The sequence below is a fragment of the Larus michahellis genome, chromosome 2 (assembly GCF_964199755.1).
Source record: "Larus michahellis chromosome 2, bLarMic1.1, whole genome shotgun sequence".
Taxonomy (NCBI): domain Eukaryota; kingdom Metazoa; phylum Chordata; class Aves; order Charadriiformes; family Laridae; genus Larus; species Larus michahellis.
In genome coordinates, this window is record NC_133897.1 from 158,337,329 (window position 1) to 158,481,507 (window position 144,179).

At 45.5% G+C, this 144,179-nt stretch overlaps 1 protein-coding gene across 2 annotated transcripts; it reads left to right on the forward strand.

Annotated features, from left to right (window-relative positions):
- Positions 1–96,322: 96,322 nt before the first annotated feature.
- MYC (MYC proto-oncogene, bHLH transcription factor) lies at positions 96,323–100,700 on the forward strand. Of its 2 annotated transcripts, XM_074577822.1 has the most exons (3): positions 96,323–96,924; positions 97,860–98,574; positions 99,559–100,700. In XM_074577822.1, the coding sequence occupies exons 2-3, from the start codon at positions 97,875–97,877 to the stop codon at positions 100,119–100,121; spliced, it is 1,263 nt and encodes a 420-aa protein (XP_074433923.1). In that variant the 5' UTR covers positions 96,323–96,924; positions 97,860–97,874; the 3' UTR covers positions 100,122–100,700. The 2 variants fall into 2 exon arrangements, with proteins under 2 accessions (XP_074433923.1, XP_074433924.1); XM_074577823.1 differs by having other exon boundaries at positions 96,781–98,574.
- The last annotated feature ends 43,479 nt before the right edge of the window (positions 100,701–144,179 follow it).

Below are 144,179 nucleotides of genomic sequence, written 5' to 3' on the forward strand. Positions count from 1 at the left end.
GAAAGGCCAGAATAAGGTCTCCCTGGAGCCTTCTCTTCTCCAGGCTGAACAACCCCAACACTCTCAGCCTGTCTTCATAGGAGAGGTGCTCCAGCCCTCTGATCATTTTTGTGGCCCTCCTCTGGGCCCGCTACAACAGGTCCATGTCATTTTTATGTTAGGGACTCCAGAGCACCCACAGTACTGCAGGTGGGGTCTCATGAGAGTGGAGTAGAGGGGCAGAATCACCTCGCTCGACCTGCTGTCCACGCTTCTTTTGATGCAGCCCGGGATATAGTTGGCTTTCTGGTTTGCGAGAGCACGTTGCTGGCTCATGTTGAGCTTCTTATCAACCAACACCCACAAGTCCTTCTCCTCAGGGCTGCTGTCAATCCATTGTCTGCCCACCCTATATTTGTGCTTGGGATTGCCATGACCCAGGTGCAGGACCTTGCACTTGGCCTTGTGGAACTTCCTGAGGTTTGCACAGGCTCACCTCTCAAGCTTGGTCAAGTCCCTCTGGATGGCATCCCTTCTCTCCAGTGTGTCGACCACTCCACACAGCTTGGTGTCATCGGCAGACTTGCTGAGGGTGCACTCTTCTTCATATGTGTGTGCATGCTGGTACACACAGCAACTCTTCCAGTACTGCAAAATTTATATAATTCAACCATACAACAAGTGTCAATTTACAGTAAATTATCAATGTTAAACGAGGCAGGGTAAGTCATCTTTCAAATGCTGTTACTCAGGTACTGAAGTGGCTGGGACCAGAGAGCATCCTGGCCCTGATGGGAGCCAGGTATGAGAGGTACTACTACATACTCCCAAGTAATCCCTCCACCTTTACAGTGTGCCGTGCTCTCAGGTGCAAACACTTGCCTACTGAGAGGGAATGTTTGTGTGAGAAGGGAACCAATACTGTGAAACAGCCTGAAACTAGGCTGCCATTTGTGTTTTGACAAGGCTTTGAGAACCTCATTGTCTGGGGAAATTATAGCCTGATGAAACAAAAACAGTGAGGAGAGAGGGAAAGGAATGCCAAAGATGACACGTATTATGATCCTTCCACAGCTAAGTTTGCCATTTGAGTCTGTCACAATTTGCATCTGCATTTGCATTTTAATTGTTCTGTGAAAACCTTTGCATTGGAACAAATCCAGAAGGAGCCCGCATGAAACATGCATCCACACACGGATGCAGGTCTTGGGTGGATGCCTAGTCTTCTCCAATGGGAAGAGCTTGCTGTAGGCAGAGTCTCTGAAGATGAAACTATCTCTTTCTCCACTCACCTCAGATGAGTCAAGAGGGCCCTTGCAGTAGGAACAGCAGATGAGCACTCACCTACTGAGGAAACCAAACAACATATATCTATCAAAGATATCTAAACAGGTATTTAGGGGGCCTAATTCAGGTATCCACCTTTAAAGGTACATAATTACGTATTTCCAGTTGAACCACAGCAATGCCAAAAGGCCCCAGTGTAGATCAGCAACCTCTGCCAAGTGCTGTGTTAACAGGAGAGTCAGGTCTTGCCCCAAACAGTTTACAAGAGAGGCAAAGGAAATAATCACCATCTTGTTTTTCTGGCATGAAACTGAGGCCCAAGGCCAAACAGAAGAGCTGACAATTGAAGCAAGATCAGTTATTAAAAGTAAATGCCAGACCAACAACTTAAATCAAGGCACTCCACTGAACATTGACTCACTGGTTATTAGCCAGAGCAACCCCCTGGAACTTCAAATTCATGCTGGCTGAGGCCTAGGCTTCTATTCCTAAATCAAAGAATTTGCATTCAAAGCAGTTTATGTGGGAGATTTATCAGACTGGAGGCTGGAAGTGAAAACCCTCTCTCCTTTCTCTCAGCGTCTTCATAAGAGCACGTTCCTTTGCCTCTGTACCAAGCGCCACCCTCTCCACAAGAAGGGTGTGTGTTTATTGACACCAACCATACAAACCGCTATGATTAAGAGAAGCTTTTGCAAAAGGAAGCGCTTTGGGACGTATAGCCTTGTCGTGGTGTTCAGTCCTGGGCTGTGACATGGCAGGGACAGACACACCATCAGGACAGCATCCTCGAGATTGGTTTTGCCTCACAAGCCAGACCACAGTGGCAGTAAGTCAACCTGGATAGACTCTGTTCAATAGAAATTACGTCCAGCCTGAGTATGGGAGGATCAAGACCGATGGGAGATAATGATTTTTGCTTCAGTGAAACAGTGTTGACTTGCAGTTTGCTTAGCGGGTATGAATTTAATTGCAGTCAAGCACAAAGGGATGTTTTACTAAGTCATAAACAGATGAGAAACTCTAACTTACAGCCTCCTAATTCTCACGTTGCAGAATGGTTCAAGGGGGGTCCTTTAACAAAAAAATAAAGAGGAGCCCCTGGTCGTTAGGTATTCCTATCCACCAAGAGTGTCTTTGATGTGGGCAAGCAGTAATTCCTGGGACTTTGCAAGCTGCGTTCAGTAACCCAGATCTGTAATGTGATCCAAATCAAGAGAAAAAGTCATATAAAAAAATAATAACCTCATTTAGAAAAAAAAAAAAAAGGCAAAGGGGGAGCAGGTTTGCTTTTCAACTCAGATTCCTTACTGAAGTGGGTGAGAAGTAATCAGACAAATGGTTAAACCTGCAAAACCAAATCGGAGAGAACCTTCCCAAAGAGCAGGGTGGGAAGGCCCAGCAGGGAGATAGCTTCATTTAGCTCAGCACTTTTCAGAGCAGTTCATCTGATCATGCCCTCAGCAAAAGAAGTGGGAGGGTTTTGGTTTTGGTTTTTTTCTTAAATGCCTGTGGGACCATTTGGGAGTTTGTATTCTTAACATACTTGAAAAACACTTGGGTCTTTAAAATACCACCCAGCCAGACTGAAAAAGTCAAAATCAAGTAACTGTGGGCAGAGCCGTTAACAAGGCTATTACCTTCCTTTAGGAAGAGAAGGAAAAAATGGGGCAGGGGGAAGGAAATTTGTGGAAAAGTCAGGTTTTATAACTCAGGGCTGCATCATCAGACAGGAAGAACTGCAGAAATTAGATACCCAGCATCAATTTAACTCTGCTCCATTGTGTATCTCTAAGGTATCTCTTTCTGTCCCTGTTAATTAGTACCAATTGCCAATCAGTTACTTAGCAGAAAGACATCTGTGTTTCTGTTGCATATACCTCCCCTCCACAGCAGGAAGTAAAGGGTTAAATGATATAGGACATCGTTTCCTTTTTTATATGATAACTAAGAGCTGCAATATAATTGCCTGATTTGCTCTATTTCATTAAGGCTCCTTTTCCTTCTATTTCAAAAGGTTAATGCCACTCATATTTCCTTTTTTTATTGTCTGGCTTCACATAATGCCATGGGACAAGACAAAATAAGCAGTTGCCTCAACAAACTATAATTCATCCCAGCAGAACAACGACTGGCTGTAATTCAGTCTATTTTTAAATCCAACACGTAATGAAAATCACTAAAAATAATACATTTCCCAGAGCCAAGACAATAGACCTAAAATGTATAATAATTAGCGCTCTGGCCCAAGCGCTTCAGGCTCTAAACTGTTTTATGACTGCGAGATCTGTTCTCAGCAATCAGGCAGTCCACTGGTACCCACTTAACATCTTTATTATTAACATGTGTTTCTTGTACCATCTATGTTTAACCACAAGCTAAAAGCACCATATGCCCGCTTAGCAAAAATCTGTGCCTCCCAACTCGCTCCCCAACAGTTCAGGACACTCAGAGGTAGCATAAATGAATTCATTGTCTAAAAAGGGAAAGCCTGGCAAAAAAAAAAAAAAAAAGACAAGGAAACCGCCTTGGCATGGTTTGATACATAACCATATTTATGCACCAAAGAAAGGAGGCTGTAGATCAAAAAACACCTAAAAAACACCTAAAAAACAGGCCGGCTGCCTTCCCTCACCGGTATGAAGTGGCACGCAGTGATTGATCTCCACTCCCTCTCTGTTACAGCAATGTTCAGTGATCTTCAGCAAGACCCTCTGCACTGCCTTAGTTCAAAGTGTGTGTTAGGGCATAATAAAAACACAAAAAACACGCTGAATGATCCCTGACAGCCTGCCAAAAAAACCTGCTACTGCAGCAGTGCTTTTTCATAATCTGCATATGCTTTTTGCTTTAATTATTAGCTCACACAATGATCTGATACTTGCCAAATTTTTCAGTACCCACAGTTTTGCATCTTCAAAAATGGCTCTTTGGGGTTGAATGCATCATTTGGAATCAAACATGCTCTAAAATAAAGCAGACATTTTTCCTAGGGCATTTAAGTGAGTTACAATGCTACTGCAATCGGCTGGGTCTGAAATTCATTCAGACCTTTGCTTTGATGGGCAAACAGGATGATTTCTTTTCCAACCTCTTAGCTTAATTGAGTTAGCATGAAAGGATTGAAAAGCCCTGACATAGACTTAAAATTGAGCTAGTTAACATGCTTCGTCACTCGAGCCTGGCTATTCTTTGTAGCCGAGAGTCCCCAGGCCAAGCCCCTTCGTGCTCAATACTGTACATAGTATAGAGGGGAAGGTCCCTGCCCCAGCCTAGAAAATCTTGATGAGGAATTTCAGTTGCATTGAAAAAAAACACACTCTTTGATGTTTCAGGGTTAGTTTTGCCTGTCAGGATAGGGCTGGAGGCTGGGAGCCTCCATGACGTTTTGTGTTCCATGAACCTCTTCTCCTTGGCTCAGTGGTGCACGGCCCCAAATCAAGGCTCAGCACCTCCCTCTAACAACACTGCCGCTACTGTAAAATTAACACAGGCATTTTTCACCTCCTTTCACTCAGATAAAATTCCTATCAGCTTCCAGGATGGGTTTACACGAGCTCTGAGAATCCACATTGACAAATGAATGTATATGTTTAGGATGGGGGCAAGAGCAGCAGCATGACTGACTACAAGGCAGGTGAGTCTTTATGCACGCAAAATGCCCGCTGAGGTGGAGCCTTGCCTGTGTGAGAGTGTTAACATCAAGTCCGTTTAGAGAATAAACTAGAATAATAAGAACAGGGCAGAAATCAATGATTTCCTTTCAGTGCATCATCCATTTTAGCCCAGTAGTTTATGCCTCCCCACATACAGAGTTTTAGTTTGTTTCTTCAGTCTTATGTCTGGCATCGACACCACCGTTGCTGCGACACCATGAGGGCACTTCACACTGGTTAGCTTTAGCCCTCACTCCTTCCTAGTGAGGAAGCAAAATACAACGATTGTTTCCTGAAAATACAACTACTGGCACGCTTAGGTAGACAGATACGAGGCCCAAGAGCTCAAATGCTCTTAAATGCTGGGCTCCCAACTATTAGCAGAGTGAGAGTCAAGCATCTTTATCTTTATGAGGATCTGGGCTTGCACCATTCACCCAAGGAGTTTCTGCAGCAGACCAGGACACTGAACCTGTCTCTGCTGAGCCCCAGCCAGCCCTCCAGCTACAACCCAGCCACATATTTTGAGGCTTGTATTTGCGCAGAGGTGTCTATGCAGCTTAAGACTAATTTGTATCTAGATTATTGCAAAATGTGCCTGGAGCTTCATACAAGTGAAATAAACTTTCTGCCTTATCTGAGCTTGACTGCAGCTGTTTGGCTTTCACGTCCAATCTTCAGGCACCAGCTGAATTCACAACCGTTTCCAACATACTGTCACCAAACCCTGACATTAAGGCTGTTCAGACCTCCTAACCACTACATTGAAACTTTGTCATGTCAACCCTTAAAGGCCATTGAACAAGCCTACGTGACCAGAGACTAAGGCTGAAACGAGTTCCCTCCTCCTCACACCATGTCCTCTGCTGCATCCCTGTGGGCTGAGAAACATGAAGAGTTAGCTCATGTCAATCTCAGCTCTCCTACTCTCGACTTCTTCCCACCTGCATCCTGCCTCCTGCCTGTCCTCAGAGCCAGCTGTGGAAACAGAGACCAGGATTGGTTCCTGGAGAAGGGACCAGCTGCTGGTTTGGGAATTACAACACGGGTATCCCCGCTGCAGTTTTGCCAGTACAACAGAGAGGACGGGCAGCTCAGGTGGCTCTGGTTGGGTAAGGATTGCCTTCAAGGTGAACACAAACAGGTCAGCATGCCCTCAATATACAGTAAAAAGCTCTGAGGACCTCATTGAACAGTGAGGGTGAAGAGCACCCAAGCAGGACAGGGCAAAGCACTGAGTAGCTGGTCATTAAAGGAGCACGGATTACCTTGAATGTTCAGCAAGGCAGGTCACAGGGAAGAAGTAATTAGAGACTGTTACTGACATGAAGTGGATAAACTGAAAGTATTCAAGCAATTCTAGAGGCTGTTAACCCAAAATTACATTGAAAATGTTGCCCTCTACCCAAAATTCACCTACAGACAGCTTGGTCAGAAATAACAATAATTCTTGGTTCACCTACATATGGATATGGGCTTTCTAGAAAAGGAAAAAAAGGCTCATAATAGATATTGCTTCTGTGATAAAGCCAAATTTAACTTGTATTTGAACAGGTGTAGTATCAAGTGATGCAGCATCTAGGTCCTCTGCTTGAGCCGGACCTTTGGGATTGACACAGGAGCTTTACTGGGTCATGACTTGTGGAATGAAGGTAAAAATTACAAGACAAGAGTATGTATTTTTCCAGATGTAAGCAGGGCCACTCAAGGACACAGTAAAAGGGGGTTTGGCATTTAGATCAAATTTAGTCATTAAGACTTTGTACTTTGGGTTCTGCCTACAGCAAACTCATCTCGACAAAAAAGGATTTTTAAATCAGTGAGTGCCAAGAGAACAATTTCCTCTCTCTGGAGCTGCATAAACAAGATGTACGAAATGATGAAGTAGAATTTGCGTACCTTGAGACCGTCTGAGTATTGCTAATTGATTGTTTTTAACCTTTCAAGCTTTTATGTTTGTCCAGCGATAAATAGTTGCTTTTCAATATTTTTGGCTTTTACGTCAAAATGCCAGGTAAATATTCTTTTTTGATAGAATACATTTAGAGATGAACATAGATTATTCTGCTTTTTTGTTATTTGCCTTTGATGATCTGTAGTCTTAAGAAAATAGTCCTCTCTATACTCGAATCTCAGACCTGGCTTTTCTCCTGTGAACAGAAAGAACTTGCTTGCAGTTTGGTTAAGCAGTTAATTGAGGACTGAAAAAGAAAAGAAAAAGAAGAATAAAATGAAAAAGGAAAAAGAAGCAGTAAACATAACTCCTCTCTTCTGACATCCCATAACTAATATTTCAACAGCAGTGAAAAACAGAAGTGATGCAATTTCTAGGAAATCCGTCCGGGAAGCTGGAAAACAAGTCTGATTTCCTGTATGACCTTGGCCAGTTATTTAGGGCCACGTTCAGGCCACCAACCAGAAGCGCCTAAAATTAGGCATCGTGAATCCTATGACGTTCAAGCAGCTCAGGCCACCTGTTGTGTACCGAAGACTCCCAAAATGACGAATGGAGAGAAGCAGTCATATCACCTCGGTTAGGCCGCTGTAGCCACAGCTGGGACCAATAGGGCAGCACACCCACCTTGGGTGTTGTGATTTCTCCTAGTGACTCTACACAGGAGCTGTGGTGTAGCAATGAGAAGGTGACACCTTTCCTTCAACACAGACAAAACACCTTTTCCTATCTTGCTTAGGCATTATAAAGATTAAAGTTCTGGTGGTTTGGTGCCTGGGTGTCAGTGACAAAGGTCAAGTAAATACTTGGGAGGCAAGGGCTGTAAGTTGAGGTGGTATCTTTCATTAGACCAACTGCTAGAGATAAGTACCTGTACAGATAGCAGGCCATGGGACCATAAATATCCCACAGCCTCCAGTACTCAGCTTGCATTCACTCTCGGGGATGGAATTACAGAGCCAAGCGGAAGGTGAGAAAGTCACAAACAAAAGGTGTATTTTGCCACGCAATACCCGTCTTATGGTCCTTGCTCCTTGTGAGAACAACCAGCATTGGGTACTTAAAAATTTTGCTAAAAACACCAGTAGAAGGTAGGATTTTCACCTTGTACAGCTAAAAAGGCACTCTGTGCTTTTAGTTTTCCTGTTCCTAAGTGTTTCTTAATCTCAGCAGCTATGGGAAAGCTGAGAGGAGAGGAGTCTACTCCGTTATCTCCAGCCCTGGACCTTTCCACAGAGCTCACAGCGTGGCGCTGGATCACACTGCTTGTTAGCTGGGTCATTTGTTTATTAATAGTTGCACACGCTTTAAGTCCTAGACTGCTTGTTAGCAGTGTGCAGCAGCAATAAAGAGTTCCACTCTGCACTAAATCAACTCTATTACTCCATTTAAATGGTATTTTTGGTGCTGCAGAGGCGGGGTGATTGTCCACATTATATTCAGCTTTCTCCTAAGCCCTTTACCTTTCTCTCCAAATTATGTGTCTGGGGAGAACTGCTCAGCCAGCTTTCTTTGCACAGCCACTGAGGACCAGCAGCAAATCTGGGATAAAACACACCCAGTGACTGTAGGGGTTTGCTTCACTTTATCTGGTGTGCCCCTTTCCCACACAGGCTCTAATAACCAAGGCTACCTCCTTGAAAGGGTGATATTGGCTGGTGTGTCTGGTGGAAATGTTAGCGGGGGGAATGCCCTGGGGGAGCCTTAACCCACCCTTCCTCTGACCCAGCAGTGCTGGCTGGTACCTGCAAGCTCCATGACACACAGTGGGGAACAACCACCTTCCCCCGTTCCTGTTCCTGACCCTGATGTCGCTGAGCATCTGTCTGAATGCATTTCACTCCTCATGCTTTTTCTGTCATAGCAGCTTCCTCTTAAATCTTCATCTGAAACCTTGCGCCTCTCTCAGGGTCAAGATGTTGTCGGCGTCATGCATGATTTTGTCTGGCTGGAAAACCTGAGATGCCCAACACCAATCAAACACCTTGTGCCAGGCAGTGTAACAGGAGCTGAGTCCTTGCCCTGATGGGGATCCTGTCTGAATGCACAAGATAGGCAGCGAGATAAACATAACCAGGTAAAGTCAGAATTCCTGGCTTTCACAGCAAGGCAATGGCTGAACCAGCAACAGAGAAAGTCTCCTTCTCAGACTAACGCCTGACCCCTGGACCAACCGACAGCAGCTCGTAACATAATACGGGGAAGATGCTTTGGATTCACAATTAGCCCTGTAAGAATGGCTTGACAAGCACTACCGAATACCAACAAAAGACATTTTTATGGAGGCATTTGTTTACTGTAATCGAGCAAACAGTTTAATTAGATTTTCCTCACACATCAGATAAATAGCATTTTGCTCTGTCCTGTTCTGTATCTTGTGAATGATTCTTAGATGTGGTTTCCCCAGAGTCATTCCTTAAATTGGAATGATTAACCACAGCCAGGGTATTTTTGCTCGCGTGCTAAATGTCAAACTAAGGCAAAAATAAAATTAAAATTATAATGTCATTTTGTGCTGGCTCCAAATTCAACCAGTTGGAATAATCTCAGCGCCCATGAATGTGACCATTTTTCTCTTCGATCAGTCAAAGCAGATGTCTTCGCTTGCTTTCCTTGTAAGCACAGAAGCAGAGGGACCTTGGCTGTGCTGTAAGCCATGGCTCCTGAAGCCTGCAACCTCTCCCATCGTGAGCTGGGGAGCACCGTACTGTAAGTCCCTCAGGATATATCACTGATCACAAAGATCAAATTGTACATAGCAGAACAAAATGAAAGAGATGTAACTCCTTTCAAGAGCAGCGTTGGCCTCCCTCACTTCCTCCCTTTGTGCCTCATTGAGCCTTGGGGAGAAAGGAATTAGGAAGCAAGTAGAGCAATTGCTGAGAGATAAAAGCGTCGAGGCCAAAAATTCGGGAAAGATTCAGACCTACGGAGATGCTAAGCTTTTCCCCTTCATTGAATCAGCCCTTTCAGGACCACTTATAAAGGCAGGAAATCTCTATTTGCATTTGCCACTTCACGGCACCAGAAGGGAGAGGGGCAGCGTCTGCTCTGGGTGAGACGCGCTCAGCACTGCACAGCGATAGCAGGTCCTGCGCGCGAGCGGTGAGGCTGGTGCCACAGCACCTGCAGATCAGCAAGCGGAAATCTCCCTCATGGGGCAGCTTGGGCTCCCCTCAGTTTAATTTGCCCTTTTTACCCACACGATTCAAGGAAGAAGGAGAAACCCTCGACCAATCGCCCCCTTCCCCCCAGATCCACGTGGATCTGGATGCGGTCTTCTGGCAGTAATGCAAGTTAAGCAGCAGCTCTCCAGTGAAGCAGAATCCACGGAAAAGGCTCTGTTACTGTTAGCTTTTCTGGAAGGTGGCTTTTGATAATTCTTATAACACAAAAATTTAAATGATGAATGACTTCTTTTACGTCGGCCTCACATTCAGTGGCGCTAGTTGGCTGATGCAAAGCAGAGATGGATTTTTTTACTACCTTGCCAGTAGAAATTAACTCTGAGCTTGGCATTGAGAAAGCTGGTCTGAGGATTTTAGGCATCGAATCAGTTCTCAGTGGCTGGAAAGCTAGGAACAACAATAACAAAAAAGCCAGATATGGCAGCAGCATGTAAACAGTACATGTAAAATCATTGAAAACAAACCATTTTTTATCAACTGTTAAATTGCAAGCCTCAGAGAAGAAATTCTGAGCTCCTCTACTTTTTATGTTATAATAATACTGTATGATAATAACCTGCAGCAATGATCTGGGGCTGTTTACCGCATTCAGAAAGGTGGAACAAAATAGTATCGCAACAAAAAAGGTGCACAGTAATACTGACTCCGCTATTTCTGAAAGTTTTTGTCATTTTAGCTGCTCCAAGGTATATTCCAAGATATACCCTTGTATTTAGTATTTAGCTAAGCCAGGTTTGTATGGAGAGTTAAGTTGGGCAACCAAAATACAACATAGATACTCTGGGACACAAAACCCCTTTTCATGTTTCTTGAACTAATTTATTGCCAGAAGAAATCAACTGGCACTTGGTATATCCTGCAACTGAGAATAACAATCTTGGAATAACCACCACTCAATACAGCAGAGATCTGAGCAAGAGTTTGTGTGCCTGGAAGTTTATTTGAAACACGAGTTCCCAAATATATTAGTTGATGTAATAAGGACAGTGCTCCCGCTTACAGGCTTCCTCTCATATACTTGGCCCGTCATAACTGCAGCCATCATTTCTATTGCGGTAAGGGAGACAGCTCTGAGTGTTAGAACTCGCATTTAACATTTTGAACGCTGAGTACGGTTTTTAGTCAGCAAAAGTCACACTTGTCTTTGGAACCCTTCCAAATTTGTGTTCTTTCATTTTAAACAAATTTATTCTTCCTCTCAGCTGCTTGCTATTCAAAGACAGTTTAAGGGAGGACATTCCAAGACAGGTCAGAATCTGAACTTTTCCAGTGACATTTAAATCCGAAGCATAAAATTATTGCCGTTTTTCAGATGCTCTCAACAATTCAACTCACATTTCTTTCTGTGCCTATTGTATCATTGCATTATTTAAAATACAAATGGCTCCTCATTTTATGAATCAGCAGCCTAGTGACACACATTGCTTGTCTGGTGAAATGAGAAATTTCCGAAACCACACTCTGACAGCTGGTACATAGTAATCTATCATGGAAGCTGCATTAAAAAGAACTCTGCCCAAAAAGCATGGGTGTGTAGCCATCATCTTGTGTCAGTAAAACAAGTCATTTTTACTACATGGGGTAGCATTGAGCTCCTACAGTATCCTTTAGCCTGCAGTCAGAACTGTCAGCATCTCACCCTTCTGAAAGTTCCCATCGCTGTGTCATTTAAACACCAGGAACAATATTGGAGCTAGAGAACAATGGACCTACATACAAAATAAGGCACATTGCATGAAAAAATATCAACTAGTCAAAAAATATCAACAACTCAAAGGTTTCAAAATTATTAGTTTAAATGAAATAAAGATCCCTTTCTTTCAAGACAGGTCAGTGAAGACTTCAGCTCAATATGCAGCTACAGAAAAGAAAAAAAAAAGATTAAAAAAAAAGTTGACTAGACATTGCAAGCATGTGGAACAGCATAAAGAGTAGTGCAAGACACCCGACGCATAATAAACCAATTGCATAGCTGTTCCTGGAACAGGGTATGCAGCGTTTGTTACAGCACTTCAAAAGGGAACTCTGGAATTGTTGGGATCAAAGGAGGATAACAAAATACAGATTTGATAAAGACAGGAATTGCATATCTTTAGGAGGGTAAATCAGAGGGGGACATGAGAAAAGTATAGAGTAATTAATAGTCTAGAGAAAGTAGAGTTGCAGTTTTTTCCCAGGGCTACTTTTGTGCTAGAACAGTTCAGACAGGTGGTCCAGTATCTTCTCCAGCCCTCAAATGGGCTATGATCCTCTAGTTTATATTCTATTGGCCTATAAGAACATGGGTATATATCCATCTACTTCAGAAATTAAAGAAAATTCAAAGACAGAAGATATTCTTTAATGAATAAGAACACTCAAAATGATAAAAAACAGCACAGATTTAATCTGAGGGTATATGAGAACCTCTGCTCCAAGCTTCAAGCCAGTCTCTATTTGCAAGGCATCAGGGTGAAGAATGAAAGGGTGAAAGATTATTCTGTGACCTGTATCCTTGGTAGATATCGTGTATGAGCATCGCTCCTTTCTCCATTATCCTGCCAAAGAGCAGAACTGCAAGGTGCAGCTCCACAGCTGCTGAGGTGGGGGTGGATTCCCTCCTTGCTCGAGAGCATCCTTCCTCAGAGCTGGGTATTCAATCACACAGGTGAGCACGAGTTCACCTCTCCAGGAACTGCCTTCATGGTTCAAAAAAATAAAACAAAATCCACCTCTCAGGTGAGGAAACCCTCCGTAGGTTTCCCTTTTGATTGGGCAGGAAGGAGGGGTTCCTCAGAGGACAATGCAGAGCAAAAGCCTAACTCCAGAGCTTTGTTTTGCTCCCTGAATGAGGTTTTCCATTAATTACAGAGGCATCCTAAGGAGATTGACCTGGGAGGCTGGATGCTAAGAGGGTAGTGAGAATCCCCTCAGTGTCTACGCACTACAACCATGCTTAGGGTAATTATTTTTTTTAATAGGTTTCTTAAAGCATTCATACCAAGTTCTAGTCACCTTTGTACCTGAAATTGGGAATTTCAATCTGCAAGTTGATAACAACTTTAAAAGCAGTACAATAAAGCTTACACTTCAAAAAAGAAGTCAGGGTAATGATTAACAAGATTAATCCCACCAACATGAAACTAAACAGAAAGCAGCATGCTGTGAAGCCCTGAAGATGAAACTTCTTGAGCAGAAAATAAACTTCCAGGTCTTGATTATTCTCTTATTTATAAATGTATAATTGAGAAGTAACTCAAATCAAGCCAACAGAGTAATGCAGGAGTTAAACATGCAGAGATCAAACCACAGAGCATAATGATGTATGGAGAATTAAAAGAGAAACTATCATAATGGCAAAGTCACAAAACCAAAAGTGGACATGTGATGAATAAATCTCTTGCATATATATTTTTAGTGGGTAAATACTAACAGAGTAAAGGAGTACCACTTACAGAAATGCAGAATTATGACCCTCCCCAATAAAAGACCTTACAGATTTGTATGTGTTTGATGGATTTGCCCTGTATCATGTACATTCATTTATTCTTTCTCTATTAAAAATCTCCAATAAACTATATCCCCTGAGTTGATGGGAACACAAAAGGACTATATTGCCACAGATGACAGTGAGACAGAATTGATCTAGACAGATTTATTCCCAGGTTTTGTAAGAAACTCACAATTACTGCAAAAAGAAAGGAGAGAAAAATTACTTTTGCTTGGGGCAGTTCAGGGCTACTGCACTATCCCTTGCCTCTTAATCACTTGCTGAGGCGAAGCAACAATCAATACAGTGTAAAAGAGATCACAGAGGGCCTGAACCAGGTCTCACTAAAATCAGCAGTGGAAAAAAAGCCTTCCCCACAGGAAGTTCTCTGAGAGCCACAGCCCAGGACCCGCAGCCCGAGAGCCGAGATCAAGGTGACTTTGAGCCACAGCCATACTCTCCAATTAGGGCTGCTTCAGAAGGCTGAGAGAGGTCCTCAGGGGATGCATCCTGGTCAGGACAACATCCCCAGGCCACCGCAGAAGCACAGCACTGCAAGTCCTGCTTTAGCCTTGTCTTATTGCACTGCTTCCCTGACTGTACTCCCTGCACCAGGTTCCATACAGAGCGCTCAGAAGACAACCGTGGGCTGTCCTTCCATGGTGCTTCCGTAGCAGGGCAGAGAAAAGACCAAAGCTGAGGCATCTGAGGCTCTGTGCTGCTGGGTCTCAGCTCCAACCTAGCAGAGATGGAGCAGAGACAGAAGGCTTCGTGCTCTGCAGAGACAGTAGAGTGTTACAGGAGGGAAGAGGGCTGATCCAGAACTACGGCATTACTCCAGAGAACCTCAGGTCATTATTTCTTTGCCATGGGATCTCCGTATAAAGTAGTGACAGTCATTTTGTTTCCCTGTGCCTCATTTCCACAGAAAGCGAAGACATCGCTGACGTTGGGGAGTGTAGGGGTGGGACAGGGGTTAACTGCAAGCTGTCTTAAACTGTGACCTCCTAGGATTGCAATATGGGAAGAATCTCAGGTTGCTATGAAAATTGCAGGCCAGTTTCACTGGAAATTTTGTCTTCATTATTTTATTGCAAATTAAAAAAAAGAAAGAAGTTTTTTCCTAAAATTGTGTCACTAGACCAAACTAAACTATGTACTCTGGCTTCTCTCCAAGTCTGATTACAAACCTGGATCTGCAATATAATTCAAAAATGAAATAATTACAAGGCTTAGAGGTGAAGAAAGGATTTTTAATGTTCCACACACAGCTTTGCTCCTGATCCTTCACTGACCTCAGACAACAAACCAAAACCACCTTAAACTCCACCTAAATTTCACATCTGGAGGCATCAAGTCAGTAGGAGTGTTCTTGTAAAGTCAGACTAAAGGTCCATCTAGTCCAATATTGTACTTCCAACTGTGGTCAGATGCCCAGGTGAAGGGTGTAAGAACCAAGCAAGCATGTAAATTATATTTTGCTCATATAGATCAATCTCTAGCAGTCTATGGTTCATGAACTTGCTCAACAATGGAAGTATCTTTGCAAGTACTAACCCTCAGTGCATCTTTCTTTCATAAATTTATCTTATAATTTTTTTAAGCCTGTGTGTACGTTTAGCTCCCACAACCTCTTCTACCATTAGGCTTTTCAGGCGCTGCTTGAACAGAAGCCACTTCATTGTTTTGATCACTCCATTGTCCGGTCTCTGCTTTCCTTTCAGTTCTATTGTATCATTTTAGTGATGGGAATAACAAAAATGCACTTTGTTTTCATGAGGCTGTGTACACCACACAGAATATTTTATTCTCTATTCTCCTCCTAAAAAATTGTAACACACAGTTTTGGTTTCTAATGAACATTGAGTGTTTTTTTTACAGAGTTCTTGGAGTTTTTTCTCCCAGTTTCTTGGTTATATCTCCAAGATCTAATTCCTGATGAGTAATGTCTACTCCATAGCCTGTTCTTCATAAGTTTTTCTCCATGTGTGTTGTTTTATATTTGTTCTTTCTTGTCCAGTGTCATGAGACTTTTCTTAAATTCTTTACAATGAGCTTTCATTTTGCAACTTTTAATAGTTATGCATCATGAACAAACCTTGTCACCTTACCTTTTCCATCCTTTCCTAAACCAACTACGAAAACACTGAATGCCAACCACTAATGTCTATGGGACACCAGTGGGGCTTTCCGCCATTGACAAAACTGACAGCTTAATCCTACCCTTTTTTCTTGTGCCTTTTAACCACTCTTTCATCTATGTAAGGACCTTTCCTTTTATCCTGTTGCAGCTCAGTTTCTTTAAAAGTCTTTGATGAGAAACCTTGTCAAGGGCCTTCTAGAAACCCAAGTATCGCCTGGGTCTCCCTTGTCTGCTTGGTTATTGACTCCTTCAAAGCATAGGTTTATGATGCACAACTCTATAAATGCCACAGGGACTCTTCCCCAATATATCATATTTACCCACCTGCCTGCTAATGTTACACTTTTATATAGTCTCTATCATCTTCCTAGTGTGAATGTTTGATTTAGTGGCCTGTAGTTCCCCGGGTTTTCCCTCACATCTTCCACTTTCCATTCCACTGACACCAAAATAGTTTTATGCTTGAGATTCAACTAATAACCAGTCACAAGGTGTCAGGCAGAACTTAATGCAGAGCAGATATAGCTGGGGCACTTATTTCAAGTACCAAATTTGACCTTAGGTTGGAAAATATTCTAAAAACTCAAAACTTTATTGAAACTAAGGAGTATGTAATGAATAAAGTTATTCTTCATATTGAACTCATTTTATTTCATCAATCTCAGTGAGACAAAGACCAGGCCATTATTTGAAGAAAATCATTAAGTTTTTTAAATACACAGGAACACAACCAAAATATCATGGAAGCAAACATCCTTTTTTTCACATTGATTCTGACGTTATTCCCTGTGAAACCAGCAGAGGAATCACCAACGGTCGCACTGGTGGATAACCAGCCCCTAACTACCAGCACACGGAAACACTGGCTACAGAAGCTGCCCCCCACGTCGAGAGGCTGTGCACCTTCCTACATGGACAGGCCAAATTTAGTTCCTGAGGTCAGTGCCTGCTTTCAACCTAAATAAAAGTGTCTCTGTCTTGAGATCAGTAACCAGCCACACCGTCTCACGTTCCCAGTGTAAACAGCTGCATCGGTTTAGGATATTCTTGCTCCTCAGCTGTTTGTCCCTGCCTACAGGAACACGTGCCCATGCACCTCTGCCACTGCTGCTCATCGCCCAGCAGTTAATTGCAAACCCTCTTTTTTCGGTGTGCTAAGCTCATACAGGAGCCCATGAGCTGGAGCAGCTGGAGCACAGCAGGCTTTCTCTTGTCGTCACGGGGGCAATGACAGCCAGAAAAGGTGCAGATGTTGCAGGGAGGGTAATAGCTTCTTAAAACAGCCACAACAAGCTTGTCCAGAAGCCATCTTGCAGATAGCCTCAGTGCTGAAAAGATCAGTCCTCCTTGGCTTTGCTACTGAAATAAAGATACTGGTGCTTGTCCTAACGGCACATAAATTGCACAGTAGAACCAGGGAAAGGTCATCATAGTGTTGCATGTGCTACACTTCCTAGGAAGGCAACAGCGTCTGCAGCAGAGTAAGGGCTGGCAGTTTTGGGAGCAGGAAAGAACCTATATAATGAACTCCATGCCCTGTGCTTGTCCCTGCGTTTGAAAGGGATGGCACTGCTCCATCCATACTGTAAACGCAGAAAAACCATTTCGCTCCACATCTACTCTGAAATAATTTTTATGTACTATTCACTGTGCTATTGCTATTTACTAGCAGCTCCACTGATGGATACCCAGGGAAAGAAGCAGTTACAGAAACAGCTTTGCCTTTTAACAGCGTTTCAGCATCCTTTATAAACCAACAAAGCCCAGCATAAACCAGGTATTTTTACACTTCATTTTCAATCTCTCTTTACACTGCAGAAACAGAATTGTTACTCCAACTCTACAAGCTGAGACCTGTAGAATCAATAAATCGACAGAAATATAAACTACGTTTTTCATAACAATGTCTTTGATGGATTTCTTTGTGATGAAACAGCAGTCTGCAAATTTTCAGGGAATTTCTGTTCTTCAAAAAAAGGGGGTGAGGGGTTATTTCCAAATGGGACTTATGGAACAATTGAGAATTACGGAAACTATTTTCTAAGTGGATCTGCTTAGAGGTACTGATGAGAAGAGAACTACAAATCTGATTCCAGCTCACCCTATTGAAAATCAGACTGGGAGTGTATGTCTACAAGAATCGTCTCCTAGTGTGTTTAATGCATTTTGCTGCTTTCTGCTAAGACAGATAGCATACTAAACAGATCAGAAGTGTTCTTCACTGCAACACTGGAGCATTCTTTTTAATGGAGGGTATAATCTCATTACAAGCTCTGGTAATCATCTAGATTACAATCTTAATTGCCAAAGTAGGTAAAATAGATAAAACATATTTCATCTGTCCTCTCTTCCTCCTTTTTTTCTTTTTAAAGGTTCAGCGAAAGAAGAGTGGATTTTTTTTTTCTCTCCCTCATGAGCTTTTAAGCACCAGAAAGGTTTCTTTGTCTTTGTTATCCTCCACACAGATCCTCTGTGAGATTACATTTCAAATTTCAAATTTATTATTATAAAGACAGATTCCTGTGACAGTCTTCCATCAGGCGCTGAGAGCTCTCAGCATCTCACAGGAGGTGTTCTACACCTTGTAGGATTCACTTCTCATTACTCTGAGTCCTGGAGCACATCCTTTGGTAGTTCAAAAGGTACAGTCTCCTGAATAGAAACCTCATTAACTCCACCATCCCCCTCAGCCCGTAGTAACCTACACCATAGGCTATCTACCTTTGCAAAGAGCTGTACAAACACCTCTAAATCAGCCTCACATCACTTTGGGAAAGGAGATAATGTCTTCTTGCTAAACTTAGCTCGTGTGAGAGGAAATAGAGGCAGCGAAACGTAAGATGAGAGAGCCTTAAGATGGGGGGACAAGGAAAACTTGGCGCCCTGGCAGTTGTCTTCTGCCATACCCCTGCTGACGCCCTTGAGAGGTTGTGCATTTAAACAAGCATCCCAGGTCTTTATCTCACTGCAACCGAGCTTCCAGCTGTGACCAGATCTGAAGCTGTGCCACATCAGCACTGAAATGAGGTGTTCACTCAGAAAGAGGAGCTGCTGAGAAAATAGAGGTTCACAAGCCTATCAAATAGCAGGAGAAAAGGGTCTCTCTCACTGCAGTTCTGCAGTTTCTTCAAGACGGTTCTACCTAAGTGGCTCAAATCCCAGAGTAAATGATGCCACTGAGGGTGTTCAGCACTAAAATCTGGTTTCCAAACTAGGCTTCTGGGAGACATTTTGTATCTTGGTGATAGAGTTGCCCACTGCTGAGCTACTCCATCACAAGAAAGGCCACCTGGCAGATTTTCTAAATCCTGCCATCAAACTGATAAAAACTGTGCTTCAAATGGCACTAGCCCAGAACACGGTTTCCAAAGGATCTGGAAAGTGCTTAGGTTTTACAGTCACATGGAGGAAAATTGACCCTTTGAAGCATTCCAACTGAAGAGGTGCTCAGACTGAGAGATCTTGCTGTGATATTTATTCCAGAGAAAGAGGACACCAGGGTCAGCCACAATGAGTTCTCCACTTCCTTAATTTCCCTTGAGAAAATGTCTTAGCTCTGTCTTCCAAACAGAAGGTCCAGCCTTGGCCAGTGTAAAGATCTGGGCAAAAACCTTCTTTGTTGAGTCACTTTCCCCAGCAGCACTGGGCTCCTGGAGCATCCTGGCCAGGGAAAGCGAGGTGTAGGGTAACCCTTCTCTCCACTACAAAGAAGTGGGACATGAAAAGTTTGTACTCCTCCATTTCACACTCACGATAAAAGACAAGTGGCTCGGCTCCATTCTCAGACTAACCCAACCTGTGAATGCCATCGTCTACTTTTCCTCTGCAACCAGCCCACACTGAGTATGACCTTGCCCCTGATGTCTTACTCCAGAACCTCATAAAAAATCTGAGCTCTTCGTGCCCACATTTGTGGTCCTTCTGGATTCATGGGTGTATTAGTCAAAATGCTGGTGTCAGCATAGCTAAGAGATCAGAGCAAACTTGATACTCCTAAACGCCGCTTACCAAAAATTAGGTGATATATGAGATCCATTTACAGCTTTTTCACTTGTTTCTTCTTGCTGGGATTTGCACATGTAAATGACAAGCTATTCTGCTGGGAAGATGTACCTTAAGAATTATGTTTAAAAATCAAAAGGAAAAAAAAACACAAGCCAAAACAAGAAAAAAAAAACAAAAACCAGTGAAATGTCTTTCAGCAGTCAGGATCAATATCTCCCTTTGCAATTAAAATTTAAACAAAAGTTCTTCTAAGATGTATTTATTAAAGGAACACATTGCTTTTCATTGGCTCAAACACCAGCATAGAGAAGTATTTAAAGTCTTACTAGTGAATTGTATCTCACAATTCTAGTTTGAATCACAAGATCATCACAACTTTGACAATACTGCTGCACAATTTCAAAAGCATAAGTTGTGGATATGTTTGAAGGGGAAAGATATATATATGTTTTTCACAGACAGTAATTCCATTAAATTTCCAAGCTAGCAGTGGTGAGTGTTACAGAACAGAGATTTGGATGATTCTTATTTTCCTTTTAAGCCACTTTCTCTGTGGGACACTGGTTGCTCATACTCTCTCATTTAGCAACAGGACAAGAAAGTTTGTATGTTTTACAAGGCTGGACTTAAAGCAAAATTCTTTTGCCAGACTACAGCTAACCCGAACTCCAGAAAATCATTTCCATTTGTGATTTTCTTTTTCACACTATGCTGGTTAAGACTGTCCTTCATGCAGCATGTAAATGCCACAAGAAGGTACAGGCTTCGCAGTGCTGGAGGCTTTATGAGCACGTTGTGAGTGATAGCTCTGTTGCTCTAAAGAGCTTTCAGTCTAATGGCTGAGAAGTCTATGCAGATACGCTGTACCATCTGCCACTTTTCTTCTTCCAGATAATTTTTTACTATTTTCCATGTGATTTCTGATTCTCAAGGACTTGACAAAGCTGAGTTCCCCAAGGACTGCTTGAGAACTTTCCACGTGAAAGTCAGTATCTTCTTACCTTGGAGTCTGGAGTTCTTACCAAGACTGGAAAATCTGCCATTAAGATGAAATAGTATCATGCACATCGATGTAGTAAGTTGTTCCTGATGTTTCATTCCATCCTTGAACATATATTACTAGAGTTCGCTTTCAGTCTAAGGCCAAACTATGCCTGTGACAATGCCATGAACAGAGGACTAAGTTGTCTCACTCCAGCAAGGACTGTAGAACTCCAGCTGCAGGTTTTCAGGAGACCACCCTTTGCTCCTGTGCCAGGAAGCCTGTCCAGTGTGTATTCCCCACTTAGGAGTCACCTGGAAAGGTCCCAGACCTGCCTTGCTCCTTAGTCTGACATTAGATTTACCCTCATGCTGTGCCCACAGCGTGCCTTGGATTGCAGATCTGCATCCAGGCAGGATGGATGCTGAGCACAGTGTACTCCCTCAAGGGCCTGCCCTTGGAGCTGCAGATTTCAAGAATATGCAAAGCTGGAATTGAGCTCTGTGAGGTGACTTCCTAAAGTTCACGAGCTTTACAAAAAGGCTGGAGCAAGAACAGATGTTTATAATTGAGATTGTGCCACCCATACTTTTTTTAAAAAAGGCATTTCTGCCCTTTTAATCAATTACAAGTCACCCATCACTTCGCTTATCTGCACTCTCACTAGGAAGGGATTAGAAGCAAGCTGGAATATGGTCGTCATGTATAACACAAAAAACAGAATCACAGAATGGTTTGGGTTGGAAGAGACCTTAAAGATCATCTAGTCCAACCCCCTGCCATGGGCAGGGACACCTCCCACTAGACCAGGCTGCTCAGAGCCCCATCCAGCCTGGCCTTGAACACCTCCAGGGATGGGGCATCCACAGCTTCTCTGGGCAACCTGTGCCAGTGTCTCACCACCCTCACAGTAAAGAATTTCTTCCTGATATCCAATCTAAAACTCCCCCCTCTCAGTTTGAGGCCGTCACCCCATGTCCTATCATTACACTCCCTGATAAAGAGTCCCTCCCCATCCCTGCACATCCACCCAGGTGCACATACACATACGTGCGTGCACACATGAGTGAAAGGGAGCTAAGAATTCAGTAAGAGATAGGCTTCATTTCTCATTCTGACATGATCCTCCTGAATTCAGATGCAATGTAAACAAGACTTAATGGGAAGCAGTTCCTAATGAAATGGTTGGATTAGTTTGTCAGTCAGGAGCTGCAGATCTCAGGCAGCACTAAAGATCAGTCCCTGCCAAAAGGTGGGGTTTTTTTCATACAGTAAATTCCAAAGAGATACAGCAGTTCTAAATAGATCTATTGCTTTCTAAGAATATAGTGCAGTGTGCTTGCTAGGCAACTTGCCTAGAAATTCTTTTCCAATGAAGTACTGGAAGAGACAATTTCATTTGCTCTGCTCCCAGTTCCTTGAGTGGCAATGGCTCCAGTGCACCGCTTCGGTTACCCATATCAAGGCATCGTGTATCTAGAAGCCATTGTCTGAATCTGAAGGAAGCACTGCATCTGAGGGACGAACTCTGACAAGTATAATCTACCATAAACCACTGAAGGTGGTCTTGTTAAAGACCAAATTACACGATTATTTGTGATCTAATTCAAACCCTACAGAAGCCAGTGGGAAACACTTATTAGCACTGACAGACTTTAAAGTGGCCTGGCCTGCGGTGTGGAAAGGAGAGGCTGTGGACCATCTTGTGGTCCTCTGCAGAGAAAGTCAGGAAGGAGAGCCCATACATCTATATATGTTTGAGTTAACTCCCTGTGGGTTTGTTCCAAACCATAGGGGCCATAAGCAGAAACAAAACTTTCCTAGCGTGGTACTGCACATGGTAGCATGACTCAATGTTGCACATGAGAGGCTCTGCAAGGTGTCCTGTGGATTGGCTTGAGACCTTTAAACCCCGGTCTCAGATCTGGACCTTAATTTTACAAAACCCTGAGCCAGGTGGTTCTGTACAACAGGAAAAACAGAGGTTCCTCATGATGCATGTTGGGAAGTAAAGTCACATCATGCCTCGTCATGTCTCTCCATAGCTGCATTGAGCCCCAAGGCCTCACACAACTCATTAGCTCCCTTCTTTATAGCAGCAGGCTACAAGAAGAGGATGGTGACATCTGAAAGGTGCCAAATTCAAGGCTTAAACTCCGAGGTAACCATTATGACAATTATATTTTCAAACCAAGGTAGCCAACAGAAGTACCACACACTGGATGCTCCTGAGGGAAGAAATCAGGCTCTCTGAAAAAGCACCAATTGCTCATGTTGTCTGACACATGTACAGTGCTTAGACGAAAATAAATCACAAGAAAGGGCTACTGTCACACCTCATTCCTGCCCTGCTGCCATGACAGATTCTTGCCAGGATTGCAGAGTCACTTTAAGAGACGGAGAAACAAAAAATAAAAATGGGTATCCAACTTAGAGTTCGGCAGCTTTCACACCATCCCTCTCACAAAGTTTTCTCCCTTCCATTACCCTCCAGTAGGATACACCCAGGACAATAGTTCCTAGCTTGTTGAGTGGAAAATTGCATGGAAGACAAAAGCACAGATTGCAAAACCAATTCCAACAGCCCAAAGCGTCTGAGAAAAGCTCCCTGGAATGCCTGCTTAGGAATTCCCCTTCCACTCCTGGGTGGCATGGTGCCAGGTAGTGCTGGAAGCTACAGCTTTCTCATCAGTCAGGAGAAGGGGCTTCAGATCCCACTCAAACAGACCTTATCGCCCACAGGCAGACGGGTAAAAAGTAGAGCTATGTTCACCATCTCTTAATTTATTCCAGGGAATTGCCCAGGTACTTTCATTCTTTATCCCGAGCTACAGCCAGGACAGCTCAGAGTCCTTGCCATGACCTTTTTCCTCCAAATAAAGTTTGCGTAGTAGTGACGACTAATGGGAGGGAAAATTGTAATTCCATTGTGGTAGCACACAAGAATAAAGACATACCAGCTGACAAGTGACAATAATTCATGCAGAACATCCAGGCTGGATACTGACCAGCTTACACTTTTGTGATTCCAGTGCTAAAACCATCTTCAGATTGTGCATTATCCTGACTTGGTGGAATGTCCAGCCAACTCATAGTAATGCAATCTTGGGGAATTATGCAATGCTGTTTTAAGTTCGATACTCAGCGCCAGAAAGTAACGCCCCATAATATGTTAAACATACCACAAGCAATGTAAAAATACTGCTCTCACTTCAAGGAGGGCTGAGCCCCAAAGACTTCTGAGGATCAAAGCCACAGCCATCAGTTACAAGAATCGGTCTACAATAGCGAGCAAAGAGCCCTAGTTATTCTCCACTGCTGGCATCAGTGCTGCTCAGCTGGCAGGAGGCTCATGGCACTGGTACAGCTCCAGGGGAGCAGACTTGCAGTGAAGACTCTGATTAAAACAGCAGGCTAAGTTTTTCGTTTTTAGTGTTGCCAATCATCAGCTACCATGTCATGAGATGTTGATCTTTTTATATGCAGCCCACAGCCATGCCAGCTCCTAGTGGTATATCTTGCCTGGTGGAGAACATCAGGATAAAGCATCAGCTTACTCTCCATTCCTCTCTCTTTTCTTTTTTCTAATGTACAGAGAATTCCTCACAAAAGGAATTCAAGACGCATGAGCCAGGCAGGATCAGACGGCTGGCTGTTGAGTTCATAAGGAGGTGGTAAGAAAGCGGCGCTACAAAAGAGGAGGATGGGCTTGTGGTTAAAGTGCTGGCCTGAGAATACAGACACCTGGATCCAGCTCCCAGCTCCTCCATAGATTTCCTCAGTGACTTCAGGCAAGTCCAGTGGGATAACCTAACCCATAAAAATGCATACCCACGCTTGCTCTGCCCATGCCCTGGCCTGGACTCTTCTTACACCTCTCAGCTGGGCTTGTTCACTCAGCTGATGTGCAGTGCCCATTCAGCCACTCAACCTTTGAACTGAAGCTGCCACATGTCTGTGCATGAAGCAAAACTTTCTTGCACCTGTCTACACCCAGGTGGTTAGTCACAACCTCCACCTCCGTGTCTTCTCAATGTCTCCACAAGACTAACATTCGCCCTTCCTTTCTCTGCTTTGCTGTAAAATGGACAGCTAGGGAGATGAACAATTTTTTAGCACATACCTGTCTCTTTGGGGCCCTAATATTAAAGTACATGATATGCCTAACATGAAAGATATTTGCTTGAGAGAGACTGTCATCAGCAACCCATCTGGTTACCTTTCCAAAACCAGGGTGGGAATTTTTTTCGTTAACTCCAGCAGTCGAGTCTAGCCTGGAATCTCTCTAGCCATTTTAACTCCGTAACCTTTCACAGCAGCTTGTTCCATTGCCTAATTGTTTGAGTAGCTGAAACACATCACCCACATATGTAGCCTGAATTTTCCTTTCTGCAGCTTAAATCAGTTTCTGCTGCTTCTTTCCTCTCTGACTAATGAGAATAACTGGCCCCGGTTCCCTTTATCACATCATTTCATGTATTTGCAGACAGCTATTATGTCTTCCTTCAGTCTTCTGTGCAAACTGAACATGCCTGTCTCTCTCAGCTGCTTCTCATAAGTCTGATTTTCGAAATCTTTTATCATTTCTGTTATTCTCCTTTGAGCTTTCTCCAATTTGTCAGTGTCTTTTCTTAAGGAGCTGCATCCAAAATGGAATTCACTATGCCAGCTGAGGCTTTCACCAGTGCCAAGTGGAGCAGAAGAGCGACCCTGCTTGTTTTACACATGACGTGCTTCTTATTTATACAATCCAGAATATTTCATTGGAAAGCATCAGTGGGCTAAATATGAGAACATATGGATGGGGGACAGCTAAGTGGAGAAGAAAAGTCTATGAGGCTTCAAAAGTTGTAAATGGCAAAAAAGAAGATTGTTTAGGTGGTCTTGAGATGAAGGAGGAGGCTAAGAATAATGGGATGAAATGAAATCGTAGGCTGGATATCAGGAAAAATATTGTAACAGTTTAGACTGTGGAAAACTCTCTCCCTGGGGAAGCGGTGCAGACTCCATAAGTTGAGTCATTAAGAACTAGACTAGACAAAGCAATGCAAACTGTATAGCAAGATGACCTAATATATTATTGGGATAGGGGCTAGATGGGCTGATAAACTTGGCATTTCTAAATTTCTTGTCCTACAGCACTCTCAAGTAACATAACTAATGTTTTCTTACGTTAATATTCACTTTTTGTCCTCACCAACACCTTCATGTGTTCTCCATTTGACCCATATGTGACAGAAAAGCTAATTTAGAAAGGCCTTGAGGATTTCTGGAAAAGTTTGGGGGAATTTAACACTTCCCCTGTCTCTGTATCCATGGGTCACCATGTATAAAGAGGGGTTGCCAGGTTCCAGTCACAGACAGCTAAATATCAACAGATCTCACATAGGACAAATGGAGAAAGCCAACACAACCAGCAGAGAATATTATTCATGCCTAAAACTGAGAAAACTCTACCACCACCATTAGCACCACAACCTGCCAATGCAAGGGGTCACACTGGTGGAGCAACACCAATGGCTGGCAGCCAGTGGCTGTAATCAAGGCAAATCCCCAGTCTAGACAAAGCTTTAGTTATCATGAGCAAAAGTCTCCAATCTCTGGGGCTAGTTTTCCTTTCAGTAACACAATTTTAGTACTGGTGGAAATCCACAAACTTCAGCAGAATTGCTCCTGACTCACACTCCCACGGGCGCAAGGGGGATCGGATCCCTGCAGAATTTCCCTTGGCTGAGAAGGGCAAAGCTAAGTGATATTTCTTCAGTTGCCTGGTGATCAAAGCACAAGAAAAATTCAAACAAATTCTAAATATGACCTTTATGGGTTTGTCTCTGGAGATCACAAGTATAAGGTCCAGTGGCTTGGGGAAGACCACACCTTAGAAGGTTGTGTGTCCACTGGATGCTCAGCATCTCTTTTTCTTGGTGTCAGCGATGCTTAGCTCCAATCTTGTTAGCTAGACTAGACAGAGTCTGAGGCTCAGATGTTTCACCCAGCCCAGAATAACGGCTAGAATAAATGTAAAGTGCAGGTGAAGAAATGCAAGTTGAAATGGAGAAAGACATTGCTCCACTGTATACTACACCTTAGAAAAAGACAGCTGTTTACAGCTTCTCTAAATGGTCAAACAGCTGAATCATTCCAAGAAGTATAGCACCTACATTCACTTTTAAAAAAACCTGGAATTTTATATTACTTTTGAATATTATTGTGTCCAAGTGGCTGATGCCATAGGAGCTTTCAGAGCAAGTCTTTTATAGCAGGATGGTCCAATTATGAAAGTCAGAACTTTTACAAAATTATGGTCCCTGTTCCAGAGGGTCTACAGCCTAGGACTAGCCAGCCAGTAAAAGGAAACCAGAGAACTATGTTAGACTGTGAGATGAGCAGCATTATTGCAACATGGGGAAGGCTTTTCCACCATCAAATGTTTCATAGATACCAGAGCAAAGGAGAGACTTAGTGGTGTGAACAAAGCATGACCTTGAAAAGCTCTGAAAAGCCAGCCTGAGGTTAAACGACAAATTAGCACTCAAAGAGAGGTCTGGTGTATTTAGCTGTGTTCGTTGGTAAGCGTTGGAACCACTGGCTTACAATGCCTAGAAGTGGCTATTACATTAGTGAGATTATAGTAATTTAGTTGGTGCTGTTGCATAACAGGCTAAGGTGCTTAAATTCAGCAAAACTCTCTTGTCTGGCAGGAAATTGTCTTCTTGTAATAGCTGACCAGCTCAGCTGCAGGAGTCCGGAATGCATTCGCTGCATCTAGAGCCAGCACACATCACTGGCAGAGGTCTCTAGGAAGGAGATGCCCATCTTTCCCCTCTTCTGTCATACTGCTTGGCATCATTACTGGCAGGGAGCGGACCTGTCAATGAGAGGAAAGCAGGGAAAAGAAAAATGTAGGTTACTGCAAGGACCAAGTGAACATTCTGCAACCATTTGCTGAGCCACCACTGAAGAAGGTCGGCACCAAACCGCCAGAGTCAGATGGAGGAAACACTGACATTGGGAAGCGATTTGTACCTTCTACGTCAGAAATGAACACCAAGGTCCACAAAACACTCCAGCCAGAGGACTCCTTGGCTCATGGTTAGGTGTTCTGAAATTTCTCATGTACAAGTGGCTATTCATTGGCATTGGCACGGACTTGGAGCATTCAGACTCTTCCAGCATCGTAGTTAGGAGAAAAATATAAGTCAATCTAAAAAGAAGTAGAAGCTTCAGGGGTTGTTTTATTTTTCTATGTGTGTGTCCTATGCAATATGTCATTCTGCCAGTCTCTGTGTGAAAGTCAAATCTACCTTAAACACTCTGGGATGTCTTAAACAGTCAGAATAGAAATGAAGCATTTTTTTCCTTAGCACAAGCACTCATAACAACACTTTTTAAAGTATGAAGCACCTCATTTGCCGTTACTTTTTGTATCCTACAAGAAGTGTTTTCCTAAGTATTTTCCTTTTCCTTATCACATCCTCTTTCTAAGGAAGGAAGCATTCCTCAGAAACGTGAACTGCTCAAGTGTAGCAATAAAGTAGTAACATACATTGTTTATTAAGAGGCTTGCACAGGTTCGCAGATATACAATAAAATCTAACTTCAGACTTTGGCCTTTTGTACTCACTGCTTGTAGTTTATCATAGAGTCGGGAATTGTTTTGAAATTGAACAGCTCTTGACTTTTGAATTAAACACAAACAATTCAGCATTGCCTCCACTTGATGAAGTTTGAACTAGAGGACCCCAGGTGTCCTTTTCCAGGCCTTTATTATTAGTCTATAAGCCTCTGCTCTCACTCTTAGCTAAGCAAAGGTCTTGGGGATGCTCTCTGGAGAGCTGGGAAGTCCTATGTCTTACAATGATCTTTTACTTCAATGCCTATGCAAAGCACAGAGTACAGATGTAGCAAAAATGTGAGACACTTCTGCTTCTCTTAACTGCATAGTTCACAAAACGCTTGTAATCTTTCACATCTATGCACTAAAGCAGGTAATCCTGTAACTTGTGTTGTCTCTTGGTCTAAAACTCATGGTCTAAAAAAAAGACTGGGTCTTGAGTTTGCGTCTTTTTCATGACTCAAGGAGAGGACAACTGGATATTCCTTGACCTCAACCCTCAAAACACAAAGAAAGTACACAGGGCGTTTCAGACTTCAAGCATTCGTTATTCGAAGTGTGCAGCAAATTATCACTTGCTGTTTTTTTTGCTTCTAGCAAGTGTTTCATCTGTGCATTCACTGCCAACATGCTGCCATCACCATACTTCAGGTTCCTCTGTTTAGATGGCCTTTGGCTCAAGGAGGAGTTTTACATTCACCAGGGCATTGCAAAATCCTTGTCTTTTCTTGATGTGGAAGTCACAAATTTTGTCAGTTTGAGGGATCTGCATCAGTCCTTTATTCCAACAGAAACCATAACAAGCAACACTGTTTAACACACAGTGACAAGTTCTTATTATGTCTGCCTAAAAGATTTCAATTGAAATTCAATAACAAAAGTCTTTGTGTGTTTGAATTCTATTGCCATTAATACTAGCTGATCGAGTGAAAACAAATGGGACGCATCAAGCATACCACTGGGTAGAGAAAACAGCAATGGAAATTAATGTTGAGTTTGGGGTTCAGTTTTATAAAAAAAGAAAAATGGGTTTGCTTCATTCAAGCCAAACAGTGCATTTCGCAGTATAATTAGGTCCTGTAAAGTTTGTCAGAGCTCCTGCCCTGAACCTCCACAGGAATTTTATTCATAAAGTTTCAACATAATTTAGTCAAGATTTTCTTCAAACTTCTTACCCGCTTATTAATAAATGAGGACAAAAAGTCTTGCCTGAAGTGGTGGCAGTGGCAGTGGTTCTGCCGCCTGTCCTCTGAAACTCTCGCCCCTAACGGGGCTTGGGGCTACTCTTGCGCTTCTGCTTGCTGCCTTCACCTGCGTACTGGGGAATGGCAGGGTGGGAGACGGCCCGCAGGAATTTCTGATATCCATTTGTTCTTGCACACATAGGTGGCGTTTTGCTTGCTTACAGGGACTTTCTGTGTTTGCTTATTGAGGTCAGGACCTTCTGCGTTTAGACTTTCAAGTCTTTCACCCTTACAACTATTTCTAGAAACTTATTTCTCAGCAGCTAATATATTTAGGAAATTACCATTCACACAATGACTGACTGTAGCCATTTAAAGTTTCCAAAGATAATCTACGGTGTACACTCTTAGGCCCTTATTTTGCTTGCCAAGTAAGGAACATCATTGAAAGGAAAATAATTGGGTGTTGCCGTACAGAAACCATGTTCCTCATACCGTATCTTTAGCACCCTGAAGTCGAGCATATTAGTCTCAGTTTCAAAGAGCACTGAGGTCTGCTGTCCTTAAAATGAGTGACCTGTGGTATAAAGCTTGCAGAGCATACAGCCTCTGATCAATATAGAGCTCTCCTGAAGGCCAGGTGAAAATCAGCCGAGAATCAAGGGATGCAGGTAATGAATAAACAGCTCGTTATCATTTAATGCTTGTTTATTCAATGGCATAATGTTATATGCAACTTGCAAAGCATCAGAAATGAAGGCAATTCAACTCCTCCACAAGACATCCAGAAGGAAAATGGTACTAGTAAGATGACTATGCTTACACCTCTATAGTGTTTATGTCTCTACGGATTTACTTCCTGGTGTAAATCCTTATTCAGAAAGACCTAGGGATTTCTCAACAGATTCCTGAGGGCTGTGCCCTGGAAAAAGGGTTCTGCTCTGCCAGACGCGGAGATTTAATTTGTGGAAAGATAGCATGGCTGGCTGTAAATCCTGGACGCAGGGCTGGCCCCAGTTCGCAGTGTGACCCACCCCACCCTCCCGCTGGCGGCCAGCGTTGACTTGGCCTTTCTTACTCATCCTTCCCTTCGCCTCTTTTTCATTTTTGCACCTCATCTGAGACTCCTGATTCCCCATGTACATTCACATGGCCGTGACTTGTCTTCCCTTCCCCATCCCTGCTCCATCAGGAAAATTCATTAGCAATTAAGCAGTTGATCCTGGAATGTAAAACACCAGCTCTAAACACAAGCCTGACAGTAGTGAAAGGATGAGTTTGGCCTCCTTCCATCCCTGCGGTATCTCCTCTATCGCTACATCCCTGTACTCACTGGCAGGTCCCCACCAGGAAGGCTCAGTGCAGACCTGTGGAGGTTGGTGGGTCACCACCCTGACTAGGAGGGCTCCAACCACTCCTTAGGGAACTGCCATGACCCTCCAGTTTGAGGAGAGCTTTGAGCATAACAGCACTAATAATTGCTTTAATTAAAGTACAGACGGACCCACCCAGTGCCATGCCGTAGGTGTGCCACAGTGGCATTCCTCACCATGCTGCTAGGGCAGGAGGCCCTCAGAGGGATGCTGGGATGGGGACAAAGAAGGATGACACTGTCTTCTCCCAGACTGATAGGGCTCGTCTACCTCTTCATGCCTGGGCAAGGTGAGGAGAGGGGGGCAGAAAGACTCCTTGCTCAGCTGTAGGGTCAGACAGAGAAGGGACAGCAGGTGCAATAGCAGGAGGGACAGCAGGAGGCTCTGTCCCCCTACCTCAAGTGGCAGAGAAGGTCCCTCACCCTTTCCTGGAAAAGCTTCTGATGCCCATCCCTTGGCCTCCTGCCATCCCTCTGCAGGGTCTTGTCACTCAGCCCTGCATCCCAGAGCTCCTGCCCCACACTACCACGGCTCCCTGGCAGGAAACCTCACCTTGCTGTCCACCAGTTGCGGCCTCAACTCCTCATCCTGCATGGGCCATGGCCAGTGTCTGAGCGGCCATACCATATTCTCCTATGGAAAACCCTCAGTCACCTTCCTCCCGCACCAGCAGTGATCCCATGGGACTTCCCGGGAAGAGGCAGCTGCAGACCTACAGCAGTTTCTTTGTCACCGGAGGGATGGGCTGCAGAGAAAAATGTCCTTGGCTTGTCCCAGTGTGCAGCGCTGCACAGTCAGTTCTTCCTCCAAAAGCCAGAGATTTCTAACAGAGTCTGCAAATCAATCTCTTCTACTGACCTGGCTCTTGTAACTGCAGGAAATGTGGGAAATCACCTTTCTACCTCCAATTTGCATCAAGACCCTCTTTTAGCAAATTGGTTACTTCAAGGGCAAAAGCTGGGCCGCAAAAGGCAAAGGGGAAAAGGAAGTTCATTATCCCACTAGTCTGACCAAAGCTGCAGTGCTCTGCCAATCTCACAAGGTGCTCATTACGGTCTCTGCATGCTGCAGTATCACCGCACCTTCAGGTTGCTCGTACCAGCTTTTGCTCGTGCCACACTCATGCATAAACTCACCAACTTCTCTCTCCTGCCGTACACTCTCCCATACAGCACACAACATCCCGCGGCAGCCCCCTCTGCTGCAGCACTCAGCCTGGGCGCCTCCAAGCTGCTTTCTGGCCTGCTCCCTTTTTAACTTCACCTTATGGTAGGGAAAGAAATCCAGTGGAAACTCTGCTTGGGGTCTCTGCATTCTCCATTTGTCAAGTCTTTTTCATTTTCAGGTCTTTGAAGAGCTCCCGAGGCAATTATATAGGTCTTTCACTCTGTTTCCAATCTGTCTTCTGCACCAGAGGAATTTGCCTTTAAAATAGGTTTAGTAAGTGCCAGCTTTCCTGCATTCCTTTATCCCTGAGATTATTTTCCTCAGAGACCTTACTTACCAGTTCCCCAAGTTTGCCGAAGTCTACTTTTTTGGAGTCATTATCCATATTCTGCTGGTCTAGCTTTTTCCCTTGGAATAATGAACTTTATCATTTCATGCTTGCTTTCATCCAAATTACCACCCAACCTTTACATTCTCAGGCTGTTAGTCAGAAATGGGTTTAAAGTAGCTGCTCCCCTGCCCATTTCCTCCCACTTTCTGAAACAGCATCATCTTCATCACATCCAGGAACATAACAGCCCGTCTATATCTAGCCATGTTGCTTTGGGTGGAGGTATCAAAGCAATTATCATGTCTTTCTACTAAAAAGAGCTGTCCCACTGATGTGTCTTCCTGTTGCTCAGAAAAAAAACATCCACAACCTGTCCCAATGAGTTGCCCAGTATCAGGTTCAAAGCCCATGACAATTGGCCCTGTTTTTCTCCTTTTACCAGAAATGTTCAAATAGTCTCTCTCCTGTTCCTTCCCACTGCCTCCCTTTTCCTCCCTTCTACCTCCTGCACAAATGACATCCTTCCATACCTTCCATACCTTTCCTCAAGTCCCATGGTGTGCCCCACCAGACTGCCATTAAGGCTTACAGGTCTGCCACTGTGGGTTATTGTTTTTATTATTTGTTTTTAGGGTTAAAATGGATAAAAGTTTAATACACCTTAATGCTACAAAGCGTATTTGGTAAGACATGAAGGGCTGTAGGAAGGATTGTTCTCCAAAAAGCTGTATGTAGGATAAATGGAAGACAGACACACACACACAGACTGGGGGAAAAAAAAAAAAAAAAAAAAAAGAAAAAAAAAGAGCTTAGGTTTGGCATGCAGGTTGCTGAAAAGCTGGAAATCCTGTATTGCAACAGAGAGACAAAGCCGCTATATAATTTCTTGGACAGACCCCCACATACAGGCTTCATCCTGAGTTAAACACCAACTGATTTAACAGCAGCATGACTGTGGAATCCCCTTGTATATTAGTGGGAAGGAGTGGGCTAAAGGGCAGTAGCTCCTCATTGACTATATGAGGAAAACCTCATTTTTTCATGACACATTTTTTCCCATGAAAGGGAAGGATGAAAGCCAACAGATGCTTTCTTCATGAAAACTCGATTTCCCTAGTGTTTCTCTCCAGAAGTCAAGCGTGCAATTCCTTCTGGCCAGACAGACATTTCACGTGCAGTATAAATCTACCGCATCTCTTGGAAGAGGGTTTGGAAGCCTTAATAGCAGGGAAACTATCTACAGCAGTTCCCACTGGACTGAATTCACTCCTGCTCTCCACTTCAACAGATTAAGGGTGATCCACACAGCCTGAACCTCCTACAGGTTTTCTAGATGCAATTCCTTTCATGGACGTTTATGGATGCTCCCTTTTGGTTTTGCCTCTGTGTCGTTAGGTGTATTTAATCTCCCTCTCCCGTGCTCCACCCCAGCAATGGCTGCATTGTGCGGGGTGCTGATTGTAGTTATGTGTGAAGTACTTGATCTCTTAGGATAAAAGGTGCAATTTGAATGCAAAACACTGTGAAAGCTTCCCCCTTCTAATGGTTTTGCTTTCCCACGCTGGAAAATATCTAGGATGTTCATTTCCATTTTTCTTTTGTTTCCACTTTTGTGGTGCATACCAAACTCAGGAATGTATGTCATCTGAGCGAGGAGAAGGGCTACCTGAGCCTCAACCCAGACCCCAAATTGCCAGATAACTCCTTGTCTGAATAATGGTGCCAACCAAATTCCCAATTCTGAATAAATCTGGCATTAGCGGGCATGACAATTGGCATCCAGACTTTGTAGTGTATAGGGCTAGAAGGAATATTGACAAGTTAACTAGTCCAGCCCCTTACCCTAAGGCAAAAAATAACCCTCTCTCTGACATTGCTCCCATCTGTTCTTACCCATCAGTAGTCTTTATCTGGGACCTTAGGTCACTAGTAGATGATAACCAAGATAACCACGTCTATATTCACAGCACTCTGCCTCTTGCAAATACCACTTGAGTTTGCTACAGCCAGGTTGTGCTTTGGGATGACTTCTGGGATGACTCGCCCAGGACGGCCCCGCTCAGCACCCTGCTGCCCCAGCACCCCGCCAGGGCTGCCCCGGCCCCCTCTGCCCAGCAGCTCCCCCCCGGCAGCCGCGTGTCGGGTTCTGTCTCGGATTCCTTGGCACGTAATGATCCTTTTAATCACAACCAGCCAAAGCCGCTCACGGATTATTTCATTTGCCTGCCTGTAGCTCCGCAGTAAAATACATATGTTATCATCGTCGTTTTCTCATTTTGTTCCACTGCAAGAGTCTCGGATGGGGCCGGGTGCTCTGGGCTTTGATGTGTGTTTTTTTAAACTGCATGAGAACTATATTTAGTTTCAGTTCACTTGCAGTGTCAGGCTTCCCTGTCGTGGCCCTCTGCCTTTACCTTGGCAATGTTACAAGATCCAATTATGGCTTAAAAATCTGGCTGCAGAGAAGCAAAACTGCTGGCCTTTTATTCATTACTAAACAAGGACCTTCTGTTGTCCACAACACGTGCCTGACGTGGAACCTTTTAGGGGGCCCTTGAAGAGGCAGTTTTGCTGCTGTCCTGCCTTCGTGATCTCATGAAGTCTTCAAAGTCTTAAAGACTTTCCTGCTATAAAAGACCAGGAAGCCTTTGGTGTAAAAGCAGAGCTGAGTCCCCCTTCACCGATCTCTTCTTTCACTTCCAGTCTGACCTGTCAGACAGAAATCCTACTTTACTTTCAAAAAAAAAAAAGGATGGAAGTGGGAATACTCATTTGAAGCATAACCTATTACAGACTCATTCACGTACCCTATCTGCTGAATTGTAGTACTCTGTCTGAAAGCCAACATAATGAATCAATATTTCTAAGGGAATATGAAGGGATTTTTTTTCTTGGTTTTCCAGTACCGTTTACAATAGTTTTTATGTTACCTTGGTTAACAGTCAACTTCTGGCTAACAAGTATCAGATTCATCTGCAAAGCAAAACATTTTCTTTTCTGACAGTGGATGTGAAGAATATGTTTTAAAGTGACTGTCTCGTTAATACATTTGATTGAATTATACACCCCATAAAGAAATATTGTCCCATTATTAATATATACTGAGGCAATATCCAAGAAAAACTTCTGGAGGAAATAGCACAGTGAAAAGCCAACTCTGTCTGTACTTTGCATCTTTTTTTTTAAGCAATGCTTTATATTTCCTCAAACATAAAGGAGATATTGTCAACTCACTGTTTTAAGAGATTGACTTTCCCAATCAAAAGAAAAAGAAGGGAATTTGTCCTGCTTTCTCCTTGAAAACAAATGGTTTGGGAGTATTTTAAGCTGTGACTCTGTTGGTCTGATTGAAATCCACTATCGATGGCTTGCAATAAAATCTTTTGTCATTCACTTTACACACAACGGTTGTGGAAGAAACTCCCAAGTGAAACTGGCCTCTAAGGAAATTACAAAGTTGCCCATCAAAAGCCTTGTTTAGGGCCAGGAGCAAGCGAAGCCGCTGATGGCATCTTCCTCGAGGTGGCCATCCCCATGCCACCTCCACTGAGCAGAAGACGGAGCAGCACTGCTTGGTCACTGCACCATCGGAACATATGGGGACACTGGGGATATCAGGATATTCCCCCAACTCACCCAGACCTGGCTTACATGTAGAAATTGCCAGCCCTTAATGTGAATGCTCAAATTGGTTGATGAACGCTTTATGCTGATTTAGCTTAATTTGGGAACAAACTCAATTAAGCTGAATCGATGTTAGCTACTAAAGGGGTTGCACTAATTCAACTAAATTAATTTAGAAACCAATTTAGTTAAATTGGAACAATTTGTGTATGTAGACAAACCTCCATCTAGCACACACTCTCTCACTGACTTCATTTGAAAGAATAAAATCCCTTGCAGATCACGCTTCCTTCTACTCTAGCATAAGGCACCGCATCTTAAAGACAGTTGGAGCAGACATGTGTGTGTTTGCATGTCTGGACATATATGTGCACACACAGTCACACACGCTATTCCTTTCAGAGCCTTCCTTCAGCCAAAATTTTCCAGATTTTGCCTAATACCCAGCAAAGTTGACTCACCCCACGCCCTTGACATTTTAAAGAAATATATTTGTTTAAATTCATGTCTATGCTCATGAACGCTGAGTGTTTTTATTTTGGTTTGCAATTCACATGTAAGGTGTCTGCAGAGGATCTGTTTTCCCTTCTTTTTCCATCTCTCCTCCTCCAGCACAGCTGACGCATCGTGCAGACCGTTCCAGGCCCATGGCTGCTGTGCGTCCTCGGCCGTTCTCTCTGATGGAGGATGCCCCAGCATCAACAGGGCAGGATCGGGGCCTCACCACTCTCAGCTCCTCAGGACAGGAGCCACAGCACTTCAGACAAGGAACAGCCAAGGGCGAACATGCTTAGATTAGTCCTTGCTACGCTGGCTAGTGCTGCTGCTCATCCACTGGAGTTGGACACCATCTCGCCGTCTCCTCCCAGGCTCTGGTGAGAGGTGGGGTTGGGCACAACATTGTGCTCCTCCCCTCATCAGATGGGGCTGGTGGGGAAGAGGAGGAGCAGAACTCCTTCTGTCACCCCTGGTAGCATTTCAGGCAGGTAACAGGGCAGATCTGAAGGCTGACAAGTTCAGCAAGAGCATTTCCATTGGCATGAAAACACGTGAAGTCCAAATCTCTTTCTGCATTGACGATTCATGCAAAAGCAGCGGATCTCAAGTCTCTTCAGATGGATGAGTTTGTTCCTCCCTGCTGTGCCAATGCCAAATACACAGGGCATTGCAGAGCCCAACTGCCCACGCTGTGAAGCCCCAAAGCAGTTTCATAAGGCAGAAAATTACTCTGGTGGCCTAGTGTCCAATGCACCACCCCTTTCTCCTCCTCAAAAACACAAACTTATCTCAGCACTGTCCACAAGATCTCTCCCTATGATGTCATAGAAGAAGTTCTAATCAAATAAGTTTAAATATAAATCCCAGCCTTTCTTTTTGTTTCCTGGATACTGAAATGTAACACAGAAACGCGGCCCCGGCTCTCTTTTTATTCTGCTGAAGCCGAAGCCTGGGCAAGCATCCCTCCCTCTCCCGCGGCTGCCTCCTGTGTCGCACCCACACGCTTTGATACGTCTGGGTGCTGATAAAATTGCAGTTAGCAGGAGCAATATCCCTGTCCCATTCTCCGTGATTTCGGCTTCCCAAGGATTAAAGTGTTTTTTCTGAAGGAACCTCAGTACATATCGCAACACCAAAGCTCGGCAAGGACAGAAACTTCCTTTGTTGTGCAAAGTTATGACAGGAAATAGCGCTGGGTTGGACTGATAAGCTTTTCGCGTTCACCTGCTGCGTATCAAATGTTTGGGAAAGGTGTGTAGTAGGACATTCGAAGTCAGCTATTCACCGCCAAAGCTTTATAGAAGCTTTGTAGATGGCAGGCTTCTGGGTGCAAATAAATTTATATCTCTTTCACAAAGAAAGTTCGAAAAGTGTATTAATAATGCCTCGGTAAAATGACTGCCTGACTGGCATTAGTAATAAAACTGCTTCCATTCCTGACAAAAACAAGCCTACCATGAAAAAAACCACCAGTTTATTTTTGATACCATGGCAGCTCTGTGTTGAAATATTTTTGCAGATTGCCAGACACCAGCGCTTGTGATCAGACCCTGTTGGATCACAGAGGTTTCTAAGCTGCCCGTCAGTATTTACATAGTGTGAGCGTCTGTTGTATTTCGCATGGGATTAAGTATAATCAAAATTCATGTTATCCTTTGCAAGCTAGCATCAGAGGAAGGCATGCATATTTCAGCTAATTAATTAACAGGAGGATGGATGTGTTAACGTGAGCCTCTTGAGACTCAGGTTAATAACCCACTAAGGGTCGTATTTGCAAGTGGCAAAGCTTCTGTGGCTATACAGCGAGCCATAAATTATGGGTGAGGCCATTTTCTTCTCCAGTCCTGACTGTCTAGGTACAGGGGGTTGTTATGGCTCTGCTTTCACAGGAGGGCAAAGACTGTCTTTTCCTCTTGTTTTGCTCCTAGCTCTTTCTGTGTAACGCATTAAAACCCTCTGAATGGCACTGATCACGGTGCAAGGAAACACAAGGGTCTCTTTTTCAGCCACCCAGAGGAGGCAGGGTGGCCTTCATTATCTAATGCTTCCCTGGTGTTTTTAAGCCAGGGACTGAAACGAATTTGCAAGCATCACACCAGTCATGCCTACGTCACTGCAAAGAAACAGCAAAATTATATGCTGTGGAGAGACATTCTTTTTGCGGAGGCCTGTTGCCAGCTGAAGATTGTCCCTGCTGGAGGTCACCTTCCCACCTCTGCTGCTGTGAGTCAGTGAGCATCTTAACGTCCAGAGACAGAGACAGCCTGGCCTTTCGCTTGACCAGGGGCTCTCCCAACATCTTGTACAAGCTGAGCTGCGGAAGTGGGGACAAGCTGAGCTGGTGGTACCCACCTGTAGCCTCCCTAGACCCACTTCACAGATGGGAACATTGAACCTAAGGCCAAAAATTAGGTTCAGCTACAAAATTCAGATGAGGAGCCCCTGCATCGCCTCCCCACACATCCTGTTCTGTAGAGTGTTTTCACGGATCTTCAAGCCTTCATAAAACCCCTGTTAGCCAAGATTTTGGGTGTCTCTGGAGAGAAGCTGGTGAAAGCCAAGCGTGAGATCAGAGCAGACTCCCCTCTGCTTTCCTAAACACAGCCCCCAGCTTGAACCCATGAAAAAAGCCAAGTCTTTCTGCAAAAAGCAAGGAGCTTGTACATACTTTTTAACACATTTTAATTACAAAACCAGGGGAAAATAAATCCTGACAAGGCTACATGCATCTGGCAGAGGTGGGGAGCTGGCTTTCCTTCCCTGGGGTGCTCGGGGGCCGTCTGCTGAAGGTTGTGTGCACAGGTCCCCTGCAGAGCCATGGACCCCCACACAAGTGCAGAGGGCGAGGGGTGGCCAGAGCAGATGAAAGAGGGGTGTCAGGACCTATTTAGGAAATCTGGCCCAGCAGCAGTCTGCAAGGGAGAAAAAAGCTGGAAAATGGAGGAAACAGAAAAATTTGGATGGGGACTGCTCTGCTGCTGGGCTCTCACCCCTCCCCACCCCCTCCCAAAACAGCACAGCAGGAACAGAGCTGAGCCATGAGCCTGAGACACATCCCTCTCTGGGCTGTTGGGTTTGGGGTTACAGTTGCATTGGCAGCTTTGTCCTGCCGTGGGGTTGGCAAGGCAAAGAGCGTTCCCCATGGAGCTGGCTCGTAGGCAATGATCTCAGGCAGGGATCAGCAAAGCCCCATCTCCTTCATAACAGGGCTGAAGGGATCCCACAGAGACAGGCAGCTCCACACCATCTGGGCTGTGGAACAGGACCACCTCATCACCACCTCCTGCTGAGGAGATGCTCCAGGCTCACGCACACCCTGGTTGTGTGGGAGATGAGGTATTTGGGACGTCAAGTTTCTCAGGCTTCTCAGTCCTCCAGCCTAGGTCTCTCCACCAGAAGGCTCTTATTATTTGGGGAAGTTGCAAATCCGTGGTGTAACCTCTCCAATGACAACACAGGGGGAGGGAACAGCCTCTAACAAAACAGGAAGCTCCAACATGTAATCTGAGGTGTTCATTTGAATTAGGGATGAGCTCCACTACTCCTCATGTTTTACAGCTGTTGTAGCTCTCAGCTCCTACGAAGGGTGTGACTACACGGGAGATGACTGAAAAGTCTGGTGGAAAGAGTGGGTGAAATTGCACAACGCATTCATCAATGAAGTCCCCAGGGTCAGGGTTTATTTGAACAGGTCATTGGATATTGCCCTCAGGAACAGAGCAAGTTAAAACGCCACTGAACAAATCTTCCCCACAGCATTTAATTCCTTCTTAGTTCTATTTGGAGTTGGTGAGTTAATGGCCTAATCACTTGTAACAAAACGGGCCAGGTTAAGCACCAGGGAGAGTGGGAAATCGTGCTGTTTATCACTGCTGAGCTGGCATTTATCTGTATAAATAGGAGCAGGCTGGGTTACAAAGACGTGCCTGAGCTGAAAATCGAGGGAAATCAGAGCTTAATCCTCTCATTTACCCACACTTACGAGCTAGAGCAGCAGAGGTATTTATCTGCCCCTCCCTGGCACATGGGTGCACATCTGCCCTCAGAGGTCACAGACCAGCTCTCCAGTCTCCTGCAGGAGCCTGGGGAGCCTGAAGAGGCAGGACACAGGTAGGCAAACAAATCCAAATACTGCAATTAAATCCCATAGTTACTGTTCCTCCTTTTCATGCTCATCACCACTTGCAAGGCGGTTCATATTTGCGATTGAGTGGATCAACTGCCTGCTAAGCCACTCAGACCTGGCCTGTGGAGAGAATCCAGGCAGGGATCAGCAGTAACTGCTTTTCCTCATCCAACCAGGACCCCACCAGACCCTCAAAGAGACAGGCACATCCCTCCACCCCAAGCATGCTCAAGAGCTTTCACCAAACATGTCCTTCACGTGCTTCAAAATGCAGACGGTGTTTCCAGCTGCAGCCTGGAGAAGCCACAAACTCCAGGCTAGTTTCTCAAAAGTCTGCATTTAGACACCTGTATCTCACTGAACACTTCTAATAAGGAGCTGGGCATCCACCAGCCATAATGAGGAATTCATCGACTCATCATTAGTCTCTTCCCATGTCCTGAAGTTACCAACCCTCCAGATCTAGCAGTGCAACCATACAAGAGTTGCTCCCTACAGCTCCCAGTGTTGCCTCATCTGCTCACATCTGTAGCCACGTGCTGTCAGGGAATGATTGTGCTCCTTTCTCTTCCTCTCTGCCCCAACTACACAGTCCAGTCCTTTCCTCCATCAGTTCTGGTCCTCACCTAACCTTTCTGGAGAGCTGATTCAGCTCATTCACTCAGCAAAAGGTTCATGCACGGATGTGACAAGCCCCTGAGCCTAGTACAAGAGAAACAACAGGAGCATCTGGCCACGAGAGTGGCAAAAGTGGGTCTGTCTTCTCTTGGTGACAGTAAATTGGTGTAACCCATCTCACCAACCCGCTGGTGTAGCCCAGCCTTATACTACCTCTTCCAAAAAAAACCCAGTTCAGAAAATCAATCAATCAATATATAGGTAAATAAATAAACAAACATTGTTTATGTTATTCAGTTTAAACCTGCATCATTCTTGGGGGGAGGGAAGCTCAGGGTAGGAAGGGACTACATGAGCAGTTATTTCAGGAGCTAAGGGGATGGGAGTACCCAGCGCAGTGAGGATGGCCATGACAAGCAGACGGGGACAATAACCTCTTGCTCTGGCTCCATTCTATCTGGAATAACATGTCTGATCACAGCCCGAGAGCCGCAAATGAAGGGCTAGGGGTACGAGTTTACCTTCCCCACACATCACTCATCACACCTGGCCACACTCTGCTGCAGCACCTCTGAGAAACCATTCTAACCATGCTGCATCTGTGGTTTTGCAGGCTTGAATTCGTAATTGCAGGCTCAGCATTCACTCTTTGAAAGCCAGCCTGCTGTATCTAATTTCAAGCAGTGCCCTGCCTAACAGTCATGAGCAAGGTGCCAGCTAAAGCTATGCAATGAGGTTATTATTATAGCTGGAGAACAAGAGGCGTTGCAAGGAAAAGACCTTGGCAGCCCGGGTGGAGGACTACAGAGACGGGCATGGTTATATACACATGCTGCAAATAATTGCGCTTACTACCGACAGCCCAGCTTCACTGAACGGCCGCTGCAGCGGCAGAGGCTTTGCAAGCAAGTCAGACCTTCGCGAGCCTGCCACGTTTGCAACTTGGCACAGAAAATCTGCTCCTCTTTCCGCTACGTTTTTCCACTTGTTACCGTGATGCAGAAGAATCTCAGATCCTCACCGCCAACTGATTAAAGGAGGATACAGAGGAGAGTCCCCACCTCATTTGCCTATCAGTTAATTATCACAGGGGAGTTTGGTGCTGTCGGTAAAGAGTTTTCTTCCATTTCTTCCCTTTGATTTGGCCCTCAAAAGCAAGTCTTGAAGACAGATTTCTTACCTTGAAAGAAATTAGAAAGTACAGCCACTGACGCCCTCCGCCACAGAGCAGCTGTTCGCATGGGACTGGGGAAAAGAAGGGCAATCTCTGCCTCACTTAATTTCCAGCCATGTGGATGTTAAAGAAGGCAAAAAAAAGGAACCTTCCACCTATTTTATAGCTGGCTGTGAAAAGCCAGCATCATCCTCATGGCAGCGACAGCTTCAATAGTACAAGGTACCAAAAATCACGAGCACTTTTAGAAAGAACCAAGCGTGTGATTCTGTGGCTCTGGCGAAACCCTGGGCAAATAATTTCCATATGTTCCCCCACTATCTTAGTGCCATCGACTTGATAAGAGACTCGGAATTATCTTGAAGTACCGCAGCGCAACGTGTGAAAGCAGCTTCCTTCCAACCTGGAAACAAAACATTTTTGTGACTGATGCCTGGGTTATATTTATTTACACATATTATTTTTTTAATATATATATTTTATTATTTATATATATATATATATACACATATATACATATATACATATATATCTATGCCACCTCCCTTTAGCTGGATACATGTGGGTCCTGCTGCCTGCATGGGCCCCTGCTGTTGTTAATGGAATTCCATGCGAGCCACATGACTTCCCACACAGATTGGATTCCTCGACAAGGAAGCATAAACGTAGCATAAACTCTGTGCAGATATAGGAGTCGCCATTTGTAAAGGACCCCAAGTTGTCTGAAAGGGCAATGCATCATACGAGCTACTCAGTCTCATTCTGGTTGTTCTCTCCAGCACTGTACTTTCACTAATGTCACTGGAGTTAAATCACTGTAAATAGGGTCAGAAGATGCCTGATCTATTTTTTTTTACCAAGTGGAAGCTGATCAACAGGTTTGGGTGTCCATCACTGACCTTAATGGCAGTGCTTATCCTTCTAAAATATGCAAAAGGTACCCAATTACATATGTGTACGCATTCCATGAAGCGCAAGCTCAGTTATTATCAAGCTAACATCTACAGGTTTTGTGCCCCAGAGTCCTCTTGAACTACGTAAGGCACAACCAAGAGTCCGTTCCTACACTGGGTAGCTAATGTAATATAAGTTTAAAATGGATAGAGGACAGATTCATCAGATACAGAAAATGCCAAGAGACAATTAAATTAATAGTGGTGTGAGGGACAAGAGACCTAGCTCACCAGCAGCGTTACGCTAACATGATGCACGAACCCCAGAAATTAGTGTCTTCGGCGGGACAACTGTCCCACCCCACACAAGGTGTTTGCACCCATATGCAGTAAGTCAAACATAGGAGAAAAGTTGCTTAATGGCAGGGGCCACCTGATAAGTCAGAGGAAATCCAGGTGGGCATGGCCAGAGCTCCAAGAAGAACTACAGCTGCACAAACAGTTGGCCAGGTGGAGCCTGCGAGATCTCTGCAAATCGCAGGAGGATTATGCAACCTCGCTGCAAATGTGTTTTGGAAACAGCGTTCGTTCTTTTTTCTGTTCACTCAGCAGGGATTACAGTAACTTCGTCTATCATTTTCACAAGGAGATAAGGGCAAGGAAGGTGTAGGGCAGATAAAGCATCTCTCCTTTCCCCGCCCTCCCACTTCCTCCACTGCAAACTTAAAAGCCGCATGGTGCAGCTCACGTGAGCACCTCTTATCTAGTTAACACAAGGTAGGAGAATGTATAACTAGTTTATTGCTTCCTGCAGCTGTACCACCTGAAGCTCTGATCTATGTCATCAAATATCATAAATGGCTGTAAAGGTGGGCAGACGTGGTCCTGCCTTGCAGAAAGGGACCTCTAGAGAACATGCAACCAGCACGGGGGTCTCTCTAGTCGGAGGCATTTTGCTGCCACCTTTCAGAGGCCACAAGAGCCAACATCCAATGAGGACACAAGCAGAGAGCCTGTTATAAAAACATTTTTGTGAGTTTAGCCCGTATCCCACAGACCAAGGTATGGAACGTGTTCACTTCACATTTATTGAATGAACTTTTTGCAGAAATATATCTCACGCCTCTGACTAGCTTCACCTGGGCCGATAAATATTTCATTGTTTGCACTACATAGAGGAAATAGGGAGACCTACAATGTACATTAGGACCCTAAATTTGTCTAATTTTCAGTCACCTAATTAAGCAATTCCTAAATTCACTATATAGTCAAAGAAGAGAAGGGCTCTAGAGGGAGATGCTGCTAATCAAAATTCCCCACCTGGCTCTGTGCCCTGATGTAATTTGAATAAACTAACATTTTCCCTGGTCTCTTAGAGGGGTGGGTGCTTTGCCTTGGAAAAGGTGACTCTGTACATTTCAAATTTCCAATTTGTGAGAGTGTCAATTCTGGAAAAGGCCACTGAAACCCATGATGTTGTTACATGCAATACAACTGTAAATTTTTATAAATGCAAAGTCTGATTAGGTCACTAATTGCTTATGGGAAAACCTCTAAACCTTCCACAGTGATGATAAAAAGCATGTGGTGAACAGCATTTTCCAAAAAACAAGCTATGTTCTCTCGAACAGCACTTTGTTTATACATGATTTGGTTGATTCCCTCCCCCATCCCCAGAGGCTCTTCTTTAAGGGTGTTTGAGGAACCCACAGTGTATGAGCCACTGACAATATTTACTGAGAGTCTGGTAGCAATCAAGCAACCTATATGTCTGCTTCTCATTATTAAATATTCCAAACTTTTATTGAGATTATTAGAACCTATTTAATGGCTCATTGAACTTAGAAACCATACAATTTTCCTATTAGCCATTTCCATCTAAATATTTATGATAGCAGTTCATACGAGAAATAACAAAAGACACAAAAAATGAGGAAAAGGGAGGCATTTCCTCAGCTGCCTGGGAGCAAGATCTCTCCGTAACTCTAGCATAAACCAGTGGTGCAACTTAAAGGAAGCTAACTGAGAGACACAAAGCAAATCTGTTGATGATGAAAGGAGAACCTGGCCATGTCTTTAAGGGAGTCTGCATAAATTTGGATACAAGGCTCTTTTCCATGATTAAAGAGAATATTTATAACTACTCATTTCATTTCTTTTGGGTGTGGTAAGGAGTCTTCCAGTCGAATCACTACCTGGTATAAACAAATTTATCTATTTCTAACTAGAAAATAAGCCAAAATTCCAACATGTTTTCCACCAGCATACTAAAAGTACATCTGTGGGGGAGGGGGAAAAATGATTACGGTTTCTTCTTCGGACAGAGTATTGATGGACAAGCCCCCCAAAAAGGAGATGCATTTTGAGGAAGACGTAGTCATGAGATCTTAGGAACAAATTGGTGCAACCTTTATCTTCAGATGCTCTAAAGCCTCTATATGTTTAGATAGTCTGGAGTCTGAGCTCTCAACAGAGCAGAAATGCAGAAGACAGGGCCATTCTGTTTATCTATGAGAAAGGACAGTCCTGCTGCCAGAATCTCCCAATTCAGATTATTTGGATGCAATTCTCTGTACTCATCAGAAAGTGCAAGCAAAATCAATGCAGGGCAGCACCCTCAGATGGACGTGAAGAAGACACAGCTGTCAGGGCAGATGTCCACCATCTCACTTCTGCTCTATGTGTGTTCCATGAAAACAGAAGTGTTTAAGCCCAGTTGCATTTACATGGCACTGAGCCCAAGTTGAAATGCCTTGTCACTAGACAGGAATTATTGGCCCAGGCTAATACTATGATGCACAGCTTCTAGACAGGATCTGGCTTGCACCCAGCTGGCTTGCAGTATTGGGAAGAAGGACATGAAAACTTTCTGACCCATCCACAAAGAAACACTGAAGTTCAAGGGCATAATCTTCAAAATTGCTGCTTCATTGTACAGACACCTCTAGTTTTCAGCTTAAGGTTGTGTAGGCTTTTAATGTTCTGCTTGAGGGCTCTGTAGGACTGTTGCACAATACCAAGAAGAGCGAAACTTGGCATCTAGCTCACTCCTAAACCTGATCAGGAATGTCAAAAGCCAGCTATTTCTCATTCTGGAAAAAATAGAAGGTGGTAGGTGTGTACAACCTGCCACCGTCAGAAAGGTGAATCAACAACAACCCAAAATGATGGGAGGTTCAGTGTTTTCTGTCTTTTTCTTTGCTCCAAGGATAAAAGACTTGAACAGAATAGAGAGTAATTCCACCCAGACTGCTGTGAAAGCTAGTGTGGGACTGGTTATGTGACATATACATAGGTATGACTGGGAATCTAAACATAGGAGTGACAAATCACTGGGCCTGGGAATTCTCCACTGACATAGCCGTTGTGATGCTGAAGAGCATGGCTCCAGCTAAATTAGGTCATGAGATATTAGCACCTTTCTCTTTATGTTCCCTTTTCATAAGGAAATAAAATAACACAGGACCTACAGATAATAAGATTAAAAAGCCAGTAATTCGAAAGACATATAATGGAAGAACTGAAGTCATATAAGTGCCTCCTCATACCATCCACATATATACATGTAAGGGACACTCCTTTTCCAGGAAGTTTAATCTCCAAAATGAGTTCTGAGGAATCCTGTCATGGCAATGCAAGAAACAACAAACCTCCAACTGTGTTCTCCTCCCTACTGATCAAATTTGCTGCTCTCAGAGTAAAACCACTGGAAAATGCACCTGTTTTCATGCAAAACACAGCAGCCTTGGTGGGAGTTGTTCTAAACCAAAATGCCAAGCCTTGCAGAAAAACGGCAAGATACAAGCACTCATTTACTTCTGCTGCCTCTCACTAAGATGGGAAGGTGTAGGGCTGTCTGGTGGTATGCAGTGGGACAAGGGACTCTGGGATATACAGTGACATTCGCACTTGTCTGTGGGTGCCCCCAGTGAGTAAGATATTTGGCGTGAGGAAACTTGATCTTTTCAGACAGGCACCTCAGGCAGGGGAGTGTGGAGTAGTGACCAAGCTAATGTACAGTGTGTGCTTTGACCTACACTCTCCATTAATATTGCCAGCTAAAGGACATCACTAATTAGTTGCCTACAAAACCCAAAATGATTGGCAGCATGCATGGAACAGTTGAAGAAAGAAACTCATCTCACTTCCCCACTTGATGCCAGCTGTCTGGTACCACAGGACGGCTCTCTACGGTGCATGGTGGTAGCTCAGCTGAGCCAGCACCACCCCAGCTATTCCCCAGCTGGTCAAGGCTCCCAGGGTCTGCACTGTAGGAGGACAGGGACTTCAGGCGTGAGTGTGGAACTTGGTCTATGCTCAAAAGGAAGCATATAGATCCTGCACTGACCTCAGAAGAAAGACTGTAATGTCAGAAAACAAATTCCCTCTCTGTGGAACAGATCCTTCTCTTTTACACCCAAAAATCTCAATTACATTATTAGAATGACACCACACTAATTCAGGATAGGGCCTGTTTCCATAAGGCTCCCCTCTGTCACTGCATGTGTTGCCTAATTGCCCTTCTTCTCAATCAATTCAATAATGAAGAATATGTCATCACCTTCTTTCTTTCTAAAATTCAGCAAAGCCGAAGCAAGAACATGATCTTCCCATTTTTGTCTATGACAAACAACCAGCTTGAATGATAAACTACAGTATAAATAAAAGCAGGGAATCATAAGCAGCATACTGAATAACTACAAAAGAGTATTGGTTTTCAGGCTAACCCGTTATCAGATAGTAAATTAGATATAGAGCCATTTAGTTGAAAGATAATAAGGTTTATGCAGCTAATAAGTCAATCTTGTAAGGAATATTGCTGACTTCATTGTCTGTGTTAAGCCAATCTCTACTTGTTAAACCTCTGACCCTCCCCTGGGTCTCATTCTGTAACCTACGAAGAATGACTGGACTTTAAAGTACCTCCTCCTCTCCAATGCATTTTGAAAACAGGGGGAGGTAGCATAACAAAACACAACAACACAAGAGCAGCCACGCTAGGTCAAACCAAACGTCCACCTAGTCCTGGATCCTCTTCCTGGCAGGGGCTAAGAACAGGCAGAAGGAAAAATAAAGAACAAGGTGAGAATATGGGAATACCTTTCCAGAGTAATCCTGCAGCCTGGAGATTTTTATCTCGGAAATTTCCAGACTAAATATTATCACTTATTGCTCAGAACTGGCCTGCTTCAGCACTTCCAGTCTTCATATCTTCATTATGATGGTACTGCCCTGCCGTGCTCCAGGCTATCTCTGCTTAGTCTAGTCTATACATATGACAAGACAACAGAAAACTGGCAATCTAGCTAGACGAGAGATTAGGGTTGAGAAGATAACCAGGATCACTGGGAGACCTGGGAGGAGAACCATATCTCCTGACTCCCAGTCCCATGACAGTCCTTCCCAGTGCCCTCACTATCTCCAAGCTTTTGCAGGAGCTGGTCAGCCAACACATGAGCTTCCCCTCATTTCCTCTTCTCAAGCCTCTCTGCTACTTGACACCTTCAAGACAAACACAATAAATCTTTACTAACACATACAGTGAGCAGTACCTATTTCTTGTACAGTACCACTGAAATCTAGGCAAAATCATAGAATCATAGAATCACAGAATGGTAGGGGTTGGAAGGGACCTCTGGAGATCATCTAGTCCAACCCCCTGCCACAGCAGGGTCACCCAGAGCAGGTTGCACAGGAACGCGTCCAGGTGGGGTTTGAATGTCTCCAGAGATGGAGACTCCACCACCTCTCTGGGCAGCCTGTTCCAGTGCTCTGCCACCCTCAAAGGAAAGAAGTTCCTCCTCGTGTTTAGGTGGAGCTTCCTATGCTCAAGTTTGTGCCCGTTACCTCTTGTCCTGTCCCAGGGCACCACTGAAAAGAGCCTGGCCCCATCCTCCTGACACCCACCCTTTAAGTATTTATAAGTGTTGATGAGATCCTCCCTCAGCCGTCTTTTTTCCAGACTGAAGAGACCCAAATCCCTCAGCCTTTCTTCATAAGAGAGATGTTCTAGACCTCTAACCATCTTGGTATCCCTTGTTATCAACATTATCAACGTTATCAAAATGTTATCAACGTTGATGGAATTTCCCCTTCTGCTAGCTGAGTGCAGGAGCAGACGGAGCCCAGCTTTGCTACAAGAGATTAATTTCTCCACACCTACTTTTCATTGCTTTCTGGGGATAGAAAGAGAAAAGAAAAACTCCACATCTGTCACAAGAAAGGAGAGACCCAGAGATAAGTTACAGCACTCTTGTATGAAGACAAAAGCTGCCAGTGCTACAGAAGAGAAACAGGGGACAGCAGACGATACAAGTGCCCGAAGCCCTCCAAGTACCTTGTTCCGCGACCTGCACCTGTGCAGGATTGCATACGTCTGTGTCCAAAATCAGAACAGTGACCACAGCTAAAATTTTTGCATTTTTGCCCGTATCACAGCTTGATGTTGAAGTCACGGTTCTTTCAGCCACTGTCCTTCTCTGATGGGTTTGGAAACTGTGCATCGTGCCACAGCAGTGTTCCTCGGTGAGTCTGATCAAACAGGACCCTGATTTCAAATGTGGCTAAGCTTTCAAATGAGGTGTCAACTTTGAAAGTTTGGGAGCTATATATTACAACTGGAAATCAGAAAGTACCTTCTCTGACACCTTTTCCAGCTTTTCCTTCTGAAGGAAGTGGCAGATTTTTTCAGGCGTCTTATGGTTACACAAATTAAAAGTGCAGTGGTCAGTGTAACTTCTGCTGTTTTCATCTCTCACTTTTTTATTTTCTTTTCTGGAACATGCTATATAGACCTCAATGTATAATGAGTTTGATGATAACAGCAACAATAATAATAAAAACAATGACAACAACAACATTTAATTTCATAGCATAACTCAGCGTCATATGAGACAAAACTCTGGAAATCATGGGAAACGTAAACATATGGCAGTGATAGTCATTGCATAATGTTTCAGCGTACAGCAGAGAGCACTGTTTGTATCTCTATTAGATTCAGTTTCTTTGCTGCCTTCAAGGAAAGATTGCTTAATAGTATCAGTTAAGACCTCATCCTTTGAAATTACTATTTTCATCTGCAGAAGAAGGAGAACAGAAGGCAGATCAGTGCATTTCAGGACAGAGCTTAAGTGAGAGGCACGTATATGAGTTCTCTGGGATGTAATTTTTGGTGGTGTCAAAACTGCCAGAAAGATAAAGGAACTTAAAGGAAAAATAGATACATCTGCAAATGAGTTCCATCTTTTCAGTTGACAAGCACTGGAATTAAAAAGAAATACGGGACAGCAAAACAGAAAAGGACGTTCACCCATCCATTCCTACCTCTTCAGAAAACTGACCATGTGAGAAAAAAATATCACGCACGGGAGACAGCTTCCCTCTCTGAGCAGGCTGGCTATGATGAGACGAGCCACAGGGCCACTCGCCTCCGTGCACAAGTCTGCCCAGAGCCCTCTCGCAGGGGTCCTTGTTGGTAAAACGGGACCTCGCAGCACATTCTGCACCCTGGAATGTCATGATGTTATTCCTAACACTTATTTGTACTGGGGTAGCTTCCCAAAGGTCTCCCTCTCCAGGTCAAGAATCTCATTGTGTTTGGCACAGTAGAGAGAGAAAATCTGTCCCCAAAGAGCTGACACTTTAAATAAAAAATACTAGCAGTAGCAGTAAACCAAATCAAAATTCCAAAGATATTTCACTTCTTCATGTCATCAAATTACTTGACTATCAGTAGGACAGAATTGAAAAATAATAATAAAAAAAAAAAAAACACCAAAAAAAACCAAACCCAAAACCATAAAAAATCTTGCTCTGAGATATAGTATACATAATTTATTACATAATTGTTTGCGTGTCAGCTATCCTTAGATGTGGGTCTTCCAGCAACCGCTAAAAACAGGAGTCCACTGTAAAAACAGATATGTTAGCACCTAAAGGGCGTGATCTGCACTAATACAATCACTTAAATTAGTAGCATTTTTCATTTCATTGTGTTGGTTTAGATTCATTTTTTGGAGCTAAATTGGCCATGAATGATGAAGATATTGTAATTTGATTTCATACCAGATGTAATTGGGCCAACAGGGCATCATTTTGTATGTCACTGTAAACAGCACTGCAGAAACGAAAGCACAGGAGGGGACTGGGACTTTTAAGCTTGAGAAGATGCTGAGCTGAGACATAGATGTCCACGTCGATCCTGGAGCTCAAGAGAGGTTCATGTCCAGTGTGACATTTCATGCACACCACAAATCCAGGCTCCTTAGTACTCACAGGATAAAATCTATTCAAACACATTAACTTCACGAATGTTTTTATTAAAGCTCAGGCATGGACAAACTGAAAGGTTAACTCTGTCCTCTGGGCGAAGGGGGACAGGGCACAGCGTCATCTGATCATGCTGCAGTTCCTGGGGATCGGGCTGTTCAGCTGCCTGAGAAAATGTAGCATCTCTACTGAAAATTCAGAGAGGTTTAAAGGGCCACACTTAAAGAAGCAGTGTCTAGTATTTTATGCTGCAATATTATTTGATCCAACTCAAATGGAGCTGGATTATTTGCAATTCCTCCTTTTCTCCACAATTTCCTCACCTGAGTGATCACTGACTTGTGGCAGCCATGACATTAAGATTACCAGAGTGAACAAAACCATACCATGGTAGTGAGAGACCTCGGCTGGACTGCATCCACCAGAACCAAAACCAGCTTTTCTTTTCAGATTTCTAATGTGTCAGGCTGAGAGACAACAGCTCAGACTTTAAATGAGATATTGATAAAGTCTTCATCGCTCATCCTCCTTTGTCTAAAAGCCAAAACACACCCAATAGGTCAGAATAAGGTTCTTTTCTCTTTCACCGGCAAACGTGACACAGTACAGTTTCCCAAAGCCACTTCTCCCATCCCATGGAAATCCTCACCTGCTTTGACAAGTTGACACCATGAGGGTAACTTCAGCTCCACGAACTTCTCAGCAGCCAACACCAGCAAGCAAGGACACTTACATCCCGTAAATCCCATCTAGTATTTTACTCTCCTTCCTTTCTTGCCCACATATCCCATTTCCAGACATCAGAGAAGGCCCTTCATGACAGATGGTGGTACACTGCAAGTAACTCACCATGCACCTTCTGCACCAATTTGTTTCAGAAAACAAGCAGCTAAGCATTAGAAGCACTGTGCTTTAAAGCCAGGTACCTCACATGAGACATTTGAATAGATGGGTTGATGCTCAGGCTTTCCAAGCACCAATTTCCCATCCACAGGTTATATTTTTGCAGTATATTATTCACAGAGTAGATGTCCCAGATAAGATGCGGTCCCCGGTAAACAACAAAAACATATAAATCTCTTCGCGATCTGTTTTAGCTAGCTAGCTACAAACACGCGTCTTTAAAACTAAATTTCTATTTTCTCCTCTCCTTTAGGGTGAAGTCTGGCTGCATTTTTAATTCTTTTTTTCTAACAAAATGTTGTAATTCTATTAAGTCTCATTGTCTTGGATGCAGTATGAGTCTGGGAGTCTTGGCCTTCCTTTCCAGCCATGGGTTACAGCAGAGTTAAAGTAAAGACTAAACTTAGCAAATTCTCTCCAGTGACATCCCAGGCATGAACTTAGAATAAAAGAGCAGATTGAGCAAATGTTCTTAAGAGAAATTTAATTTAGGCTATTGGGATTACAATATTTATTGAAGAACCAGACACAATCTCATTGGAAACTTGTATTTACCCCGGGAATATCAAAATACAGACCTTCAGTTTCTACAGACCACAGTGTTTCCTTTTAAAACATAATTTTGAGCAAGAACACTCTGGCTGTTGTGAGAGGGACTTTTGAGGTCTCAGGATCTTCAAGCCCCGCACAATCCAGTAAAAGAGGTAGAATTACCAAGGAAGGATAATGGTACTGCCCTCTTCAGTAAATGGCGTTGAGATCTGCTGATGAAAAGCACTAGATAAGAGTGAGGTACTATCTATGCCAACACTCAAATCAGACAGCCTCGTGTACAATCTGTTTATTTTTATAGTGAAGTATATTATACTGCCAAAAGGACACTTCATCATCTATAATAAATATTCATCTACATGTATCATGCACTTGAGCTGCATGAACGATGAGATCAGAGTACAGAAATGAATGAGAAACTTGTAAGATAAATGTCACCTTTCAATGTTGTTGTTGAGGATAAATTGCAGATGGATATAAACAGCGTCAATTATTTCATGCAAGTGTTCCTTGACTCAACATAAGATGTTCCTTATGCCCAGACTAAAATCCTAAACCTCATCATTTACTTTTCATCAGAGAATGGCAAGAAGAAACAGTATGAACTTCCACTAACTGAGTATAATTATGTACAGCAACACACAAACTTCAGCACATAGATTTTCCCAGAAACAAAGGTCACATGCGATCATGTAGAACAAATCCTCACCTGTGCTTACTAAATAGCTCCGTTAACTACAAAAGAAATATTTTGGTTAACATTAGCGGAGAATGTGGCATATAAATTCAATTTCCACATGTAGTTATCACCCAGCACTGACACTGAAGCAGAGCAAAATATGATTTCTGTGACTGAGGTCTAGTAAAAAGGGAAACCAAATTTAAAAGAATCTTTAATTTTGCTGATTTTTTGAGTATACAGAGTTTGTATTTGCTAATTTTTGAATTTACGAACGTATGGTCTGATTTTTTTATTATTATCCTTAATTTTCTTAGGGAAGCAAATATTTTTCCTGGAACATTCTTTTATTTTGTTTTAAATCGTACAACTAGTCCATAAATATTCAACAACTGCTTTCCATGAGCAACACAGAGAACAGTAGGTGCAAGACCTGTAATTCGTAATATGTCCAAAGAGGCAAAGTTGGGGTGGCCCTCTATCCTGTGCTCTGCCATCTGCAAATAAAACAAAACAGAAAGAAATTGTCTTGAAGAAGCAGTTTTAAGATTAAGTAACTTGTGAGTGTTAATTCTGAAAATGTGTTTTATGCTAACAGGAAGCCACGGATGGTGGTGTCGTGGCATTTTCACCTCCATTACAAGACGTTGGGTTTAAAAGTTACGTATAACCAATTTGGCCACAATTTGTATTTTTTTTCTCTTCCAACTGGAAGTTTGGTGTCATTTTAACATTAAAACCTGAGCACCTGAAGACTCAGTCATATGACAGAATGTAATCATGTTGTGGCTGTTTAGCAAGTTAACTGTGCCTGCCCTCCTGCCCAAGGAGAGATAACCACCTATACATCACACTTGGTCCACGCAACCCCAGTCACGAGGCTGTACACATTAATTCATCTCAGGTAAGGCAGCTCAGTTTACTTCGTCTCACAGCCGAGGCGGCATAAAAACAGGGCACAGTCACTTGTTCAACCAGCTTCAGATCCACACTTGCCCGTACACCCAAATACTTCTCTCTCTTGCTGTCAAACAGCATGACCCAAAAACCCACCGAAGGCAACCGTACAGCTTGCATGAACAAGGGTTTGGGCTGCAATTTTTCCTTGCTTTCTAAGTATGCAAGGAGACACTTCGGCCAACACTTACTGACTCCAGCAGTAAATGTGTTGCATGTGTTGCCTCCGGGGCTGCAGCTTACCCCTCCGTGAATAAACGTTTGTGAGATCTGACGCTAGGTTTTCTGACTTGTGCCTCCGCTGGCCAAGAGCTGGCCAGCCTCGCCTGCAGTTTTACTGAATTGTGGGTTAATGAAACATAGGAGAATAAATAGAGATGCTGTTCTCTTGAAAGCCACTACATCTGAAATTTGGCAGGCCGCAGTACATTATACCACCAACCACAGGGTCATAATGTGTAAATACATCGTATACAGAAAATAGTTACCGAAAAGTAAGTGTAGTCAGCATTTGTAATAAATAGTAGCTAATAAATAGTGAAAGCATTACATTCTAGGAGGTAGAATCCTATGTCTTCCATTATTTAGTAATTTATTATATGAAATCCATTGACCTTTCCAAGCTTTCCTTTTTCCCTTTCTTTTTTGGTGAAGCAAGAGCGTTAATTATGCTTTAGCTTTTTTTATTGAGCAACATTAGCATACAAATAGGCCATCAATAACCAATTACAATCTCCATCTCAGAAGGAAGAGAGCTACAATATTAAGTGTGGCTACTCACACATACACACAAGCCCTTTTAAAAAAAAAGACAGAGAACTCACGATTGAATAATACAGGAATGCACAGGAAAACCAGACAATGATAGATGGATAAATATCAGGCTAGGTCTCAGGCAGGGAATTCAAAAAGGTCCTTCTTATTCATCGGCCAAATGTAAGTCTATCAAAATAACCCTAGTTTTCCCCAGACTGCCCTGCCAATGACTCCAGAGATTAAAAATCCGTTCAGATCTCATGCTGGTAACATTTATGAATTTTACTCAAGTGGAAACTATCAGTTGTGTCAAATGGCACTGACTTATGTCTTAAGCAACATTTGACTTACTGCCAGTGAAACACTAAATCTGCTTGCTTCTTTTTTATAGTGGGGGAACTATATGGGAGAAAGGGTTATTTGTTGCATTTATCACTCTAAGAGTAGGTTTGCGCTAAAGATGAATAATAAAACAATCGCCATAATATTTTTTTCTGTAAGTAGAATACGTTGCGGAGGTGTCTTTCACCTAAGACCTGGTTTAAACCTGAACCTGCACTGATTTAACTAAAGATGTTATTTTAAACCTTTTTAGTTGAAGCAGTTTCACTTCGTACTGATGCCCTAAAATTGACTTCAAATGCAAATAGAGGGTGAATTAATTTTAAAGTGTCCATACAAGGTGTTTCCACATGTTTACCTAACATTTAAATCCATTTAATCTTAAAATCAGCTATGTCTAAACATATGGTCAATCTGTCAATGCAGTTATAGAAGTCACTGACCCTCAGCTGAAATGCAGTAAATAATCAGATGCTGGTTCATAGACCATTGTGAAAAATGTAAATGGATTACTTTAACACCACCTTTGGTTGAAGAATGACCTCTTACACTGCCATGCCTCCATCCATTGTGAGCTTCTTGTCTGAAGCAGTTTATGCATAGTCTGCTGGGGGAGTGTATGCTCGGTGGAAAAATATTGAGTAAACACCTTGAATTAATGAAGTCAAAGCCGACTGAAGAAAAACCTGTTTCCAGCTTTCATGGAAGTTGTCTTGACCTCCTGCCCTATGTTTTTTTCCCATCAACGTGATAAATAAATCTTTGAAAACTACATAACACTGATTGTCTAGAGGGTCTTCTTCAGACAAGTTGTGCCAAATCCTGCCTCGCCAGATGTGGAGATGATCCCCTCAGCTGCCCACCTTGCCTGCCAGCAGCAAATACCATCTCCAACAAAGACCTGGAACCACACAGGCATTCCCTCAGCAGACACCCCAGTTTGCAACCTACCCCTTCAGTTTAACCAAATACAAAAACAGATCAAGTTGTGAATTTCAGCAGGCAACGTGCCAACGCTCACTATGCTTTTCCATCTCCCCTGTGAAGGTGTTATGTTCTGAGCTGCTTAGGAGGATTCAAAGCTGTTCATTAACGACAACTTCCCCATAACACAATTTAACAACCCCCGCTCTCCTCCGGGTTTCCTCCAGCACAGGTAAGATATGAGCTGCTAAAGTCCTAGCTGCTGTCAGATGATTCCTCTGGTTTTAAAATACAATGATGTGACATGCCTAGACAGTGACAATTATGTTTTAACTCCACTATTCCCTTCAATTCTTATAAGATCTCAATTTTATCCTCTGGCATTTTAGTGCTTTACTACTGAAACTATGCATGACATTTCCCGATGGCTTTTTCTGGTGGTGTTAGTACGTGGGTTTATGACACTGCCAAGGACCATACAGAAGAAATTTTCCATACCCTGATATCAGCACTGCAAAAGGGCATGGAAAAGACCTGAGGGCAGATGTTCAAAGGAGCAGGTTTTAGGGTGCAGTCCCATGAGATGGGGTGAGCCGACCTAACAACTCATTGCCGACACCCTGGTGTTGACAGTGTGCTTCTCCCCATCTTCCCTCTCCTCCCCACACCACTTGCCCGCCCTCCTACTCTTATCTTGGGGTGGCTCTGATGTCCTTGGAGCCACTCCTTTTTGCCAATTCACTTCACTAAGCCAGCACAAATTACGCTGTAGGCTGGGAGGCAGAGATCAGATAGTAGTTCCTGAAGGCTTACTGAGCTGGAAGAGCTCACTGGAAGGAGATCCAAGGACCAAAGGCAGTGAGCAGGAGGAATGAGGCTGCATAACCAAGAGGGGAGTGACACCCATCATTCATGGAAAGGGCAAGTCACCTTTAACCCAATTTTTGGTAGGATGTTTCCAGTCATTCTCAAAGAGTTTGCTGACCCATTTGCAGGATCCTTGCTCTTTTGATTCATTGAGAGTCCAAGTGGCATTGTCCAGGGAGCGTTACAGACAGGACAACCTGGTATTGAGAAGGAACACTTCATACACAGACTTCCCCTCTGGTTATCTTCATGTTTTTGGAAAATAGCGAGAGAATAAGGCTGTAAAAAGACAAAAGGGTGTCAAACTCTCTACAATGAGAGGCAGCAATAGGGAATTGTTCTTTAATGTACTGTTCCATTAAATTATTAACAATGTGCTAAGATTATTTCTCCACAATTAATAGCACAAGACTAGTTTTACAAGAAGGGAGGGGATTTTTCAAGCCCATCTGTCCAGCATGTTATTTTGGATTTCTGGATACTAAACATGAGAGCTAAAGTCTGAAATGTGAAGATTCACTTTTAAATTTTGCTATTTTGTTAGCCTAAAAAAAAATCTATTTCTTTGAATATTCTTTATTTAAAATAGAAAACATAATCAAAATCAGCATTTTCACAAAAAAAAACCCCACAAATTTTAAGAATTCTAACTTAGCAGGATATCTTTTTTCTAGAAAAAGAGAGCTCTCACTCCAACTAGATAGATTTTAGTACTCTCTTTATAACAACTGCACAAGAGTATGCCAAGGCAAAGCTTTTGAAGGTAATTATACTGCAACTCATTTTCAAGATATTTCAAATCAGCAGCCCATCCCAAAGACATCCATTCCAATTGTTCTCTGATTTTAGGATTGCTGAACGTTCACACTTAATCATAAACACAGACTGTAGAACCACAGCTGTTATTAAAATGGAGATAAGATAAATCTTAATTAACTGGTTGTACATCTGTAAACAAATAAACTAATCATATCTCCCTGAATTGCAAGAAACAGCTTTGCATCAACCTGAGGAGAAGAGATTTTTTTTTTTTAATTTCTTACTGATTACAAATTACAGTAATAGAAAGTGTGCGGTATGAAAACAATAGATTTTTAACAGCTCTTTAAAATTTAGCTCCATTATTTAAATTGAGGAAGAGGGGACTGAATGCATATGCTTATGCCTGTCTTCCTAAAACTGAGACATAAGTTGGGCCAGTAAGTGCCAACACATTTAGTTGTGGTGCTCTGTGTGGCAAATCATCACTGGGGCAAGGCCACTATCTTCTTTAATACCGCTGCCATTCCTCTGAGAAATAAAGTAAAATGGAAAAGTGGAGATCACAGCTCTGGCGCTCTCTTGGCTTTGCTGATGACCACTTCCAGATATACCCATCATCATTTTGTTGCAGTTGGGAAATTCTAACATGATCTCTGCCAGTGGTTCAAAATATGCGCAGTCTTCAATAAATGTCTACATATTATACCTCCATAAATCCAGAATTCCACATGAATATTACTGGCAGACTATCTCAGGATTATTTCAAGTACATTTTTATGCCTCTTATTGCAGTAGTGGGGGGAAATCTTATTTTAATTTACTTTTAATTTGATTAAAACTTACCGGTTCTGTGGTGTCTCAGCAACTCCACTAAAGTCACCAATTCATTTTACACAAGCCACTGAAAAAACACCTGATGATGTGAATTTCTGGGTCTCTCTTGCTTTGGCCACATTCATTTGATCAAATTAGGGCAAGAGGTTATGACCTTTTATTGCTCATACTCACACAAGTGAAGAACTGGAAGTGCGGATTTTATCTGATTAATCCAACAGTATTTCTGAAATTCCTAATGGCTACTCACCAAACAGAAACTGATATCACCAGATTGGTTTTGATGCTGTTATCTCCAATGGAAGAAAAAGTGTGGCCATTTCTAGATGCAATGGAATTTCGTTCAGCCTGGAAGTGTTTTCACTGTGATGAAGCTAAACTGCTTTGGTAGGTCAAACAATTCCCTTGAAAACAGTCTTGAGTGCAAAATCGTGTTTTAAAATCATTTCAGTTTCTGATTTCCTTAATAAATGTTGATTTCTTTAAACATAAAACTGTAAAAGAAAATTATTTGTTTGGTTTGCTTTGGTTTGCTTTGGTTTGGTTTTGAGAGGGGAACACAGGAAGACTTTCAGTGAAAACTTAGTATTTCAACAGAAATTTTACAGCCTTTATTTCACTACAATTTTCAAACTGAAAAACTTGTTACCATCTCTGTTTTTCATTCCTTATGCTGTGGCTTTGAATGTGCAATAGAAGTCTACGCAAAGCCATCCTGATATCCCTTTTAAATACCAAAATATTGATGTAAATAGACTTTCCCAGAAAACATAAAAGTAGTGGCCAAATGTTAGCTAAAATATAGAATTATAGAAATAAAATATAGCTAAAATAATTAGCTAAAATAAGATTAGACAGCAAAGAATATTTGTATTTCTCTTAAAATATGATGTTGTAATCTTACATGGATAATTCCACTCAGTTGTTTTTTTTTTTTAATTGCTGAAACGAGAGGCTGAGGTGTAATTTCAGTTTTGTAACTCACTGGCTGTTTAATGACAGCAAGGAAAGAAAAGCTGCCAAGCAGCGAGATACAGTGAGATGCGGTTGAAAGTGTCTGTCTTTTTTATATGCTTAAGTTTAATCTTTACAAATTTTATAAAACAGCCAATTGACTCAAGAAATTAACAAAATGTTAACAGGGGCAGGGGAAGGATACATTAGTAAGAAATTCTTACTAATGTGCAAAATCAGCCACCTATGCCTGTCATATATATATGTGCAGGGGAAAAATATTCCTAGATTAAGTTTGAAAAAGTTACTGTGATAAACTCAAGGATAAAATTTTAAAAGTAGCCTATTCTACCTAAACCAAGAAAATTAATCCTGGACCGAATGTCTCTCCCTCTTTTCTACTGGAATAAAAATGAGATGGGATAAAAAACTTTAAGGTATCAAATAAAACCAAAGGAAATGTGTTGCAAGAAAAGAAGAAAACATTTCTAATCTATATATTTTAAAGAGCTATTTGGATGAAAGACTTGAGATAAAGCTACTTATTCCTCCTCAGCTTCTCCCCCTCTTTCCTATTTGGCTTTACTACAAAGCAGTAAGCACCATCTGCCTTTGGATTTTCGTGCCGCTTTGCCCATGGTGCTTCTATGAAATTTCCCTTGGGCCAGAATTTGCTGAGCAATCTTATCTTCCCAGAAGTCAGTGTTTTTAGGAGGGATTCAGCACCTCGAAATCACAAATTCCTATCACGGGCTTTCTGCCTATGTCTGCGTCCCATTGACTCGCCCTCCTCCCAGGGGGCTACACAAAGGACCGTAGCTGTTCTGCATTTTAGACAAGGATGAGCAATCCTCCAGAGCTTGGGTCCGCACCCGTCACTCATTGCCTTTCTCTTTCCCTCCTTTCCTCTCCCAAATGAGGTAGGTAGGCTTGTCTTTCACAGGTTTTCCCCCCCACCATGAGAAGGGGACTTGATTTTACAGAGTTCTCGTAAATCACTGCCCTCAGCCCCTGTCTGAGGGACAGGCATGGAGTTGAACCTCTGAGGCCAACGTTGCACATCAGACCAAATCCTCTCTGACCACAGGCTGACACTTCTCCCCTCCCACAGTGACAATGTGCTCCTGCCATCCTTCTGCAGCAGATCTAGAGGACCTGAGGCTGCAAGGTGAGACAGTTTGCCTTGCTGATCAGACAACCCCCTGGTTGTCTGAACCGTGATCTGAGCTTGCTTATCCAGGAGCCACAAGCACCCAACATCAGACACAGGGTGGGCAGAAGGACAACGTACAGTTGGATGCACAAGGAGCGGGACTGCTCTTTGTAGGAGGACGTGGTTACGTTGGAAATGTGTAATATGAAATTGTACTGTAGGTAATGTCTCCTCTGCAAAATATTTCCTGGGGGACAGCACATCCCAGAAATGCTTTGTAGAGTATCATCTAACTGAAGATTTTCCCTCTATATTAACTTCAATAGAGCGCTATCAGAATAAAATGAGCTAGAGCTGCCCTTCCCACGGGGTAACGTAGACCCCCCTCAGTCCTGGAAAAAATGTTATAGGAGTGTCTGTTGCCTTTATCTAATACATGAATTAACTCAAATGATCTGGCAATCAGTTAATTTTGGAAGAAAAATTCTCATCTGCACATGCCCTCAGCAAAGATCAGGTTTCTTTTTTCGTCTGATCTCTCTCTTGCCTCTCTCTCTCCACTCTTTAAACTCCCCCATGCGAAAGCGTATCACCCTTTAGCTGTTCCCCAGCACACAGCCCGCTGCTGGCATGCAACCAGTGAAACTCCAACCCATAACAACATCAAGAAACAATTGCTGCTCCTGCCATCACAAGAATCCTGTTCAGCTTTGGGGGTGGGCGGCTCAATCACAACCTCCATAACAGATCGTCCAGGCCAACGAACAATTCGCTTTTGGGGCTACAGGTTAAGAAATCGTAGAGGGATGCAAAATGCCCCCCCAAACGCCTCTGAGGAATTATTTTTATATTGTAGAGATTTATTTGTAACATTGTTAAAGAGATTATTGTTCACAAGTAGGCTTGTATCTTTACAGTGTTTCTAACTAATATATATTGGAGGCTTCCCCGCACACACACCACCGTTATCTCTTGGGTTTAATACATTATCAGCTGTGGAAAACTGTGGGGACACTTAAAACATCAAACAAGCTATTAATTTTGTGATTATGGAAATGAGTAGACTGTAGTTTGTTTCCTAGAACAGCTTCTCCTGGGGGAGCTGAAAACAGTGCTTGGAAAACTTTGTTTAAAAAAAAAAAAAAAAAAGCAAACCACAAATTGTTATTCACTGAGTGACCAAAGCAACAAATCTCTAAATACCACCCCAGACATTTAAATACGCACAGAACAGGCAAAAAGATTTTTAAAATCCACAGACAGAAAAAAAAAAATTAGTCTGGAGATGGAATTCACCTGATGAGTATCTGCCAAAGTATGTGTCTGTATGTGGGCAAGTCACCTGAAGGTGTCTTTATAATCAGCAGAGAGTTAGACAAACAAATTAATGAAGATGGTGGCACAATTAATCTTATTGGTTTCCTACATTCTTAATTGCATTTACCAGTTCTGTTAACTGCTTTGACTAGACCTCCTTTGGCTATAATAGAGGTTCATGATGTGGAGATCTAAAAATGATGGACCTCACCCTAATCTGCAATGTGTTCTCAGCTCTCCGACACCAGAGGACCATCACTGCAGTCTATATATAATAAAGTTCACTTTTGCATCTATATTTAATCTGAATCTTTCCTCCATTGGAAACCTGTATTGAAATCCTCAGTTGAGGCCCTTCCAATCCATGTGTAACCATTTGAGAGCCAGTGTGTACAAATTTATAAACACTACACACTTCGGGGGTCACACTGGGTACGATGCCTAAATAAGATTCACGTGCCTGAAAATTCTTTATTAAAAATGTGATGTAGGTGTGCACGACACACTCCAACATGCCAGCTTGTCCACTACCAGCCTAAGTGCTCATAAATCACCTCTTCAAAAATGAACCAGAAGAGCACAGGAGAATTACTTGCAAATGCCCAATGGCCCAGCATATGCAAGCTCCATGCTGCGAGAGTAGAAGCAATTTTAAGAGATGAAATTATTTTCCTCTATCCCATAGTTTAGACATAAGACAGCTGAAGAAAACAAAAAACAAACAAAAAAAACCCCAAACCACCCTTGTGATGCCATGTGTGTACCATACGCATGATTGGCCAGAAACCCTCATAGAATCGTAGAACCATTTTGGTTGGAAGAGACCTTTAAGATCATCAAGTCCAACCGTTAACTTCCTGTTGCCCTAATCTATGTGACAGACAGACAAACAGGTACACAACATGTCCAACTGCCCCTAGCAAAAGGGCAGCTGCAAGTTACAGAGGTGATGGTCGCTCCACCTACCTCTGGCCGTGAACGTCCACAGAGAGCCCAAACTGGGAACCACTAGGGCGCTGAGCTATCTATACAGGGATTAACCTCCTCGTTTTTGCAATGCCTCTTGCTTTTTGTTTGAATATGAACTTTGTCTCCCTTCTCAAAGCACAAGCTGTGCCCTTCTTTAGCAGCATGATGTTGGCGGCCCTCATGAACAACCCCTTCCATAGTGCACACTAAGCATTGCATAAGAGAGCAATAAATCACGGTGCTGTTGAACGGTGACCGCACGTTTTTACCCATACTTACCAGAAACAAAGGTATAGGAAGTTCAAAGACATAAAAAAACCTGATATTCAGAAGTTAGATCCTCGGGACTTGCTGCCTGGGTCAAATCACAGCTTTCCACAGACTTCCTATGCCTGTTGGGTGTGTGGCCAAGCCTCTTTGTGCCTTACCCTCCTCTCCTCACCAGCAAAGCAAGGAGAGCAGCACTTCCCTGTCTAAGGCTGAATACATCAAAGATTGTGATGTACCCACATATTTTGGCAATAAAGTTGTAGCAGTATCTCAGGTAGATAAAATCTCCTGCAAACAAAATACTGGATTCTTTTAAAAGAATATTTTTTTTCAGTTCAATCAAGCTAAAAGAACAATATGCATTATACAAACAGGTTTTTTGATTTAATTACCAGGGTTTCAAAGTCCCCTCCTGCACTTAACACTCAGGGTTATGGAACTTGTTGCCAAGCAATTACCCCTTAAATTTGCTTTAATCCATGCCGATCATTTCCCAGAGTTGATCATTACTGCAGACTTTAATTGCTTTTGTTGGCTTGCGTGTTGCTGGAGTTCAAACAGAAGAGATTAACAGGAGGCTGCCAGCCGCGAAACTCTTTGAAAAAAAGGCGGGAAGCTGAGTTAAAAACCTCACAGTGTACTTTATTTCAAGGACTTCCCAGAAGTTGTGGTTCACACCTATACTAACCTCAGAAAAGGTCTGCAGGAGTTAGATCCTGATCTCGCTGCTATCAGTTTTATAGAGGTACCGGACATCTGTGTCATATGGAGTTGTAGGCATGAAAGTCAGTACAGAATTGGAAAAATAAAGCCAGAATTACAGCAGAAAGAAGGATAAGAACATTATCTCCAGATAGAGCAGTATGCGAGGCAACCGAGATACTGACTGCATGTAAATCAGAAGCCCAAGTCAATAGGAGAGACAGTCCCAGACTGTCACTCCTTGTGTGGTTTGGGTTTGCAGGTCGTAGGGAGAGAAGGGTCCTCTCATTCCTACCCCGAACACGCAGCCCGGTTCCCATCCCTTCAGATCACGTCGTTTATCTTCAGGAAGCTGCCAGGTGCAGCAGGAAGCTGGATTGCGACCGTGATAAAAGAGATCTTTTCCTTCAATAACATGGTTTATCTATTAAGCGAAACTGCTTTTAGAAGAGGCTCAGTACGTTTGCAACATCCCCCCTGGTAATGAGGTTAATGTGCCCGATACGGCAGATACTGTGGAGCGTTCGTCAGGAGCATCTTCATTTAAACACCAGATATATTTGCAGCCATACAGCACCTTCCCATCTAACTCAAACTCATTAATTTCTCTGGTTTTCAGTTTGTTTCCCACATGAACGTTAAAACCCTCTCTACATTTCCCTGCTCTTAACACAGATTCAGGCTAATATAAAAGAGAGGGAAGTTTTGTCCACACATTTTTCTTCCCTCCCACACCGTCATTATCTCTTTTCCTTTGTAGCTGAGTAACACCTAGAAGCTTTGGCAGCACACCAGGGGTTTCACCAGTGCTCGGCATGGTACAGCTACATGGCAGTCTCACGGTCTAATCAAAACCGCAGCAAAAAGGAGTGACAATGTGTATACACGCAGTATGCTTGGGAATGGGCAAAATCTGGGAAGAAGAAAGGGAAGGAAACCAAACATACGAACGTGATGAGGAATAACTGGATCTACAATAAGTTAATGGTGGCACACCGTCATGACGGAGTCACAAAGTTATGTTTCCATGGGAGGAACATGATGGTAGGTGCTACAGCCACCAAGCGATTATCAGTTATATCGTATGTTTACAAACAGCCGTGCCATGGCAAGAACAGAATTTATAGGGAGGGGAAAAAAAAAGTGCTAGCTTCATGGGAAATTGAACCCCACCCAGTGTAATGGGAGCCCACAGCAGTCCTAATTTTTAGATCAGGACTCATGAAGAATGCTTTCTTACAACTCCCAGTAGAGGTACCCGCCACAATCTCGGGATAAAGGCCTGGAGCGAGAGCCATGTTACAGTTCCTATGAAAGCAAAAGGCTGCGTTCTGCGTGCAGAGAGGCTACAAGAGCCAGAGCTCCAAAGTCCTTCTCTGTCCTCCTTCCTTGTCTAGCTAACAGATACTCGCTATCTACAAGAACAAACAGCTATGTTCAACAAGGAGGTGCGATTGCGCTACGATAGTCTCCAGTGCAGTAGAAAACATTTACCATGCAGCTGCTACCTTGATAATTATTTAAACTGAACAAAATGGGAAATGAAAAATAAGGTTTTGTACACCTTCATAGTTTTTTTTTGGGGGGGAAAAAAAAGAGACTGTAGTAAATAGGAAATTCGAGAAATACAAAGAAATTTGAGTGGAGATCATCAACCTCAAGACAGAATATTTTAACCAAGAAATCGATGATGCACAGATGGGAGGTGCTGTTTATGCTGCATGGCACAAGACTATCACACAAGGAGAACAGGAAAACATTGAATAATAGAGATGGCCTGGAGTGCAAAAGTACTAAATGCAAGGTCCCACATCTGGGAATTAACACCACTAATATTTTTCACTAATAGGGATTTCCCGAGAGAGAGACAGAAGAAGCTGTGTATGCAGTCAACAGAGCTGTATGTCACCACTATGTTACAAACGTGAAAAAAAGAGAATGTAATCCTAAACTGTTATGGGATGCGATACTTGAAGAAAAAAATGAAGTGGGATTAAAGCCACGACACAAAACTGTGAGAATAATGTATACAATTCTAGCCACATGTTTTTCAAAGCAAATGAAAATGAGAATGGATAGGAAGAAAATTTACTAGAAAAATCCAGGAGAAATAAAATCTTGTCAAATGAGAAATATTTTTCCTTGCTCAATACAGCAAAACAGATTGTCAGGAATACAACTTTTTTTTTCCCCTCCTATAACTATCGGGTCTGAACCAGGGAGTGAAAAAAGATCTCTAAACTGAAGTACTTTGTTGACTCAGGAGGGAATTGAGTACACACCAAACATGAATACGATCAGCTTGGAAATTGGAAGAAAAATTCTAACTATCAGAGTAATTAATCTCTAGAAGTTTCCATAGGAAAGCCCCCAAAGAATAAATAGAGTTATGGTGGAACTTGATAAATTTACTAAAGACATTTTTATGACATATTTGCCTCCATCAGAATGGTAATAGATTTAGTGAACCAGGAGATCGCTTCCCATTCTATGTCTGAAAAAAAAATTCACCCTTTGTACAAAAAGCAAAACTTGCATATTAAATATCCATGAGCCTACGGTTTGAGCATTTACAGGAGTTTTAAATAGTTCTAAAATTTTAGAGTTTCACCCATGGCACATAACTTGGATATCACACATCTGTTTGGCTCTTAGGTTTTTATATGTAGCTGAGAGAGACATTTTTTCCTGCGTTTGTGGGATCTTCCAAACACCAGATTAAAAGCATCTGCACCAAACCCATCTTAGAAACCACTGCCAGCGTTTAGTTTTTCCTCTGCCATAGAGCAGGGTTTTGTTGGGCTCCCTCAGCTAGACAGCATTTTTACATCCAGGAACACAAACCAAGAAAAGCTTAAGGAAAATATAACAAGAAAAAAATAATACTTCACTCTTACTGAAGGAAAGTGCCAGATCTTGCTGCAGAAAATGACTGGTTTAGTGCTTGTGAAGGTTTTCCCTGCCAATTTAAAGGGACATCCCTTTGAAAAGCATTCTATGAGAAACATTTCTGCAGAAGGAAGGCTAAAAGTTAACGGAGTAGGAAAGAAAGAGACAGCTATTACGCAAGGCACATGTCAGATTTTCTCTTCAGATGACATGTGTCAATGAATTGGAACTAAATTACGTCAGGGGAGGTTTAGATTGGATATCAGGAAACATGTTTTCACTGAAAGGGTTATTAAACATTGGAATAGGCTGCCCAGGGAGGTGGTGGATTCACCATCCCTGGAGGTGTTTAAAAAAAGGGTAGGTGGGGCACTTAGGGACATGGTTTAGAAGTGGCTTTTGTCAGGGTAGGTTAAAGGTTGGGCTTGATGATCTTAAAGGTCCCTTCCAACCTCAGCAATTCTATGATTCTATGATTCTAAATTGCTAAAATGGGTAGCCAAGATACACACAGCTCGGGTGCTCACCCACACGTGGGGCTTGCCTTGACCTTGTGTCGATGTGGTGGTACCAGAGACTGTTACAGTGGATTTAAGGTCAGCGTGAGCAGATATTCACAGGAAGTGGGGAAATTCACATTTGGTTTCGATCCCTACAACTCACCTTCACTTGCTGTTTTGTTAAACCCAGATCTTCTCAGAAGACCTAACCTGCAGGTCCATGTCTACATGGATATCTAAGGACAGGGACGGAGATGTTATGTATCTTCCTTTGCTTCAAACTGTACCTGCACAAAGACGGGCACTCGAGAGCTGATTTCTGAGGCATCTGCACCTTGTGGCGGGTTCTCATTGCTGCCCATGACACAAGCTGTGGCTGAAGCTCTTCCCATGTCTGAGCCCACTCCAGAGTGAATTCTCTACTTCCTTTCCCACAGCTGAGGGTACGTGCAGGATCCTTTTTTAAATCTGACTGATAATTTTCACTAAACTCAGAAGAACTTATCTATGTTTGTAGTTTTGTTTTCTTCCACCAAATATGACCTGAGTCAGCAAACAGGTTCAAAATGTACCAGCATAAGACATATGGACATACTTAAACAGTTCATCGTAACAAAAGTCTCTTTTTCTTTGAAAACAAGGATAAAAAGTCTGGCCTAAGTTCTAGAAAATAAGTTAAAACACACAAGAGTATTTATTTTTATTTTCAAGACTTGGGTTACAAAGAGCCTTCCTACCACTCTGTGAACTGCTCAGCTAGCTGGTGGACACAGAAGTCATTCCTGCACTCATAGAAGCAGCAAGGTTTGGATTCATCCCATCTCACGCAGGCTGAAGACTCTCCTATACAGAGTGGAGACGGAAAAAATCAGGATTGCCTCCCCATGACACTTTCCTCTCTATGTTGGTGACAGAGAAAACCCGGAGTGATTATGGGCCTTGTGACTTCAAGTGCTGACTCTGGCTGGAACGCTGGTTCATCCCACCACGGCATTTCCGCTGGCACAAATTGTTCTGGAAGAGTTGCAAAAGCCTCTGAGCAAAAACTTGATCCAGGGCCCATAATCACTGCAGAGCACGCTGGCTCTCTGGAACGGAGGCGGGTGGTGAAAAGGTTTGTGTTTCAGGGACTTTAAACACGGGTGACAGCTATGTCATTTATGCCGATGGTACTGGTTTGCCTCTTTTACAGCTCTGGCATAAGGAAAACATTTTTTGCCCACTTTTCTGCGATTTGCCATTTTTACTGTGCCAAAGCAAGGTTTTATAAGTGTTCTCAGTCTTTGTACATTAAATCCAGGGTGTGTAAGGCAAAAAGAATGTGGGGCTGGTGGAAAAAAGGCATAGGATTTCTTAAGGAAATTTTTCATTGTGTGGCAGAGACAAGAGAACCAAAGGGTCTTTTATCTGTAAAAGCACAGAATTTGAGAAACAAATTTTAGACAGGAAAGTCTAATGTTTTTTCTACTTCCTTTGGCCTCAGGAAATGGAGAATCACTTTAAAGATGAATTGTGAGAGAACGCTTGAATTTCTTTTCCCATTTCAATTCAAATGGGTGCCCACTCTTAGATATTTCAAATAAAAGCAACACTTTTGAGCAGCACTCGGTCAAAGAAATCAAGGGTTGGCTTGAAGAGGAAGACTAATCCAGTAGTTAGAGTATTAGAACAGAATTTACAAAACCTGTTGCAGAACAAGGAGGTGAATACAAGCCTCCTGTATGGCCCTAAATTACATTGCCTTTCTTTGCCTTACCTTTTCTTTCCACATATATTTTGAGGTGTTCCCATACTACAGTAAAAGTGGGCACTGGACAGAGATGGCTTAAACAAAGCAAACTTCAAAAACAATTGCCAAACCAACTCAGTTGTTGTGTTGAGAATTAATTAAAAAAAAATAAGTAAGTGGATTGTTTCAGGTTTCAGGTCCTGTTACAAATATTTCGCACCAGTCTTTGAATTCGTACCTTGTCTTGCACATTAAAAACAATTTTGGGGGATAGCCATTATCTAATGGGAGAAGGTGGACGAGGTCCTTTTCAGTGAAGGCAGTTTCTTGGAGAAAAAGAACGTAAAGTTATCAAGTAAGAGAAAAGAAAACATAATCTGAGGTGCAATGTCAGACTTCAGCTCTGCCAGGTTTGAAGTTGAAGCCTCTGAGCAAGCATCCAAAGGTGTATGTAACTCTGTACCATCAAAGCCTATTGAATCAACTTTACCACCTTTACATTTCACAAATATACATTAATACAACAAATGTCATGCTTGACTACAGATGCTTGTAACCTTCTCTAGCTAGAAATCTGTGACTTGCTTCCAGCTAATCTACCTATCTTTTTTCCTTCCTCAAATTGGTGTTACTTAGACAGAAGCTACAAAAGCCCCTCCTGACACACTTAAAGTCCTTTTATGCTTTTAGTTATATGTTCCAGTACGAAAGAGATGTTTGAAATGTTAGTCATAAAAGAACTATCCCTCCAGAAAAAGTATCATTATCTGACAGTGTACAAAGTGCATGTCAAATTGCCATTAACTTTCAGTCATTTAAGGCTTTTAATTTCTGAATGTAATTGTAAAAATGAAAGCTTTGCTCCCACTTCAAGCTTTGTTAATCACATGGTTAAAAATCAGACAAACATCATCAACAAACCCAGCTTAGCCTGGTCATGGTTACCACTTTCACCCAGTGACTGAACAGATTTTCTCCTTCCCACAGGATGCAAGAATGGGATTATTTTTTTTTTTTTAATGTAATAAATGTTGTGTTTCATTGTCTTATTCTTGCTTTATTTTAGTAATCTACTGTTTATTTCTCTTTGCACGGGCAAATCAGAAAGCCAAAATACATGTCTTTATTTACATCAAACTTAAGTAAAAAAAGCTTCTTCCTCCTTTAATACACCTTCTGTAAATCCACTTTTCCATCAACAACTTCTGCTTTAGCCTTTATTCGAGACACCACGCTCCGATACGATGTAATACACTGCGTTCACATGTTCATTTCCAATCCCAGCTCACTCAATGGTAATGAGTGCTTTAGGAAGACAGACAGGCGGATACCTAAATTTGAGCTCATGCTCTGTTTTCTTGCTATCAGCATCCCATAATCCTACCTCATTCCCTGCATTTGCTACCCATTGCCGCATCGCAGCCAAATGCAGGGTCCGACCATAAAACCTCATCTGCTCAGATGGGTTTCTGCGCCTGCCTGGAGCCTGGGACCTCAGTTTGGCTCCTTCTTGGTGTGAAGATTTGTTTACAGTCATGCAAAAACCAGATTAGGGCTGATGTGGATGAACTCCGCAAGGTATGCTGTTCGACAGTAAAACCTCAGGCATGTGCACAGAGCCAAGCAAGATCACTAATACTCTGAAACAGCAAGGACCCACCAGCAAATTCATTTTCCAAAATAATGTTATGTCAGATCTGCGGATAGCACTGATGCCACCAATACTTTCATCACTGGGTATTAAGATTTCTTTTTCTCTCCTTTAATCTTCGAAGATACAACTTTCCACCTGATAAAAATCAGCAAAGTATGTTGATAAGCACATAATCAGCTACGCCTTTAGATTAGGTTAGATATGATTTAACATTATTAATTATTCTGCTTTCCAGTGAGTAATTCTGCCATGTGATTGCCTACCCAAGCCATAGCAGAACATCCCCATATATTGTGTAACCTGCAACTGTGCTAACCTGAAGGATGCCTCACAGTATAAAGGTCCAGACAGAAAACTTGATGAACTATGTAGGAATTTCTTCAATAGCTACAGTCATCTGTAGGCCAACATCTGGACACCACGTCCAGTTTGAAAGATAGGATGTACAAGAACCAAAGCAGAAGCAGAAGGACTATATATCCTGAACACATTTTAACATAAGTAGCCTTCATCCCTTCTGGGCAATAAAACAGTTGAGGTTGAAGTGTCAGAGTAGGGCAGAGCAAGCACCTAAAGGTCAGCACAAGGAGACAGATTCCCGGCTAATACAAAGAGCTCCATCGAAGCAAGAAGACAAGGACGTCTGGTCAAAGGAACTACAAAGCTTTATTCCAACCAAGGGTGCAGTTTGAGAGAGTCTTATAAGCACACTGAGAACACCAAATATTTCTTAATAAACTTAAAGCCAGACAGGCCCATTAAAAGATTAAGCCTAGCACCTGTATGGCATACTCCATCAAACCACATACTATACTCCTGGGCCGAGTGTAGGAGTTTAGGTTGGACTAAAGCTTGTCTTGCTTACAGACCTGATTTGAACATGTCAGGAAATGGAAGATGCAGATCCACCCCAGACTAAAAAAAAATAATAATAATAAAATACTGTCTTAGTGACAAAACCTGAATTCACCTTCCCGCCCTTGTTTCTGATTATGCCTTTCTCTGCTACACTGAAGAATGTTCAACACCCAGTACTTTCTTCCTGGAAGTATTTCTGTTTCACAGTTATGTGATCCCTGTATCTTTCTTGCTAAATTAGGCAGATGAGTATCTTTAGGTTTCTCTCTGTTGCTTCTACTTAGAAGAACGGATTTTGCAAAGTAGATTGAAATTATAGCTAATGATTACAGTTTGTCCCTAAAAAGGAACAAATTGAACAAGTTAATCAGTAAAACTTACAAATTTTTTCAGATGAAAAGTGAGAGAAAGCAAATACTGATAAAACCATCAGCCCAGACACACAACGGGGAGTTTCCTTGTGGGCTGTTACTCAACCATTAGATGTCCCCATGTACCATTGGGATAGGGCACTGGCCCGGCAAACACTAGGGACCAAGCAGCAACTCAAGCTGAGCGTAAACCTACAGGTTTGTTGCTGTCACTATGTGTGTGTGTATTTCTCTCGTACACACTTACTGCCTGAGAGGGATGACGATTTTCTGAATGACGACAATAACTGAGCGGTTCCAGAGGGAAGACTCCAAAGCTGAAGCTATTATGAAAAAACTCAATCAGGATCTTATTTAAACAGCCACAGGTTGAACCCTAGTTATTAATGTCAGTGGTCCCTATACAAAGAAGCAAGGTTGGAGTAGACAACAGAGGCCAAGTTATTGATGGATATTTATTTACGTACCGATCAGATCGAATTATTTGGTTCTCCCATCTAGTGGCCAAATTGCATTTACTCATCAGACCCACACTTTAGAAATCAAACAAGGCAAGACCACATCTTCAGCTGCTGTAAATTAAAATCAGTCAATTACCACGTTAGTCTCAAACACAAGTGAGATGGCTGGAATAGTTACCGCTCACAGAGGAGGTTGCCACCTCTGCCATTAGGGCAGCCCAAAAAAATGTCCCAAAACCAATGCAGTTTACAGCAAGGCATATGAAAGTAAACCTTGGTTTGGGGTTTTGGCCATGGTATTTCAAGATTAGCCTCACAAGCATTTCAACAGGACAATGACCACCAGGAGAGAAAGGGCGGGGGGTGCCTAGAAGCAATAACTGCCTCGGTCATCTCAGATCAATCTGCCTGTGCTGATGAGTGACCTTCACCCTTCAGTGACAAGCATAAATACCTTCAATGACATTTTTAGTTGAACAGCAGGTGCTTGAGAGTAATTGTTTTGCTTTTATTTATCTATTATTTCTGGCTAGCTGAATGCTGAACTTGCAACCCTAGTTCATCTACTGAACAATGCAACTTTTTTGCTTATTATGAGCAAAATATCGTAGTGTTTTAGCCAGTATTTATTCTTCTTTACACAAAATCCTTTCATTTATTAAAATAAGCACAAGTAGATAGTCCTTTTTATCCCCACTAATTATGAAAATTTCCTATGCTTCAACAGATTACCCACCCAAAAAAAAAAAAAAATAAAGAATGCAGCTATAGATGAAGGATCATTTCTAGATTTACTTAGTCAACACACAGGAACATGGAGACACTCCCCTTTTCATTAACCTAGGAGCCAGCTTGGAGATGGCACAGGGAGTTTCACAACACTTCCTTTCTGCACAGATGAAAGGCTGTAGATTATTCAGTAGTGAAGGTAAGCCAGGGGAAGACAGGAACATCCAGGATGACAAGGCTGTCCACACCCATTAGCAATTTTTAACCAGAGGACTGAGCCACAAGCAAACATGTGCCAGCTACCTCTGTAAAACTATTTCTTTTAGATGGTTCAAGGACAACGCTGCAAAGACTGCAGAGGAGAACTTGTTAGAAGCCCACGTGAAGAGCCGCCACCAACAGACTGGCACTTCAATACAGATGTTGATGGGGTTGGCCCAAGCACCTTCAGCTGGAGTTGAGTCAAGACCCTACACACTTAAGGAAAAGTTTCTTGAGGCATTTGAGGACATCGCGTTTTTCTATGTCTCCGATGCTGTGCAAAACATTAGTGGCACTATATGCTTTACTTGGAAAAAAACATTAATTTCACGGCAGTAATGAACATACAGTCAAAAATGCCATCGCTCCACCACAAACATGTCTCTCACTCCCTCATGCTAACCAACAGGACTACAAGCAGGAATATGTGCTCTTCCTTTCTCCCCCATCCATCTTTCTCTCCTCTCCAGACGGCAGGTACTTAGTCTGGCAGCTCCAGAGCAGTCAGTTTCACACAAATACTTGGCTCATCCCACAAGTGGTTAACCAAGACATCAATAAACTACTCAGCGGAGGACTCCAGAGATTTACCTCTGCTGAGTTCTCCCTTGCGGCTGGATTCCAGCAACGTGAAGCTGGTTTCTGGCTCCATGTCCGCTAGGAGATGGCTGGAGCCCCGGACCCCAGTCTCTGGCTCCCTGCAAGCTGCACACAGAGGTTTTGGCTCCAGGGCCCCAGAACACATTGCCTCCTCCGCGTTTGCTTTGGCCACTCTCAGACAGCTGGCCTGAATCTTCCCTTGTCGCTGTTGCAATAATGGTTTCAGGAGCGCGGGGTCAAGGCAGGCCAGGAGACCTGGAGGGCTCTGGCTGGAATAATAAGGGATTTGTTCGACCAAGAGCAGGCAGCAGGTTTGACTCTTTTCCAAGACCAGGGCCATGCTAGAAAAGGTCTGAGGTTTTGACTCCAGGGCTACAGCTGGCAATTCAAAACCTCCTCGTGTAGATGCACTTTTTATGGGCCAAAACAAGCCCATATAAAAGAAGTTTCTGCCGGGAGAGTTTCTGCCAGGTCCCCAGGCAGAATAAACAGAGCACTTCTGTGAGGGTATAAGGGCATTTTCACAGCAGTTTGGGTCAGTCTAGAAGCATTGCCTAAGATCCCCGAGCCCTACCCGGTCTTTGGTACAACATCAGAGGTTCCTTGGGTGGACCTGGCCATCAACCGAAAGGAGTGAGGCAGGGGCTGTGCAGAGGTGGGGCCAGTGTCACATCATGTGACCTGGGGACCCCCAACCCCCTGGGTTGCACTCCAACGTAAATCCAGCCCCTTTAATCAATGCGATTTTCCCTTTGGAGACCAATGAGCAAGGATGACTGATACACCAGAACAGAGCACACTGGTGGGGGATTAAACCTACTTCTCCGCCCCCTTGTAAGCATGACTACTAACTCCTAGAGGTGGAGGAACTCTCTCGTCTCTCTCCTGGCTGGTCACCCACCCCGCTTCTAGCTGTCCCCCTCCTGCCAGCTTGGGAGATCCAGAAAACTACCCGTCACCTTTTGCTGGGCAGCTTGGGACAGAGAGGTAAATCAGCTCTCAGAGGAGCCCGCCTCCTAGAAAGTCATGAAGGGTTCCAGTAGTTGGAGTGGAAATGTGATAAACTTGACCTTGAAACAAGATGCAGTTTCCTGGGGTAAGGATGATTAAACACTAGGGCAGTTTGCCAAGTGAGAGGAGGATTCACTTTGCTTAGATCCTCTACAACAAGATTAGATCTCGTTATCAAACCAATGACTTAATCCCATTTCTGGGGAGAAGTTATACAGTCTAAGTAAGCCAGAGGGGAGAGGGGGGTGAAGTTTGGTAATCACTGCCTCCTTCTTGACCGGGAGTCCATCTGTCTCTGAACATACCATAACTAATGACAGTTGTGGTGCAAAAAGATCAGAAATATTTACTCCTTTCTCCAGCACATTCTGCCTCCAAAAAAAAAAAATGAGGTGAGGAGAGTGCTGGAGGACCTACAGATTTATGTTTTTTCTAACCCTACATGTGAGATGTCACAGTTCAGACAGTTCATCAAGCAGCACTGGAAAAGTGTTTCTTCTACCAAGTCTCCCATGGATGGGAAGTCACCCTTGAGTGCACGTATTCTGGTTTCTACGCACTGCATCTCCTAATCCTGACACAGCTGGTAGCTTTCCCCAGTAACATACACCGGCCCCCGAGGTCCCATAGCAAGAATGAGGTCAGGTCACCTTGCTGCCAGTGTCTGGGATGAGGCATGAGGTGAGCAAGTGAGGGACTCTCCCAGATAATACATGAGACTTGACAAGTCTGAATGTAGCCAAGTAGGTTTTAGACCTTCCAGGGATTCCCTTCAAGCAAGTTGATTTCCATCAAAGGTGACACAGCTAATCTCTTCTCCCCCATGCCCTTCAGGGAAGAGGAGAGGAGCAGAAACAGAACCTGGTCTACAGAGTAGTTCATATCATGTCTAACAGCATGCCCCTACTGCATTTGGCCTCTCTGTCTTATTCCTGGGCTTCACACTCTTCTTTTTGCTAAAAGCACATCAGCTCATCCTCCAAACAAGATGGAAAATGAAGGAGAAAAGAGGCAAATTAGAAATTCCCTAGCCAGCAATCCCTGCAAGAATTATTCTCTTTCAGAAAGTGTGAAATATTCTGAAATTCTAAAACTTCTAAGGTATCGGACCAATAGACATTTTATACTTGTGGAACTGTTAGCATCCATACCAGCACTAATCTCACTGTGTATGGTTCACAGATTTTAAGGTCAGATGTTTAGGATCATCCAGGCAGTGTAACACAAACTGCTGAATTTCAGCCAGAATTTCACCCACATCAATCCCGCGCATTCAGCAGATTGCTTGGGCAACACCTTCTTTCAGCTCAGTGAGATCTTTGATTTGTATACAGAGGGTTCCTTTCTATTTCCTTTGAAAACGATGGCGAAGGTTAGAAGAAAACAAGAGGCAACAACAACAACCACAAAACCATCTCCCTCAACGCACCTCCCTCCCCACCCCAGAAAGTTAGCAAGGAATTCTGAGTAATTTGCACCAGAGGCACCCACATTTTATGCAAACTGCCATAAAGTGGAAAATGCCAGGTGACAGCTCCATACTGGAGATGCTGCAGCCCTCAGTGGGCTTATATAAAAAGCCATAATACACATGAAAGTCTAATGTGCCTTCAAAATTACCTCATCTTTTATTTAGACGTTATTTCACCCTTGTCTTCCTTTATCGCTCTTTATATGAGTGAAGTGGGGAAGCTGGACAAAATTGAGGCAATTTAGGTTACTAAGTGGAACTAGAGTTTATGGTCAAAGTTAGGCTCTGGAGGAAGAATTCCCCATCGCCACCCCCATGGCCAACCCACCTCTGCTTTGCAGCCAGCTTTATTTAGGTGTTTCTTCCCGGCTCCAGCCCCCACCCTCCGCCTGGTGATAAAGCTGTCTACTAAAAGAGGAAAATACAAACAGAAAGCTATGGAGGGCAGCTGGATGAGGGATAAAAATAGCAGCGGGGCTTTTTGTAGCGGTGTCCTTTGTACCATTAGAGTGAAAATTCTGGCAGCATTTCTATTTCATGGGGTCGGTGTTTCCAAAGGGGAGTGACACATATATACCACCACCCCAAATAAAAGAAAAAAAGAAAAAAAAAGGCTATAGGTTGAGCTTTGGGCATGTCAGTGACGTGACTTAGGAATCAGCTTAAACTACGCAAAGTCAACACCCAGGAATACAGAGGAAAGCCCCTCCTGGAGCACAGGGCGATGGAGGAGGCAGGAGGTTCTGCTGCTCCCAGCTCCGACCTGCTCGGCAGCCCGAACTCACACTGCCTTCCTCTACCTTGTTGTTGTCTCCCCTCCACCCCTTACCTATTTTGAGGCTGTTTGGAGCAGGCTGTCTCTCTCTGCACAGCACCTGGAAGACTGATTATGATCTCTAGGCTCTACTGTAACATAAATAGTGAGACTCCAGTTGGCTCTAAGGTCCACATATCTCACCAACTACTAAGAAGTTAAAAGTTTCTACTTGGAAAAAAAAAAAAAAGAGCTACTAATTTTAAAATTAGCAGTAGCAGCATATCCACAGCTAATATTTTCCCATTTAAAACAGAAATAGTGCTGAAGACCAAGATGGAGTCATAAAGGGACAAAATGCCAACATTATTTTTTCTTCCTCTCCAGAAAATTCTTTGTATTCCCAGATAACTCTCCTATGCTCACTGGTATAAATTATCCCTAAATCTTTAGGGATTAAGACAGCGTTTGCACAGAGATTGATTGTCTCCTAACGGTCCGCTGTAGCCTTCCAGTAAAGCGGCTAATACTGGGTATCTTCCAAGACCAGATCCCAGACCCTTGTCTGCAATTCTCACTCTGCTCCAGCATTTCTATTGTATTCTGTTCCTCTGAAGGCCTTTTCCAACAACTGTTATAAGGTAATCTGCCAGTGATATCACTGATGCACCCCCCTCATCTGACCAGATTTGGAAACCTTTCTGCAAGCTGCTGAGCAAGCAGGCTTTGCTGGCTCCTCTCTCTAAAACTGACAAAAAAAAAAAAATGCTCCAGATCCAAATATCCAAGCTCTGACTTTCAGGGGAATTGAATTATGCAGTGAATTCAACCTCTGAAATTTCAGTTCAGATGTAATTTAAATGCAAACCTGTGGCTTTCGGGCTTACGATACACCTAAGTGGCATCAAATCAAATGCTTTCTGAAGTTGACTGAGAATTGAATTAGTCCCTTCAGGTAGATATTCTTCTGTTTGCTTTAGAGGATGACACAGATGTAACTTAACTCGGTAGCTAATCAATAATTTAATTTTGATCCCTAACTAAATGAAGCTTGATAAATATCAGGCACTTTTAAATTGGGTTTAATTAGTGTTTGTGAATGTATTTGAGGGCTCTGATTCACAAACTGTGGCAACTCCATGATGAAGCAACCTAACCTTGTCTTTCTGCTAGAAGCTACTGCCCCGTGCCCATTTCAGAGGCAGCAGATGGTCCTCAGACATGCAGGGCTTGGGTGCCCTCATCCTAACGGGAAGTAATCTCGCAAACCGTGTTCACGATGCCCGTGTTCAAAGGGAGCGATGTCGGTGATGCGGAGGGGGAGAAAGGGACATGAAAGAGGCAGCCAGGGAGGGGCCCAGCTTTGAATTTCCAACTGCGGGTAAGAGGTGGTTCAGGAACAGCTGATGAGAGAGATGAGCAGCACAGAAAGACGTCAGCACGGGGAGAGGTGGAAGAGATTGCATCTGTTTCCTTTGGAGACTATGCAAACAAGGAGTGACATAATGGAAGCGCATAAAAGAATTAATGGTCTAGAGAAATTATGGCTATCTACCATGCCTCCCAACACACAAGAGCTCCTAGCAAACCAGAGGCAATTGACCTTCAGCAGATGGATATTCTAAGGGTTAAAACATCTGCAGATCTCATTCTCATCATCAGTCAACACCAAAAAAAACACTGAAAATGAAGCACAGCCGTGGGGATGGCTCCCAGTTGACCTTGTAGAGAAGACTACACTGCTTTGGGGAGAAGGAAGGCTTAATTCCCTGAGCACAAGCCATGCCATGCCTCTCGCCCTCTGGGCTGGAGCAGGCCCTGGCCTGCTTTGTGTGCCAGCACAGGCACGGCCGGTCAGGTGGAGAAATTAGCCGGGATCCAAAAGGTGCAAGATCCATATCGGGACCCAGCATTGCACTCAATGGGGAAGGAAAACACAAAGGCAGAAGCCAACCACGTGTTGGTGGAGATTACAAAGAAACATACTCTAGGGACACGTTATTCCTGACACTTCCACACTCCTCTTCAGAAGTCACCGATACCGAGGTTTGACAAACGGTTGGGCTGACGCTGCGGTTCTCAGGCTTCGGTGCTCCAAAATCGAAGCTAACAGCCCCCACCTCCCAGTGGAAATGATCACAATGCCACCAGCTAACCAGTTCTGTCACCTTGCGGCTTTCCTAGATGTAGCACACACATACATGGCACATACTGGACTGCTGTGGGAAAACCACCTGCCATGGGCAAAGGAAGATATGCTCCCAAACGTGCAGTTTTGCCAGTGTAACCACATTGGCCCTTAGGATCTCTGCCTGGAAAGCTGTGGTGTTGGAAGTCCATACTTCTTCATGCCCTGACATAATGAAGGTGTGCATTTATCTATCACACTTCATTTTAAATAAATATCAATATTTTTTCCCCTGGGCTCTCCTTTCTTGTTTTGTCAGGAGCAATGATTGTATCATAGCCAACATTATGATGCAAAATTAGAGGGAAGTAAATGCATTAGAAAGGTGGCATCACCTGGAGAGATGTGACGGCTGCTCGCATCAGCTCAAACATCTTTCTCCCTGCAGTCTGACCCTAGGTGTAAATCAGAGAAGCCTGACGGGACATAAAAAGAAGTACTATCCTGTTGACCCAGTTTTCATAGAGAGCAGTGTGTATAATTATTTTGGCCACCTGCAGCTGATAAACCAATCCCGTGTGAGGTTAAAAATTACCCAGGCATTTACTGGTGACACAGCAGTATGCTAGAAACCTGCACGGCAAACCTGCTCAGCCACAGCTATGCTGGAGGGAGGTGTGGTGAGGCACGATCCGGGGCTGAGATAGCTCTGCTGGCAGATGTACTCGGCACGGAGAAAGCTCTACAGGCTTCTGCCGAGGTGGTTTATTTTGTTCAGGAACAGTAAAATAAGTGATACCACAAATACCTTCTTTTGTGATAAGGTAGAAGCTGCAGAAGGGCTGTGCGTATGGTGCTCCAGCCTGCAGGAATATCAGTCTTTTTCAGCAGTAAATAAAGCACTCCTGAAACTACTGCATTGCTGCAGGGAAACCACTCCCCATGGGAAAAGTTATGGTACTAAAAGTGCGATTTTTTTTTTTCTATAAATAGCGTCAGCGCAAAGGATTTCTGCCAGAAAAGTTGTGACACGGAGTGCCCCTTCTTCAGGCCCCAGCAGATGCCGTTGTGCCTGCAGAAGTCCACAGCAGAGAGTAGGAGGAATGTGCTGAGATGGCATCCTCCCTGTCTGTGCTGATGACGCCACTCCTGCACATTACCAGGCTACGATCCTCCGCGACGGGATTGCAGTGCTGAGCCCCAGCAGTTTAGGTTCACACAGCCTGTTTTCCCCACGGACGAGGTTAGCGCTCCCAGGCTCCGGGGCAGCGCAGGTTAGGCAGCCAAGGCTGAACGCGACCTCCAGATGTTCAGCGGGTTCTGCAGCCCTGGGAAAAAAGGTTTCTGAAAGAAATCCAGCATGGTGCGAATGCAGCCCCTCCCAAATCACCGCCTTGTCACCCCCCTTTGTCATCCCTCATGCAGCCTCAGCGCCCCTTCCCTCATTTCTCAGATTTTCACTTTATTTCTTCATAGGTTGAAAAGGACTAGAAAAAGACAAATTATACATCTACATAATTTTGGTTTTATGTATAACGTGTTTTAGACCACCCAACTGGGGTGCAAGAGACAACGTTTTATATGTTTTCAGTTTTTCACAACTAAACATTTTATTTTTTTTTTGTACTTGATATGTTGCAGAGCCTCAGTGAATACCCAGAAATAAACAGGGATATAGATGTTACTAATTCTTCTAAATTAAGCGACCTACTTGGGAAAGCATTGTCCCTGTAACTTAAGGCAAGAGCACAAATGGATATAATTATATAGGCATAACTTGCTGTTCTGTCTTGGATTCATTTATGTTGTTTGGGAAGGAATTTAAGTTCAGCAGAAACATTCCCATTTCTTTCGGAGAAAAAAAAGGTGAGATTCTTAAGATAAATTATAGTTATACTACACAGTCTAATACATTGGTATTAATGGTAATGGTATAATGCACCATATAAAAAAAATCTAATTCCTATATCTTCCATTACAGCTTATATCCTCATTTCATGCAAAATTGGAGTAAGCTATTAATAGCAGTGGACTTTCCAAAGATTTACTCTAGATTATAAGATTCTGATCTGTTCTTAGCGTGGAAACTGCAAATATTGCTTTAATACAAACACAACTGAACTGTAAACCAGCTCATTACACCTCAGGCCTGTGCTAAGTAATGAGCATGCTATGTTAAAAACATCAGTACAGGCAAGTTTTTCTTTAACAGGTTTTCCTCAAGACTGGCCAGCTAATGAACGGGGTTTAATCATGATATTGAATCATTTTCCTGGAATTATTGAGATTTGCACTCAGGTACAGAAAATATACAACAGACATAAGTCCCATGTGTCCCCACAGCTCACCAGGTCTGTGTGGTCCATAACCCCGTGAGATACCATGCTTATATCTACTATAGTCGTATCTAGAGGGGAAACCCTGTGACACAGGGTGGTGACAACACTGTCATAAGGACATCTCTGCTCAGCAAGCCAAGCACAACACAGGTCCTCTGCTGTGAAAAAACCACTTTCCCTACCCCCGAAGCTAATCAGAAATTATCATACTGTGGCCCTTGATTGCTTAACGCCAGTTTGCTGCGGAGGCCAGGCTCAAATACAACATGAACTGAGTTCTCCATGATGGCTAAAGCAGTGCCATGGGGCTCCAATTGCTGCACTGCTGGGATGTCTGTGCCCTGGTGGCACTCAGATGCCACCCGTCACCAGCTTGGGTGCTTGAGAGCTGTATGAAGTGCTGTGGGTGGGAGAGGCGGGTCCCAGCTCCTCCTTTGCTTCTGCTTTCGTCCTGCAGAGATTGCGCTTTTCACAGCTCGGTTATTAAGGCAGATGGCTGCCTGCAGAGCCCAAGGCAAAAGGACAGATGGGCTCTCCTCCCCTCAAAACTACGAGCAAGAGCTTGCTGACCTTGCCTGTTTTCTTGGCTGGAATCAGTCAAAAAAAAAACTTTACCGTAGCTTGCATTCCTGCTTCTACTTGGGGTAAACTGGGACGGATGCAAATCTTAGTTTTCCTTGTCTGCCTGCCGAGATCCAACACCAGGTTGGGGCTTGCCACTCAGAGATGAGCTTGAACTGTTCCTAAGCTCAATGGTGCTTCATCTCCTTCTGAACTCAGATTGCTCCCCTGCTGCATTTGTTCCAGATCTGATCAGGCAAGGAAACAGTCAGCACTTCACCTCTACATACTCCAAGCAGCACATTACCTTTGTTGATATTAATGATTACATGCATTTATGATACCATAAATGCTTAGAAGAGCCTTCAGGATCCATGTGGCTTGGAAGAAGGAAAGAAGAGATACCAGGGAATAAAAAGGAACGATTGATATGGGAACATGCTGACCTCAGAACAAATTTAAACTGATGTTGGTACAAGTTCTAACTTCGAAATAACTCTGACCCATCACCTGGTGACCAGCTCCATCTGATGCTGTTTCCTTGGAGGTAGACATGAGAAACTATGCAGGGAGCGAAAAATAGAGGTAACAAAACCTGTGCTGCAAAGCACTGAGAAATTTCCACCCTCACCCTCTAAAGCCAAGGTGGGGTTACCTGTGTGGAAAGACAACAAGCAGAAGTTCAAGGAGGGCTGGCTGACTTCTGTCAGTCTCTTCTGACCTAAACTTTTCTATGATTCAACTCATCAAAGTAGGACGGGGGAAAAAAATCCCAAAATATCCCTCATGGTAAGAGCTCAGAGAATCAGTCTGGTCTATTGGCAACCTATACAATCCCTTCTCCAGCTTCTGCAACGCAATTTCAGACATCGATGCAGTGGGACACACAGAGCAAGGAGACAAGCAGGTACTTAGTGGGACATTGAGGCCTTTGCATTCGGACCAGAAAGTGTTGCAACAATCTCAAAACTGCAAGAGAGTTGCTGAAAAGAAGCCTGTAGAAACTTACTGAGTATGACAGGCCTGTCCCAAAGGCTTGTGAGCTTCAGCGAACCCCTCAAGAAGCCTGGCTTGAAACAGGACCTTGTGACAGAATTCCAAGTCAGCAGCTGTACTGTCAATATTTTACACGGAAGTTGATCTGCTTTCCTTCCCTCTTTTACAGTAACATTGCCTCGTGTTCTCTTCTCTCCCAAAAATCTGTTCTTTCCACTTTTTTGTTGTCCTACAACCCTACACTCAGAGATATCAAACCACCAAAAAAAGCAAGGAATAGTGCATCCAGAAGAAACAGGAATAGAGGAGACTGGCGACTCCATGGAGTGTAATTGAGAAGCAATACATTTTGGTGTCATGAAGCTGATGTTATGGTTTCTCGGTAACAACAGGGCAGACCTGCTGAACTGAAGAGTAAAACTGCTGGCTTTTAGCTCACAGAGCTCTTGACTCGCTGCTGAGCAAAAATCCTTCACCTACTTGCTGAAGTCAACCCTGCGTCATCCCGGCTACAGGAATCACACAAGTGGCCTATTACCGAGTGAAAGCTCTTCTCCAGCTGCCTATTTGGTCTCCATATCAGGAGATTGTAGGCGAAAATGGAATGCAGCCTTGCCTAGGGGGCTTGATCTAAAAAAGGGATTACTCAGGGAGTGGAAATCCAGCACGGAGATTGGGAATTTAAGAACCCCTCTTTAGCTTCCCATCAAGAGAGGGATCAGCAGGTGGGACCCACAATGACATCACTGTCCTTGCAGAGCTTACAAGCACCCTCGGGCGGCCCTCTGAGCTCCCACCTACCCACACTTTCATCTTATTCCCAGCAGACTCTGCCTAAGGCAATGAGGGGCACCAAAGATTGCCCTCAAGAAGGATATGGAACCATTTCCATATCCCAAACTTTTCCTTTCCCACTCCCCTTTGGACACTGGTCTAGCCCACAGTCTTTCACCGTGCAACCTATTTTTATCTTCCCTCCAGAGGAAGCAGCATTTACACCAGCCCAAACCCTCCAGCTCGCTCGTGTGCAGGCTGCTGGCCTCTATTTACACGTCACCTCCAAAGCTTTCATTTGGCAGGCAGTCTGGAAAATGCCGGTGTGCTACATTAACCTGTGTTTCTCTCTTCATTCACCGTTCTTAATCAACGTTTGGGGAGGTATTAACATGGGGCTAGGCCACAAAGTTTGCATCTGGGCTTTTCTCATGTCCAGAGGAGCTGAGCTAGCACCAGAGACTGGTGAAGAGTCACCCTTTCCTCACGTAGCACCTGAAAGTCTGTGTATAGCAGCGACTCTCTGTCACAGAATTCCTTCTTCTGCTTGGATATACAGTCATTGTGATTTTTTCCCCCCTCCTTTCCCAACTCTAAGCCCCCAAACAGTCATTTGGTTCTGATACTGAAGCTGTTCGGAAACTACCAACTCTTTCTAGCTTAACCGAAGCCTTTGCCTTCAGGCAATGATGTAACGAAAAGGGAGCAGTGATAGAGGATGAGTTAAACAACATTAAATCTCTCTGTAGCTACTTTAGGAATGAATATATGAGCTAGTTATTACTGAGTTTCATGTGTAAGTGTGACAGATAAGTCTAAGTTTGCAGCAAGATAGTTCTTCTGATACCACAGGCTCTGAAAGAGCATCAAGGTGAGAGAGAGGTGACAGAGGACACAAGATGACGTCTTCTGCTCTTCCTCAGGTGGCCCATCTCACAAGCAAGGTGCTAGCAGGCAAGCTGAAGTCTGAGCTTCCAGTCTGTCTGCTTCCATGGTGTCATCTCTCCTACACACTGCTGTTCTTGGGAGACAGCTATGTTCAATAACATCTGCGGTTACGGAGGTGTAAAGGGGTCCTGAGGTTTCTGAGGCAGTTGGAAGGGACACAGAAATCCATCCTTACCACTGTCCTCTCCCAGGACCTTTGTGTGGCCACCAACACCCCACAGCCCCTTCGATGGCATAGGGAAACCTGTACGCACCAGTCAGCACGGCCAAGAGAATGCCCCTGCTAAGGATAACTACTGGAGACAGCACCATGCCAGGGACAGAAGTTACTCAGACCAACTACCAGCACGCATCTGTAGATGACCACCCCTCTTTTTCCCCAAGTCTTTCCCTTCAGTTTTCGGCAGTACCAGCCCGTTTGGCAGCAGGGGTAGGTTTACACTGCACCTTTTGCGCAAAGCGGTAAGGCAGTGATGCACCGACATATCTGAGGCATCTCAGAGCTACCCAGCTTATGGTACAGGCCCTCCTCCACCAACTGCTGGTCCCAGAAGAGGCTGTAAAACCTGTATGGGCAAAGTGAGGCAAGGGAATTTTGTCTGTGCTCTGAGCTGCCAAGGGTTTCCAGGTACTGAGGTCTGATGGTTTAAAACTGTTCAGTATCTGTCTTGATCAAAATATTGCAGGCATGTAACACACCTACACTCCTTATGCTGTATCATTTCAATTGAGCGACCTACAAACGGCTTCTCCAATTTTCCAAGCAAGGAAAAGCTAAGGGCAGTTGGGAATCTCCGTCACACAAAATAATCCAGGATATTTCCCATTTTTGGACTCCTGGAGAACCCTGTCTACTCAGTGTTTAGCAGACAGCAGCTTCTGGGACTCTGAGGGAGGCGTGTAACACTCTGACGTTGCCAGCAGTGCAGGAGAGAATGACCCAGCATGTAAATGCAAGGTCGTAAGGATGACCTTGCACCTTCCAATTAGAAATATCATGACTAAATTCCACAACACGCACACACCTTTGGCTTCATAGACGTAATATCATCAAGGATCATTCTCTGTTTGTTTGAGGGGGAGAATAACAAGGGAAGCTAAGAAAAACACAAGCTGAAGGCAGAGATACCTTCTGGTTAAATATCAGAGCACCAACAATGTAATAGCTGTAGATATAAGCACATTGTTTGCGGGGGCTGACATACCTACCTACCTAAACCTCTCATCACATGTAGAACTTGACATTCTAAAGCATTCAGTAGTCTCAACTCTTAACTCATATGACTTTTGTGATGGAATATTAAAAAAAAAAAAAAAAAGCAAGGAATGCATGGCCTTTAGTAAGGAGCAGAGCTAATGGTCCTAAAGTGATATATTCTTATTTTTTATTTCTGTTCTCACCAAAAGTGAGATCCATCTCTCATCACCCTTTCCTATGATGCTCACGGGAGAGTATAGATACACTAGAACTAGACTGGAGCTATATTGGCACAGGAGGGTTATCCTAGATCCTTTAGGCGCTACGGTTTGGATCTGCAGATAAGTCCTGAGGGAAGTGAATAGGAAGCAGAGATGTTCCCTGCTTCCCAAACACACAGGCCTTGACTGGTTAGAGAAAAACTGGGGCTTCCCAGATTCCTTTGCTTTATTCCTGTACGCAGTGTTGTACCACGGGCTTTGGTCCTCTCAACCTCCCTCCCCCATCCCTGTTGCACACCTCACAAGCCCTTTCGGAGCTAAGGCAGGCAGTACCATCAGCAAAATATACTTGGCCCTACAAGATGGGGTATGAGCATGGTTAAATGCCTTTGCAATACGAATGATAACAGTAACAATAATGGTTGTAGCTCACTCACAGCCTCTTCTTTCCTTTCTAAGGCTGGGTGTAAATAATGTTCTTATCTTCTGAGAAATACCTCTGGCATCTCTGACTAGGCGATAAGTAGAAAGAAGAGAGACACTCTTAACTGCTGATCAAGAGGGAGGAGAGTGATTAGCATCCTCTGGGGAACACCTTGTTGATGATGGCTGCTTTGCATTGTTGAGGCTGTAAGAAGCACCTAAATTCCTCCTCCACAGAGCTCGCAGCTGCTGATGAAGTCAGTTCTGCATTAATCCCTCAGCACACTCCTTGTCAGGCTGATTTCTGATCAAAGCTTTCCTTGCCACTGCAGCCGTAATTGCAACCTTCGGTAAACCCTCCCCAGTTTGAGAAAGGGACATACTCTGAATGTCAGTGGGAGGAAGAACTGGACTTAGGCAACACCAAGAGTCTTCTGAAGTAAGAAAACGAAACAAAAACACCCTGCAGAGGGACCAATTAGTAGCAAGGCTGAATCAGTTTTTGGAGTTTTCACATTGGGGGTTGTGGCCCTAGTTCCCTGGTAGCCGGGTTTGATCCGCTGGGTCTCAGCGGTCCCCTGGAATTGCCCATCAGCGCACAGTGCACAGCCCCCTATGGAGATTTAACCCAGTTTCCACCATGCACAAACTTAACCAAGGCAAGGAGAAAAGGCCCAGTGAAACAGCATCGCTCCTCTACAAGGTCAAAGCCTGGACTAGCACGCAAGCTTCCCGAGCTTAGACTTAATCTTGAGGAGCGGATCGATGCAGATGTGTGGGTACGACCCACTGCACTGATTTGCATTGGTGACTACCAACACATCCAAGCTCTCTCTGCCCGCACCAGTGAAAGTAAATGGCATTCATGTGGCTCTGCACCCACGCTGGGATGCTGTATCGACAGCCTGGCTCTGCAGCCAGGCCCAAGATGGTTAATCTGGGGAGCGCTGCAACGCGCCCTGACATCTTCTTGCTGCGGTCTCCCCAGCCTGGGCAACAGAACACAGACAGACGAACATGCTCGTTGAGGCTCTTTCTGCACTGTAGGATCAAACTGTGCTTTAAACATCTCAGAAAACAGCTGTGGCAGAAGGTCCCTCCCAGACGTGCTTGCTCTACCACCAAAGGTGGGCCCCCGTGTTGTGTGGCTCTGGTTGCACAGTATTAAAAAAAATGCCAACCAGATCAGAAATACTTCTCTATCTAGCAACAACCTACATTTGGATACTGTAGGAAGAAAACACAACTTTACGCTTTCAATTACAGCCCACCTCTTAAAGAAGGTGATCCTAGCACACAGCAATGACATCCTTTCTCCCCTCTTTTTACGCTTTTTATCTCCCCGTATTATTGCTCACACAAAACATCTGTTTTCAAGCGCGGTATTTCCCTTTCTAATAAAATGCAGCAGGAGGTTCCACAGGTTAATTATAAATTGGTTTAAAAAGCATTTACCAAGAAGTGTTTTAAATCCATTCCCCTTAATTTCATTTGATGCAGCATACGTCTTGCAGTGCAAAGGGGAGATGCAGCTTTATTGCCACTATCTGCCAGATGAACATGTTCATCATCAACAGTGCAGAGAGTGATAAGTCCCTTATCTGATACAGAGAGACAAAACACTCCCTCTTTCTTATCAACAAATTGAGTTATCAGCCAAGTGAAGTAGTTTTTCGGTAGCCTTTCTGACTGTGTTTTGCTTTTAAATCCATACTGGCAGCAAACGTTCATGGATGTATTTGCCTCTCTCATGCTCATTTCAAAACGCAGCAGCAGCCACAGATAAGAATGCTTCATCTCCCCAAGACGTCTGGTCTGAGTGCTGTTAAACAGTTCTGAATTTGCTCTGGTTCCTGGTAAACTAAACTACACTAAAAGTAACAAAGATGATGCCAGAACAGTCTTAGAGGAAGACCGTTCCTCTAAGAGCTTAGAGGAACACAGAGGCTGTAACCGAAGCCTGCTGAGGTTCCATCACCGACGGCTTAGGCCACCCTTCTTGGTGCCGTCCCTTACTTTGGAGTGCCTGACCTGAGACAATTAGGACCCAAAAACTTTGGAAACTGCAAGCCCTGATCTAGCCAAGGTAACGCTTTTGCTATACCTGTCTACGTATGCCCAAATCCATTCAGAATTAACTGCAGAATTAAAGCTAGAGAGGGTCAGGGTTACCAGCCACGTGACATTATTAGGAGACTGTAACAGATGAATTCATAGAAAGTTTTTTAGGTGTGAAGAGTTAGAAACCACCTGACGCCTTTTTGGGACTCAGTTTGATGGTATGTTCCCTGCTGACATGCTCTGCGCTGTGAGCAGCTACTCTGAAAGGCTGTACTATGGAGTACTACCCATGAGAAAGGTGTCAGCATCTCACTAACTCCAGCAGAGAATGAATGCGCTCAGTTGTTGGTGTGTATTTCTCAGTGCTGGCATCAGTATCATTTGGGTTGAGTGTGGCCGGAAAGTTAACTTCATTGGGCTAGCACCGATTTGCCCTTGACTGCAGAGGCCAACTTCTCAGCTCATCAACATAATTTTTAAATGTGACTTCTCTTCCATAAACCAACCCCAAGAAGACATAACTTGATGGCAGAAATTCATGGAGGGCAGATACCTCAAGTCTGAAATGTTTCTTGTAAATACCTTTGAAGTCCCTGCTGCATGCTCATCTTCCTCCCTCCCATAAAGACATGATCAAACAGGAGCTCCAAGATTAATATAGGGGTTGATTACAAGAACATCATCATTTCACCTGCTGAGCAAGACAAGCAAAACCCATGAGCGCTCTTGAGCTCACTCAGCATGGAGCCAGACAAGGGAGCTCGGATGATCTTTACCAGCAGCTTGAACCAGAGCTCTGGAATTTGCAATGGTTCACATGAGTAGATTGCATACATCCTTCCACCTCCCCAGAAAATCAAACACAACCACCTAAGAGCTGCAACAAGACCAGTAACACCTCCAATTTCCAGTGTTTTCCAAAGCGTTTTCCATACATATCTACTTTTTTAGACATCCTCCCTCTCTGAGGCTACTTTCTTTCCCAGAATGTTTTGCTGTGGCTGTACCTGTTCATTTGGGAGCAATCAGATGCCTCATCTTTAAAGCAGCTATTTTGCAACCAGCTGCATTATTCCTGGAAGGGCTGTATACTCTCACCTGTTTGTAGACGGGACAGGATTGTTGGATATTAATTCTCGAAGAGACAAGAGATAATTATAATAATGGCCCAGCTGACAATAGTTTCAATAGTTTCCAGCCTTGCTGTCAGCTGACACATTCCTTCCTCCAGATAATATCTGATACACTCAGATATTTCTGAAGCTCTGCCTCCACAGGACGTGCCGTAAGAACTAGAGCGAGCTCTGCGCTCCTCTGCGTTCATACCAAACCTGCAAGGAAGTAGCTAGAGGAGGGGTTGTTTATTTTTCTTGAACATTAATAAGAAACCTGCCTAATAACTTCCAGTTCTTCCCTTCTTTCCAGCTGCAATGGTGCCCTGGAGCTCCTTCCCACTGGGGACACAGGCTTGGCAGATCCCCTCGGTGTCACACCGAGCGGTGGTGGACTCTCTGCACTTGCAGGTGCAATATGGAACGTGCCTACCACCTGCACAGGTAGGCAGAAAGACTCATCTCTGGTGTCTCACACATGATATCCAGCCCTGCGCAGGGTGCAGAATGGAGAGCATCATTCAGAAACTCCTGCCCGCCAATGCTGAAGGGTTGGAGCCACTCAATGGGAGAGGCTCTGATCCCATCTTAGCTCTAAAGATCAAGGCTTTTAAAATTAAAGAAAGTCTTGACAGTGTTGGTACCAGCAAGAATCATTAAGTAGTTGCAAATAGCCTTAATACTTTAAAGAAGACTTAATCAAGCAGAGCTGGGGCGTCTTGACAATCTGATAATTGCAGCATAAAATTCAGAGAATGCAGAGACCGTGGGGATGCATGACTGGCCTTTGGGGGCTATTTGTTCTGAAACAGCTCTTCTTTTTCTTTTTGAAGAGAAATTTAAATTACCCAGACTTTCAAAAATAACTGTTTATCTTTCACAAGAGTCTTGAAGATCTTCTCATTTATCATGCACTTAAATCAGCGCCGATTTCCTGTAATTCACACTTAATCCACAGATGAACAAAACTCTCTTCTATCAAGGAATGCCAAAAACTACTGGTGTTAGCTCGGTCCCTCCCAGTTATCCATGTCAAAAGGTGTTAATTTGTGTAGGAAGGGCTGATTCAAACTCTGCTCCTATTTTTTGGCGTTGCTTCAATGGGACTTAGATTAGTTTACAGGTAGTGTATTTAAACAACAAAAATAGCTAGCATTACGTAGCTGGTGTGGAGATTTAAAAATAGTTGTGAATGCATCCAAATAGTTTGATTTTATGTAGGCAAGAATAAACTAATCAAGGGCTGCCCTGTTTGAAAACAAACTAAAATTTGATACCCAAGTAACCGTGATGGTTTGAAAGAACTGCAAAGAACTGGCTGTAAACAAAGTTAAATTAACAGCTGTGGTAATTTTATCCTGAAGCAAAACAAAGGTAAAGGCTGAACACGATGGAAAGACCAAAGCTGGTGAAAAGGATTTTATTCTCTGTATTCAAAAAAGTTAGTTACTTTGCAAGGAAGGTATTTTCCTGTCTTTCAATCGTGATGTCCTCTTCAATGCTACAATCACACAGAACAGGGCAAAGCAGGACAAATACACGCCGATACATACTCGTATGATGCCAGAACACCTTTAAAAACTGCTAGTGTTTTTGTATCACTGAAGACTTGATTTCATATGTGCTGCCAGATTGCAAAAAATAACATCTAAAATGTTTGGGTTTAATAATCAAAAAATGAAAAAAAAAAAAAGTCCTAACTCTGTATCCTGGGCAGGATCATTTCAAATCTCCTTCGGTTTGGGTTGAAGGCTGGTGTTTGCAGCCCAAGCCAGAGGAGCAGTTCAGGCTCTGTCCTAATTCCCTGGATGATAAAACTTACTTTTTGGGAATTTCAGTGGGTTTCTGTGAGGGAGACGTGGTACTCACTGCGGTGCTAAGGGAGTAATTTAACATCAACGTAACTCTTTCCCCAGCCCTCTCCCCATTTGCTTTTCTTCTATTTCCTTCTGTCCTTCTGTCCTTTTCCTTTCCTCTCCCTTTTCCTGTTGGGAATAAACAGTCTGGCAGATTACGAGAAGCACGATGCAGAGGAAGAAGCTGCCATGTTTGCTGCGAGCACCCTTGGGCACAGAGCTGAGAGCACGCGGGAAAGGAAAATAAATAAATGACACCAGATGCCACTTTCACTGACCCCATGACATCACTGTCTGAGGAAGGACATCCACAAGGTGAGGACGCGCAGCCTCGGCTTCCAACAGCAGATGAGAGCTTAGTATTTGATACGCGCTACCTCTGGTTTAAAACTAGCACCACTATATTTAATTTAATTTTATTTTACTTTATTTTATTTTATTTTATTTTACTTTATTTTATTTTATTTTATTTTATTTTATTTTATTTTATTTTATTTTATTTTATTTTTATTTTATTTTATTTTATTTTTTTTTATTTTATGATACTGTTGTGATCCTCTCATTCATATTTACTGATGACACATCATCCACAAAACCCGCTGCTTTCTTCTGCACGCTTTATTATCATTCTAAAGAGTTGTAGCCCATGGCTGGGGCTGCCATACTGGGCTAGCCATGACGGAAACCGCAGAGGTGCTGGTCCCTCTACGTCTTCGACAGGAGGTGTATTTTGGTCTGTGTTTTTCACCACGGGACACAGACAAGGACGGTGGCTTTCCTAGACGTCTGCCTTTCTCCTTCTCACTGGGGAAGTCCGTCAAGAAGGTACTTCTTAGTGCACCATATGAGTCTTCGTGAGCCTGGAAGAGAAGGGCAGGAAGATGTTACTAATTTAGTCAATGCTGTGCAGCTTGCAGAAACTCTGTCAGCTTCTGCCTACACACATCTCACCTCCTATTGTTAAAAAAATTACAGCCACTGAAAGAGATGAAAAAGTAACACGTTTCTTTTCTGGTTTTTATAGTGATAAGGCAAATCCGATTCTTCTTGCCCCTGCTGTGTGGGCTTTTTGGACTTTGGGGTCCTTTGGGGTAGCTATGGAGACGCGGGTCCCTGCACGGGTGCTATCAGATGCACATAGATGCACTAAACCTATTTTAACAGCTCTGAATGTAAGGACCGCATTGGGTAAACCTCTCATACAAGGAGCTAGGACTTCCCAGGACTAATTAACATCTAGTTAGTGCTTCTCCATTTCTCACCAGTTGAAGACCAGCCACCTGTAAAGCTGTGGAGAGGTCAAGTGCAAATTTCAGCAGAAATTTCGGAAGATAGCTACGAGTTCATGGTGACCCTACGATTATTAGATGGCTTTTTGTCCAGTGAAAAAGAAATTGGCAGATGTGTCCTGAAAATAAAACATGCAGTAGGTGGCACAGGCACGCATAACGTTACGAATTGTCTCAGGGGTTTCCAGACGCGGAGAGGTGTGAGAGCTTTTTCCACCATCTCCACTTCTCTCTCAGGTTTTGCTTTCGTTTCTGCTTCGCACAGGTTCCCATTCTGCCATCACACATAAATTCCACCCAGGCTCTTGTCTGAGCCCCCTCCTGTTTCCTATTTGTCACGAAACCCCCCCATGCCAAAACAATCGCATTGACTCTGCTGTCTCCTTAATGTTATACTTGTGTATTTATTCTTCCCCTATAACAGCTATTTTGTCAAAATGGCCTTTTTCCTGGAGATTTATACTTACTGATTTCATACCTTGCCTGCACTCTTTTACAGCTGGGGCCGGACATAAGAAATCGGAGCGAAATGTCTTTCTTCGTCCGCGCTAAAACTGCCACGTAAGGGCCGCGCTGGTACACCTCAGAGCTGGCTCCCCAAGAAAAAGTGAACTTACAGTCTGCAGGAGACCTGAAGAAATCCTATCGAATATTTTAAAGACTGTTTCCTCTGAAGGCTGTATTGTTTCAATAGCACATTTCTTCCAGTCCTCCTTTCCTGTTTTTCCATTCATGTGAACACAGGGTATTTTAAGAGTCCATCTGCTCATGTTACTTATTCCTCACTTCAAGTCATAATCCTCTGTGATACTACAGTTAATTGCGCTGCCTATGATTATATTGCATCATTAACGGGATTATGATATTCAACCTTATCTATACTGGAGTAATTTCAAAATATTTCTACTGTTACCAGCTCCGGCTGAACTTCAACAGCTTTTATAATTTTGAGGACATTTATTGTGTATCTGGCTATTCCGATGCCATTCTTAAATAGATAAAAGTGCCCGCACCGCATTTTACACCAGTTGTAACTAGATTAATTTGGATCTTGCACCTTTCTGGCTGAGTTCAGGCCTGCCTTCAGTCACGTTATTTCCATTCACAGCGGCGAGGTCTACTACAGGCAGAGGGTGATGTTATTTAAAAATAGCACCATGTATTTTAAGCCATCTCTGAGCAAGGGTAAATCCGATTCCCGACATGTCAGTAGGTGAAGCAATTACATCACGACCGTACAACGGCTCTTGGTTCTTTTATCACTTTTTCTGCCTACAACTGTCCCTCCTTTACCAACAGAGCGCGGGCCAGCAGAAAATGGTCCCAATTTGGCTTGCAGCCCTCTGCTCCGGGAGGAATTTGATGTTTGAAAACACTCCGCTTGGCGAAACTCTGCTCAGCACAAACGGCCAACCAAAAAAAATAGGAGGGGGAGAGCATTTTTTATTTTTTTTTTGGAGGGGAGGGTATTTTTGGGGAGGGGGGGTATTTTGGGGGAGGGGGCTGCAGCCCACGGGGTGGGGGGGCGGGTCGGGGCAGCCGCAGGTGCGGGGGCTGCGCGCCTCCCCCCGCGGGCGCGGAGCGGCCGGGAGAGGGCGCGATGGCCCCACGGTAGCGGCGGCCGCGGCCGTGGGAAAGCGGGGCCGCCCCCAGCGCCGGCCGGAGGCGGGGGGGGGGAACAGGGAGAGGAGGGACACGGGGGGACAGGACGGGGACGGGTCCTCCCGCCTCGCAGGGCGGCCCCGCGTCACCCCCCCCACCAGGGCTTGCGCTCGGCGTCTGCTTAGAAAAAAGCTGGGGTGGGGAATAAATAAATATTCATATAGAATAAAAAAATCCCCCCGGGGGACGGGACAGCCGCTTGGCAGCTTTTTTGTTTGGGGGGGGGGGGGGGCACACCGGGGTGTCCCTCCATCTCCCGCCGGTGCGGAGCCCCGCGCGGCGGGGGAGGGGGGGGGATGTAGGATGCGCGGCGGGTAGCAGCGATCCGGGGGGGGGGGGGGCGGGGGCGCGGCGGGGGAACCGCAGGTGCGTAAATTGCACCCGCCCGGACGGCGGGTGGGGGGGGGGGGTGGTCAGAGCAGGGGCGGGGGCATCCCGGTGGACGGCCAAAAGGAGCGTGGCTGCAAGGTGACCCCCGTGGGGCTCTGCCTCCGCGACCCCCCCCCCCCCCTCAGCAGCCTCCTTCTCCCGGTTTAATCCTCCGCAGGCGCCGGCAGAGGCGGGATAATCAAGCGGCGACCGGGGCGGGGGGTGCCCGAGCCACACAAGCTCCTTTGTGCCGGAAGCCAGCGCCCCCCCCCTCCCGCCGCCCCCCGGCCACCCCCTGCCCCCCGCGGGGCCAGCTCGCCCTCGGTGCCGCCGAAGCCTCTTCGAGGAGGGCTAGAGGAGAGGGTGAAGCCCCTTCCCCTCCCGCCGCCATCGGGGGGCATCGCCTCTCCCTGCTGAGAGGCCGGCGGGAGGAGGGGAACGGCGAGGAGCTGCCTTTTAATCCCTACTACTATTTTTTTTTTTTTTTTACTATGTTTACTTCCGACCTCTCCTTGCGCGGCTCGTAGTAAAAAGGAAAAAAAAAAAAAAAAGCCATAGTAAAATAAATAAAAAGGGCCGCGGAGCGCGGCATCGCCTCCCCCCGGCCCTTCCCCCGGAGCAGAAAAGCGCCGGCGCGTATTTCTCCGGAGGGGTGGGGGGATTGAAGTGCGGGGGGTAGGGGGGTTGTCAAAAGAGCGCGTATCAGCGCGGAAGCAGCGCGGCCGCCCCCTCGCGGCGCGCCCTCCCCCGGCCGCGGGAGCGCGGATCCTTGCGCGGCCGCCAAGGGGCGGGCACGGGCAGGGCGGCGGCGCGCAGGGCGGGAGCGCGCAGGGCCCCGCGGAGCTGCCTCCGCCCCCGCGGCCTCTCCCGCCCGCCCCTCGGCGGCGCTTTAAAGGAGGAAAGCAACTAAACTTCTATTGTACCGGACAGAGCGCGCCGCGCAGCCCTGGACCTACAACCGCCGCACGCCGGGAAGGCGGCAGCTCTCCGCTGCTCCCTGGGTTATTATTATTTTTTTTAAAAGAAACCGTGGTGGGAGGAAGAGATCTACATTCTCCCGGCGTTTTGTCCTTTTTTTTTTTTTTCTTTTCTCCGTCCTTTCCGGCTGTTCTTTTTAATTTTACTATAGATATTATATTTTTTTTTTCCTCGTTTTGTTGTTTCCCCGCGCCGCCCGCAATAATTGCCTCGCTACGTTTCGCAGCTGGCGCGTTGGAGAAGCCGGTGAGTTGCGGGGGGCTCTTGCTTTTTTTTTTTCCCCCCCCATCACTTCGATTCCTCTCCCCCTCCTCCTCCTTCTCCCGCGGTTGTGGCGTTTGGACTGACACGGGCTGGTGACACCCGGGCTGCTGGCGGGGCTGCGCTCCGCGGACGTGGATACCGACGGTCCCTCCCGAGGGACGCTCTCCTCTGCCGGGGCACCGGCGCTCCCCATCCTCTTTCTTGCGATCGGATTTTAATTTTCTTTTTAATTTAATTTTTTTTTTTGGGGGGGGGGCGCGGTGTAAGCATTTGCTGCTCCCGCGTATGCGCGGGCAGGCAATGGTTATTGCACGTATTGCTTGTATATATATATGCGTGTGTATATATATACGTATGTATATTTGACAAGATTTGGCAAAGTTTGCCAAGGTCCCCGTGCATGGCCAGCACGCCCAGGTGGGTGGCTGGGGGGCAACCCGGCTCCCAGCTGGAAGCTGCCGGCCGCCCCTTCCCGCCCGGCTCCCGGGAGGCGGGATGGGGATGGCGCTGCGGCCCCGGCAGGGAAGGGGGCTCCGTGCCGGCGCCGTGCCCGGTGTGAGCGGGGCGGGGAGACGAGCCCGGCCGAGCTGCGGCAGCCCCCTCCGGGGGAGCCGCGGGGAGGGTGGTCCGGCAGCCGGCCCCTCGGTACATCAGGTCGCGCTGTCCGGTTGTCCTGCCGAGCTTGGAAGGGAGTGAAGGGAGGTCGTGGATTTTATTTTATCATTATTATAGTATTATTTTCTTTTTAATTCCTAAACGCGACTGCGCTTTCTACCCGCCCGCACGGCGTGGGGAGCCGGGAGGGAGCGCTGCGCGCCGGGGGGGCCGCCGATCCCCGGGGGTGAACTGATCCCCGCGGCGGAGCTCGGCTCGGCTCGGCTCACCCGGACGCCCCCTTTTCCCCCCAACCCTTCCAGGCACCAGCCGCCGCGATGCCGCTCAGCGCCGGCTTCCCCAGCAAGAACTACGATTACGACTACGACTCGGTGCAGCCCTACTTCTACTTCGAGGAGGAGGAGGAGAACTTCTACCTGGCGGCGCAGCAGCGGGGCAGCGAGCTGCAGCCCCCCGCCCCGTCCGAGGACATCTGGAAGAAGTTTGAATTGTTGCCCACGCCGCCCCTCTCCCCCAGCCGCCGCTCCAGCCTGGCCGCCGCCTCCTGCTTCCCCTCCACCGCCGACCAGCTGGAGATAGTGACCGAGCTCCTCGGGGGGGACATGGTCAACCAGAGCTTCATCTGCGACCCGGACGACGAGTCCTTCGTCAAGTCCATCATCATCCAGGACTGCATGTGGAGCGGCTTTTCCGCCGCCGCCAAGCTGGAGAAGGTGGTCTCCGAGAAGCTGGCCTCCTACCAGGCGGCCCGCCGGGAGGTGGGGGGACCCGCCGCCCGCCCCGGCCCGCCGCCCGCCGGGCCCCCGCCGCCGCCGCCCGGCCTCGCCGCCTCCCCCGTCGCCTCCGCCGGCCTCTACCTGCACGACCTGGGGGCCGCCGCCGCCGACTGCATCGACCCCTCGGTGGTCTTCCCCTACCCGCTCAGCGAGCGGGCCCCGCGGGCCGGACCCCCCGGCGCCAGCCCCGCGTCCCTGCTGGGCGACGACACGCCGCCCACCACCAGCAGCAGCGACTCGGGTGAGTGGGACCCACGCGTGATGGTGGTGCTGTGTGTAGGGGGGGGAGGCGTGGAAACCCGCTGGCGGCCCCCCCTTCTCCCCCCTCCCCTCATGGGTTTTTTTTAAATGCCACGTTAGCGAGGCACGGAGAGGCTCCCAGCGAATTTATTTCCTGCAAAACCAGCCCAGTTTTCCCTCCAGGGGTGGAGGGAAGAAAGGAGGGGGGGGGGGCGAAAAAAAAAAAACTAAAGAAGCGAGGGGGGGAGGGAGAAACTTTCATAACGGGGTCAGAGCCGGTCTGGGATGCGGTGTCCCGGTGAAAGTGGCTCCCGGTGCCACCCGTGGGCCGGGAAGGAGTTAACTCCCGCCCGAGAGCCGCGGGGGGAATGCGCCGTCGGGGAGGTGCTAGTGAAAGTGACTGCAGAGGAGTGAATGGGGCTGGGAAAGTTTTAGAAATGCTTCCTTAGGTATTTGACAGCCTGTTCCGCTCCCTCGTAAATTTGGGTTGAACGTGAGTTTCGAGCGCTACAGCCTTCCTTCCCCCGCCCCCCGCCTTGGATTTTCCGCAAATTAGCAGATCAAGAGAGATTCAGAAAATGTCTCTGAATACACATGTGTGTTAAGTAAGCTTTCTTTTGAGGCGTGGCCAAAGCCTTCTAAATCCTTAATTAAGGGCAGCTTGAGTCTGGGAGCTTTATTGCGCTGTACTGCTGACAACCGAGGTTAAACTTTCCTGCTATCTTTTTCATGCGCTCCTCGGAATTACGCAAGATCGTTGCAACTTTTGAAATCAGGGAGACGGGGTTTGGAGCGCGGTCCATGTGTCCTATTGCACTTCCTTAAAGGAAAGGCTCTTGGGGAAAGTGGAGTCCAGCAGCATCAGATGGGTTTAAGAAGGTTTTATCAACCAGTTCCTCGCTGTGCAGCTCAGAGTAACCTTCCCTTATAAATACAGAGTATTTGCGCAGATCAGCTTATGATTTATTTTTTCCCCCTCTTGCAGAAGAAGAACAAGAGGAAGATGAGGAAATTGATGTCGTTACATTAGCCGAAGCGAATGAATGCGAATCCAGCACCGAGTCCAGCACAGACACGTCAGAAGAGCACAGTAAGCCCCACCACAGCCCGCTGGTTCTCAAACGGTGTCACGTCAACATCCATCAGCACAATTACGCCGCTCCTCCCTCCACCAAGGTTGAATACCCAGCTGCAAAAAGGCTAAAGTTGGACAGTGGCAGAGTTCTCAAACAGATCAGCAATAACCGAAAATGCTCGAGTCCCCGCACGTCAGATTCAGAAGAGAACGACAAGAGGCGAACGCACAACGTCTTGGAGCGCCAGAGGAGAAACGAGCTGAAGCTGAGCTTCTTTGCCTTGCGTGACCAGATACCCGAGGTGGCCAACAACGAAAAGGCGCCCAAGGTTGTCATCCTGAAAAAAGCAACGGAGTACGTTCTTTCCATCCAGTCAGACGAACACAGACTGATCGCAGAGAAAGAGCAGTTGAGGCGGAGGAGAGAACAGTTGAAACACAAACTCGAGCAGCTAAGGAACTCTTGTGCATAGAAACTCTTGGGCATCGCTTAGAATCACCCAAACTAGACTGAAACAATGATAAAATATTAGTGTTTCTAATATCACTCATGAACTACACCAGTCCATTGAGTATGGAACTATTGCAACTGCATGCTGTGCGATTTAACTTGAGACTACACAACCTTGGCTGAATCTCCCAAGGGTTTGGCCAGAACCTCAAAACTGCCTCATAATTGATACTTCGGGCATAAGGGATGACGGGACATTCTTCATGCTTGGGGATGAACTCTTCAACTTTTTTTTCTTTTAAGATTTTGTATTTAAGGCATTTTTTTCATATGAGAATCCCAAATAAAGGTTGTCCCCAGATTGCTGTATATTATTGCCATGTAAATATCTTTAATAAAGTCTTTATAGAAAAATGTGCAACATTAATACGCAACAGTTGTGGCAACTGGATTTATACTTGTCTTGAACTTCTGTGCCATAACATTTCACAATTTTGTTTTTTATTTAAATACATTTTTTTCTTTTAAAAATGATTTTTATTTTGTTTTTAGATAAATAAATATTTGCCCAAAATATAATTAGCTAAATACTGTGTAAAGACTTTGCTTTGTCTCCTGCTGTTGTCATTAGATGCTCGTTTCCATGACATCCCTCTCCCTGTCATCGTGGCTGTGACCTGACAGAAGCCAAAGGGGAGTTAGGTGAGAGGAAATTATGATAGTTTTGTAGCTTAGGAGGGAGTTGAGTTTCTTCCTCTCCCCTGTCCCCCCGCCCTTGTGTTAATTCAAGTAGATAAAATCGTTGGTCTAATGTGCTTGGTTAGTTCAACCAGTGTTGCCACCATGAAGGTGGGTGGTAGCAATGTCTGTCTTGGCCACGGTCATCTGCCTGCTGGAAGTAAAGTTGAGGTGATGTATTTTTACACCAGTCACCCCAGCGTGTGGGCTCTGCGTTCCTTCCAAATACGTATAATTACATTTTCAGGGCATGACCTTCATTCTGCGCTAGGGACCCAGCTCTGTATTTTGAGGGCTGCTTTGTAGTCGGCTCACCTTAATTGCTTCCTGTTTGATTTTGAACAGGAGTTAAATGGGATAAGAAAATAAACCGAGATGGTGAGTGTTGAAGTGGTTGAAACAACAGAGCATTTTCCCTTTTTAAGTGCTGAAATCGGCAGAGCCACTCTTCCTGGTCAAACACCTTAACACTGCGTTCATCTGAATAGTTAGGTGGGATTTCAAGGAATACAAAGTTCAAGGATGCACGAAAGGGAGCAAAGGAAAAGAAGAGCTATTTCTCACTTGAAGAATCTGCTGGGACAGATTCCTAACGTTTGTCAGATATATTAAATCATATTTACATTCAGGAATTGTCTCGTGATCGGCTTCAGATGAGCAATACAGTACTTGCTTGACACAGCTCCTAAGGCTAGGTTTGATCTTTTTCCCCCCTCCTTTCACCCACTTACCTCCACTTCGGTCAGAACTTGAGCAAGAAATCAATGAGCCCTTTGATGTGGGGGAAGAAGGTGCTTTTTGAAAAAGTTGAGCCTTGTACTTTTTGATTTTCATAATTCCCGTTAAATACATATTTGCTTGGCTTCCAACCATCCAGGCAGCGGTGCTGCCAGATAACACCAGTGCCAGCAACTGAACTGGGACCGAAGGTTCAGGTTTTCTATTCCTTTTGAGTTCGGAGTGGGAAGAAGATGGGCTGTGTGTGTGTGTACATGGGGTGGGGGAGTGGAGGTAGCGTTTTAGGGACAGTGTAGATGCCAAAGATCTCTGTCCTGCAAAGCCTAGGGTGACCGTCCTAACAATTTTGCACATGGGACTCCCAGAAGAAAGTAAGTGTCTAAATCCCATTTAATGAGGTGCTTTAAGTGCTCGGCTGAAGATTTCTTGGGGGGGGGGGGAAGTGTTCTGTTAGAAAAATGGGAGAAAATAAAGCTTTTTTCTTCAATTTGTCCGCACCGCCCCCTTGTAACTGGGTTTATAGAAGTGGGCTGCAGTTGCTTTTTTCAGTGCATGGTTCAGATATTCACTTATGAGGAAAAAGAATGATGTGAAATGAAACTGTTAATCTTATCCAAACTGTAAATCAGGACCTCTTCCAGCTCTGAATAACAGAAAAGTTATACCTTTTATTAGGCAGGATAACTTATTTTAAAAGAACATGAATTTCACTTGCTATCTTAGATATTGTTCAGGAACAGAAGCAAGCTGTTGTTCATTCTAGAAATTCTAGAATTTCTAGAATTCTAGAAATTCAAGAATTTCTAACTGTATCTCCATCCTCTGAAACAAAGCGAGAGATGTAGATCCATCCACCGACTATGAAAAAAGTCTGTCACCTTTGGGTCCCACTTTCACAGATTAGCAAAACCCCTCGCTTCTCCCCATTAAACGAGCTTAGGCCACAATGATTAATAAAGCTTTCCTTATTTGTCAGCTTCTAAAATCATTTCGAGAATAGTTTTGGGTTTTTTCTTCTATCTGCAGAAGGTTCTTGGTCTTTTGATGAATAGGATACTTAACGGTTACTTAATTTCTTACTCTCACCTTTTAATTGAGCATCAGTTCCACTTGCCACTTTCCTCCTGGAAGAGTCCACTGGATCATGAACGGGATCACAAATTGATACTCTAAAAGAGTCTGATTTTATGGGATGATGCTTCATATTTATGACATTTCTCACTTTTCTGAAGGGTTATGAAGTGCCAAAACAATGCAGTGAAAAATAAATAAATTTAACACAGCCCGTGGGTGCAGGAGTGAAAAACTTCTCCTGGTCATTAAACTGCCGCTACAATAAAGAGGAAGGTGATTTCCACTTTCTGACTCTGCGCGAGAGGTTAGGAAGTTCGGAAGACACAGGCATCCCACACGAGTATCCGGGCTGGATTCAGTTAGTAACGCATTGTATATGGATAAGGAAGTGTTGGGGTTTGCTGCTGTTTTGGAGCAATAAAGGAGATAAGCTTATAAAAGAAACCTCTGAGCCGTGAAATAAAACGCAGCAAGTATTTACAGTGCTTGCCAAACAGCTGTACCAAAACACTACTCGAAATACAAGGAGCATTTTTAGCTTCATCCCTCTGCTCCTTTACTTTCACAGGAGATTTCAAGCCACTTCTCTCCCAGAAAAACATGAGGCAAAATATGGCATCAAAAGAAACTAGAAACAAATGATCGTTGTGAATATAAAATTGCCCTTATCATATACTCTTGCTGTTTTTGTTTAATAATGCTGATTTTTAAGTTTCCAGCTTCATTTTTTTTCCTTGTGTACAAGTTCTGTCTTTCCAGCCAACTAACAGCGTGAATGACTTCAACACATCAATACAGAATGTGCTGGGGGAGCACTGGGATGTACAAAAGCACCTGTGTTGGCTTAATTCAGCTCCCATCTGAGCCTTCCATGGAAATTCCATGTTTCTTCCAGGGAAACAGACTTGTGCCAGTGGAAGATGCTCTTGAAAATTTTCTCACTGCCTCTAAAGAAATCATTTGACTTACCCCTGCCATAACCACTCTGGCTGCTGTAGCACTTTGCAACCATTGCAGGCTGTTGAGAGATGACAAACATTTCATCAGAGTTGTATTAAAAGGAGAGTTTCAGGGAAGTGGAATAGAATTACTGTAAACTGGAAATACGCCAGGCCACTTCAGTTAACATCTGAATTTATTCAAAACGGAAGGTAGAGGTGGTTGTTTCATCTACGGAGATGAACCATCTTCTAATACGCTGGGTTTTTTTTTTAAACAACTTTTTTGTTTTGATTGATCTGTGTTAAGAGTCATCGGCCAATGAATTATCAGAAAAATAAAACTGAACGATAGGGGATCCTAACGCAGGCAGACAGCTTGGGAAGAGACTCAGGATTTACTTTCCAGCTTACGGGTTTGCTATTTCCTCATTTTAAGAGAACATCTATGGGAGCTTCTGAAAAAACGGCTCTGCTGACTGAAAACTAACCACTCATTTCCCCTTGAGGTTTCCACGTAGACGAGGCCTAAACCTGCCTAGGAAAAAAAAATAATCAAGAAATGAGATAGATGAGCCGCAGAAGCCGGATTTCATTTCCAGTACAAAATGTTTGACGTTCATCAGGTTTCACCTCCCTTCGTGCCATTTACTCATCTCAGGCATTAGCTGTAGAGTCAGTGGGGACATGCAACAGCGAGAACATTATCCAAGATTCAGAATAACAGTCTGGGAAGTCAAAGGGTTGTTTGGCTTTTTTTTCTAATTCTGCCATTCACCTTCTACAGAGATCTTGACCGAAGGGAGGATGCAAGTGTTTGGAGCACCTTGCTGATGGCAGTGGACTCGGCGGTGTGAGTAATGCTCATCATGGAAGAGCTGCAGTAACCGCACATCTAGTTGGGACCAGGATTGGGTGAGACACTGCCCAGGCAGTGAGAGTACCACCTCTTTATCCGTTCTTGATTATATGACAGGGTATTTTTTCCACATCTCTACAGAGGCCAAGCGCCTTGTCTCTAAGTGTGTCCAGACTCCATCTTCCTAGGAAATCATAGAACCATAGAATCATAGGGGTTGGAAGGGACCTCTGGAGATCATCTAGTCCAACCCCCCTGCCACAGCAGGGTCACCCAGAGCAGGTTACACAGGAACGTGTCCAGGTGGGTTTTGAATGTCTCCAGAGACGGAGACTCCACCACCTCTCTGGGCAGCCTGTTCCAGTGCTCTGCCACCCTCAAAGGAAAGAAGTTCCTCCTCATGTTCAGGTGGAACTTCCTATGCTCAAGTTTGTGCCCGTTACCTCTTGTCCTGTCCCCGGGCACCACTGAAAAGAGCCTGGCCCCATCCTCCTGACACCCACCCTTTAAGTATTTATAAGTGTTGATAAGATCCCCCCTCAGCCGTCTTTTTCCGGACTGAAGAGACCCAAATCCCTCAGCCTTTCTTCATAAGAGAGATGTTCCAGTCCCCTAATCATTTTGGTAGCCCTTTGCTGCACCCTCTCCAGCAGTTCCCTGTCCTTCTTGAACTGAGAAATGAGATGAGTTGGTTTTTCTGACAATAAAGAGTATGACCTTTGGCGCTGAATATTAATGCATATGAAAAAGTTCCATCTGCCATTTGTGGAAACTATTTAATATTTGTAGTTACTGAGCAAACCTTGCTTCAAGTCACCACCAACGCCTGGGAGCCCAAGCTACGAGGGACATCTGCATGGTCGTGCTGAGAGCCGTGAGAAAGGAGGGAGAAATCGTTGGCTGAGGGTGGAGCTCCATGGCTCTGGTCGACTTTGGTGGCAAAGCGTCTTATTCCCACAAGCACTGCAGTTTCCAGCTTGATGTACGAATTGTGGCGCAATGCCTTGTTCTGCACAAGTCCAGGAGAAAGCAGCCGGGTGGGTTAGTTCCTGGCATTATATATTATGGCAATTGCATTTTGTTGCTAAACTCACCCTTCATCTATGTCTCTCTGTGAGTCTTGCCACGGCTACTGTTTTGTCGAATACATTTCCATTCAAGGCAAAACCTTTCTTGCAACCACGTGTAATTTCCATCGCAAGCTTCTATGTCCCAATTATGTGGAATTATGCTTTCCCTATAGGATCAAAAAGAAAAAAAAAAAAAAAAGAAGAAGAAATAAAGGATTAGGTGCTATTAATGAAGAGGTTTTAAAATACAAGCTGCAAAAATGGAGCAATCTGACTGGGTAACAAATAGTTCCAAGCAAAGAAATTAACACTGCTTGGAACTAATTAGCCCCATCAGCTTCCTTCATGCTAATTTATCCATGATGAAAGAGGATAGAAATAGCAAGAAGGGGGGAAAAAAATAAATTAAAAATTACAGGAATTGTGCGTTACGTACAACTGCTATGAGTAGGCAAAACGCGCGAGCGTGCGTGATGAAATGCCAAGTCCTGCTGCCGCCGCCCCCTCCCTCCGGCCGCCCCCTGGCAGGTCCCAGTCCCGCGGCAGCGCTCCCCTTTCCCAGCACGTTTCTCTTCCAGGCGCCACGCGTGTGCAAGGGGCTGCTCGCCGGGATGCAGCTGCCGGGGCGAGAGCTTCTTTCCACTCCTTTTTCTCCCATTAATCTGCTCCGTGACGACAGCAGGACCAAACAAAGCCTCTCGGTGCAGGTAGTCCCTGTGATCTAGCGCCCGGCTGAGTGTCTGGCAAAGCCCTTTTTTGGCTCGTGCCCAAGGCCGCGCTGTGCTACGGATGAATTAGGGGAAGAGGGATCAACTCGGCAACCATGTAGATACAGCCCACATGAACGAAAGGTTAACACGCTTCCCCGCCGTATGAAAATATCCCCACTCTCCCTCCCCCGCCGAAACATGGTGTCTGCACTGCACAGACCCCACGTTGCTCAGCTCCCGGATTTATTCTGTCTGATTTGTGTCCTTAATTCAGGTTTATTCAGTCTGATATGGGCAACGCTGTTTCCTAGAATTCTTCCGGTTTTCATTAGACTGCACTGCAATCACTCCTTAAATAATTTGGTTTCTTTCATGTCATGTGCGTCCCAAGAAAGAAAACCTGCCCGGTAATAACTGCTACCAGAACACGGCTTGCCACCAAGAGTGCTTTAGGAAGGCTGGCGTTGACGTATCTAAAACCAAATAAAAATGTAGACAATGTAGTGAAGATGCTGGATCAGAACCAAAGACGACTTTTCCACCCCCAGTTTCTAACAGGGTTTTTTCACTATTCCGCGCTCTATGAATTTACTTCTAGGCTACGCGTTAAATGCAGGAATGGAGCAGTAACCAGAATCTAAATTAAAAGGATGTAACAAGGTATATTGCGAGCGTTCTGCTGTAATCTATGTTCCATGCACGTACAAGTTTCAGAGGTAAATTGAATATGATCTGTTGGTTTCTGAGGAACCTGAACTATACTTCAATACAATACAGTATACAATACTTCAGCCTTGGACTAGGCTGGGTTTCCAACAGTAAACAGCATCGTTACACGACAGCTGCAACCTAGCTTGCAAATAACAGACTTTTTATATTGTATAAATGTGATGGACAGGAGTGGAAAAAGGAGAATTTATATTTATTTTTTTTACTTCTATCGACCAAGTATTTTTCATAGGCAGCAATTTGACAAAAAAGTGCATCGGACTCTAATAGTTCACCACGTATTGGCTGCAGACATTGTGATTCACAATGGATTCAGAGAAGAAAAGCCGTCTTATTTTGATAAATTGTACTAGTTTATAATATTAATTTGATCTCCAAAATCCCTCTCAGATTTTTCTTTGGGCACAAGTAAAATCTTATTATGCGTTCTCATTATCATTCATCATTATGGTAAAGAGTAAGATAATATTGTATTGTGCCTAGACTTCTACACTTTGAGGGAATGTAAAAGGCTATATGAATATCTTATGAAGTGATTGCAAAATAAAACTGACATCAAAGTGATTCAACTATGTAACATATTATTCCCTCCCTGTAAAACTGGATTGTTACTGAAAAATGCTTTCCTCCCTTTGCATTTGTGAAAGGGAGAGGAAAAAAAAAATCTCCTGCCCTTATGGAACAATACAGCATTTTTCCATGTTTTACAAGGGCAGAAGTATTCATCAGCATCTGTACTTTTAGTGGAAATTTGATTTTTGGTGCCTGATTAAAATGAATCCGCCCCTTCCCCCACTCACGTCAGCACGCTGCCCTAAAACTGAGACCGGAGCGTGACACCCAAAACAGTGAACACAAACTGCGAAAGCATTAATGGGGCTCCGGGGGACAAAATAACCGCCAGATATTTATGACCTGCTTTAGCAGCTGGAGCAAAATACGTGGGCAGCGAGGTGACTGCCACGGAGGGGCCTGCAGCTGCGCCGCGTTGCCTAGCCGTGGGGGGTTCCCCCATCCCTCTAAACTCCTTTTCAAACTCCTCTTTTTTGAAGCTGGTGGCCAAATTCCCATTAATGTCATGCGCTACCATATGGGAACGCTACGTGACAAAAGGTTTTAAGCTCAGTTGATGATTCCATGAGGTTTCCCTGTTGCTGGCCCTTGGGGAGCCTGCTCGGAGGAACAGTAAATCCCACCCGAGGAAGAGTAGATCCCACCCGAGAGTGCCGGCTCCTGGAACAGACACACCGCATCCACGCAACGCAAAGTGACGATCCGGTGTGAACTCACTTTGATGGTTCAAATCTGTTTAAAACGCCTTGAATAGAAAGCTTTGTCCTGACAGACGTTACAGCAAATCTGGTAGAGTCCGTCCTACCGCAGCCTGTCTGAAGCCATCATGAACACCCCACAGTGTGCAGATCAGTGATGACATTGATACGAATCATATTTATCCTGCTGGATGCTCCAGCCATGCACGGTTTCGATTTTGTGACTATGAGGCCACCACAGCTTACTTATTCCCTGATTTAATTGGCTCTGCGTAAATTAGCTTTCGGTTCATACCTCCCTTTGTCTTGGTATGCATTAGGAGCAAAATCTCGGCCTCTTGACGAAGCACCACACAAACCACAAAGCTCTTATTGACTCCAGCAGGGCCAGGATTACAACCTTAATTTTGCAATCTTTCTTTAATCTTCTCTTAATTAATTTAATTCTGATATCATCATCTAGATTGCCCCATTCATTTAGCATCACAGCATCTATCTCTTCATTCTCACTGGAAGGCTTTGGTAACTTTGCAAATGTTGCAGTTCTATCTCCCGTTCCTACCTTTTGATCTTTACTAACGACCTTCCTTTAATGTCTGCGGAGCTCAGCCTTTTATCAGGGAAGGCGCTCCACCCTCCCTGGTGGAGGGGACAACTGCTCAGATCAGCCTAGGCATGAGGAGCTGAAGTTCTACCTCCTGCCTCTCCGAGGTGATCCTGCTGGCCCGTCCTGGCTCTCCAGCCAGTTTGAAAACCGGTTCCGCCAAATCCAACTTAAAACTGAAGGGCAGACAGGGTTTCATGAAGTTTTACAGCCCATTCCAGTTTTAAGTAATTTCAGGACCTGCATTGTCTCTGCTGGGGGGGTTTCTTCTGGTAACCGCCTTGGGTGGGCAGTTCTGGTGTGGGTGGGAAGATGCAGTAACCCACAGCTTGCAGCGGGCAGTTTAGGTTGAAAAATATATAATCCATACTGTGCTGTTCCATTTGCTTTGGTTTGTGAGCTCAGCTGATGCTTTATTTTTTTTTTTTTTTTGCCTGGCCACACAAAAATACCGTGCTGCTGCCTTACGTACAGTTGATCTTAATGGTACCACCTAGGTACAGACAAGGTGTCCTCTCTTCTCCTTGGCCTCTGCGTGCCTGTGGCTCAGCTGGTGTGCAGCGGGCACCCAGCCGAGAGCACCGCAGCCGGGCCAGGGCGAGAGGAGGCCGGGTGCCAGGGTGCAGACGGGCAGGGCTTTGCACCAGGATCCCCCACTGACCCCCAGTCCATCCCATATCACTGGGATAAAAATGCTTATTCTGGTATCATTTCTTCCTAGGTGGAAAAAAAAATTATATTAGCGTGACTGTGCCCATACTGCATCACTGTAACTCATCAGATTTTTAAAAAGTGTAAATTTTGGGATAACGAGCTTATGAAAATGCTGACGGCAAACAAGGCTGTGGAGTTGCACAGTGATTTCCACTGTGCTGTACATGATCCAGCCCTTTGGTCTTGGTGATTTACCTCCATATTCAGCCCCCTCCTCCTGACAGTGGGCCACGGTGAAAGAGCTGGTGTGCTGGATATCCTCACGCACTTCCCTCTCCATCACAGGATGGTTGAGGTTGGAAGGGACCTCTGGAAGTCATCTGGTCCAACCCCCCTGCTCAAGCAGTGCCACCTTGAGCAGGCTGTCCAAGACCATGACCTTTTGACCATGGCTTCTGAATATCTCCAAGGATGGAGACTCCACTGCCTCCCTGAGCAACCCGTTCCAGTGCTCAGTGACCAACATCCTGGTCGTGACTGCTTCACAGGGTGGGTCTTGCTGTTACACGTAATTTAACACAGAGTATGTCAATGTTCAGAGGTGCTGGGCATTTGCAGGTCCCATCGCCTCCAACCGTGGTTGGGGATGCTCATTGCTTTTAAAGGTAGGGCAAAAAACCCGCTGCAGTTTTCCTCTCCTGAAGCAATAATGGTTTCTGGATGAAAAGACAGCAGAGAAAGGATAAATCTGGGGTACAGACAGATGCAAGTGCTCTGCCTGCCCTCTGCCATTTTTTTTCTGGGTAACTTTAAACTCGGACGCACTCTGGCTCTCAGGGGAGGCACATTTTCAGGAGCTCTCGGATGTCAGCGGATGCAAAGCTCAGCTGAAACTGAGCACAAATGGAAAATCCTGTCCTTCGATCTCTCCTGGCACGTCAAGGATTTGCTTTGACCTCTTTAAAATTTACCTGCTCTGCCCTCGTTTTCTCACTTCCATTCCCTTGTACCTATCGGGATCATTTGGCTCTAAGACAAACCATCCAAACAGATCGCCGTGGCTTCACTGTCACGAGCTGTGGAAAAAAAAAAATAACATCCCGAAATCCTGTGGGCAGAGACTGGACACTGGCGGGAAGGCAAACGACAGTGTGCAGCATCTGCGCGGTGCTGGTTTTCTGGAGCTGGAGTCTGTTTGTGTGATGCCATTCATCTAGCGCGTGCTTTCTCTACTCACCGTCGCCGAGGTGAAGCTACGCAGCACGACAACAAAACAAGCCGCTCTGCCTAGTGGTGGAAAGGTCTTTTCCCAGCACATACTACGGTTTTGCTGAGACGGGTGGCTAAAAATGGCGTGCTGATTTTAACGAAGATTGATAGTCCACACGAATATGCCGCCTGCCCGGCTTCTCTGCTGGACGCTCAGCAGACAGCCTTAAACAACGGGATCGCCTGTTGGTTTGGGGATTAAAAGCCGCCTGTGGAAGAGCGCGCTGAGAAAATGTGCTGAGAGCTTCTGCTGAAGGGGCTAATTCATAGTTTAGGCAAGTAGCTTCATAACCACGTCTATCATGAAAATTTGTTATCAGCATACTGTTTGAATCACAGATCAATGCACACTGATTTTGGCAAATCTAATTAGATTTGATGGGAAAGAACGTGTTTGCATTTTTTAGGCTCTGTAGTTCCCATCTCTTTACGTGTAATTTCATTTTTGATTTGTTTAACAGCGATTAAGGGCTGTGAATCATGATACTGCGGGGATGTCAGCCCTGGTTATCCCACTCACTCAGCCAGCCCCGTCTCTCACCCGGCGCTGAGAACGGGAGGCTGGGATCAGGACTCCAGTGCCTCCCAGTTACACCAGCCAGAACTCCATGCGCTCTCCCTGTACGGCAACAGGCAAGATATTTTACATATCTGCACCTCCGTTTACATGTCTGTGAGCTTGGATATGGCATATATATGCATCTTAGGGGCATTATAAGATTCATTGATCCCTACGGCTTGTCAACTGTTTCCATTTCTTCTGCCCCCATGGCACAACGCAAAATTAATTATCATCATTTGTGATGCGGAAGGGGCACAGCCTGGTGCTTCTCTGCCTTTGTGGGTACTGCCGCTGCTCTGCTTTCAATTTTTGCCTGGAATATGCAATTGCTTAAATCTCCTCTTGGTAAAGCGAGGATACCAGCTACAGGGGTGGCCGTCATGAGGTCAGGGCTAAAATGGGACACTCTTTGGGACTAAACCAGTGAGCTGACGAGCAGCTTATGACAGACATCCACACCAGATAATTCTCCCTCCCTCCTTAGGTCTTTTCTCCAGTGCCTAAGGAGTTTATTTAATGGCAGTGAACCAGTTTAGCCATATTCACATTCCCACCCCAGGGGGAATCCTGTGCCTTGTAGTGCAGGAGTAGCATCATCCTGGCTGTGAAATGGGCTTCCAAATCCCAGGCCAGCGTCCTGCGCCAGTGGGCACCTTTACCTCTGACAGGGGAGGTGGGAAGAAAGGGGCCAGCGCAGGACAAAGTCTGAGGCGGCTCATTGCACCCAGGGCGCAGCCACTCTCCGGGCGGCAAAGAGATGCAAAGGAGGGCGTTGAACCAGGTCTCCCACTTCTTAGGGAGGTGCTGGGTCGTTACGTGAGACATGGGCAGTGGTGCCACCATCACCAGCCGTGCTAAAAAAAAGCACAAATCTCCCGGCTGTTTTTAAGGAAGATCATAGAATCATAGAATGGTTCGGGTTGGAAGGGACCTTAAAGATCATCTCGTTCCAACCCCCAAGATGTCAGCCCTGCAGCCACAAACCAGCCTGCCCCAGTCACCAGAGGACCCAGCCCCAAAGCCTGCCCCACAGCTGGGCCCACGGGGAGGGTGTGCAGCACATCCATAAAAAAGCTCTTTGGGAAGGTGGAACTCTAAAGTGAGGGCAAGACAGCAACCAGGCTTGAGAAGAGAGGGACACCAGCTCCGGAGCAGGTTTCACGCACTGTCCCCTGCTCGCATCCTGCTGCTGAAGGAGCCTCGTGCATCGCCCCCGAGCTCAAGTTGTGGCTTGGCTGCGTCAACATGCCCGTCGTGACACTTCGAGGGCTGCCAGTGTCACTCTCCCTTGAAAATAGTTCACATGAGTGTTGTTTATTTGTTATAGATGGAGAGATTAGTGTGAAGGCTAAAAAAGAAAGCAAACAGAAAGGGAAGGACCCGGGGGATACCGCGGTGGTTTATGCCAGCTTGGCTTGTCCGACCTGTTTATAATGTCTAACACAATCACAGGTGCCAAAGAATAACCGACAAGTTAATCAGTTTCCTCTTTGCGAATTAGCAACAGGATCCTTGTGTGAGGAGGGCAAGGTTTTCCCAGGAGCCCAGTGCTTCAAAAAGCGGGAAGCAGGCCCCAGGCTCCTCTCCGGAACGTGGTGGCATTTTACCCGCTTTGTGTGTCTTCTGCTGCTGTTGAGACATACAGTCGTCACGTGGGCACTGCTGGGTGCGCAGGGATCTCCTGGTCTCCTCCTCTCTTCACAGGGCCCAAGGAACCCAAATCAATGTACCCTGGACCTCTGCATCCCTATAGCTGGGTATCTCCAGTCACTTCTCAATCTGAGCATCTCCTGGTGGACATCCCCTTGGTGCGGGATGTCTCCCTAAAGACACAGCATTAGCTTCGGTGGCCTTGCGCTATGTCCTGCAACCGGACCTACAACTGTTGCCTGACGATGTCTTTGCATCCTGGGTTTTCCATCCCTGCTGACAGCATCACTTTCCGCTTCCTCTCCCAGGCTTGCAACTTCTGTCCTGATCTTTCGCCCTTCACACAAAACAAACAAACCCGACTCCTTCTCCCCAGGGACTCGGTCAGTCCCTTTCTCAGGGGCTTCCTTGGGAAATCTGGCTGGGATTGAATGGTGCGGCCTCTCTCTCTCGAGTTCTCTCTTCTTTCTCGCACAACGTTTGGTTTTTTCAGTACTGATGCTCAACCTCCAGCTCACAGTTTTTTTAACTCTCCCCCAAAGGCAAGCATGCTCATCTCTGGATCTACGTGCCATCCTGTCAAAATTTTAGTAATACAGACATTTGGTTTCACCTTATTCCACTGCTTTCTTGTTTCATAAATCACATTCAAGCTAGTCATCTTAAATGCTCTCCATAGTCTCAAATGGAGTTTTTGTATCTCTCTGCCCTACTAGTTCAGTCTTGCTGCAGACTCAGAAAGGCATCACTTTAAAATGTCACTTTTTTTTTTTTTTTTTTAATCCACAAATTTGGGAAATACACGGAGCATCTGAGTCACGCGCTCCTGTAATTGGGCCATGAATGACAATTCTGTTATTTCTGTGCTTCATATCAACGCTGCATATGCTCTTTCTCTGCTCTGGAGTCACCGCCAAGCCACCCTGAAGAGGGGCCTTAAGAAATCTCCCGCTCCTTGGAACATGCTCCCAATTATTTGCCAAACACCTTCCCTACAGCCTTGCAGAGAACGATGCCCCATGCAGTTTTGGGGCCCAAGGGAAATTGAGCCCAGCTTCATTAACAAAGCTGTGTTACAAAATGGATCATCTCTGTTTCCTTTACCCGTTATCTTTCTTTACACTCAAAATAGCCACTGAGAGAGGTGCCAGCCCGTGTTTATGGATAATCTGTGTGAAGAAATGGACAGGCGGAAATCTAGTGACACAACTGTTTTGGAAAAAAAAATTACATAAATTCTGGGGAGTGGAACTGGCAATGATGATGGCATAATCTGCTCCCACAACTCTGGATGGGGATATTCCTTATACACTGGAGTAGCCACCACGCTACTGTAACTCCTTCCCTTTCTCTATTTTTTGTCTTATATTCACCACTGAGAGCACACATAAGGCAGTGGAAATCTTTCCAGCAGCTTCATAAAGTTTCCAGTCTTTGCTTCTGCTCTATTATTGTCACCTGCTCCTGTCTCTTAGAGCTTTGTCCCCATCAAAATCACGGGTGAGTCACCATCGCCTGGAGATGAATCACTGTTTGGGGACAGGAATGTATTTTCTTTAAATTAATACAAGTAGTTAAATTAAAAGAGTGGGGAGTAGAAATAAATTATGATAAGCACCATTGCCTTGTACCCTTATTATTTTATCCCGGAATGAGCTTGATATTGGTAAATACAGCAGGGAGGTATGTGTAAGGGTGAGGAGAAGAGCCGGTTGTGTCGAATCATAACACCTGCTGCAGAACAAATGGGTGTATGCAGGCTTCGAGTGCATTCAGGATGGAAATTAGGTGGTTTCTAACCTTCAGAGGAGGAACGTTCCAAGATAATATCCAAGCAGGTGAAGTGAGGACGAGACACCGATGCTCAACTTGATGCCTTTACAGGCAGGCTGATGCGAAATGATGGCTTCTAGCAGGAGAGGAGCAGATACAATGACCCAGCCCTTTCTTCTGAGCGCCTGGGAAGACTTAGGTTTTTGGACAGTTCCAGAATTAACCTGAAACGAAATTAATCCCTGGGTGAGGGAAGGTGTAATTACTGCTATAATTACATATTCTCAGCTGTTTTTTTTCTGCTGTGCTTCTCCAGGACCCATGTGTTGGGGTGGGGGGGGTGATGCGTGGTGGTTTGCCCCAGCCTCCGCTGCACCTACCTGCCCTGGCTGAGGACACTTCACTTTCCAGCTGCCCGTGGTCACCAGCTGGAGGCTGTCACCTCCGCGCTGTGCTAACCACAAGAAGCATGTCACAGCTTTTGTTGGCTCCACTGGCGCTTCACCTAGCTTGGCCAGCTTTGCCTGACACGGATTAAGGAGCACTCGTGATCCCTGCAGCCGGCAAAGCTGGTGGGGCCGTGGGCAGGGAAGCAGCAGCAGAGCGCTGGAGGGCAAATGCCTTCAGCTGGCACAGCCCGGTGGCAGCCTGACCCCTGATCTTTGCCTCAGATCTTCTTCTGGCCTTCAAAGAGCGTGCTGCCTCATTTGGCCTTGACTTTTCCGTGTTTAACTCGCAGGGGTGAACTCAGAGCAATGCCATTGCCCCGTGTAAGCACGCTAAGCTGTCGTAAAGGTGATTACGCTCAAGTGCTTTATTGACACAGACGAGTATATTCGGGTCGTAATGCTAGGTGATTTTTAGAGACCAACCACTAGAAAAGCTGCAGGGATGAGAGATATGAACACAAGACATATTCTACATATTCCACATGCCTGCGGAAAGAGGGTCTTTGTGTTCCCTCCAGCAGTGAGAGACGCTGGGTGTGATGGAAATGGCGGGTCCCCCCCCGACCGCTGAGGCTCCAGCCGTGCCGTCGCTGGGGGAAACGCTTGGTGGTCACCTGCCAGCCCCCTGCCACCCCATTCGATAAGGGGTACAGTATAAAGGATGGTCTGTGCATTTTTATGGGGTCTGGAGCCTGAATTCCAAACCCTGGGGCTGTCTCGCAGGGGGTGGGAGCAGCACGTCCTCCTGCCACCAGTTGCAGAGGTCCCTCCTGGAGCCGCATCTGGAATAAGCTTGGTGTGGTTGTGGTCTGACTTCTCTGTGTATAAACAGGCAGGTAAATGCTTTCACTCTCTTTTTCATAATGTTTTCCTGTCTTTGTTGTGCCGGGAACTGTACGTGGAGATAACCTGTCTCCCATCACGGTGCACAGAGCTGCGCTCACGGCCGTGCAGCTGGCGCTGTCGGCGGCATTCGGAAAACCAGTATTCATTTGGGCTGATGTGTAACAGCAGATTCTGCGTGTGCTTTGCTGAGGAAGGGAGTCCTAGGGAGAAAGGAATGAAAACTCAGTTTTCAGGGCTATTCGAGACATATTTCTCTCCTGCTCTGGCAGCCGGGAGCTGTGAAGGAGCCATCAGGGCCCCATTTAAGGGCAATAGCCCTGCGAAGCCAGAGCAATAGCTTCATGCCACCATCCCAAACTCTGGAGCGGCAATGGGCTTGGCGAAAAAAGCGTGTCAGGCTGCTCCAGCACTCGGGCTCTTTTTCAGCTGACAAAACGGTCCTCTGGTCTCACGAGGAACTGTAGATTTTGGTCTTTCTCCCAAGTTCACTGACCTCAGGAGGTCGTTTATTTAGGACTTGGTCTCCGTCCAGCTGCAGGGAGTATGGCCCAAAGCGATGTCCTCCACCCCTCTCCTGCTGCAGCAGGGGATGGCACAGAGCCCTCCCAGCTGCCTGGTCAGGAGGGCTCTGGTCTCTCTTGCAGTATCTTGCTTAAACTGCAGCACCACAGAATCGTAGTTTGGATAAAGCCACATTTTATACCATAATTTTGTACCTTTGGCACTAGCAGTCGCTTCTCCCGCAATGACTGGGTTTCGGATGTTGCTTTTTATTGCAATATTCAAAGCGTTGTAGGGCAGTGGGGAGGCACTGGAACAGGTTGCCGAGGGAAGTTGTGGATGCCCCATCCCTGGAGGTGTTCAAGGCCAGGCTGGATGGGGCTTTGAGCAGCCTGGTCTAGTGGGAGGTGTCCCTGCCCAGGGCAGGGGGGGGTGGAACTAGATGATCTTTAAGGTCCCTTCCAACCCAAACTATTTTATGATTCTATGATTCTATAATTACTAATTAAATAGAACAGTGTGTGCTATCCACGTTTTCAGCACTGCTTTGCAAATCTCCCTGTGCCTGATACGGACTTACCCTCCGCGGAGGCTGGTTAGTCTCAGGTGGCAGCAGCAGCTCCCAGACCAGGCACCACAACCCGTGCTGGTGACAACAGGTTGCACACATGGCAGGAGGGACACCCTGCAGCTCCCGCCTCCTTCCAAAGCAGGATTTTTAGGTTCCCTCCCAGACAGAGAAAAAATAGTGCAGAGGGAAAAAAAAAAAAATAATCATGTGTCATTGATGCTTCTGCTCGGTTTCAGTTCCAGCCTGGAATCGAGGAGGGTACATATGATTTTTCCTTAGTATGTTTAAAAAAATATATAATAATAAAAGGAAAATAAAGCTTGTTTTGTCCGTATACTGGACATTTGCCTTTTTTTTACTATTTCACCAGCCTGGTCTGTATTTTTGGTGCTTCTTCCATCACTTCGAGGAATGCGAGGCTACTTCCTCTACGTGTATGTGGGACGCCTGTTTCCCTCTCTCATGGGATTATTTGGAGACATCCATGGTATTTCACCACTTGGACTCTGGGAGAATGGGATCATTTTTTAAAAAAAATCTATGATTTCTATCCGCCAGCAAACTCGGGGAGTTCGGGGGGGATGGGACCCAGGGCATCTTTTAAGGTGAAAAGCAGCAGAAGAGAAGCCGTAAAGGCTCCGTGCTTCCCATCCCCCCGTGCTGCCGCCCATCCCGTCCTTCCGCGGCCTGTGCCTCCCCGCCCCGCCGGCCCGGGACAGGGCTCCGCAGCCGCTCCGCGCCCCAGCGCACCTGCGGAGCGCCGCACGCGTGGCTTCATCTTTTTTTGTATTTTGAATTTTTACTGTTTTTTTTTTTTAAATTTTTATTTTTTTAACGTGGGGGTACGGTGCGGTGAGGGCGGCGCGGTGAGGGGGCTCCGCGGGGGCGGGCGTTGCGCGGCTGCCCGCGGGGCTGCGGCCGGCGGCGGCGGCGGCGGCGGCGGCGGCGGCGGGGGGGGGGTTGGGGGGGGTGGGGGGGGGCGGTGACGTCACAGAGCCGCTCGCCAGCACAACGTTCCATTGAGGCGAGCGCGTGCTCGGGCGAGCACATGGGCAGCGGCCGGGCCCGCGCCGCTCCGCGCCCCTCCGCGCCCCGCCGCCGGACCCCCGCCCGGGGAGGGGGGGGCACGGTGAGTATCGGGGCTGCCGGTAACGGCGGCGGGGTGGGGGGGAGGCTGTTTGCATGTTTGTGTTTTTATTATTTAAATTTATTTATTCTGTTATTTTTTTTTTTACCTTGTTATTATTATTATTGTTATTTTCTTCACTCCTTTGCGTTATTACGCGCGTCTCCCCGGTGGGGCTTGCGGGTCGCGGCGGAGTTTACAGCTTCGGGGCGGTGGGGAGGGGGGGCTGTTCGTGCAGATGGGGGAGGCGGGCGGGGGGGGAATTGCATTTCATTTTATTTATTTATTTATTTATTTATTTATATATATATATATTTTTAAAAGCGTTGGGCTAAAAATAGCGATGGCAAACCGAAATCCGTGGGGATGGGGAGGCGGAGGGCGCGGGGGATGCCTTCCAACGTCAATAAATGGCCGCGATAAGGGGCCGGCGGTGTTTGGGGTCCGGGGTGACACGGCTTGCTGTCCCCATCCCCCCCCTCGGGGACACACACACACACACACAGGGACACCCCCTCCCCGCCCTTCCCTGCGCCGGGGAGGTGATGGAGGGGTCCCCTCGGTGGAGGGGGGGGGGGGGGTTGGTACGGTTTTATTTGCGCCCTCCGCATGTGCGCGGAAGATGCGCGCTGTGCGCTGGGCCGGGCGCGGAGGTGCGTGCGGAGCCGGCCTGCTCCTGCCCGCGCCCCTTGGCCGGGGGGGTGTGTGGGGGGGTGGTAATTAAGCTTTTAATCTGCGGACCTGGAGTGTTTTGCCCGGGCTGTCGTTAATGCGGACGATCCGATTTTAAGCTGGGTCGCACGAGGGGCCGAGGAATAAAAAAAAAGGGAAATTTTTTTTTTGGAGGCTCCAAAGACCATTTTTTCTTACAAAAGGTTTTTTGTTTTTTTTTTTTTTTTAAATTTATCTTATTTTTTAGAATGTCTTTTCCCGAAAAAGCTGGGGATTTTTCAAACACAACTTTTTAACAGGCCGCATTTTATTTTTTTAATAGATAAATAATATTAAAAAAAAAAAAAAAAAGATGTTTTCGTTGACAGGGTGCTTTAGGACTTGGGCCTCCATCTGTTAAACTGTGGGTCGCTGCCTCTTAAAATGCCGTGCGGAGAAATCCCAGCAGGACCGATAATTGTGTCTGAAGGATGCCGGAGGCCTTCACTGGGATCTTTTTGATCCCATCCCTGTTGACAAGTTTCGACATGTTTGTCTGTCCACGTATCTGGTCAGACACAGCGAGTCGTGAACCCCGGCTAGTTCCTTTTTACTAATACGTGCAAAAACATGCATTATTTCAGTCATTGATTTGGAACAAAAGAGTTTTTCTGGGGGTGTGTTAGAATATATTTTGCAATATAGCAACTATAGCAATATAGGATGTGTTTCTGAATACGAAGCGCACAAAATATTATGTGCCCGGTATGGCTGTATGAAATGCGAGGATTTATTTCTTTGTCGAGCAGAAATACAATCTCAGTAATGTCAGTTTGTGCCAACTGGTTTGGATTATCCTAAGAGCACTTAGATATGTTTTAAAATATGAGGATATTAAAAAAAAACTGAGCTCTGAAGCATTGACATTACTGTAAGAAATAAGGTTACACTCTGATACCCAGTCATGGCTCATAAACATCCAGTTTCCTTTCTGTTGTGATTTTCAAAACTCTTTCATAAATATGTATATTTTCCAAGCATGTGGACCAATCTTTTGTGCTACCTGTCTTTCATAAATGATACTTCACACCCCGGGGAGTTTCAAGGCATCTTATATGTACTTTGCGTAGTTTTAGAAACGCACCTCTAACTTTATTCTATTTTTTTTTTCCTCTCTCTCTCCCCATCTTCAGTCTCGCCCAGCGTTAAGTTGCGAGTCCGGCTTACAGCTGGCTTAGCGTTGTTAGAACTCCATCTGACCCTGCCTTTCCGTATTTTAAGTTATATTAAGGTAATTAGTGGTGCAGGTGCAGTTTGTCAGCCCATGGGGGATGCCTCTGTACCTGTTGAGAATAAAACGTGCCGCGCGTCTGTATGGCCGGCATCCCTGGGAGAGGGGCTGTGCCGGTCTGGGGAGGCCCAAAGGATATTTGCGTCCTTGGCATCTGCACGCTGGTGGCCACACCATGCCACGCCAGAGCGAAAATAAGGAAGGGCTTAGGCCTGCGGCAGGAACGAGTTTGTGCGTTGGCGTTAGTTTGTAAAATGGAATATCGGCTCCCTGGGTGAACTGTTCCTGCCTGGAATAGAAAGGTTGGTGGGAGCTGGCGGCTTCCCGAGAGGATGGGGAATCGGGTCTCCCGAGGGCGCAGCGCCGTCCTGCAGCTCTGCGGGCACGCTGCTCTTCTCTCCCTGCCCCTGACCACCAAAGCCTGCCGTTTGGGCTAGTTCAGGGCTTTATCTGCTAGAACTGGAGCTTGTGCTTAATGCTTTGCACGATTTGAGCTGCGTCTTCCTGTTTTTAATCAGAATGCTTTACAAAGAGGGCTTATGGTTCCTGGCTGTGTACGTTGCACTGACTTTTATATGAGGAATTACTGGCAGGGGAAGCTACCCATAGTGCCCATGTTGTGGAGCAAGGCTAGGGCAAAAAAAATTGTATGTATGTGTTTAAAATAACAGTGCATCTTGTGTTCATTTGTCACCTTTCAGCCGAAGATGTGCAGTGGGTTATTACAGTATCACAGTTTTTCTCCAGGCCTCTTCAGGCTTTTGCTGTGATTATGCTGACGCTGCTCTGCTAGAAGTTGCAAGGTAGGGCTCACAAGTAATGACGTCTTAATAAAAAAATATGTATTTATATTTTTTCCCCAGCGGTCTGTGCAGACAGCAGCAGCGGCTGGCCGTGGGAAGGGGAAATGCTGGCTTTTGTGACCTGGGAGGCGTTTCTGCTGCTCGCAGGGATGCTGAGGGTTCATCTTTTGCTCCCAGGATATGAATTTAGTGTCAGGTCCCCGCGGCGCGGTGCACTGCGGCTGGGAGCTCATCAGTGAAGCAATTCCAGGGGGTCTGTCGGAGCCTCGGTGAAGCCTCTGGTGCTGATCCTCTCAGGGCACTACAGCTGGAGAGGCGGAGGTGGTGGCCACGCTGCTGGCCCAGGGTGGCAGGGTGGTCCGAGGTCCTCCTCTGCGAGCCGGGAAGGGTACAGAGCTGCAGACTGAACCAGCCGAGAGGAAAACCCATACCTGGTCAGGAAGCTTCTGCCTGTTTGCAGCCAGGTGGTAGAGATCTTATTTTGAAGCACGGTCTGCGTCCTCGCTGGCTGGTGGCTTTGGGACCGAACACCTGCACAGTTCCTGGCCAGATTTATGAAGGCTGAGGAGGGAGTAAAGGCTGAGGAGGGAAAAATCCGTCTCTTGGACCCCTTTAGCACTGCGTATGGGGTACGTTTTCCTTTGTCACAGCTGCGTCTGTTCCTAAGATGATCTGTCTTATGTCGCAAAGCACAGCAAGCAGTACCGCCGTGCGTCTTCACATGGGTTATTTGTGCCTGGAGATGCAGCGCCCGCCGTTGGTTGCCGTGTTGGTACAGTTCAGAGGAGGACAGCATTTTCTGGAGTTATCAGCGTCGCGATGAAGCAGCGTTCCTGAGGCATTTCCCAATTCTCTCTCTGGCAAGCGCCAGCGGCCGTTTAGGACGGGGCTGGGTGGTGGTGCTTTTTCCCTGTCGCTCCAAGGGTGACGGATGCGAAGCTGCGAGATGGTTACATGGGGCATCAGCTCTGCTCGGCAGCCTGCAGGGTGACAGGGGCACGGGGACAGGCCGGGCGTATGGAGCAGGCTGGGGGGTTTGCAGGCATCCAGATGTGTATGATCAAAATGCCTTTTAATTCATCCCTGGGTGATATCATTCTTTATGTGAATTCAAGATACAGATGTGAATATTGTTGCAGAGATGTAGTCCGCAAATCGGAGGCTGATGGAGTGTCACCCAGGGTTTCCAGGCAGGGTTTGTCCCACCCACTCTGATGCCTGTGCTGCCACATCTTCACCGCTCTTGATATCTTAGGTTTGTCAGCAGACGCTGCGGTTGCAGCCCCCTGTCACCTGGAAGGAGAAGCCCTGCGTGGATTGCTGCTGGTGTAGTGCATCAGGCAGCGAAGGGCCCTGGAACGCAGCGGTGACAGGCAGAGCTAGAACCAGCGCCTGGTGGACAATTGTACGTGGCACGGGTCTTTAATGTCAAGGGTGATTAGCCGCTGGAACAAATTGCCAAGAGAAGGGGCGGCTTTTCTCTCTCAGTCATTTCTGCCTTAAAACCTGAGTCAGAAGAAGCTGTAGAAGAAGTTTTGTATAAAAATCATTGTGTAGGTTGCTGCGAATCGGCACATTAGACAGTCCCTTGGTGGGATGGGTGAGGTTTGACCATTTTCCCCCGCTATGAGGTTGGGTTGGGGGTGCCCTGGGAGCCGTCCTGAGCTGGGGCGTGCAGAGCCAGAAACAGCAACCCAAAGCCCTGGAAGGGCTGTGCATTTGCACAGGAGCGTGTCACGGCCATGAGATGTTTTGGAAGACAGCGTTTTGCTGTCTGTGCTGTGAGGACAGGCTGAGAGAGTTGGGGTTGTTCAGCCTGGAGAAGAGAAGGCTCCAGGGAGATCTTAGAGCCCCTTCAAGTACCTAAAGGGGGCCTAGAGGAAAGATGGGGAGGGACTTTTTATCAGGGAGTGTAATGATAGGACGAGGGGTAACGGTTTCAAACTGAAAGAGGGTAGATTTAGATTGGATATTAGGAATAAATTCTTCACTGTGAGGGTGGTGAGATGCTGGAACAGGTTGCCCAGGGAGTTTGTGGATGCCCCATCCCTGGAAGTGTTCAAGGCCAGGTTGGATGGGGCTTTGAGCAGCCTGATCTAGTGGGAGGTGTCCCTGCCCATGGCAGGGGGTTGGAACTAGATGATCTTTAGGGTCCCTTCCAACCCGAACCATTCTGTGATTTTATGGTTTTATGATTCTATGATTTTGTGTTTGAGAGTTGCCTCTTTGCATGCCAGTCAGGAGTAGCCAGTGCCAAAACATATGTGTGACCAAGAGCTGCAGGACATCGAGAGAGGAAGGGATGGCATCACCAGGGTCCTCATCATCAAGCTGGGTGCTTCCCCAGGTGTGGATCACAGCTTCTGTCCTGGAGGTAGGAGTGAATGGCAGAGGAGCCTGAAGGAAGCCCCCAAAGGCTCTCTCCTGGTTTTGGGAGAGGAGGTCCCTACCGCAAGAGCAGTGCCCACAGCTGTAGGCTGCTTCCGAAGGGGCAAGTGGACAGCAGAGGTGGGTGGGAGAGGCAAGACCACATCCTGTTGTGTAGTCTATGAAGCAGCTTGTGGAGGCCCTCAGCATGATGTGGGTTGTGCTGGGAACCCCCAGGCTCTGAAGCAAGCCAGTGCAGGGATTTTGAAGTGGAAAACTCTGGTACAGTCCTCCTAACCACCCACCGTTGTCTCCCCGCCATCCAGCTGTCGCGATCCACGCTTGTCCTTGGCTTCCTCTGAACACCCTTTGTGTGCTCCCCACCTTCCCTGGATACCTGCTGGTTGGATGCCTGGTCTGCACCGGTGGAGTTGAGGTGTTAAAGGGGGTACTTCACACTTTCAGTGTGGGTGCAGCACCCCGATTCCTTGCACTGATAGAAGCCATCACGTTGGTACTGCTAGGAGCTCTTTCAGGGGATTTTTGCAATGTAGCAGGACTACTGCATTTGGCCTGGCAGGGACGTAGTACGGAGGAGACCCAGTCTGAGCAGGAGAAATGGAAATGTCTCTATGTCCTCGGTCGTTTCCTTGGCTCCCATGGCGATCCAAGTGGTGTTGGGCTGGAAAAGCCTCCGTTCAGCATTTCATGCTTAGTGTCGGTGCCTCTGTCCCCGGTTAACCATGCTTTGTTGGATGGATGAACACGTTCGAAGTGCAGATCTGTTCCACAGGTTTGGGAACCCTACAGGTTCAAAGTTAACCCAGCAGCAGGTAGGGGCCAGCCCCGCTGCTGCTCGGTTACGTACTGCTTGCCTTTGGTCTCAGGACATTTTGTGCCTTTCCTGAAGCCCTGGCAGCTGGATTTAAGAGATTGCTTGGCTCGCTTTTTTCTTCCCAGTCAGAACTAAAACTTGTGATCTTTCCACCGGTGCTGCAGGGGCAGCATCCTGTGAGTTCCTGTATAAATCTCAATAAATCTCAGCTGGGGCTGGGCAGCTGTTACCAGTAACTTAGAAAGGAGAAGGAAAAAAAAACTTAAGCAGCAGCTCCTCATTGACATAACGCTTTGTATTTTGGGCCCTGGATTTGGTCATATTGTAACCATCTCTTCTCAAAAACAATATCTGAGCAAGCTCCTGGACAAAATTAAATTGCCTTGCATTGCCTTGCGCAGTTCCCTGCCCAGGTAGGAGGTGAGCCTGGAATGCCCAGGTGGAAGGGGCTTGCAGGTTCTGCAAGGAACGCGTGGTGCAAGAGGCTCCGTAGGTTTGGGAAAGGTGGCTTTTCCTGGCCGGCTTTCAGCCAGGTGCTGTGTCCTTGCAGCTCGGTGTTAGATGGTGTATTGCTGTCTCCGACGGTGGTGCCTTGCTGACGTACGTGTGATGTTGTGCATGCCGGTCCACGTGGTGGAAACGGCAGCCGTGGGCTCATGGTGGGGTGCGTGGGACGTGGAGCAATGGGCAAAGCCCAGGCTGTGCTGGAACACTTTATGTTGCATCTCCCCTGCGTGGAAAAAGGTATAGTGTGGGTTTCTCATTGCTAATATTAAAGTTTGGGAACAAGATTATTATTACTTTTAATATTAGCTGTGTGTTACAGACATAAAGTTTGCTATATATTAATGTAATCCTCCTACATCAGACCCTAGATGTGATACACCAAACCCCTTTGTGCATCAACTAATGCTGTAAATGGGCAGTCACACCTGTCAATGCAATGACCTGTAATTTAGCATGCAGGGCAGAAAGCCACCATACATCCTTTTCGAAATATTTACTAACATTTCCAGGCTTATTTAAATTAATTATGGGTTCTTTATTTTTTTTTTTCCTCTTTCATAAGAGTAGGAAGGTCTGAAACACGCTTTCCCAGAAATGGTCATGGAGGGAGCAAAGGCCAAGAGCTTTGTGCTGCCGCAGTTGAGATGCTGCTCAGGGGGTTTAGACAGTGATATTTGCTGTGTGAATTGCTGGATCATTTGGTTTACAGGTACCTCACATCTGGCTCTGGTTCTACTCAGTTTGCTTTTGGGAGTGGGGTGGGCAAAGCTTTGTATTTTTCTTAAATGTTAAAAAGGATGCTACTAGGTTATATAAAAATGCTAACACAAATAGTACGTGTGCTTGATGTTACAGAGGAAAATAATCAGCCTTGTTTACGAGGTGGGAGGTTGGACTGGAGACCCCAGAGGGTTCTTCCCACCAGCACTTCTCTGTTTCTGTGGTTACTGAGGGAAAAATGAAAAGCTGGGCTTCAAGTGTCCGTTTGTGGAAGGAGATGGAAGGAGGCCCAACTACCATGAATTCACAAGATTGGTAAATAAAAGCAATTAAGACACTCAGGTTCAGAGGGGAAGGAAGATGCTGTTCTTTGCAGTCCGAGAAGCTGAAGCAATGAGCAGTTCATCTTGAAATGTTTTCCTCTCTTGAGTAGTTAGTATTAAGACCTACCAGACCTGCTGGTTACAAGTAGCTTGGATAGATGATGGGGTTCCCAGTACTTGGCTGTGGTTAGGATTTGGGGGCTTTGCCCTCAGCAAACCATTTCTTCTCCCCCCCTTCCACTCTTTCTTTCATCTCTGAACACACCAGGGCAGATGCTGACTTTCATACGGTTGTTCACAGTGTAGGACAGTAGAGCCCTGATGTCAGCTGGACTCTCAGAGCTTCATGGAAGTGGTGAAAGTCCTGCATTTCTGCTTGACATGGTCGGAAATGGCAATGGTGGACTCTCAGAGCTTCATGGAAATGGTCAAGGTCCTGCACTTCTGCTTGGTCAGAAATGGCAATGGTGACTTCTGTAGGCTGCTTTCTTGGAAGGGGGGGGGTCTGATGGCTACAATCAGTGCAACTAGACAGGAAAAAACTTTTGAAAACTCACCAAGTAACTATATGAGATCCTGTACATGTTGAAGGACTGGAAATAAAACCTTCCTTAGCTCATAGCTTAGTGTGGCAGGTAAACATGAGTACTGGCTTTTCATCTTCATAGCATTGTTGATGGCCATTCTTCATATGGGGAAGGAACAGGAGGAAAAGGGGAAGGGAAGAGAGGTTTGCAATAATTCTGTAATTTTAATTTTAAAGGTAAGTGCATCAAGTATGATTTACAGGTTACTAGGCGGTAACCATCTTTCTGACAGGTAGTAGTAGCCCGTTCAGAGCTCAAGATGTTGTCCATTAGCATAAAGCATAACATTATTTATAATATATAAAAATATATACATAAATATATATATATAAATATATATACATAATTATAACATTGCCAGCAGTGTGCCCTTGTCGCCAAGAAGGCCAATGGCATCCTGGGCTGCATAGGAAAGACTGTGGCCAGTAGGTCGAGGGAGGTCATTCTCCCCCTCTACTCTGCACTGGTGAGGCCACAACTGGAGTACTGTGTCCAGTTTTGGGCTCCCCAGTTCAAGAGGGACAGGGAACTACTGGAGAGAGTCCAGCGTAGGGCAACCAAGATGATTATGGGACTGGAGCACCTCCCTCATGAGGAAAGGCTGAAAGAGCTGGGACTCTTTAGCCTGGAGAAGAGAAGGTTGAGGGGGGACCTGGTTAATGTCTACAAGTACCTAAAGGGTGGGTTTAAGGAGGACAGAGCCAGGCTCTTTTCAGTGGTTCCCAGTGACAGGACAAGGGGCAATGGGCACAAGCTAGAACATAGGAAGTTCCGTTCAAATACACGGAAAAACTTCTTTACGGTGAGGGTGACAGAGCACTGGAACAGGCTGCCCAGGGAGGTTGCGGAGTCCCCTTCTCTGGAGACTTTCAAGACCTGCCTGGATGCAGCCCTGAGGGATGTACTTTAGGCAATCCTGCTCTAGCAGGGGAGTTGGACTAGATGATCTCTAGAGGTCCCTTCCAACTCTGAAGATTCCGTGATTCCGTGATTCCGTGATTATGTTGCTTGGTGTTGTAGACTGTAAACTACTTTTGGTAACCAGTGTCCCTGCCTGTCTTATAAATTTTGATGCCTTGAGAGACTTTTAGCCAAGATGTTGTTTTTTGCAGGGTGTTCTCAATACCTTTTAGTGAACATTTTGTGGGACAGGTTACAGTAAATAGGATTTCAGTTCTGTGCACCCTCTTAATTAACTGCTAACACTGCCTCAGGGAGCAAGGTGGTATGGGAGAGGAATGTATGGGAAGGATCAAACAACCTGTGGTCACTTGTGCTAATCCACCATGACTGCGAGAGCTTACAGTTGGTCTTGCTAATGCATTTTACTTTCTTCTGATACCACTAGGAGTACTGATATTCATAGTGACAAACCCCTATATCTTGTTCTGCTTAGAAAATCTGGATGCTGAGCAGGTAGAAATGCTCTTGTCTCTGCTGTGGCAGCGAAAAGACAGTTAAAGCTCATGAAGGTGTGAGATGATACCATCAGGGAAGGGGCCGGTGTGTGGGATCCTGGGAGACACGCTCTCATGAAATGTCTTGAAGTCTGGGCTAAATCTGTTTTAGGGCCTCCCTGAGGCACGACAAAGCCTGTAGACCCATGAAATATTGCTTATAACACTATTTCATTTGAAGATATTAAGGGATTTCGATGCCCCATAGAAGTTGGCAAGCATTCAGCCTGAGCTCATGCAGCTGTGGTTTCACTGAAGCTTGGCCAGCAGAGCAGGTCTGCCCAGAGAGGCTCCCGGCCTCCCTCCACAGTGGCAGGCCACCAGAAGAAGGAGCTTGAAGTCATGTACAAGCCCTTTGAGGTGGCTGGTACCACAGGAGAAGCCATGAGATTGCCTCTTCCCACCCATCTCCATGCTTGGAGCCCCACGCTGGCCTTGCAGTAGGTGACCTGGTCAGGCAACCCAGGCTCAAGTGACCACAGTGTGAAGATGATCCATAGCTCTTTTTAACCTCTTTTCACCCAGCTGCTGCCAGGGAGCTGAGTTCTTGGACACCATTGGCTTATGGGTGAGGAGCAGCTCTTTGAAGCTGAGCTCCATCAGTGCAGAAATGCTCATGGGCATATGAAGAAGCTGGCCCTGTTGACTGGCTGTACGCGTCCACAGCTGGTCCATTGAATTGGTGGGTTAGGAGTAATCTTGAATTTCTTCTGGTGATAAGCTGTTCTCTATCAGTGCCGGTGTGTCTGTCATTTCTGGCTGATTAAGAGGTGCAGCCCCATCTTCCCGAGAAGAGTCCTCATCTTGGTCTTGACGGTCGTTGCATCTTGGCTTGACAGTAGCAATGATACACCTGGGGAGGGAGCCTGCAAGTGAAGGAAGCTCCAACCAGTCCAGAAAGCTGCAGCCCATCTCCTCTGCTGCGTGGGCAGCTTGCCATATCTTTCTATGCTGGCTTCTGTTGGAAATACAGATAAAGTTTTGAGGTCTTTTGTTCTCTTTTTAGGGTGCTCCCTGTTTTGCATCAGGTAGCAGAAAGGCTGCTTAAAGCTTTGTGCCAAAGACCGTAGGAGCTTTCTGCAAGGAAATGAAGGTCTGCTCTGTGAGAGTCCAGTTTCACATGGACTGGGCAACCCCAGGAGATAAAGACCACCACAAACCTCCTCATATTCTGCTCCGAGTGCAAGGTACGTTCAACTGAAGGTCCTTTTTCTAAATATATAGCAACGTTTTGTGTAATGTTTAAAGACAGTTAAGGAACACAGAAGCTAAACAAGACCGTCCACTGCTGAGTAGGAGAAAAGAGGAGAAATAAGATGTATCAGATGTTTGTTCATCACTTAATACACTACCTGAAAGATAATCTGGTGATGACTGCAGTGTTTAAACTGAGCATTGAGCAAAATACATTTGACTGTAATCCCAGTTACCTGCAGGGATTTGTACCTTTTCAGAATATATAAAAAAATAGGAAATAGCAAGATTGAGGTACATGCCCAGACATCCTTAACTCAGCCCTCCCTTTCCTCTCTTCACCCCTTTTAAACTAGGGTTAATTACTAGGAATTTTCTGCAGACGCAAGTCTGGTTTGTAGCACCCTGTAATATTAATGGGTCAAAGCAAGCTATTTTATCTAACTGATGTGTTGAATTTTATTAATTTTTTTAAATTACATTACCTCCTTTATGACCTTGTGGATGGGCTCATAGATTCCACGTTAATTCATGTACGACTCTTGGTCTCCATCTGTTTTGTATGTCCCAAAATGTGATATTTAAACAAACGAGCATGCAGAAGAGGAATCACGAAGTCAAGATGATGATGGACATTGTGGCCGTGTTAGTTAGGGGTTGTTCTCCATGTGGTTTGATGGATGTGGTGGTTCTGATGTGGGTTACTACTTACTGCTGGTTTGTTTCAGTGATGGGGGATCTTTTCACCATTTCCATTAGTGGTCTAAGTGGGATTTCGGAGAACAGGGAATGGGTGGGTCTTTGCTCGTGCTCTGTTGTGGTTCACCCCTTCCCGGCTTCCTGTCTAAAGCAAGGTTTTTGGATGTGCCCATCCAGGATTCCCATGTATGGTGAGATGATGATATCTCCTTTGACATGTCTTTTGCTCCACTCTGGTCAGCCTGCCTTGTTTGCGTGTACTTTCTATCTATATCTTGGTTTTACCCTGGGTCATTGGGTCTGTGGGACAGAGACTGGCCTTTCTATTCTATTTTTATATAATGTCCAGCAGAGACATATTTGGAATCTCAAGTTCTTGGTGGTGCTATATGTAATGCCAATAACTCATAACAGTGATAATTCCTCCTGGGGATGTGTGGCTATCTGTGCACGCGATGGAGACGTGATCGCCATAAACGTGCTGCCGTAGCGTGGATTTTTTTACAGGTTTCTGTGTTGTTTTAGCTCTGAAGAGCAGTAAACGTGGGAGCCAGCTCAGTACAAGAAGGGTAGAGAAAGCATTCCCATGCAGGTGAAAACTGTCAGGGCCAGCGGCCGGTGGTGAAGTCTTTGCTTTTATTCAGGGCAGCGCAGATAAAGCACGGCACAGGTTTTCTACTTGTGTGTGTGTGCATGTATCTATATCCAAGTAACTTTTATATGTATTTTTATATATATACAAACATGTGTGTGAAAGCATCATTGCCTGTTAAGCTCTAACTTTGCTTCCTCCTCCTGGTTTCCTTCCGCTTCTCTTTTTCTGTTCCACTTCACGTTTGAGTTTTGTGCCGGTTGTGTTTTTCATAGGTGTATTTCCCTTTTTTCTTACCTTCTTTCTCCTTTCTTTTCTATTCTGGCTTTTCATTCTCTACCTTCTCATCCACATGTTTCTTCTCCAAGTTGTTTTGTAATTTCTCTTCTGTGTGGTTCCTTGTTTCTGTCGCCAGGGCGGGTTGGCCAAGCACCCTGTTAGTGTCTCTGCACACCCCAAGAGTTTGTGGCCCAAGGAACAGCCGCAGCTGCGCCCTTTATTTCTTGAAAAAAGGGAACAAAGGAGTCTGAGCTGCTCTAGTTTCCCTTCTCTCTAAATGAACATCAGCCAGACAGTTTTGGCTTCCCTTGCCCGCTCCAGGTTGCAGCTGGTGTGGCCGAGTAGATGTTTCTTGGATCTGATGGTAAGAGTAGAATTGGGGTCAATGGCCATAGCGCTTCTCCCCTGCACCCCGGGCGCAGTGGTGGCAAGAGGTGGCCTGGGCTCCCCTTCCTTCCTTGGTGGTTGCAAGCTACACTCAAATCCTTGCCTCTGCATTCCTGCTGCTACCTCTCTTATCTTTCCGCTGCTAATTTTAGTAGCCTTCTGGCTTGCTGCAAGCCTAGAGCTTTTCCCACCTAGTTTCAACCCTGTTTTTTACCCCCTGAGGGGTGTTAGCCCAAAGTCGTGGTGGTCCTGTGAGGGCTGCAGTGCCCTGATGGCAGAGGGCTTTCGGGTGTGTGAGCGAGCAGTTGAGAAGGCGGGTTTGTGCATGTGTTGGTGATGGCTCCATTTAAGCAATCCTCCCATTCCCATAAGAAAACGCTGCCGGGGGAGAGCAGATGGGCAGCGCTGGGAGCAGAGGGGATTTTAAATGGAGTTGTGGGCACATCCCACACAGTGCTTCCCACTCACAGAATCATAGAATGGTTTGGGTTGGAAGGGACCTTAAAGATCATCTAGTTCCTGCCCCCTGCTATGGGCAGGGACACCTTCCTCTAGACCAGGTTGCTCCAAGCCCCATCCAGCCTGGCCTTGAACACTTCCAGGGACGGGGCATCCACAGCTTCTCTGGGCAACCTGTTCCAGTGCCTCACCACCCTCGTAATGAAAAATTTCTTCTTGATATCTAATCTAAATCTACTCTCTTCTAGTTTGAAGCCATTACTTCTTGTCCTATCACTACGTGCCCTTGTAAAAAGTCCCTCTCCAGCTTTCTTGTAGGCCCCCTTCAGATACTGGAAGGCCGCTATAAGGTCTCCATGGAGCCTTCTCTTCTCCAGGCTGGCCAACCCCAACTCTCTCAGCGTGTCTTCATAGCAGAGGTGCCCCAGCCCTCGGATCATGTTTCTTGTGCTTCTCTGGACCCTATCCATCCTTCCTGTGCTGAGGGCTCCAGAGCTGGACACAGTGCTCCAGTTGGGGTCTCACCAGAGCAGAGTAGAGGGGCAGAATCATCTCCCTCGCCCTGCTGACCACGCTTCTTTTGATGCAGCCCGGGATGCAGTTGGCTTTCTGGGCTGTGAGCGCACGTTGCCGGCTCATGTTGAGCTTCTCATCCACTGCTCTGCAACCAGCGAGCGCTGTGAAGTGCAGTCTCTTCTAGAGGCTGACTGGTAGACGATAAAGCCGAATGTTCCAACTGCTTCCCATTATGGAAACGGCAGGATCTGAAATCGGGAAACACTTTCATGTTGGCGATCTGAGGAACACGCTCAATATCACGTGACAGCAGACATTTTATTCTTGGCCACATCAGCCTTGCAGCAAACGGGTTGGTTGGGTGGCTTTGCTTGCACAGCTCTTTTTTTTTTCCTTTTCCCCCCCAGAAACCTTCCAGGTCTCAGCACTGAGTTTCCTGTGCTGGAATGCCGATGCTTCCCAGCCCTGGTTTGCAGTGTTGGTTTCTTTGATGGGCGGCGATTCCTGCCCGTGCCCAGCCTGCGCTCCACGGAGGTCAGGTCGGGTGAGCTCTGCCCAGCACGGTTTAGGCAAGTGGATCTGTGGAAGGGGCTTTCCTTTGGAGAGAGGGAAAGATTCCTTTTCTTTTTTTTTTTTTTTTTCTTTTTATTCGAAAAATGTAACCCAAGTAGAGAATATTAAGGGGTATTATCCAGGTGAATAAACAGAAATCTGTTTAAAAAAAACCTCCAGACCGTCCCCTTCGTGTGGCTGATGATAATACGTGAGGCTTCTTACATGAAATGTGAACAGTGTCATGTTTCATTCAGGATGACTCTTCATTTTTTTTTTTTTCCTTTGCTTTTTCCCCCCGCCCTGCAATGCAGGCTGCTTTCACAAGTGGTGCAAGTGTCCCGTGCCACCCACCTCAGCCCCCCTTGGACTAGGGACTATTTCAGGCCACGTTCATAACCTGATCTTGCTGATGACCCTTGCACCCAAGGATCACTTAGTGCCAATTGTTAGGGTGCTTTGCTATTTTCGAGGCTGTCGGGACTGATCCTATTTCCCTTGGATGCCCAAATGGCATTTTTTTTGCCCTGGTTTAGTTTGGCTCAGGAACAGGCTGTTTACCCACTCGCAAGTTTGGTGCTGTCAGTCCACGGCGCGTGGTGGTAGCACCTGAACTTCCGAAGTTGTAGCCTTCAGGATGGGACAGAGTGACAGTGGTTGACTCGGGGGATGCGGAGGACCTTGCCTTGGAAAGGGTAAGGAGCAGATCATGGCTGAGGTAGCCTGGCAGACAGCTGGGAAAAACTGTTTTTAAAAGCCAGGTCTGCTTAATAACGGAGCTGTCATAGAATCACACTTGGAAAGCACCTTAAAGATCATCTAGTTCCAACCCCCTGCCATGGGCAGGGACACCTCCCACTAGACCAGGCTGCTCAAAGCCCCATCCAGCCTGGCCTTGAATGTTTCCAGGGATGGGGCATCCACAGCTTCTCTGGGCAACCTGTGCCAGTGTCTCACCACCCTCACAGTAAAGAATTTCTTCCTGATATCCAATCTAAATCTACTCTTTTTTCAGTTTAAAACTGTTATCTCTCGTCCTGTCGCTACACTCCCTGATAAAGAGTCACCGTGCAGGTTGCCCCGGGTTCGATGGTGAGGCTTGTGATGCTGATGACCCTACATTTTTGGGCTCAAGTATGGTAGACTTGCTCTACTGGGGCAGAAGCTTGTGTTTTTCTTAGCCAGCCTGCTGCCTCTGGCCCTGATCAAAGGCAGAGGTTTTAGAAGAAAAAAAAAAAAGTGGGTGAAAGTGAAATAGATGGCTAAAAAGTAGCCAGATCATATGAGCAGTTTTCTACCAAAACATTTCAAGCTCAGGTTGGCTTGTGCCCAAGTCATGCTGGCCCACTGGAGGGCTTGGTGGTGAGTTGGAGGTGGCAGATTTCAGCTAGCTTACGGCATCTAAACAAATAAATCATTTTTTCTCACCGCCCCCCAGTATCTAAGTGTGTGGCCTTTGCTACTTGAGTGTCTCTTTTAAGCAGCTGAAAAGTTTTTCTAACTGAAATATGCTTCTACGCTGCAGTTGGGAGATAAATATAGCTGGTGAATTGAAAGAAGGCCATAGTATGTGTTATGTTGCCTTACCCAGTATTTTTATTTTTTCTCTTTTTGTGGTGATTTCTGTGCTAACTCAAAATGGAAAACCTCCTGAAAGATGTTATTTTTCCCGTTGGATGAAATTTATGTGCCAGAACGCCGTTCACTGCCTTACTCTGCGACCAGCAAAGGATTAAACCTGCCCCCCTACCCCCCGTCTTCTTCATGCCCGTGCCGTGTGTTTGGAAAGCAGGCGTGTGCGCAGCTGAGCCAGCCCTAATAATAATAATAATTCGGGTTGAGAAGCGCAGAGCAGCCTGTGATTAGCAAAAATAATTATTGCGCAGTGTCTAAATTGAGAGGTGGTGGGTTTTTGGCCTGGCGAGAGGGACGCGCCGTACAGCTGCCGGGGGCGGGGGGGACACACAGTCGGCTCCTGTCACCCTGGGGACGTTCTCCCTGTAAAGTCGGGTGCAGGAACCGCACGGAGCAAAACACGCTTGTAAAATGGTGACTGCTTTTGAGTTTTTCCAGTAAATTCTGCTGATGAAAGAGCAGCCAGAAAACTTGTAAATAAGAGTTTTTACACTGTGCTCCGCTCCCCAGGGTAATTTTTTTTGTTTAAAGTTTGGACACGGTTGTTGGATGTGTTCTCTCTGCTTGCCAGGGGACCACACTTTTGACTAGCTGTTGGCTCTAGGACCTAAAAAATGGGCTAGGAAACTTTCCAAACCTTCCCTTTCACGGGTGCTGGTTCAGATCCGGGTCAGCAGGACCGAGGGACGTCTCTATCGTAGGATGCTGCTCTGACACGCATAAAGCCAAGTTCGTAGGCTGACGGCTGATGACTCGTTGCCTTAAAATCTAATCAGCCCTGCTGCATAACAGCGAGCCGGGCGTTTTACACATGCTTTCCCCTCCGAGCTTCGTCAGCGAGGGCAGGGTTTCTCCCCGGCAGGCAGGTTGGGAGGTGGCACCGATGGCCGTCACCGGTGCAAGGCTTCGGGGCAGAGCTCATCCAGGGACCTGCACAGGCAGGCCTGGGATGAGGAGCTGTTGTAACTCATCCACCGCCCGCCCCCCCATCCCCCCTGGCAAAAAATAGGAGAGCTTGGGAAATGCTTCCTGCGGATGGTGCCGGGATGGGCATCCCCAGACCAGGGCTGTGGTCCTGCCCCCACCTGGGCTGCTGCCCAACCTACCTACCCTCCCCCTTTTTTGTCAGAATTTATCTGCATATAAATATTGTCCCAATAGAAATAAGTCTTAAAAACAAATAGGTTTAAGCTAAAATCAATGCAGGGTACTCTTAGGGGTTTATGTCGGTTTAACGGAAGCCTTGTAGACTGTAGATCTCTTCCAGACTGCCTTAAGTATTTGCACAGACTCGCACATGTACGGCCCTGATTTTCCCCCATGATGCTTGCTACTGTCAGACAAATAATGATAATTTTTAAAAAGTGCCTTAATTAGGCTTGTTTTACTTGAGGCAAGCAGGTGAAGTGCATCCTTTGATCCTTTCCAACCTTTGATTTTTGTGATTTTGTGTTTTTTCTTTCCTATAGCTGTTTTTATTGACAGTAGTCAGAAGGATGTGTGCGTTTGTGCATGCATGTGCGTGTATGGAAACACATAGCACACATTCACACCCATGGACCTGCTCTTCTTCTGTATTATAAAATACATATATTTTTTTCCCCCTGTGTCAAAGACAACCGGTGTCGCCTGCACGCAGCTAAACAAGCCGTTGAGTTAATACCACCATGTAAAGTTCAGGAAAGCCCGGTGAATATTTTTCTAATCAGAGGATATTCTGGTCCTCTTGATAATCAGCCCCCCATTGTAAACTCATTTTGAGTCACAGGTTTAAATCTTTGTTCCAGTGGAAAAGATTTTTATGGGCAGCCCAAACAGGCATTAAATCCTGGTGTTTTGTTTTTTTTTTTTTAAGCAGGCTTGCTTAAAATAGTACAGATTCTGAATCGGAAGAGTGACTCCAAGGGAAAAGAGAAAATTGGAAACAATGCAAACCGTGGCCTGGTGGCACAAACCTTTTGTCCCACCCCAACCCCTGATAGAGGTTTGGCAGAGGCAGCAGGCTGGGTTTCCTCGCCGGGACACTGCGTGCCTGCGATGGCTCTGTGCAGTTGGGTTTTCATCTTCCCCGCTGGTCGTCACCACCCCTCCTCCCCCCCGGCCTTTTATTTTAGGGATGCCAGAAAATGACTTTGGAAGTCAAAACTATGCCAGTTGTATGCAGATTTATTCCCCTGCTTCCCTCATCCCTCCTGTATTTGTAGGGAAAAGGCTTTTCTGGAAAATGTGCCGGCATGGTGAGGCCACATCTGGAGTACTGTGCCCAGTTCTGCCCCCCTGTCCAGCTCAAGAAGGACAGGGAACTGCTGGAGAGAGTCCAGCGGAGGGCTACGAAGATGATCAAGGGAGTGGAGCAGCTCTTTTACGAGGAAAGGCTGAGAGACCTGGGTCTGTTTAGCCTGGAGAAGAGAAGACTGAAGGGGGATCTCATCAATGCTGATCAATATCTAAAGGGCGGGTGTCAAGAGGATGGGGCCAGACTCTTCTCAGTGGTGCCCAGCGACTGGACAAGGGGCAACGGGCAAACTGGAACACAGGGAATTCCATGTCGACATGAAGGAAAACTTCTTTACGGTGAGGGTAACGGCACTGGAACAGGCTGCCCAGAGAGGTTGTGGAATCTTCTTTTCTGGAGATATTCAGAACCCGCCTGGATGTGTTCCTGTGCAACCTGCTCTGGGTGACCCTGCTCTGGCAGGGGGTTGGACTAGATGATCTCCAGAGGTCCCTTCCAACCCGTACAGTTCTGGGATTATGAGATTTTGGAAACATGGTGTCCTCATGATTTTAGGTTTTCACCTCTTTTTCCTTTCCCTTCTTCCGTCCCCAGATGGGTCCATAGCTCTCCCCACTGGTCCCACACAGCTCATCCATCACCTTTGTTTTCAGTGCCTGGGATTGCCGTGGCACCAGCGACCCTTGGGATTATGATTTTGTTAACAACGCAGCATCATGTCAAGGCAGTCCACACCTTGGGGAGGGTGTGACTCGTGTGCCAGTGAGGTGGCGGGTGGCCCAGAGGAGTCGGTACCCCGGTCAAGATGAGCTGGGAAACCTGTCCCGATTTTCCAGTGTTAGAGAGGATGCTCCTGTATGCACGGTGGGTTTTGCAGGCAGCATTGCAGCACTGAATGAAGCTCAAGGCTCTTAAATCTCCCTTTTGCTCTTCATTCCTGAGAAATCCAGTATTGAAAGGCGGCATGCATCCTTTTCTCCTTCTCACGAGGCAGGTGATGGATGCGCTGCCTGCGGGGCAGCCCCTTCCTTGGCCTCCTGGGTCCTTGGTGGGAGCACCTTGTCCTGGCGGGTGGGAAGGGTTTTCCTCTTAACTGGCCCCTGGCTATCTCGGTGCACACCTCTGCTTGCCCGCACTGCTTTATTGCACAGGAACCGTGGTGTAAAGAGCTTTTACACCGCGCAGGGTCTGTGCACACTTGGATTTCCATTTCTTGGTCTCAGGTACTTCCTTCGTTCTCCTGACTCTGATACTGAAGCATCTTTCCAAATTAAAAGTGACCTTAATCTCTTCCTTAAAGCAGTCCCTGAGCAAGGAAGAGCGGTGAGGTTAGCATCTGGAGCCGACATATATATTATTGATGATGTCTTTAAATGATTCAGCAAATTTTCCTTGCATTATTTAAGGGAATTACGATATTCATCATTACTTGGAAAGATGTCTGGGGGAATGGGTGATTCACACTCACAAATACCTTTTCTCCTCCTTTCATTCTTTGCCGCCTGTCTTCTCCCAGCTCCCGCTTGTCCTTTTGGAGCCAGCGTTTGTCCTTCTGTCAGCACCTCCTGCTGCCCCCCCACCTTGGTGTAGGTGACCCGTGGCTCTGTAAGGGTGACGTGTCTTTTCTTCTAGACACGTAACTGAACTTGCAGTGTCACCAGCACTTACATAAGGGACATGGTAATCCGGACCGGGAAATAAGGTTTAGAAACTCTTAAGTACTTTGAGAGCTCTTTCTAGCAAATGTTATTCGGATTAATGTTCTTTATTTTACGGTCAAGGATAACGGGAAGCATGAACAAGCCTGGCATTAGGCGTGCTCCTCTCCCCATGGTATGATGCAATATTGCAGCTGGGTTTTATTGCAAAATGAGACAACGTTGACTGGGAATTTGGTTGTGACAGGGTAGGCTTCCCCCTGCAGAAGATGAGAGTCCCTCTGCACCAGTTAGTTTTACTGGATCCTTAAGTCATTAAAGCACATTTTTTTGCCATGCGGCAGAAACAGTATTTCCAGGGTGTGGTTTTAAACATGGAAATGTGTCTGTTATCTTACCTGCTGCCCTGCAGGACATCAGCATCCATTGGTGGAGCTTGGGTTGACCTCCGTGTAGTAGATTCAGTCTTTGAAGTTAGTCTTAAATCATTAATCTAAAAACTGTTTTTCAAGGAGGATATTATTTAGATGGAACCTTAATTGCTGATATTATTTTGGCTGAGTCTGGCCCTCAGAGGTGAGGGGGGCAGGAGGACCATGAGGTTCCTCCATGCTAGGCCAGGAGATATGAACCTCAGCTTCAAAGGGTTATGTGGAAAGGATGAAAACTGCACTTTGAGTCCTCTAGAGCATGCAGAAGAGAAATAGCCTTAAGTAAAATAATGAAGCTATACATAAGAGATTCTCCCCCTTCATTCTTCTTCCTGCCTTTACTGACGTTTGCTTCTGGCTTTCAGGCTCAAAAATCCCTCCTGCAGGAGCCTGGAAAAGGGTTAATGCTTTTGTAACCTCTCCCCGTACAGCTCTATAAGGGAAAACAGTTTCTTTGCTACTTCTTCACCCTGTTTTATCAGCGCCCTGCTTGCCCAGCCTCTCGTGCTGGAGAAGGTGAGGTGGTTCTCACCTGGCATGTCAGGCTTCCTTGGGTGCCCTTATGTGGTCTTTCTGGGAAGAGTGGGGCAGCGAGAGCCGGGACCTCGCGGGTGTGTGGCAACTTGGGAACATAGTAATCGTGGGAGTAGACCCGGAGGAAGGTCGTTTGGGTATTTCTGTGCTCCCTGTTTTGCAGCCCTCATCCTTTGGGCAAGGTGTTGAGCTCCAGGGCGCTGTGGTGGTATCAGGGGAAAGGAGGCCCCGCTCCCCAGCTTCTGCTGCCAATCGGTTCAAGTCCAAGAACATCAGGATTTATTGTTTTGTTTTTTTTTTATTCCACCTAACCTCTCTACAGAGGCTCTGCTTAATGTCTTACCCTTGTTTGAAATGTGGAATTTATCTGCTGCTATTATTACCCCATTGCAAAGGGGCCACGAGACTTTTTGTTTGGATCAGCCCAGCCCGAATCACTTTGTGCTCAGGGATGGGGCTGCCCAGGCCACATCCTCTGTAAAATAATGCCGTTCTCCTTATTCTACAGCAGTCTGTCCTGCAGCTACGGCTCATTTTCCTATAAAAATGGTCCGTGGGGTGGGAGGCTGTGTGGGATGCCTCTGGAGGTCTCATTCCCTGCAGCAAGGAGTCCTTCATCACGAGCGATGCTGAAGGTGCAGAGGAGGCAGAGGATGGTCTCTCGAGCTAGAGACCTCATGCAGCCCCACCATCCTGCATCTGGATTCCTTCCCAGCAAACTCTAACCCATCCTGGGGGGGCTAAACCGGCTCCTTTCCAGAAAGGCACCGCTGCTGCGTGGGGTGCTTTTTGTCACCTGCAAGTGACTGCCACCTCTCTGAAGTTGTCCCCCGCTCCCGGTGTTCCCCTCCGCGCCTCCCGGGAAGCCGTTGTCCGCCAGCCATCCCTTGTGCCGGTGGATCGCATCCCGTTTTATTGTCTCTTTTGGGCTGCGCCTGCGCTCGGGGCCATCACGCGGCTCCCACGGGGCCGTGCCGGCTTTGCCGGTGCTGAGATCCCCGCAGGCGCGTGGTCCTGGCGTGCAGCACTTGTGTCCCCCCCACCCCCCCAAACTCGTCCCCTGCTTTGGCGGGGAAAGACAGAAAAAAAACCAACCCTGAATTCTTCACTGCTGACTGCAAAGGGCGATTATTTAGTGGGATTTCGGGCAGAGGGAGCCCAAAACGGTGAGGCTGCTCTGAATCTGAGCTGTGAGGCTGCGCCGGATGAATCACGGTGCGGGGGGGGAGGTGGTGGAAATTATCTCTGAGTCATAATCCCTAATACTACAGAGCGGATTTGCTTTGGTTTGTTGTTTTTTTTTTTGTTTTTTTTTTTTTGTGTTCCTGCGTGCTGACTAACGCGCATAGGAGCAGCAAGAGCCCTTTCTCTTCTGTTTCATCCACCAAGAATGCAGCCCTGTCTCCCCCCCTCCTCATCTCCACGGCTTACCAGAGCGTGGTGTGTGTCCCCCTGCCTCCCGCCCGAGCCCTGCTAACCCCCCTCCGGCCCCCCCGGATGCCAGCGGGGACGTGCCAGGGGAGAACCACATGCCGGCAGCTGTTTGTGCCGCTGTGGCTCTGCCACCGCCGGGCAGGGGGGGGACACCCTTGAAATACCCCGTCTTGCAACCAGCACCTGCTCTTTGAGCGCCTCAAAATGATTTATGAAGGGGGTTTAACAGGGTGACGGCCACCCTCACCCACAGCTCGGTGATATAAATACACTGAAGTGAACTAGCTGTGAGGGTGGTGAGACACTGGCCCAGGTTGCCCAGAGAAGCTGTGGATGCCCCATCCCTGGAGGTGTTCAAGGCCAGGCTGGATGGGGCTTTGAGCAGCCTGGTCTAGTGGGAGGTGTCCCTGCCCATGGCAGGGGGTTGGAACTAGATGATCTTTAAGGTCCCTCCCAACCCAAACCATTCTGTGATTCTATTCTATCATTCTATGTTCCTACAGCTACCCGAGCCTAAGACCCCGGGGAACTTAAAATCTGTGTATTTTTACAGGGTGTCTGATTTTTGGCATTTTCTTCTGTCAGTCAGCTCTCATTGTGCCCTTACATTCCAGCTGCGTGGTGATTCCTGCCCTGTTAAATTCCTTTTGATTAGGTCCCTGTCCCCAAAAGACGCGCGTAATATCAATGCGCAGTTTAATAAAATATACCTGCCCCATGCCCTTTGCTTGCACCGCGGTGGGGCCAGGGGTGGAGTATCCAACCGAGTCCCTGGGACTGCCCCTGGTCACAGGGGCAGCAGTGTTAAAAGGCAGTGGACGTCCCCAAAGATGTGGTGGAGAGACCGCGGTGGCCACACGGGGTTGTGGTGGGTGGCAGAGCTGGTCCCCCCAGAAAGGGCAGATTCTACCTTGGGAGCCAAGTTTTGTCTGTCTTTGTCTTGTTATTCTAACTGTTCAGATTAATTTCCTGGATGAAGTAACTAAATGACATTACTTATGTGATATTACCAATATGGGCTGCTGGTTTAGACTCTGTTAGGCATTTAAGAAATATTTTTAGCATTTTCCTTTGCTGAAAGCGTGCAGAATGGAAAACTGAATGCATGGATGTACGCATGTACTTGCACGCACGGAGAAGAGCCGTGCGAGTGATTTAAATTTCAGTGAGCCGAGGGTTTTGTTGGGATATTAGACTGTTCTTTTTGCCTTACGATGTCCTTAATTAATTTTTCATTATTACAGGTATTAGTGATAGGATAATGTTTTTCTGATTTTCCTTCCCCGCTGCCTCCACAGAGCTATTTCTGAATCGATGGCATTTCGTCGGCATAACTACGTTGTTTGGGGCTGTGGATGTATTCTGAATTTTCTTTTAATTTTCTCTTCACCATTTTACCGGCTTCTGGTGCATCTTAAGTATGGGTCAAGCCAAGGCAAATGTGAGATGCCTTGGTTTCTTGTCTGTGGAGAGGAGCTATGTGCCTTGGGATGTGGGGATTGGGAATTTGCAAGTCTCTGGATATGGATTATTTTTTTTTCTTCTCTTGTGTGTATGAGATTTAAGGGGGAAAGGATAGCAAAAGGGTAATCTTCGGATAGTGAAGTGAAATTTGTATTTTTTAATTTTGCCTGTATGCAAAATCTTCACTGATTTGATATTTAATTCTTTATTATTTTTTTAGCCACGTTACCTCTAGCGATGCAGATGATGGAGTGAGTGCTCTTCCTCTGCTTTGCTGCCCTGGAATGCAGACAGACCCTTTTCCCAGTTGAATCCAGCACCTTAACGTAGGATGGCTGCCGTGGCGTGACCTGTGATGCTGTGATGGTAGCAGCCCCTGGCAGAGGAGCAGGCAGGGAGGGGGGGTAATGTTTTAAATAAATATCCATCCATCTGAGCCTGGCCAAGGCTCTGAAGTGAGAAGTGGATTCCCTCTGCAAAGATCCCCTCCCCTTACAGCAAACCTAAATAAAATGGAGATACTAATTAAATTTCATGCATTCCTGGCATGTAGAAAAGGCTCAGAACGAGTGCATTAAAGCAGGTGACACGATCCCGGCAGCTTTACTGGCGGGAAATGCCTTACTGCTGCGAGGCTTTGATAGAATGAGGGCAAACTTGTATGCGATGCCGATGATGCTTCCTCTTCGCTTTGTGTTTGCATAATTCCCCGGGCTTTGACGGGGCTCCTCGCTTGCAAATGGTTGTCCAAACGTGAAGTAATCCTTGGCAGCTCGGGGCTATCGGTGGCTGTAGTTTCTTGTCTTGAAGGGTGGGGAGGCTTTGCGCTAGATGAGGTTTTGCTGAAGGTGAAGCTCCTCCAAGAGATTGGCAGCTACCTGCCAGTGCCTGGGACAACCCGGCCACGCACACAGGACCTGTCTAAACTCAGTTACTACTTTAATCTGGATTAAAAGTAAAACTCTTGGTTATTTCTGAGCAGCCGTAGTGTTTTTTGGGACGTATCCTGTGGTTTATTGTGCTGGGGTGGCGTCAGATTTGTCCCCAGCTGGTTGCCCCCACGCTTTATGGAGGCCGGAGAGCCTGTACTCAGGTTTTTCCCTGTTTTCCACCGTCAACGAGATCTAACTCAGGTAAAGCCTCTGCTGTGGTTGTGCCTACAAATGGTTGGGCTTTCCTGTTCGCTTGGCTGAGAGTTTGAGGGCAAACCCGGGGTCCCAAGTTCAGTGCTCACCATGGAGCCCATGGGACCGCTCAGCAGATGTGCACGGAGAGACCTTCAGCCTCACAGGCAGGTGCAGTTGTCCTGGCTGGTACAAATCCACCATTCTCATGAAAACCATGCAGCTCCCGCATCAAACCTTACGTTAGAAGGCAGTGGAATACAAGAAATGAATCCATTCGCGTATCCCGGTAGTTGTGTCGGAGCCACTGGGGATGTCCAGAAGGAAATGGTGTCACGCGTTGGCAAGGCAGCAGCCGCATTTACTGGCTTAACTGAGATTTGGTCACTGAAAATCTGCAGCTGAAAGGCTGAACAATGAGTCTTGGACTTAAAAGTAATTTTTATCTAAACATATGGATCTGAAAGCTGGAAACCTATCAAAGGTGCCGGCAAAGTATCTGAGTGCCTTTGAAAACAAATGTCTTGGAAGAACTCCAAGCAGTAATCTCCAAAGACATCCCAATAAAGTGGTGGAAGTATTATTTGGGGGATAAGAAACCAGAGTGTCTGCTGGGAGGTGGGATGGAGGCACACACTGGGAGGTGGCAGGGACAACCCAGCTCTTAAAACGTAGTCAGATGGAGAAGATCATATGGGGTATCGTAGCATGCATGGGAAGAGCGTTCATTGATAGACAGGGGTGGTGGAGTCAGTGAAGTGCTGGCAAAGGGTTACAAAAATCAGGCAGAGCAAGCTCAGTTGAAAACTTTGTGAGTTCTTGTCTTGGAGGAGTGGTGTAATCCCTACGATATGTGGCACTCTCTGTCCTGGTGTGATTTTGTCCTTGCAAGTTTGGGCTTGATGTGTAATTCATGTTGGTCATACATAGACCAATGCTGAGAAGTGGTTCCCTGTGGTGTGGAAGCAGGTTCCTCCTGTCCTCATTGCTACACCTGTAAAATGGGGTAAATAATACTTCTTTTCTCTACAGTAGTCGTTGTCTGGGTTTCCAGAGCTTCCAGTTACATGTGCAGAATGAGTTCCCATCACAGGGCATGGTCGTGATATCTAGGTGGTAGAGGATAAGCAGCAGCCAATTAAGAAATGCTGCTAATGAGAGGAGGAACACAAGGATATGTAACGCTGCTGGCGTCACGAGGGACTCTTCCTTA

Excerpts from the sequence above, each read along its gene's own strand:
- MYC (XM_074577822.1), top strand. The coding sequence starts at position 97,875 with ATGCCGCTCAGCGCCGGCTTCCCCAGCAAGAACTACGATTACGACTAC. Across the intron at positions 98,575-99,558 it reads CACCAGCAGCAGCGACTCGG|AAGAAGAACAAGAGGAAGAT; the intron begins GTGAGTGGGACC and ends CCCCTCTTGCAG.